At 49.1% G+C, this 108,470-nt stretch overlaps 2 protein-coding genes across 2 annotated transcripts; one reads left to right on the forward strand and one right to left on the reverse strand.

Moving 5' to 3' along the window:
• The first annotated feature begins 10,073 nt into the window (after positions 1 to 10,073).
• HMGCS2 (3-hydroxy-3-methylglutaryl-CoA synthase 2) lies at positions 10,074 to 32,102 on the forward strand. Its single transcript, XM_002715673.5, has 10 exons — positions 10,074 to 10,455; positions 16,379 to 16,833; positions 19,920 to 20,045; positions 20,896 to 21,060; positions 22,702 to 22,867; positions 25,100 to 25,270; positions 26,226 to 26,332; positions 27,286 to 27,411; positions 28,986 to 29,097; positions 30,962 to 32,102. Exons 1-9 carry the CDS (start codon positions 10,352 to 10,354, stop codon positions 29,090 to 29,092), a joined length of 1,527 nt encoding a protein of 508 aa, XP_002715719.2. The 5' UTR covers positions 10,074 to 10,351; the 3' UTR covers positions 29,093 to 29,097; positions 30,962 to 32,102.
• Positions 32,103 to 36,311: 4,209 nt separating this feature from the next.
• PHGDH (phosphoglycerate dehydrogenase) lies at positions 36,312 to 68,117 on the reverse strand. The gene is made up of 12 exons (XM_002715676.5): positions 67,862 to 68,117; positions 59,747 to 59,898; positions 58,087 to 58,152; positions 54,760 to 54,814; positions 54,563 to 54,661; positions 44,633 to 44,765; positions 44,000 to 44,148; positions 41,212 to 41,364; positions 40,038 to 40,170; positions 38,397 to 38,527; positions 37,333 to 37,570; positions 36,312 to 36,596 (listed from the first exon to the last, which is right to left on the reverse strand). Exons 1-12 carry the CDS (start codon positions 67,997 to 67,999, stop codon positions 36,442 to 36,444), a joined length of 1,602 nt encoding a protein of 533 aa, XP_002715722.2. The 5' UTR covers positions 68,000 to 68,117; the 3' UTR covers positions 36,312 to 36,441.
• Positions 68,118 to 108,470: the final 40,353 nt, after the last annotated feature.

The following is a 108,470-nucleotide window of genomic DNA, read 5'->3' on the forward strand; positions in this document are numbered from 1 at the left end:
TTTTCCATCTGCTAATTCAGTCGCCAGATGGCTACAATGGCCAAAGCTCTGCTGATCTGAAACCAGGAACCAGGAGCCTTTTCCAGGTCTCCCACACAGGTACAGGGGCCCAAGAACTTGGGCCATCCTCCATTGCTTTCCCAGGCCACAACAGAGAACTGGATTGGAAGTGGAACAGCTGGGACTAGAACTGGCACCCATATGGGATGCCAGCATCGCAGGCGGCAGCTTTACCCACTACACCACAGTGCTTGACCCCATTTCTGGCCCTTTCCACAAACTTTGTAAAGTCTCTTCATATTTTTTATGCCCCTTTGTTTTGAATGACAATTTGAACACCAATTTGATGTGTCATTTCTTTCTGCTCTTAAAATAGATGACCTCATTGTTTAGCTTAGTTAGGATGCTGTTGAGTAGTGCAATGGCACTTGATTTTATCTCTTTTTAGGTGATTTTTCTCTCCAGAAACTTCTATAATACTCTCTTTTTATATATGCTTTACCTCTTTACTCTGTTATGGGTCCCTGGATAAGATTTTTTTCAAACTGAGATATTTTTCAGACTGAGTTGAAAGTGCATCTTTTTTTTTTTTTGGCAGGCAGAGTGGACAGTGAGAGAGAGAGAGACAGAGAGAAAGAGAGAAAGGTCTTCCTTTGCTGTTGGTTCACCCTCCAATGGCCGCTGCAGCCAGCGTGCTGCAGCAGGCGCACTGCGCTGATCCGATGGCAGGAGCCAGGTACTTATCCTGGTCTCCCATGGGGTGCAGGGCCCAAGCACTTAGGCCATCCTCCACTGCACTCCCGGGCCACAGCAAAGAGCTGGCCTGGAAGAGGGACAACCAGGACAGAATGTGGCGCCCCGACCGGGACTAGAACCCAGTGTGCCTGCGCCACAAGGCGGAGGATTAGCCTATTGTGCAGCGCCAGCCCGAAAGTGTATCTTAATAGTTCTTCCAACAGTTCTCTTTTGATAATTCACGTCATTCAAGTATTGTTGATACTTCGGTATCTGGTCATCCAATATCTTAGCATTTTTTAAAAAATGTATTCTTGGGGCAAGAATTTGGCCTAGCAGTTAAGACGCTGTTTGGGCACTCTGCTCCATATCAGAGTACCTGATATGCACAGTGTGTGGGCCATTCTGCTCCACATCTACATTCGTTTATAATTTTGCATATCTTGACTGCGGTCCTAGTCCCAGCTTCCTGCCAATAGACTCCCTAATAGGCAGCAAGCGATGGCTCAAGTAGTTGGATCTCTACTACCCATGTGGGAGACTCAGATTCAGCTCCCAGCCACCAGCTTTGGCTTGCCCCAGTCCCAGCTGTGGCAGGCATTTAGGGAATGAAATAGAAGGTTGGAGCTCTTGGAGCACTCTCTCTCTCTCAATCTGTATGTCTCTCTCTCTCTGTGTCTTTTTCTCTCAAATAAATGAGTAAGTAAGTAATTTTAAAAATTCTCTTTGTTCATTATGTTTGGTCCTTTCTAAGAGTTCTCCAAATGTTCCTACTCTCAAATTATTTTTATTCATGTCCATCCTATAATATACTTTTATCTAGTGTATTGTTTATTTCAGCATTACATCTAATTATTTATTTATTTAATTCTTAGTTATCGTTTACTTTTGATGCCTCACAGAATGCAATCTTTCTTTGTCTTCTATTTTAAAACATGTCTTCTGTATTTTTTTAAAAGTTTATTTATTTATTTGAAAGGCACAGTAACAGAGAGAGAGAGAAGCCTTTCATCGGTAGGTTCACTTCTCCAATGGCCGCAAGAGGCAGCAGTGGGCCAAGCCAAAGCCAGGAGCCAGGAACTCCACCTGGGTCTCCCACGTGGGTGGTAGGGATCCAAGAACATGGACCATCGTCCACTGCCTTCCCAGGATGGATGAGTGAGAAACAGAGCAACTAGGACTGGAACCAGCTCTCCGATCTGGGACACCAGCTCCCATGCAGCGGCTCAGGCTGCTGGGCCACAAGGCCGGCCGCTCTGTCTTCTCAAGCACCCTCCCTGTGAGAACTCGGACTTTCCGCCCGTTGCAAACATTCCGTGGCAGGGCCTGGAGGTGCTGGGCTTGCCCTCTTCTTTCCTGGTGTTCAGCCATGTGGCTATTCTGGTGGTGCCTTCAGGTTCCTTGGGGAGAGAGGCGGCTCCTTCTGGTGCAGCCCTGGGGCTGTATTGAGGGCCTGGCCCCAGGCCATGCCCCTCATGCCATGTTTAAGGGGAGGGGGCGGGGAGAATTCCCACCCTCACAGTGGTGATCTGGGCACTGCAGCTGGTGCTGCCTCCACATGCAAAGTGCACCCAAGCAAGAGCTCCAGGGGGAAACACTGCAGCCGCCTCTCCAAGGTTGGGCACGGAGGTTTGGCAGTCACTGAGCAGAACCGAAGGATCTGCAGCTCTTCAGGCAATGGCTCCATGCTGCCCCTCTCTCCATTCCCCCATCCTCCACCACAGGCTCAGCCCCTGGCTGGCAGCCCCGGCCCTGAGCCTCCCTGCCCCCCAGCCCCCAGCCTATGCCCACAAATCCTCCTGCTCACTTCCAACTCCTCAGGAAGTCCTCATATTCACACTCACACTTTCCTTTTTTTTTTTTTTTTATCCTAGTGCTTTCCAAATTGGCTTAGGAGGAAGTCCTCAGGAGCCTGTACCATTTGCCATGTTACCAGGTAGAAGAGTTTCCTCACCATAAAATCCTATGCAAATATAAATCTTGATGATTTCAATAGCAATTCATAATTAGCAATAAAACTTGATAATTAGCAATAAAACTCTTGAGAGCTCAAAATAAGAAAAGGCAATCGCTGTGCAAATCGGGTATTTGGTGACATGGTTTTTGTCCTTGATGTAAATGGGAGGAGGGCACTTCTGTTTCAAACTATCTAAATGTGTGTGAGGAGGAAGACTTGGCAGTGGATGGGGGGGTTGGGGAGGGATGGGGGGGATGGGACACCTGGGGTCTGCTCACTGGAATCATGGGCAGCTGAACCTCCTCAGAGGGTCTCCCCCTGCAAGGAAGGACTCTCCCACCCCATTGCTAGTTTCCTTCCCTAGAGGCTGTGTAACAGATCCGAGGAAACACAAAAGCACCAGGGCTACTTGTTTTTCTTCTGTGAAATCTCATCCGGTTTTGCCCTTTCCCCTACTTTCCCGAGAACCTCTCACCTAATTAGATTGGAATCTATGCACACTAACCGCAGGGCTCAAAACTCCTCCCTCACCAAACTCTGCAGGCGTTGGAATCAAAGGTCTGAGCGTCATCCCAGGCAATCACAAAAGGCAAGACCTGGCAAATAGCAGCCTGGGCTGAGTAACAACAGAATCACAGGGATGGCTCTTCCACTGCCACGGTGCAATGCACACGCAGATAACAGTGGAAGAACGCCAGGCTGCGAGCACTCCCAGCCACTGTCACGTACTAATCACATACTCACAAGCCAGGTCTCTTTTTCTCTCAAAGCCTCAATGTCTGTTCCTTCCAAACGGAGCTAAGACTCCTCTCAACATTGCAGAATTGTTGTGAGTATAACTGCAGGAGAGAGCATTGGGAAATGGACAGAGCACCCACTGGGCTTGCAGGGTGTGAGTGCTGTTAGGAAATCAACAATGTTCATTTCCAAATCGGTAAAGACCTCTCCTTCTAGGCTTTCACAGAAACTGTTCTCCAGCTCTTTGCCTATAGGTTGAGGCGTTAATAGAAAATCTGCCTGGGAAGGATTGCTTCAGTTTCTCTATCCTGGGAGCCTTGGGTAAATGCTTTCCCACAGCGCTTATTGAAAGGGGAACCATAGGTTTCTGAGAGGGAAGAGTTACAGACCTTATGTGGGCTAAAACGGGCGAATCTAGATTTGCTTAGAAATTTTGTTCTTTAAACCAGCTCTCTTGGCAGAACAGCTTACAAAACAAATATTGTTTTTGCAAGAAATCACCTTAGATGTCTAAACCTTTTTATTCCCTACTAATCAATTTCTCTCTTAATGTTTATCTAGTCTTTAATGCACATTTTCAAATTCATCTTAGCTTTCATTAACATTCCAGCTGGCAAGCTGCAGTCCAGGAGTTGAATGGCCCCAAAACCTCAAAGAAGGAATGAAAATGATTATCTTCAATTAAGAAGAATCAAAATGTGGGTTCACTTAGTGTTCCCATATAAATGTTGGGGCAGGCGTTTGGCACAGAAGTTAAGATGCCAGCTGGGATACCCATGTCCAATATAGGAGTGCCTGGGTTTGTGTCCTGGCTCCACTTCTGTCCAGTCTCTTGCTAGTTCACACCCTGTGGGGCAGTAGGTGATGGCTTAATGTCTTGGGTCCCTGCCACCCATCGGGAAGACTTGGATGAGTTCCGGGCTCTGGACTTTGGCCTGGCCCAGCCCCCAGCTATTGAGAATATTTAGTGACTGAACAAGCAGATGGAAAATCATTCTACCTGTCTCTCTGCCTCTGTGTCTCTCCTCTTTCAAATAAATGAAAATAAATAAATAATTAAAAAATAAATACAAGTGTTGAAATCCAATCCCTTCAACCTTTTAGGTAAATAATAAATAAACCAATTACTTGATTGTACTTAAACACAGTTACTTGACTATGCCAACTAAATCCCTTCATTGTGGAAAAACTACCCCCCAGTGGTATTTTGTTTTATTTATTTATTTTTTATTTTTAAAAACAGTTTATTTATTTCTATTTGAGAGGTAGGATTACAGACAGGAGCTGGGCCAACCCAAAGCCAGGAGCCAGGAGCCAGGAGCTTCTTCCGGGTCTCCCATGCAGATGCAGAGGCTCAAGGACTTGGGCCGCCTTCAGGTGCTTTCCCAGGCCATAGCAGAGAGCTGGATTGGAAGTGGAGCAGCCGGGACTTGAACTGGTGCCCATATGGGATGCCGGCGTTGCAGGCGGCAACAGCACTCCCCCCTAATGGTGTTTTACTATCATTTCCCTCAATTTATGCTTTACATAATGCATTTCTAATACTTTATCAGTCTACAGGTTTCCCTTATTCCAAAAGAATAACTCACTATGAGACTGAAGAATATGAAATGGCTGCTTTTTCAGGGCACAAAATGGCTCTCAACTGGCTCACTTTATGTGTAGAGCCAGATATTTGGATTCAGAGGCCATTTCAACTTTGTAGATTTAAAGCTACATACCATTATAGAGTTTTTGAAACCTCAGTGTCCTCACCTGCAAAATAGGCATAACAATGGTACTAACCTCAGACAGTTTGAAAACCAGGTGAGATGATGCACACAGAGTCCTTTGCACAGTGCCCTGCAGCCAGTAAGTACATGGAACAGGCTGGCTTAAAAGAGACGAGAATATGCGAAATTTGTTCTCTTTATATAAATAAAAATTTTTTGAAAAAAAAAATAAATTTAAAAGTAAGAAAAGGAATTGAAGTTGATCCATTGTCAGCATTCTCAGTGCTTAACAAAGTGCCTACTTTGCTTCATACCCTGAAGTTTGCATTAGGTTGGATGGCTTGGGTATTCAGTTTTATCAAACCGATCTAAATGTGTCCATAACCTCGTGTGTGAGTATTTGTGTAAGAGCTTAGCATTCCTATTTAGTTCCATCCATTTTCTTCCTTCCTTCCTTCCTTCCTTCCTTCCTTCCTTCCTTCCTTCCTTCCTTTCCTTCTTTCCTTCTTTTTCTTTCTTTCTTCTCTTCTTCTTCTTCTCCTTCTCCTTCTCCTTCTCCTTCTCCTTCTCCTTCTCCTTCTCCTTCTCCTTCTCCTTCTCCTTCTCCTCCTCCTCCTCCTCCTCCTCCTCCTCCTCCTCCTCCTCCTCCTCCTCCTTCTTCTTCTTCTTGACAGGAAGAGTTAGAGAGAAAGATCTTCCTTCCGTTGGTTCACCCCCCAATGGCCGCTGCGGCTGGCGCTGTGCCGATCCAAAGCCAGGAGCCAGGTGCTTCCTCCTGGTCTCCCATGTGGTTGCAGGGCCCAAGCACTTGGGCCATCCTCCACTGCACTCCTGGGCCACAGCAGAGAGCTGGACTGGAAGAGGAGCAGCCGGGACAGAATCTGGCACCCCAACCAGGACTGGAACCTGACATCCATATGGGATGCCAGTGCCGCAGGCGGAGGATTAACCAAGTGAGCCACGGCGCCGGCCTGAGAGTGGTACTTTCAAGATGAATTGTGCAAGAACAGTAGGAGAAGAGCAGTCTAGTAAAAGAGAAAATTGATCATGAGGAAGGAAAGGAAAACTGCAGAAGCCCAGTCCTCCCGTAGAACAGAGCAATGAAACCACAGCACCAGTGGCGACGTGGGCCTGGAGCGAGAGCAAGAACTCTGTCTATGCGGCACCAGTGGCCAGGCAGAGTGTGGGAGTATTAAGAAAGGCAGGGTGCTGAATTTGCTAGTGGAAAAGGAGTGGTTCTCTTCAGATGGTTACTATTTATCTGTGAAATAGGAGTCAAAGCTATTAGCTGAGAGTCAGCAAAAAGGGGCTGAAGGCGGAAGAGGAGTGGTGCCCCCTGGGACCAGGAATACATAGTAGCTTTGCCAGACCAGGCTGAAGATCCCCTGAGCTCCAGGTTTGTAAGTTTACTAAGCTGGAGTTTTTCTCCAGCTGCATTTAGCTGCTCAGATGCAAGCATTGAGAGTACAGCCAGAGGTGAGTTCAACCAGAGTTGAAGGTTTTCCAGGCCAGTATGACAGAATAAATGTGAAAGTGTGTACAGATGATTGTTTATGACAATGTGCCACAGGTTATCTGGGTAAAGAGAGGAAAGAGGGCGTGCGTAAGACAAATGGTGAGGAGTAGCTGAGCCCACAGGGTCCCAGCAGACAAAGGGGGAGAGGCTGTAGCAATGAGCTGAGGAGACAGAGGCTGTTAGAATTGTAATGCATGGAGGGTGGGTATTTGGTGGAGTTAAGCCACCACCCGGGACACCTGCATCCCGTATTAAAGTGTCTATGTTCAAGTCCAGCCTCTGCTCCTGAGTCCAGTTTTCTACTACTGTGCACCTTAGGAAGCAGCAGATGATGGCTCAAGTACTTGGGTCCATGTCAGAGACCCAGACTGAGTTCTGTCCCTAACCCAGCTCTGGCAATTGTGGGCATTTTGGGGTGTGAACCAGTGGATGGGGTGTATCTTTCTCTCTCTCTCTCTCTCTCTCTCTCTCTCTCTGCAACCTCCTTCCCCAGCCTTTCAAATGAAAAAAATTCTTTTAAGTTTGCAAAAAAATGGAATTAAGAGATGCATTTATTTAAAAAAAGAAATTGCATTGCATACAATTAGACTTTTGGAGGTGGTACAGGCACAGTGATAGCAAGGTCAAGGGGTGATAGTGTGGTTGCTGCTGGAGACACCAACATCCCAGAGTAGAACTCTGATTAGAGTGCCAACCACTCTGCTTCTGATACACCTTCCTGCTATTGGCCTGGAGAGGCAGCAGAAAATGACCAAAGTATTTGAGTCCCTGCCACTCACGTGGGAGACCAGGCTGGATTTTCTGGCTCATGCCTTTAGCCTGGTCCAACCTTGGCTGTTCAGGCCATTTGGGGAGGGAATGAGCAGATGGAAGACTCTCTCTCTCTCTCCCTGCCCCCTCTCTATTTCTATCTCTATCTTTCTCTGTCACTCTTCACTTCAAATAAATCTTTAGGAAAAAATAGCAAGATCAAGTATGACTGTGGGGGCCGGTGCTGTGGTGCAACGGGTTAACACCCTGGCCTGAAGTGCCAGCAACCCATATGGGCGCTGGTTCTAGTCCCAGCTGCTCCACTTCTGATCCAGCTCTCTGCTATGGCCTGAGAAAGCAGTAGAAGATGGCTCAAGTCCTTGGGCCCCTGCACCCATGTGGGAGATTGTAAGAAGCTCCTGGCTCCTGGCTTCAGATCTGTGCAGCTCTGGCCGTTGCAGCCAATTGGGGAGTGAACCATTGGATGGAAGACATCTCTCTCTCTCTCTCTCTCTCTCTCTCTCTCTCTCTGCCTCTTCTTCTCTCTCTGTGTAACTCTGACTTTCAAATAAATAAATAAATCTTAAAAAAATCTTCATGAACCAGATGATTATTTCACTCTAAGAACAGGGCACTAGGTGGCACAAATTGATGGCATGTGCTTTAAGACATCAAGGGTTTCTGAGAGGAGAGAGAGAAGGAAACAGTGTAGAAATGTTGTTGAAGAGCCAAGAGGACACAAGGCTTACTGAAGGCACGCAGTGCCCTGAGTACTGGTGACCAAAGGGTGGGGACGGTAGAGGACGTGAAGAATGCAAACTCCACTTGAAAGAGCTGCCGCTGGACACTGGAAGTGAGGAATTTTATGGATGACAGAACTTTGCAGAAGGCTCAGTGGGAAGCCATGGAGGGACAGAGCAGGAGGGAGATGCAATTGGAACAGTAACGCACCAAGATGTGTGGAGGCCAGCTAAAGCACACAGAAGACCGGGGGTCCTGGACTTCTGAGGACTCCTGGATGTTCTGTGTTTCCAGGAAAATGAAGTCAGTCAGCTCAGTCCCTTCTGAAGCAGGATCCACACTGGCTCTTCTCTGTGTTCTCCACAGAGTCATGGTTGTGTTAACTCCATGAAATAATGAGTGGAATGCATTTCCTTACAAAGACAGAGGAAGGTTGGTGTCACTAGAGGGAGAGACTAAGTGAGGGGATCAGAAGGCAGGAGTTTTTTTTGTTGTGGGGTAGAAGAGCAAAGTGGACCCACTACTGGGTATATACCCAAAAGGCATGAACACAATGTATCAAAGAGGTACCTGCATCAATTTGTTTGTAGCAGCTCTGTTCACAGCAGCCAAAATACTGAATCAATCAAGGAAACAAGGTGTCCATCACCAGGTCAATGGATAAGAAAACATGTGTGTGTGTGTGTGTGTGTGTGTGTTTATGTGTATGTATCATAATATTTATTCAGCTATAAAAAGAATGGAATTCTACCATATAGATTCTACCAAAATGGATTCAACTGGAAGACATCATTTTGAGTTAAATAAACTTGTCACAAAAAGACAAATACCACATGTTCCCCCTTATATGTGGGAACTAAAATTAAAAGAGAAAAAAATCAAAAAACAAAAACAAAAAAAGAAGTGCCAGTGTGTGTCAGTATTGTTGCAAATATGTTTTTGTCAAACTTTGCTTTATATCTTTGTCAAACCAATGGTTAAGAATGTTATGCTACTATAGTTTTAATCTGTGATCATTTCACATTTCCTGCATATGTGTGAAATGGTCATCTTTCGATTTGATTATTGTTTATAGTCCTTGCCTATGTTACTGATGAACTAGGTCTTTTTACTTGTTGCTCTCTTTATTCAGTGGAGAAGTAAGCCCTTAACTGTAAAGTTAATTAAAGATAAACTTGAAAAAGAAGGAAGGGAGGGAGGGAGGGAGGGAGGAAGATGGGTGAGAGGGAGGAAGGGAATATCATTATATTCTTAGAATTGCATCTATGAACTACATTGAATCTATTCTCATTGTGTTAATATTGCATTAACATGAAAAAAACAAAAAGTATCAGGAAAAAAGAACAAAGTGGAAAGACCAGAACCTGAAGTCAAAACACCTGGTTGCATCCCCAGGCTGCAACTTACCAGGTCTCTTGGGAAATCATAGCTTTCTGCTTATCTGTGACCTCATCTGTAAAGCAAACCTCTCCTTAGGTGAACTTGAGCTTCAAATGGCAGTCACCCCCATGGGGCTCCTATACCTCTGCTGCAGGACTAATTACATCCCACTTGGAAGCCTTGTCGAGCTGTACACCTGTAGCAGGGGACAATAGAGGCAGCAGAAGCACAGCTGGCAGCTGGCACTCACACCCAGTCCTCTGCTGTGTGCCAACATCCACTCCCAACAGCTAGTTGAAGAGCTATTGCGGAAACATTCATTCCTCTTAGTTTTGAAAGATTTTTCTTATAAAGCACAGTGCATTAATTACAGCTAACACCACAGACAGGGTGATGGAGGACCAAATGAGAGCCACTCAGGTGAGGAGTCCAGGACTATGACAGGCCAGGGGTTCACTCTGGGACAAGCTATGTGGAACGTCATGACTTCCGTTCTTCCACGGCTGTGCAGAAGCATAACAGCCCACAGGAGCCTGAGCAAGGAGGAATCCGAGCCAGCCGTCCCCACACATGGCTAGGAGCAAGGCAGCTGCATGCTGCCTGCATGTCCAAGAGGTGATGTTTTTCTCTGCCCCCCCCCCCCCGCCCTGTTTCTTCCTAGTGAGACCTTTGGCCCAGTTTTCAAAGCAGACTGTGCCTGGATAAGCAGGGGCGGGGCTTCTGAAGGCAGGAGTCTCAGGGCTCTATAAAGCCTCCTCGGGCGTCGCTGGGCATCTCTCCCAAGGGCTGTGAACTCCCAGCTTTGTGCTTGCTCCTCCGAACATGCAGCGGCTGTTGACTCCGGTGAGGCAGGTCCTACGAGTGAACACAGCACTGCGGGAGGCCTCCCTGGCACCTGCTCGCCTGCTCCCCGCAGCCCAGCAAAGGTGAGTCACGGCCTTCTCAGGGGCTGTCCAGGGAAGCCTGTGGGACCCTGAGACACAGGCAGGGGGCCTGCCCCAGGACAATCTCTCTGGAATGCTGGTCAAAAGTTGGCCAGGTGGGCATGGCCTTGGACAAGCAGGGTGACTCCTCGGGGTCTCAACCTCATCTCTGAATAGCCAGTTTCTTTCAAGTTTAGAATTAAGGGGTCTCAGAATTACCACATGGGCTGTGTTTGTGGCCAATGATGGCATCTGACTCCAGCAGCTGCACAAAGCAGCAGCAATTTAAGAACAAGGGCCTGCAGCTCCGGCATCTCCACCAACACTCCCACCTTTGCTCCCAGGCCCTGCCAAGACCCTTGGGTACTCTGTGCCAATGGCAGTGTTAATAAAATCAGTGGCTTTGAGTCCCTGCAGCAAGATCTGAAATGGGCTGATAAGAGCTGTCTCCTCTGTGCTCCGATTTTAGGAAAAGGGAAAGTGAAATGTAAAGATGAGTGAGTATGTGTGTGTGTGTGTGTGTATGTGTGCATATGCGTGCATGCATTTGCTTGTGAAAGAACACACACACACACACACACCTTCCCTTTGTAAAACTTCCACCAGTCCCAAGTACTTGCAGTCTCCAAGTTGCAATGGCAGCACAGAGTTAAGCGAGTGCCCCAGGCTCCCAGCCCCCACCCCTAAGCCACCCACACCCCTCAGGACTAGCCTTTCCTTTCCTTCCATCTTAACATTCCATGAAGACTGAATCCTTAGAAAACATGATTTTGATCCATTGTCTTCTCTTGCCCAGGATACAAGGAACCTGGTGTGTAGATGGGGGGAGGGGTGGCACTCATTAGCTTCTCATCTTCTTCATGATTCTCCTGTAGTCCACAGTCTCCCCACCCCCTTCCAAACTGTTGCATATAGATCAAATATCCAGGCTCAGACTCTAACCTGCGTCCGTACTTGTAAGAAAGAGCTTGGCGTGAATTTACTCTGCAAAACTCATTCCCTACCAACAGTCCAACTTCCTTGGTTCACACTCTTGTACGTGTCATTCACATTTCCCTTTTGGTGAATTCACAGTCAATCCATTGCCCTTGGCATGAACTGACGCCAAGAATGTCCTCTATGAGTGACCTCCTTGCTGTGTGTCTGTGCCCCCTCCAGTCCCACTTGCTTCAGCTCTAAGCCCATTCTCAGAACTCCTCCACACAGCGTCTGCTGTGCTCCCGTAGGATTTAGTAGGAAGTGTGCCCTCCACCTCCTACTGTCTTCACATGGGAGGCTGGTTCAAAAATTCCTGGAAAAAAGTGGAATTAGAAAACACATTAGCATTGGTGATAGAAGTGCCGAAATCCACTCATAGTGTCTTGAGAGCATGCATTTCCCACAAGCTTTTTGAACACCCCCATGTTGTCTCCCTATTCCACCCCCCACACCCTTGTCTCCAGGTTCCCTTTTCCTGCTCAAGCACTCCCTCTAGTGACAACTGCCCCTTCTATCCCCTCCAACTCTTCATCAGATGAGAGAGAACCATCTCCAGTGCAGCCCCTTTGATTCAGCCCTACCCGATGATCCCACCCACAAAAATCTCCGCTTCCACTGAAGTCCCATATGCCTCTGTGTCCCTCATCACGCCCTGCCTTGCCAGGTTATCTGTGTGCTCACCTCATTGCACATGCTGGTCAAGGAGGGCCTCCAGAACACTGTCCTGTCTTTGCTTGCCCAGCCTCTTTCCCCCTGGAGCCCCTTCCCAGCACAGCGCCTGGCATGGCATCATCCATTTTGAAATAGGAGGAAAGCAGAAGAGATGGAGTAAAGAAACAAAGCTTTGTGCATGTTTTTGAACTAGGCAGCACCAGAGCAAAGCTGATTTTGAATTAAATAAAGTGATCATTCTTTAAAGAAAGTTAGAATGACACTCTTTTAAAATTTTTATTCATTTATTTACTTGAGAAGGAGGTGGGGGGAGAGGAGAGGAGAGGAGAGAGAGAGAGAGAGAGAGAGAGAGAGAGAGAGAAACAGAGAGACTGACTCATCCAGTGGTACACTCCCCAAATGCCCTCAACAAGCAGAAGCTGGAAACTCAATCCAGGTCTCCCTGCCTGGTAGCAGGGACCCAAATACTTGAGCCGTCACCTGCTGCCTCCCAGCATGTCCATTAGCAGGAAGCTGGTATTGGGAGTGATGCCAGGACTCAAGCACAGGTACTCCAGTATGGGATGTGGGAGTCCCAATCAGTTTTAATCACCAGGCCAAATGCTCCTGGGCCCCTTAGAAGGATTCCCTTAGCTACAGTGATCTGATGCTTCTGGAAGCTTTTCTCTGTTAACTTTAAGGCTCTGTGATCTATTTCCAGAAATAGCCCCCTACCAAGAGAGTTACAAAACTTACAAAGCAATTGATTATTGAAACTTGTCTTTGCACGCTTAGAGTTCTCCTTTTCTTTCTTCTGGTGTGTGTGTGTGTGTGTGTGTGTGTAATGAAGTGTTTAAATAGCTTCTTTCAAGGTATTTCTTACCATGTGGGCCACAGGCTTAGTTGTAAACACCGTTGTTCCAGTTTGCAGATCTAATGCATGTTAGTGAGGTGCCTGGATACATGTTAAAAATAATGTTGCTCAAAAAGATGTGAAATTCAGTGAATGTTAAGTGTTTGAGCTATATGTGTGTAAGGAAGTGCTTACCAACACTTCTTCTAAACTATATCTTCTTAAGCAAAATGATGAGCTGTAAAAACTGCTATTTCAAGGAGCTGGTATTGTAGGAGTTGTGGGTGTTGTAGGGACTTGTTGAAAATAGGAGTCTAAGAATGTTCTTTAAAAGAAATGTTGTATATTGTGCTGATACAGTGAATTAAAGTGTTTAACAAAGTACTATAAATTTATTTTTTAAAGAATTATTTTATTTATTTGAAAGAGTTACAGAGAGAGATGTAGAGCCAGAGAGAGAGAAAGGTCTTCCATTCCGTTGGTTCACTCCCCAAATGACCGCAATGGCCAGAGCTGAGCTGATCCAAAGCCAGGAGCCAAGAGCCTCCTCCAGGTCTCCTACACGGGTGCAGGGCCCAAGGACTTGGATCATCTTGTACTGCTTTCCCAGGTCACAGCAGAGACTTGGATTGGAAGAGGAGCAGCCAGGACTCGAACCGGTGCCCATATGGGATGCCAGTGCTGCAAGCTGGAACTTTAATTTGCTGCGCCACAGTGCCGGCCCCAAAGTACTATAAATTTAATAAGCTGCTTTAACATGTTTTTGCTTTTAATTGACACATAAAAATTGTACCTGTTTATGAAGTGCAGTGGGACATGTCCATACATGTATATAACCTACAATGATGAGTTTAGGGTCATTGGCATATCCAGCACCTAAACAGTTATCATTTCTCTGTGCAACTTTAGATTTCAAACTGCGAATAGAGGGAGATTTAACCCAGGGAAGGCAGATTGGGAATGAGGCTGGTGCGGAAAGCCAGCCACACTGGCAGGCCCCAGCGCTGGCTAACCATTAGCTTCGAGGTCCTAGGGGAAGCTCCTCCACAAATATTTGAAAGTACAAACTCCAGTTATTTGGAGGTCACCACATAAATAGGGCAGATAAAGAAACTCCGAGTGTCTCTTGTCAGCTGTTGCTGGACATCAATCCCTTTCCTCACTAGCTTGCGATACGACCCAATTTTGCTCAGAGCCATCCTTAACCGTGACCCTCCTGGTGGGAACACTGGGTCTCCCAGAGGCCCAGAATCCTGATAATAACTAATAGTTACACTTGGGCTGAATTTATCAGAGATAAATTTATAAGCCTGGCATGCAAGGCAGCAGCAAAGGGCCAGAGTATTTCTGACACATAAAAAACAATGAAGTCACTTGGAGCATTTCACCAGCGTATGCCTTTCACCACCTGTACAGTAAAGAACATGGCAAAAGTGACGAGACCACAGGTGCTTCCACACGGGAGCATGTGAGACACAAACTTAGTGAATTCCGTATTTACAACTGCGAGGAGAAACCCCAGATTTTTAATCAAGAGTCAGGGCTGAAGCAAGGTGGGCAGATGCAGGAGAGAAATAGAATTCTTCCCTCTCCTACTGGCCCTCCCCATTTTCTCTCTGCCCTCATTTAGAATTGCTCTCTTTGGTCTAAGGCCATACCACCCTGACCACACCCGATCTCATCTGATCTCAGCAGCTAAGCAGGGTTGGGTCTGGGTAGTACTTGGATGGGAGAATTGCTCTCTTTGGCCCACAGGTTTGCTTGTTGCTCCTCCATTAGGTTGTGTTCCCTTTGGAGGCACCAAGACAGTCTTATCCCCTGTTGTGTTTCTGGACTGGTGGTATGCAGGGTGTGCTCTGTAAACAGTGGAAAACCAGACAAGAGGGAAACAAGCAGAAAACTTCCTTTAAAAGGAGAAAAACAGGGTATGTTCTTGCATGGGAAAAAAAAAGAGAAAGACAGATAATGAGACATACACATTTTAAATGAGTGAAATTTAAAAAATTATGTCCCATAAAGGTTTATAACAGACATAGATATAAAATATATGACATTACTAGCTCCAAGAGAGGGGATGCTAAATGAAGTCAACCTAAAGTTCAGAAAGGAGTAGAAGTATTGTTAAATCATAATGTGTTATGTATACATGTCATATCTCTGCAGTTACCACTAAAAGGAAAAGGAGGTAAAATTTAAAAATAAATATTTGCTTAATTAAGAAGAATATAGGAAAGGGAAAATAAAGGCACAAAGAACATGTGAAACAAATAGAAAGATGGTAGGCTTAATTCCAACTATATCAGTAATTACAATAAATAGAGTTAGATTAAATACTCTAATTAAATTATCACTATTTTAAGATTTTTTAAACGTTTTTTAAAAACTCAACCAGATTTTTTTAAAGATTTATTTTATTTTACTTGAAATTCAGAGTTACACAGAGAGAGAAGGAGAGGCAGAGAGAGAGAGAGAAGTCTTCCATCGCTAGTTCACTCCCCAGTTGGCCTCAATGGCTGGAGCTCCACTGATCTGAAGCCAGGAGCCAGGAACTTCTTCTGGGTCTCCAACACGGGTGCAGGGACCCAATGACATGGGCCATCTTCTACTGCTTTCTCAGGCCATAGCAGAGAGCTGGATCAGAAGTGGAGCAGCAGGGACTCAAACCGGTGCCTATATGGGATGCCGGCACTGCAAGTGGTGGCTTTACCCACTAAGCCACAGCACTGGCCCCTCAACTAGATACTTTTTACAAGTAATGCATGTTAAGTACAAAGTATCTGAGAGAGAGGAAATATAAAAGGACAGAAAAAAATCACATCACACAAGCAATAGTCAAACAGCGTAGCTATGCTGACTTCACGACAAGCAGACAAGTATCCCCAACATAAAAAGGGATATTTAATAGGCATAAAAGAACCAATTCATTTTTTATTCTTCTTTTTTTTTTTTTTTGACAGGCAGAGTGGACAGTGAGAGAGAGAGGCAGAGAGAAAGGTCTTCCTTTGCCGTTGGTTCACCCTCCAATGGCTGCCGCGGCCGGCCGCAGCGCGCCGGCACACCGCGCTGATCCGATGGCAGGAGCCAGGTACTTATCCTGGTCTCCCATGGGATGCAGGGCCCAAGGACTTGGGCCATCCTCCACTGCACTCCTGGGCCACAGCAGAGAGCTGGCCTGGAAGAGGGGCAACCGGGACAGAATCCGGCGCCCTGACCGGGACTAGAACCCGGTGTGCCGGCGCCGCAAGGCAGAGGATTAGCCTAGTGAGCCGCGGCGCCAGCCAGAACCAATTCATTTTAAAGGCAGAACAGTACTAAATTTGTAGTCATCTGATAACATAGCTTCAACATATATTTCAAAAGAGAGTTACATGTTTACCATTGACTGTCTTTGAGGAAAGTGGCTGGAGGACTCCAGTGGAACTGTGATCGTTATCTCCACCACAGGTTCTCCACAGTCTCTGCTGCCCCCCTGGCCAAAACAGATACCTGGCCAAAGGATGTGGGCATCCTCGCCATGGAGGTCTACTTCCCAGCCCAATACGTGGACCAGACTGACCTGGAGAAGTTTAACAATGTGGAAGCAGGAAAGTATACCGTGGGCTTGGGTCAGACCCAGATGGGCTTCTGCTCGGTCCAGGAGGACATCAATTCCCTCTGCCTGACAGTAGTGCAACGGCTAATGGAGCGCACACAGCTCCCGTGGGACTCCGTGGGCCGGCTGGAAGTGGGCACAGAGACCATCATTGACAAGTCCAAGGCTGTCAAAACAGTGCTCATGGAACTCTTCCAGGACTCAGGCAACACAGACATCGAAGGCATAGATACCACCAATGCCTGCTATGGTGGCACTGCCTCCCTCTTCAATGCCGCCAACTGGATGGAGTCCAGCTATTGGGATGGTATGTGGGGCCAGGGGCCTTATGTAAGAAAGGAGTTGGGGTTGGAGGCGGACCCTGTTGGTATTGTTTCTCAGATCCCCAGATGGCTTCCTCCTGGGAAGGAAGGACAACTTACTCATACAGCTGCTGCTGTTGTTCAACAGACCAGTCTAGTAATAACCAAATGCACTGTTTAGAGCTACACAGGTAGGTAGGAAGCATGTTCACCTGGCCATTCATTTAGTCCTTACAACAGCTTAGGATGTGAGCCTTATCCTTGATTTGCAGATTAGAAAATGGAAGACCTGATAATATTGTTCATAATGAGAATGGAGGCAGGACACCAAACCAAACTCAATACATTTCTCTTTTGACTGCACCTGTTTATCTCTTAAACACCTTCTAAGAATCTAGGAGATATAGGTGATACTGAGTTTTTAATTATTTTATTTTATTTTATTTTATTTATTTATTTTTTTGACAGGCAGAGTGGACAGTGAGAGAGAGAGACAGAGAGAAAGGTCTTCCTTTGCCGTTGGTTCACCCTCCAATGGGCGCCGCGGCTGGCGCGCTGCGGCCGGTGCACCGCGCTGATCCGATGGCAGGAGCCAGGAGCCAGGTGCTTTTCCTGGTCTCCCATGGGGTGCAGGGCCCAAGCACCTGGGCCATCCTCCACTGCACTCCCGGGCCACAGCAGAGGGCTGGCCTGGAAGAGGGGCAACCGGGACAGAATCCGGCGCCCCGACCGGGACTAGAACCCGGTGTGCCGGCGCCGCTAGGCGGAGGATTAGCCTAGTGAGCCGCGGCGCCGGCCTGAGTTTTTAATTTTTAAAAATGCTTTATTTATTTGAAAGGCAAAGGGGCAGAGGCAGACAGAGATTTTCCATCTACTGGTTCACTCACTAAATACCTGCAACACTCAGAACTGGTCCAGGCCAAAGCCAGGAGATGGCAGCTCAACCTGGGTCTCCGATGTGGCTGTCAGGAACTCAAGTACTTGAGCCATAACCACTACCTCCCAGGGAGGACATTAGCAGGCAACTGGAATCAGAAGTAGATCGGGACTTGAACTCAAGAATTCCAGTAGGGATGGGGGCTTTCCAAGCAGTAGCATCTTAACTGCTGAGCCAAATGCCCACGCTCATAGGTGATATTGATAGACCTGGTTAAGCCACTGTTTGCAATACCAACATTCCATATGAGTGCTGCATGGAGTCCCAGGTATTCCACTTGTGATCCAGCTCCCTACTAATGCCCCTGGCCCCAGTCATTGTGGTCATTTGGGGAGTAAACCAGCAGATGGAAGATTCTTTCTCTCTCTCTGACTCCATCTTTCAAATAAATAAATCTTTTTATAAAAAAGAAAGATTTATCTAAGTTTATATGTTAGTAGGTCAATATCCTCATAGAAATAGGTCCAGAGAACCTCAGGATAAACAGTCACACAGTATTTCCAACCCTCCTCTCCTGCGTGGCTCCTCCATTTTTGATTTTTGCTGAATGTGGTAATATTACCATGTATTTTCCTTATATCTTCCATCAATACTATGTTGAAGGAATAACCCAGGCTGTGATGGCAAGAAAATGTCCAAGGGAAATAGTACAAAATAAGAGTTAAAAACCCACTGCTATAATCCAAAAGTTGTACCTATAAAATTTATATTTATTAAATAAAAGCTTTCTATAAAATAAAAAAGAAAACCTAACTCTGTTAATAACTGCTGATAAGTACCTTAACCACCTTGAGCCCCAGGGGTTCTTATGTGCCTGTCTGACTAGCAGAGTTAGCAGGGTTGAGTAAAATAATCTACAGAGATGTGAAAGAATAGTACCTTGGCAATCAAAGCACTTGATATGTACTAAATTTGAAACTAGGATTAAAAACCTTGGGAACTGCAGTAAACATTATTTATAAAATTCATTATAAAATCTTGATGTTGATAGGAAACTTAGAGGTCATCTAACCAAATATCCTTTGCTTTAAAAAGATGCCAAGAGAGGTTTAACTGTTTGTCTCTGTTCATATAGCAAGACAGTGCAATTCCATATATTTTTTAGATTTATTTATTTGAGAGGTAGAGTCACAGACAGTGAGAGGGAGAGACAGAGAGATAGGTCTTCCTTCCATTGGTTCAGTCCCCAAATGGCTGCAATGGCCAGCGCTACGCTGAACCGAAGCCAGGAGCCAAAAGCTTCTTCCTGGTCTCCCATGCGACTTCAGGGGCCCAAGGACTTGGGCCATCTTCTACTGCTTTCCCAGACCTTAGCAGAGAGCTGGACTGAAAGAGGAGCAGCCGGGACTAGAACCGGCGCCCATATGGGATACCAGCACCGCAAGTGGAGGACTAACCTACTGCACCGCGGCGCTGGCCCCACTCGGTGATTTTTAAATGGCACTAGCTGGCCTTACCATAAACGGTTCCATTAATGTGGGATGTTCCTGTCTCTGAGTAGTCAAATCTGTTCCTACACTTTCTTTCCCACTTAACACCTGACTATTACCTCTCTAGCAACCCCTACCATCATTACCAGCACCGATATGTAACTGAAATATAGAAATGACAGGCAAGGGACATCCATCAGCCTTTACCCAAAAATCAAAGAGCCTATTCTTCGGAACATTGATAGCTTGAAGCACATCACTGCAAACATCTCTCTGGAAGACAGTGTCTTCACCCACAAATATGGACATTAAGTACCTCATTGGGTGGTTTAAGTATTGTTTGAGAATAACTAGTATCTAGCTTGTATTGTAAATACTAGTTTTTCCCTCTACTCCTTGGCCTTCTTGTAATTTGGAAGAAATCTTAGGATCGTGAAATGCTATATGGTGATTAGTGTCAACCTAAATTGTCTTTACCACACCAAGTAGCAAATTCTTCATTGAATTCAGAGACAGAATTCTGAATACTTGAGCTAGCATGTCGGGACTTTGCATGTCAGATGGACCACGAGCTTCACTAGAACATAAACTCACAGAGCTGGGATTCTGAGGCTTGTTCACTGCTCTATTCCCAGTACCTATGCTTGTGCCTGACACATGGGAGGTGCCCTGTCCACTCTCGAGCTGGTTCATGATGATAATTCTGTCTCCCTTCCCTTTGCAGGTCGCTATGCACTGGTGGTCTGTGGCGACATCGCAGTCTATCCTGACGGTAATGCCCGACCTACAGGTGGGGCTGGAGCTGTGGCAATGCTGATTGGGCCCCATGCCCCTCTGGCCTTGGAGCAAGGTTTGTAGCACACTGTTACCAAAGGATTGTGTGTGACAGAGCTGAATGCATAGATGTTAATCCCAGATTGGCATCCTCATTGCTTAAGAGCTGAGATGTGATTTTGAGGGTGGTATTGATTGCCACCGAAAGGTGGATCTGGGGAGCACAGGGTGGGAGGAAGGGATTTGGAGCAATCAGTGAGGTTTGCTCTTCTGCATTGTCATGCATTGGAACAAGGACATGGGGAATGACTGCTGCTGATGAGGGACTTTAGGAAACCAAACTGGCAGCTGCAGAAGAAAGAAGCTGACTGGGTGTGCAGTGAAAGTCTTCCCTTTGAGGTGCCGGATTCTGTCCTGGTTGCCCCTCTTCCAGGCCAGCTCTCTGCTGTGGCCAGGGAGTGCAGTGGAGGATGGCCCAAGTGCTTGGGCCCTGCACCCCATGGGAGACCAGGAGAAGCACCTGGCTCCTGCCATCGGATCAGCGCGGTGCGCTGGTTGCAGCGCGGCGGCCACGGCGGCCATTGGAGGATGAACCAACGGCAAAAGGAAGACCTTTCTCTCTGCTTCTCTCTCTCACTGTCCACTCTGCCTGTCAGAAAAAGAAAAAAAAAAAAAGAAAAAAAGAAAGTCTTCCCTTTGAGGCGTTTGGCTTCTGTGGCAGGTTTTGCCAAGTCCACATAGGTGTGGAAAGGGAAACACAGATCTCATTTATGTGAAACTAACAATCTACTCCACTCCTTTCGATACAGGAGGAGCGTTGATCAGGCCTTGGCTTGGGCACGGAGGCTCCTTTTCCATGGTTTCCCCACCCTTTCTACTTGAGGAGGGTCACACTGTGGAGTCCTTTCAACACTCTGTCTTTCCAGGGCTTCGGGGCACCCATATGGAGAACGCGTATGACTTCTACAAACCAAATCTGGCCTCCGAGTACCCGCTGGTGGATGGGAAGCTGTCCATCCAGTGCTACTTTCGGGCACTGGATCGATGTTACACAGCATACCGCCAAAAGATCCAGAAGCAGTGGAAGCGAGGTAGGGGATCCAGGTGGCGGGAGGTGGTGGCTCTATTTGTGCCTGAAAGTGTCAGCCACACAGTATTGTTCAGCTTTTGATACTAACAAAGTAAAATTCCTGAGAGGCACTGTTTGTGAAGGGAAAAGGTTTATTTTGACTTGCCATTTGGGGGATTCTCAGCCTAAGATTTGGCAACCCCATTGGTTTAGGCATCATGATTCAACCATGAGGCTCCAACCCAGGAACCAAATCAAATCTAATCACTCCCCTAAGGCCCCACCTTGGGACACTATAGTTGGATCAAACTTCCATCCTAATTCATTAACCATTTACATCAGACTCTGGGGCCTAAATGTCTTCATGAGTGTAGGGAGCCAATCGTAATGCATACAAGATCTTTTTTTTCCTTCAATGAAAAGCAGTGTTAAAAGAGTTTCATCATATCCCTCTCTTACGCTCTTCCCAGGGTCTATGCTAAAACCTATTTGATGTCTCTCAAACCCAAATATAAAATTGCCTCTAACTTGTGCTAAATCAAAGTAAGTAAATGATGCAGGGCCAAAGCTCCCAGGATGAAACCAGTGGTGTCAGCCACCTGGGAAGATACTGTTGTGAGGCAGAGTAGCCACATCCTGCTGGGGCTGGGATTTGTTTCTGAGTCAGGTACAATTTGACTCTTGGTCTGATGGATGTTGAAATATTTTACCTATATTTTCTGTATACTGAAGTGTTACGAGCAATTTTTCTCTGGATGGGGTATTCCAGGTTGATTTTATTTTTACCTTTAGTTTATTAATTTTCCTGTTAAAATGATTACTTTCATCATCAGAAAAGAAGCAAATGGATTTTGCTTTAAAAATACAGGGAGATCCATTTATTAAAAAGTGAAAAGTGTGCTTACGTGCTTGGCTGTGCCCAGGTGGGTGACAGGTGTGAAAGGCAGTGCTCACTGTGGGACAGTCCTGAGCTGGAGCATTGCACCATGGATGCTCAGGGAGGGGCATCGGGATTACTTCTTGCCCCTTTCCATTGTGCTGTGGCTCCTGGTAGAGGTGGTGTATGGGTATGAAGTCAACTTAGCCTGTCTCTGTCTTCCCACTGTACAGTCGCTAGTAACTAATTGCTCCCACTGCCCTCTGAATTCACATTGCATTTAAACTTGACCCCTTTTCTCCTGTGGACCTTGATGGCTGCTGTTTTGATCACAGCGCTAAATTGCAAACTTCTACAGCCAGAGGCTGCAGTGCCCTCCCCTTCAGAGTGGGAGACCAGGCCGTGCTGCAGGGACAGAGGTGTCAGAGCGCAAACCTGAGGCTGCCTTCTTTAAGTTGGGTGGCTTTTAGTAATTCTATGACTCACTTAGTGTTTTGGAGACCCTATTTCCTGCGTCAGAAAATCAAGCAAATGGGACAGCATCAGTCTGGTGTAGAGAAAGCGGCTGCTGCAGAGGTTGGCGATGGTAGATACAAAGATGCTCGTTTCCTTCGCACCTTTCTCATTCACAGAGGGTGTGTAGGAAGTGCAGGTGAAATGGATGAGCTGTGTTTGCTGGGGGCAGCAACTAGTTTTCTGGGAGCCCCAGCCCCCAGTGCCATCACATCCTGCTCCACGTGGCTCATGTGTCTTGCTGCGCCCTTGACTTTGCCCTTGCTCTTCCAGACGGCATCGACAGACCTTTCACCCTCGATGATCTGCAGTACATGATCTTCCACACCCCCTTTTGCAAGATGGTCCAGAAATCTCTGGCTCGCCTGGTGCTCAATGACTTCCTGTCAGCCAGCGACGACACCCAATCCAGCGTATACAAGGGGCTGGAGGCCTTCAGGTAAGTTCTGTGTGGGAGGACCTAGAGAGGCTGAGGAGTGAGCAGGGAGGAGGCTCCCTCATGTCGAGACTGGACAACAGCAACGGGAAGGTTGCCAAGACTTATGTGGAGCCAGGGGCTACAGTCTGCCCACAGCCCTCCGCGTGTACTTCCGGGGCGGGGGCACAGAACATCTGCCAGCACCTCTGGATCCTGTGACTGTGTGTGAGAAAGCACTCTGGATCCTGTGACTGTGTGTGAGAAAGCACAGAGAATAAGTAGGAGGGGAAGGGGAGTGTGGCGATGGCACCGTGCTCAGCAGCTGCTGTGCACCGGGCATCCTCCTAAAGGCTCCAGACACAGAGGTGCGTGTGACTCCAGGACCCCTGCCCTAGGAGGTCTCACAGTCTGCGGGGACACAGCCGGCAGATGCAGGAGACCCTGGGAGTCCCTTGCTTGTTGTCTCCATCTCCCCCATCTGTAGAATGGAGCTAGTCTGGCCCACCCCCTTAGATGTCGAAGGGCAGGAAGAGAGCTCTGTGTGGCTGCTACTGTGGGATATGCGGGAAAGCAGCATGCGCACTGCCAAGCTTTCCCTTTCTTGTTGATTTTTTTTTTTTTAATTTCAAGCTTAGACTATTTTACCAACATTGTCCCTGTTACTAACTACAGCTCCCAACCCTACCACTAACTCACTGGCTAAACCATCACAATTAGCACAAACAACACTTGCAAGACCCACCCTATTTAAGTAAAAAATGTACCAAAGATAACAGCTTAGTATCTGTAATCTAAGCTCTTATCAGGGACAGTGATGTGGCACAGTGGGTGAAGCTGCCCCTTGCGATGCCAGAATCCCATACCAGAGTGCCAGTATGAGTATGAGCTCCTTTGCTCTCCATCCAGCTCCCTGTCAGGATCCCGGGGAAGGCAGCAGAAGATGGCCCAAGTACTTGGGCCCCTGCCACCCATCAGGAGACCTAGATGGAGTTCCCGGCTTCTGGCTGGCCCAGTCTGGGTCACTGCAGCCATTTGGGGGAATGAGTCAGCAGATGGAGGATCTCTGTATCTCTCCCTCTCTCTGTCACCCTGCCTTCCAAATAAATAAATAAATAAATAAATAAAGTAAAGCTTTTTAAAAAAGATTTTATCAGTATTAAGATAAATACCTTAGTGAAAAAAATGAGCAAAAGAGATGAACAAGAAATTTTCTTAAAGAGGAAATGCATATAATCACATTTTTAAGTGTTAAAGAAATAAATAGGCAAGTTACCATGTTCTTCAATGTAATCTTTATAGGACTTGAATAGCCAGAATGGACAAGGTTTTGGAAAAAGGAACAATAGTGGATGTGTAAACGGATACAAGTGTTTAGAAGAGTAATAGCAGAGCATGAAGCTAAAGCCTTAAAGGATGTGCATGCCTTTTGGTTCATTATTCGTGTTGAAAACACAAGCAGGGCTGGGTCTAAGCAGCTGCATCCCGTATTGGGTGTCTGGGTTAGAGATCTGGCTCCGCTTCCAGTGTTTCCTGCTCATGTACACTACACTGTGAGAGACAAAGAGTGATGACTCTTTGTCTGCTTGGGTCCCAGCCACCCATGAGAAGCACCTGGAGTGAGTTCTGGGCTCCCGGGCTGAAGCCCAGTCCACCCCCCAGTGCTTGTGGGCATTGGGGAGTGAACCAGAAGGTGGAAGATCTCTTTCTCTCTGTCTCTGTCGCTCTCTGTCTGTCTGTCTTTCCCTCCCTCTTTGTCTCTCTGCTTTTCAAATAAATACAATTTAAACAAATAAAAAGTAGAAGGACAAGGAGCTGTTCATTGTAAGCTAAATAGTGAGGAGCAGGGGTGAAATTATTTAAAGCAAGATACCTTGTCATGGGCCATTCTGTGCTCTTTGAAAATTACATTATGGAAGATTATTCACTGTCGTGGAAAAAAGTATTTACTAAGACAACACGCTAAACAGAATGCATGGTATAGTTTATCTCTAGTTTGCTAGTAGATCATATGAAAGTAGATGTAGAGGCTACAAGTAAACTACACCCTGAGTGCAGTCTCTGAATGGTAGCACTGCAGTTGCCGTGGGTTTCTGTGTGTGTGTGTGCATGCGCACGTGCATGCCTTTCCGTATTTCCAAATGTTGTCATAAAACATGTGCCTAAAGGTCTTCTCTCCTGAAGCTGCTCCTTCCCCCCTTGCTCCCCCACCCCCTCCTGTGGCTCCTCACCTGGCCCCCTCTGCCTGCCACACAGGGGCCTGAAGCTGGAAGATACCTACAACAACAAGGAAGTGGATAAAGCTCTTCTGAAGGCCTCTCTGGACACGTTCAACAAGAAGACCAAGGCCTCCCTTTACCTCTCCACACACAACGGGAACATGTACACCTCATCCCTGTATGGGTGCCTGGCCTCACTCCTGTCCCAGTGAGTTCTGTGTCTGGCCCCTCCTCCACACCCCGAATCACATGGTCTGCAGGGGCAACTGGAGTAAGGGAGGGAAGAAGGCAGAGAGGAAGCTTGTTTCAAAGGTAGTGGTGTGGGGAGATCCACGACCTGTGTTAATCAGTGGTCTCCAGAGTGAGCACGCATATGTAAGGGGATGTGTAAGGTCTACTTGGGTACATAATTTTGTCTCACCTATGTAAAACCTCCATGTACTGAGTAGAGTATGGTGATTAAAGAGGGTTCAGCTTCAGGGCCCACAGCTGGAATTCAAATCCCCTTACCACTTAGTAGCATTGACCTTGGAAAAGTACTCAACCTCCACGTGCCTCATTTCCCCCCTTGTAAAATAACAGTACCTGCCTTCACACTTGTGATGAACACCAAGTGTCCAAAATGACATAAAACTGAAGTGTGTAGCAGGTGCCCAAATGTGTGTGATTTCTATTCATTTCCTATTTTGTGGGAATTTGTAAGGAAATATTGAATGTAACTTAGGAAAAATACTTAGCAGTGAACTTGATCAAATTTTTCCTAGCAAGGGATAATCAAAAAGATGTGAGTGCTGAACCACGAGCAGTCAGTGCGGGAGGCTTGAGGGAGAGTTCAATGGTCTGACCTCCCTCTCCCTGGAGGTGGCTTCAGAATTTTCTGAATTCCTCTTCCCACGAGTGGGGAGAAGTTCCCTTTATACCCCAAATTCTGCGTGCTCACTGTCCCTTACTTATGTTGAGTATTAAGCACTTTCCTGTTCCTAAGGTTTCCTAGTCCCAGGCCTGTCCCCGGTCTGCCAGCGTCCCTCGCTGAGTCAAGTGCCGGGCCCCGGGTTCCAGCGCCTTGAGGTGGACGGGAGGTGTCTGGCTGGGAGGCCGGTGCTGTATTAGAAGTGCAGTGCATGGTGCCGATGCATTTCTGGTCTGGGCTTCCTTCCCTGCAGCCACTCTGCGCAGGAGTTAGCGGGCTCCCGGATTGGCGCCTTCTCTTACGGCTCTGGCTTAGCAGCAAGCCTTTTCTCATTCCGCGTGTCCCAGGATGCTTCTCCGGGTGAGTCTCCCATCTTCCTGTCAGGCACCCTGGATGACAGTCATCTGGCAAAACAGTCACCTCTGCCTCTTCGCTACTGAAGCTGCCGTCTGGACAAGCAGAGAAACTCACGGAGCAGGGTTAGCAGTGCAGGGATTCTGTGGGGTGCGTGCATTTCGGTGCTTCCCTGGCTACTCCTTAGAGACAAGGTTGGTATGGGGAGAGCAGATTGTCTCAGCCAAGAGTCCAGGCAGAGGGTAATGGTGGTTTGGTGGCAACTGGCTCAAGAGAAGTTGATAGATTTGAGAGATTCTGTAAGTATTTAGTGGTTGTTCTATGACTGATGTGATTAAGAAGAGACACACAGGGGCCGGTGTTGTGGTGCACCAGGTTTGGTGACCGCTTGTGATGCCGTATCCCATGTCAGAGCACTGGTTCAAATCCCAGCTCCCTGTAATGTGTCTGGGAAAGCAGCAGGTGATGGCTCAAGTGCCTGGGCCCCTTGCACCCTTGTGGGAGACTAAGGTGGAGTTCCTGGCTCCTGGTTTCAGCCTGGCCAACCTGGCTTTTGCAGGCATTTGGAGAGTGAACCAGTATATGGAAAACCTCTCTCTCTCTTTCTCTCTCTCTCTCTTGTTCTCACTCTCACTCTACCTTTCAAATAAGGAAGGAAGGAAGGAAGGAAGGAAGGAAGGAAGGAAGGAAGGAAGGAAGGAAGGAAGGAAGGAAGGAAAGAAAGAAAGAAAGAAACATGCAGGCACTATGTGAGATATGCCTTGACTAAATGAGTGTGCCTGCCTGTATGTTTTATGAACATGTGGTTTTGCTTATGGTTTTTGGTACGCCAAGCCACACTCAGAGCACTTTTCCCAGGGGTGCAAGCTCCCACAGAACCTGCTGTCATTTGGACTGGTGACTGGCACCAATGATAATGACAGTGAAATAGGCTTAACAATCTTGCTTTTGCTTCTCAGGCTCTCCTCTGGAGAAACTGGTGTCCAGCATATCAGACCTGCCAAAACGCCTGGCCTCCCGGAAGCGGATGTCTCCTGAGGAATTCACAGAAATAATGAACCAAAGGGAGCAATTCTACCACAAGGGTGAGGAGAAGGGCAGGAAGAAAGGGGAGAAAGTCAATCTCAGACTTGATGTCAGTAGCTGGGAGCCAGGGAGCCGTCAGAAATCTAGCATGCGTAGTCCAGAGTCAAGCCTGCTACGAGAGATGGTTGTGAGATCTGCCAGACGATCTGTTGTCAAAGGGGAATGGGAGGGGGGATTGGGGTAAGGTGATGGGGGCAGCCTTGTGGAGTAGCGAGTTAAGCTGCCACCTGCGGTGCCAGCATCCCATCTGAACACCAGTTTGAGTCCAGTTACTCCATTTACGACCCAGGTCCCTACTAATGTGCCTGGGAAAGCCGCATTGATGTGAGAAACCCAGAAGAAGCTCCTGGCTTTGGCCTGGCCCAGTCCAGCCCTGGCCATTGCATTCGTTTTGAGTGAACCAACAGATGGAAGATCTCTCTCTATCTATATCTGTGTGTGTGTGTGTGTGTGTGTGTGTGTGTGTTCTCCCTCTGTAACTCTGCCTCACAAATAAAACAAATAAATTTAAAGGAAAGGGAGCAGGAAGGAGAAGCAGAAGGCAGAGTTGGGAAGAGGCAGAAGGCAATATGTAGTGTGGATTTCAACTAACCACCCAGACCTTGAACCAGACCACCTTGTCCCATGGAAACCAGAAGTACTTGCACAGTTGTTGAAATGCTGTCAGTGTAAAAGTTGAGAGTTCAGACTTTAGAGCTTGGAGACCATATCTAAACCTGAGCTGTGTCACATACTAGTTGTTTTGTCTTTGGGAAAATTATTTACATTTTCTTAGTTGTCTCATTTCTAAAATCATACTTACTATGCAAGATTTCCAAACATATTGGAGGAATTCATGCACATAAATAAGATATCAATGAATATTACTGTCTTCTCCCAATGCCCCCTTTCTCCATCAAATATCTATACAAAATTACCCACCCTCAAAGCAACAAATGTAAAGGAAACAAAAGCCAAAGTTAGGACTGGAGATACCAGATGTTATTTTTTAAATTGTGGTAACTACATTTCCTCAAACAAAACTTAGGGTGCATGGTTTGTATCGTGGTCTTAAAGGACAAAGAATGCAAAGAATTGGGAGTGTCTGAGGACACTTTGATGACCGACTGGCGGTCATGCATCTCCTCTGAGACAGGGGACCCTTGTAGCAAACAAAACCACTGGCAATAAAAATATGACCTCTGAGATGAACATGAATGAGCAATGCAAGAAATCAGAGCCAGACAATGTACGAGTAGCGAGAAAGTGTCTATTAGGAAGCATGAAGCTCTGGGGTCTACTTCAACCTGGGTCCCGTTGCCAAGAGTGTGATGAAGATGTCAGTGGATGAAGCACATGTTTACTGCAGGAAGATGGCATGCGCCTATGGCGAGATCTACTGGATCCAAGGTGGCTGCCTCTCTGGTTCTGCTGGTGCAGGCTTCTGCTTGTTGTGCCAAAGACAACCATGCAGCCTGGGGCAGCCAGTCGGGAGAGCATCACTGTGAACCTGGAGATACCCCTATCACTTTTTTTCTCTTTCCCGAATTCATGTAGCTCTTGGTGACTAATGTGCGTTTTCCTCATTCCACAGTGAATTTCTCACCACCCGGTGACACAAAGAACCTTTTCCCAGGCACTTGGTACCTGGAGCGAGTGGATGAGCTCCATCGCCGGAAGTATGCCCGGCGTCCCATCTAGATGTGGTGAGTGGAGCTTGCAGTGTTGGTGACATAAAACCCTGATGTCTTTCTTGGGGAAACAGATGCCGTCTGATACTGTAACCAGGCCCAAGAGGGTCAGAGGTGGGGATTTTGTACCATGAGCACCAATTAAGACTCTTGGGGGTCTTTGCCTGGGAAAGTAAAAAAAAAAAAAAAAAAAAAAAAAAACTGAAGGAAGGACATATTCTGATATCTTGGGTGGGAAGAGTAGGCATGTTTTCCTGATCTGCTCAAGATAAGAAACTCCCCTAGAAGCTTGATTGAAACAAGACCAGCATCCTTAAGAGGAAGCAGGCAGTGAACCTGAAGCTATGGAATTCATTGCTCCCAAAGGGTGAGATCATCAAAAGGCAAAGAGCGTCAAAAGAGGTACACAACGGTGTGCTGGGGCAGATTTGTTAGGAAGCAGAGATGCCCAGGGTTCTGCTGGAGACAGAGGCCTCAGCTGGAGAGAAATTGGGACCAGGGCCCTCTGACAAACCTCATGTCAAACGATGCCTTGTGGCAGAAGCAGTGAGGTTTGGGAAATCAGTATGGACACACACAGGAAGAAGAGACTTCAATGGAAGAAGGCTGGGGTGACAGAAAGACAAGAGAAATGGGAGAATTCTTTATGACATTCTAAAAGGGAAAAGCAAGTCCAAGTTGAGTATCCATTATTCAAAATGTTTGGGACAAATAATAGTTCAGCTGTGGGGGGTTTTCAGATTTTGGGGTAAATGCATACGTCGCTAACTGAGCACCCCTACTCAAAAAAATCTGAGATGAAAAAGTACTCCAAAATCCAAAACTTTTGAGTGTCATGTCAGGTTGAAGAGTTTCAGACACGGGAGTATTGCAGATTTTTGGGTTAGGGATGCTCAACCTGTCCTCAGAATTGGAATCTTCTTGTTCACGAACCCAGCCTTCAGTTTGCCTAGCAAACAGGAAGGATCCGCTGAATGGAAGACTGAGAAGTGACTTCTTTCACAACCTGTACATCTCAATGAATACAGTCCCCGAGTTTTTAACTTTTCCTCTCCTTCAGCAGAGGAAGGGAGAACCACAAAAAGGCGTTCAAGGCAGGGCACGGGCCAGGGGAAGGAAAGCAGGCGGCCCGCCGGTGCGGGAGAGGCAGTAGCAAGCACATGAGCAGGGCTCGCCCCCAACCACTGGGACAGCCCCGGTTGCTTGGCCCCCACTGTGAGGTGCTGAAGAGCTGCAGCTGGGGTGTCAGGGGCTGGGCGAGGTGCGGCCGACAGGCAGCTGGAGAAGGCAAGCTCCGTCAGCAGGCTCAGGAGGATCCAGTGCCAACAGAGAGCTGTTTGTTTCAACTTCTGTTCTTAGGGGCAGGTTGGTGCCGAAGAGGCAGCTCTTAACATGTGTTGAGTGAGTTCAGTCATGCACAGAGAGAGAGAGAGAGAGAGAGAGAGAGAGAGAGAGAGAGAGATTCGGGGTTTTCATGGGAGAATTTACGAATCAGCCCTCTCTCATCCTCTCATGATTGACAGCCCTCCTGAGTGCTCAGGCAGCTCTGTACCTACAAAGAGAACAGGTGGTGGACACTTGTTCTTGTCTGGTTTCATCACTCACGCAAGCAACCCACACCAGACTACAGGTGAAACGGAGGCTTTGCATCAGGGCGGTGCACAGGCAGACCCGCTGCCTACCTGAGCTCCTGAGCCCTGAGCGCAGGTCCCTCTGGCATCCAGGCTGGGAGCTGGGTGGGCATGAGCGCTCTCATTCCTCAGGCTGCAGGTAGGGGAGTGCGCTGCACATCCCCTGGCAGGGTGCAGGTCCTGGGGGCACGGGCCCAGGCTGAGACGCGTGAGCGATTGATCATCTTTTGTTTGTTTCTGCTCCACAGATCAGTGCAGTTGTTTCTGGGAAGAGTGTGCTAGCAGACTGTCTGCCCACAAATCCTATTTGCAAATCTTGCTTGTAGCCGGTAACGGTAGCCCCTGCACACATCGCCCCTGTGGTGAGGAGCCATCCTTCATGGGTCCTTCGGCGCGTCTCCCTGATGCAGTCACTGGCACAGGATCGTGATGGAAAGGGCCTGGGCTCCCTGTGAAAACGCAGATGCAGGAATGGAGAGGAGGCCCCCTCTCGTATACCGGCCTCCAGAAACGTGGCGGATCAGTTGTCTTCTTCACGATCCACAAAAGTTTCCTATCGTATGTCGTGGTTTTATTAGCATTGACAAATTCCTGAGTTGTTAAAGCTTTATTCATTTTCTAAGGTTTCCTGGATATTACTAATACAAGGCTACTTCAAAGGGCTGGTGGAAAAATGGAATTAAAAGACAAACTTATTTTGGTGCAAAAAAATTTGAAGTCTTTGCATAATACATACCGTCCATGAATTTTTGAAGATCCCTCATATGCATGGATTTCAAGATTGTTTTGCATCCAGGGCAGGCATTTGGTGCAGCAGCTAAGCCACTGCTTTGGACAGTCACATTTTTCCATAGATGGGCTGTGGCCGGCATGTGGGGAGTGAGCCAGCAGATGGGAGATTTCCGTCTGTCTCTCTCTCTCAAAGTGAAATTTTTTAAAAAACAGCTTTTTGCATTAAAATGAATTCAGCTTATAATCCATTTTCCATGAACATTTTGAAGTACCTTAATATATGGCAATTAAGAAGAGAGAAGGAGGGGCTGGCGCTGTGGTGAAGCAGGTAAAGCCGCCTCTTGCAGTGCCGGCATCCCGTATGGGCGCCAGTTCAAGACCCAGCTGCTCCACTTCCAATCCAACTCTCCGCTGTGGCCTGGGAAGGCAGTGGAAGACAGTCCGAGTCCCTGGGCCCCTGCACCCGTGTGGGAGACCTGGAGGACACTCCTGGCTCCTGCCTTCAGATTGGCACAGCTCTGGTGTTGTGGCTGGTTGGAGAGTGAACCAGCGTATGGAAGACCTCTCTCTCTCTCTCTCTCTCTCTCTGCCTCTCCTCTTTCTGTGTAACTCTGACTTTCAAATAAATAAATAAATCTTTAAAACATTAAAAAAAAAGGAGAGAAGGAGAAGATTACCCCTGTATATCTTGGAAAATACAGTACCCTACTTCTTGGAAAATCCAAGACCAAGAAGAGCACATGTACTGACATATACATAACCCTGGTCTGACTCACCTGTGCCTTCCTGCCTTCCCTTTCAGATTCCATTGTATTTCTGCCATATGCCAAGTACTATGACATCCGCAAGGCAAATAACCTGGTGAAGCAGCTTCCCCAGCTTACTTCCCTGCCCTAGAGACACTGGCCCTAGGCAAGCGTTCACATCAGTGGTTGAGCCTCCACCTGGGATGCTTGCATTCCGTGCCGGAGTGCCTGGGTCAAGTCCCAACTCAGCTTCCAAGTCCAGCTTCCTGCTAGTGTGCATCCTGGGAGGCAGCAGGTGATGGCTCAAGTATTTGGCTCCCTACACCCATGGAGGAGACCCAGACTGAGTTCCAGGCTCCAGGTTTCTGCCTGTTCTAGCCTTGGCTGTTGCAGGCATTTAGGGAGTGAGACTGTGGTTGGAAGATCTCTCTCTATCTTTATGTCTTTCTGTGTGTCTGCCTTTCAAATAAAATGAAAACAAGTAAATAAAGAAAGATACTGTCCAGACAGGGGCCAGCAGGAGTTAGAGATCAGAATCTCCTTGGCCATATCGTGCCTGTTTTATCTGGACAAATAAGCCGAGGAAAATGGGTTAAGTTTCTGGCTCCTCCATTTGGATAAAACCTGCAGGAAACTTTCCAGTAGGGCATTGAGTCCCTCCCCCATTGAGTGAGGATACAGCTTTTCCCAGGGTCCTTTTAGTCAAACAGCAACGATTTGGAGAGATGGGATTGAGCAGAGCAGGGGAGATGAAGGGGGGTGAGGGTAGTAGGTTGTTGCTGTTTATTTCCCCTTGAGGGTTTCCTCAGCCACCCCAATGAGAAAAGGAAGCTTTGGAGAAGACAGAGCCATTTCTGCATGAAGAGCAAGCCCTGCTGGCCCGGGAGGCAGAGGGACATACATGGGAAAGAGGCTGGGCCCGCCCCCTTACTTGTTCCACTCAAGGCTGCGCAAGTCTCAACAACCACCTGCCTGTCTGAAATCAACCAATTTGAGCAGCTAATCCAGCGTCTGCTGATGGTCAGCCCAGTCCTCTCTCAAGTTGCTGCTGAGGTTGTGTTTACTACACCAGCTGCTGTCCGCCAGCCCTTCCCCGCCACCCTCTGCACCTGCTCACCCTCAGCAGGTGTCTGGTAGGCACTTCTGGCAGGGGGGACGTCGACCTCTCTTAAGGCTCTGGAGCAGCGCCGGTATCTGTGGCAGATGTTGGAGACCACGGAAAGGTTGCCATGCTGAAACTGCCTCTGGTGGCCTTGGCAACCAGGGACCTTCCACACCACTGGCCGCTGGTGCCAGGTTTGCCTCCACTATGCTGGACATTTGGACACACCCATGTTCTTAAAGATGCTTAAAAACCAGGCATCAGGGCACTGACCAAAGGGATGGATGCTGTCCTTGCACGTGCACGACAGCTGAATTTCAGCCCTGCTCCACCTGCTTATCACCACCATTGCACCTGCAGACTTCCCCCTCCCCTCTCACTCCTCTTCACCAAGTTTTGTGCTGAGCCCAGGGCCTTGTGCTGGCAGTGCTGAGATCCTCTGCGTGAAAACTGGAGCCAGCCTGCTCTGAACAAGGCCCTCTCCATGAGGCATGGACAGACCCAGAGGAAACGGGTTTCCAATTGCCCTGCCACCATTTTCACCCTGAAACTTGGCGATGCCACGCAAATGAAAAATCACCCAGGGGGACCAAGAGCAGGAATGAGGATGAACGAGGGTCAGATAAGCACTGAGCCATTTTCCACTCACCTCAGATAGGAAGGTGCAGCAAGGTCTGGGAAGAGGGAAGTTTAGAATGGCCCAGCCCACTGAGCACGAGGCAACTTCCAGTCTCTAGGGGATACGTTAAAACACACACACACACACACACACACACACACTTCTCAATCTTCAAGCTCAGAGAGTCAGGACTGAGCCCAGTTCCCCAGTGCAGCCCCAGCATTTGCCCAGCCTCCAACACCAAGCTTTAGCACGCACACAGCACTCAGGAGAATGAAACAAAACTCTAGAGTTCAGCATGCAGAGATGCCACAAGCCACAGAGCAACAGAGGATGGCTCCCTCTGTCTCCGTAACACCAGCTGGATTTGAAAACTAATCCTGCACTTCAAATTTGGGAAAATTTATGTGGGCAGCCGCAAGACAAGTGATGCAGTAAGATTGTCCCTGCCTTCTAGTGTGACCCATGTTTAGGAAGATATTTTGAGACGCTCAAGAAAGTTGTTTCTGGAATTGTCCTGACTACCTTAGTGCAGAAGGCGGCTTTGTCTGAGGATGTTTGGAAGAGGCTGGGAAGCTGAACATTAGGCTCAATTCTTAACTGAATTTTTAATCTCTTCAACCTTAGCCTGTTTTTCTAGCAGTCAGAGGACTCCAGGGACCACTCAGCAGATGCCACGTGAGGCACCGCTATTTTCCCAATGGGAAGAAGTGGATTGTCTGATGTGAGCTCACTGTGTCCAGACCTGGCTGGACACTGTGGCAATGAGGGCCCGGGGAGGTCTCTGGTTGACGTGGGTTCTACCTAAGAGAGAGACCAGCTCCTCTACTCTCTGATAGGCATGGGAAGGAGAAACCTATGTTCATCACAAGCCCAGAGACTTTGCCATAAATGACTTTTTAATCCATGAGACCCTCACTGCAGCTCATTATCCTCCTACAGATGAGGAGCAAGGGCTTGGGACAACTGTAGCTGCCCAGAACTCTCCTTGGTACTCCTGTCTGAATCGTCCTCCAAGTCCTGAGAGCTCACTGCAGGCGCCAGCATAGCCTTTACTGTTGGAGTCCCTGCTGGCTCCAAACTCTGTCACAGCACAAGGCCAAAGGTGGGTTTGGTCTGGCCAGTGTGAAACAGTTGTCCTGAGCCATGTTCTCTTAAGAAGGAAGGGTAGAGGTGCAGGTATTGTGGTACAGAGAGTTAAGCCACTACTGCAATGCTGGCATACCATATGAGTGCTGGTTTGCATCCTGGCTGCTCCACTCTGAACCAGCTCCCTGCTAACTAATGCACCTTGGAAAGTAGCAGTTTCCTGCCATGCACATGGGAGATCCAGATGGAGTTCCAGGCTCCTGGTTTCGGCCTGGCCCAATCCTAGTCATTGTGACCATTTGGAGAGTAAACCAGCAAATGACAGACCTCTATCTCTCCCTCTGTAACTCTGCCTTTCAAATAAATGAATAAATCTTAAAAAAACAAAATGGGGGGTGGAGAGTAGAGTAGCAGGTGCTGTGATACCACGGCTAAGCCACCACTTAGGATGCCCACATCAATATTGCAGTGCCTAGGATCAGGCCCCACCTCTACTTCTAATCCAGCTCCCTGCTAATGCACCCTGGGAGGCAGCAGATGATGGTCCTCGTGGGAGACCCGGATACAGTTCCTGGCTCCTGGCTTCTGCTGGATCCAGCCCTGGCTGTCATGGGCATTTGGGAAGTGACCCAGAGAATGGAAGACTTCTTTCAAAATGTGCAGCCTTTGTAAGCAAGTGCTATTTTGCTATCTCTCATGAAAGTCACCTTAAAAGAAATAATAATGTCGTGTCCAGCCCACACTGAAATTGCTTGTGCACCTGCCAGATATTCTCACGTCCTATGCCTTTACACAAGCTCTCTTCCCTTCACAAAATCCTTCCAATATTCTCAGCACAAAGCTCCTCTTCCTCTGAACTCAAGAGAATTCTCTGTACCCCCGGGGTTGCAGCACCTCACTCATGCGTACAGGGACATTGGCATGCTGTCCCTCCCACCACAAGATTGTTATGGGAGAGGAGTCAGGGTGAATTCCAGACAAAGTACCTAGTCCAGCACCTGGCACATAATACTGTGCATATTTGGGGAATTTTACTTTCTGATGTGCATATGTATTCCCAGATGGAAATAATGTGAAATACCTAGGAATCTGTAATACCTTGAAATATACCATTGAAAATACCATTGTAAGAAATGCCTCTGAATAACCTTAGAGACTTGATTCCACAGGGATCTACCTCAGAGGGCCCAACCCAAGCCGTTTTGCCCAGCCCAGTCTCCCTTCATACCCGTACCCTCCCGGCCAAAACCAAGCCTCACGGCTGCCCTCTGGTGGCTCTTCGGGACAACGGCAACACACCACACAAGGGGTTGGGAGCGGGCTCTTTATTAGGTGGCTATTGGGGTCCTACAGGGTGAGCATAGAGCAGCTGTCACCCTGTCAGTCACAGTGGCTATGCGTCTTCAGGAAGGCCTGGAGGCTGGGACAGTGAGCCCACGTCTAGAAGTGGAATTGGAAGGCCTGGGTCACATGCTGCCGCCACTCCTCCAGGCTGGGCAGCAGGGAGGAGATGCCCATGACGTGCCAGGTCTCTCCATCCGACACCATCGAGGTCTGGTAGGACAGCAGCTGCACGCCTGCCTCTGCCAGGAGTCCTGGAAGTGGAAGAAGCCTCAGACTGACCCAGGGCATGAAGGAGGGGGAAGATGGGGGCTGGTAGCAGAGTGAGGCATCTGCAATCAAAGTTGCGATGGGGTGGAGGTGGCAATGGCCTTAGAGTCAAAGAGCTGAGACAAAGGAACAACAGGGCACCTGCCCGCTGCCCCCGCTATTCCAGAGACTCTTCAGAACCACCCAGACCACCGGGCAGGCCAGGGCAGGACAGATCTGGCCACAGAATGGTAGGCTCTGCCGTGCAGACTGACAGATGTATCCAGGCTGGCCCTTCAGAGTCTGGTTGGACACATGCTCTGCAAAACCCAAAGGTGCTCCAAAACCCCCAGCAGCCTAGGTCCCAGGGGCCCGGGGCAGGTCTGGGATGCCGGTGACCACTGGAGGGGATGGCTCTGTAGGACTTGCTGTAGCCAGGCACTTGCTGGCAGGGCCTAACTGTGCTCCACATGGCCAGCTCAGAACACATAGTCAAGGCGGTTACAGCGGCTCTGGTTGCACCTTTCACATTGCCCTGGGGCAAGGCACTTGCTTTTTCTGAATTCGTTACCCACACCGGGATATTCTGGGAACTGCTCTGTAAGGCGCGGACCCGGAGACACCAAAGCATGGAGAGGGACTGAGGAGGCAGAAAGTCCTTGGGACCCAATTCCAGAGCAGACGCCCCCCACCCCCACCCCACTGCCCCTGCCCTAACCAGCTCCCCAGGGCCCTTCTCACCAATCATCGTAGGCAGCAGAGCCGGGTTGGAGGGCTGAGCCCGGAACATGAGCAGGGGCAGGCCCCGGCGGAGAGGCACTTCTGGCCTGAAAACAGCTCCGTTGAGAGCCTGCAGCACAGGTGTGGTGCCCTGGACCGAGCCCACAGCCTGGTAGGGGGCACCTGCCAAGGCCACGGTCAGGACGCATTCCCCACTGCCCTGCTCCCCTGCAGCAGTGTTGCTGTGGGAGGTGGTGACCTGCGGAGAGAAGGCCAGGAGGCCGTGACTCCTCCTGGCTGCATCCCAGCAGCCCTCCCCCTGGGCTCCAGCCTGGCCAACAAGGTCTCCAATTCAGGGCTGAGGCTGGGGGCGGTGTGGAGGGAGGGCAAATGGACTGAGCTGGAAAACAGTCACAGACCTCCCTAAGGGTCAAGGGCAGGCAGAGGCTTGCAGGGGAGGGGTGGGAACCACGCAGAGGAAGGGAGGGAGGGAGATTGGGCTGTGAGGAGGCCTCCACCGCTGAGCTGATGGGCACTTCCTGCTCCCACCTGCTGCTTCCTGCACAGCACCAACGGCCTGCCCCGGATGGAGGGAGGAGGGGCCTGCAGGCGGGGCCGTGGGAACGCTACTGCTTGTTGCTCCTGCCAGCTCCCTCTGACTGAGAAACTCAGTGGGGAAGATGCCAAAGGGAAGCCAGTGAGGCAGCAGAGACCATGCCACCTGGGGATAAAAGGCAGCACGAGCAAAGGCGCTGGGCGCTGTGGAGTATGGGACCTGGGTGGAGAGCCAGGGTGGACAGAGCTGGGCCTTCTCCAAGCCTCTGGTCTGGATCAACCCAGCTCCTGGGTTCCTCAGCTGGGCCACGCAGGCACTGCCACCACGGGCTGCTCACAAGCACTCTCCTGAGGCCCAGGGCACCCAGCAAGGCTCTCCATTTTGCAGCAGAGATGAAAACCACCTCTCACAGGGGCACCCGGTGTGCACCCAGGATGGATGTCAGTGAGGGGCACTCAGCATGTGGGGGCTCTGAACATGTGGGGGCGCCAGCAGCGCTGACAGGGGACACGTGGGGATGCGGACGCACAGCGAGGCCAGCCTCCTTCACCAGCAGCTTGGCGTTCACCAAGTTCACTTCCGCCTGCTTGGAAGCTTCTTTCAGGAGGCCGACTATGACAGCGGGGCTTAGGCAGTTCCCTGCATTCTTCAGGGATGCTCCTGGGGACAGAGAGACGCTGCCATAAGGTCACTTTGTACGGAGTGCCACAGAAGGCGATGCAGTGGGTCAAGGCTGTTGCGTGCAGCACCCGCATCCCACAAAGGAGTGCTGGTTCCAGTCCCAGCTGCTCCACTTCCAATCCAGCTCCTTACTAATGCACTTGAGAAGGGAAAATGGCCTAAAGAATCTGGATCCCTGTCAACCACTTGGGAGACCAGGGTGGAATTCCTGGCTCCTGGCTTTAGCCTGCTCTAGGTCTGGCTGACACAGTCATTTGGGGAGTGACCCAGCAGTTGGAAGCACTCGCTCTCTCCCCTTCTCTCTCTGCTACTGTGCCTTCCAAATAAAGAATCTTTTAAAAATAATCAAAATTAAAAAGGGGCTGGAGGCCACTACTGCTAGCTCCAGGCTTTGGGCTGCAGTGTGCCCTGCGCAGTCCCCCTTCTCCCACAGCGGGCTCAGAGGCAGCCATGGGAGACATCCAGGTTACTTAAGCAACCTAAGAAACTCCTTGGCAAAGCTCAGCCCAGCTCTGCTGCTCCCTACCAATGGCTTGGCTGCTCTGGGCTGCCTGCTGCTCTCCCAGGAGCCACTGAGAAAATGTCCTATCCCATCCTACTTGGCACTCAGCCCCTTGTGGGCCCAGGAAAGGAAAGTGGAAAGCCGCGGTTGCTACACTGCTGCCCTGCCTTGTTCCTTCCTGGAGCTGGGCACCCAGGGGGTGGGGATCCCCAGGCTCTGCCCTTCCCCGGCATTGTCAATGCCTGGCGTTTAACTGCCCACACCCTGCAGTCTCTCCCAGCATGAAGATGCCTAGCAGGCAGTGGGAGAGGACCAGCCTCCCCAGGGTTCAGGGAACTGCAGCCCTCCCTGGTCACCCAAGCACATCTGCATGGTGCTGGCGATGCTGAGGCCACCACAGGCTGCTCAGCAGCCCCGGGGCTGAACACAGGCCCTGCTCTCATCCTCCTCCATGGCCGAGCAGACACCCGAGGACTGCGGACTGCCCCCCTTAGCAAGTCACAGAGCACAAAACATCCCCATCGCTGCACCGGGAGCATCCACCCACTGGCTCTCCCTCGCCATGTAAGGGACCCGAGGCTCAGAAAACGGAAAGACAAACAGTAGGTAAGCAACAAGGTCAAAGCCAGAATTAAGCCCCCTGGTGCTTAATTTGGTTCTCCCTCCACCGAGCCCACCACATCTTGCATGAAACTCTCTTGTAGAGGTTCTCTCTTGCAAACAAAACAAGTATATCTTGCAAATACTACACAGAATGACTTTAGAAAATTCAACACCTCTTCCAAGGAACTCTGCATACTCCTTCCCTGTGTCTCCAGCCTGGCAGTGGGTGAACTGCTCTCAGAGCAAGGCCGGGTCTCCTGTCAGACTCATCCCAGTCTCTTACCAGCTCTGTGCAACACCCCCAGCAAACCTGGCCCATGACCCCTTTCTCAGCCCCTTGCTATGTCCACATGCAGAGGGTGATGCTGAAAACTCCGGGCTCACCCTGTGTCACCACCTGGATGGTCCCTTTGGGGGATCCAGCCCAGGCTCGCATCAGAGTCCCCAGAGCTTCTGCCAGGCCAATCCAAGGCTTGGTGTGTGGAGAGAAAGCGCTGGTCAGGGCCTCGGCATTCACCTGCAGGGAAAGGGGGGGCAGTGCTGTAGTCAGGAAGAGGCAGGCCAGGGGCTCACCTGCCCGACTTAGCAACCACATCAAGGTTGTGTTGCTGAGAGCTGGACAAAAGGGCCTGCCTTGCTTTGGGTGCCTGGTGGGTGGCAACTCCCGCCAGCCAACAAAGAGACAATGACTTGTTCCTGCAGGGGAGCTAGAGAGCCAGAAATGGACACAAAAGGCCAAGAACACTCAAAATGACTAGGGGCGGGGGGCATTTCCTCCATCAAGGAGTATGTCAGCCTTGCCTCTCTATGAAAACTTGGGTTCACCTGTGCTGGGTTAAGGTCTGGAGAGCACAATGCGGGGGGGGGGGGGTCTTTGGCACAAAAAAACACATGGCATCCCATGTGCATCTCCCTTGGATGGCATTCTACACTTGATCTTAGCCAAAAGGCCGGGAAGCGATAGGATAGCATTCTAAGCTTGTCTTCATTTCTCATCTTCTGCCTTGATGGCCCTGAGTGTTTACGTCCCAGTGAAACACCATGAACACATAGCACAATGCATAAAGCCAGATCCATGATCTGGGTGATCACTTCATGCTGTGAGTCCACGGTGAGGCAGGACATGATTTAGGGAGGCTCAGGAGGCCGGCTGGCACAGAGGGTTCATGTTGGCAGGTGTGGGGAGTAGGGTGAGACCCTGACTATGGACGGGACGGAAAGAGTGCTCTGGGAGTTTACTGGGTGCAAGCTCCCTGCAGAGGCCTTGGGAACAGGCCAGCTTGCCGCTCGCCCAGGGCCAGCTGTCACCCTAGCAACACTCCTCCAGCCCCAAGGCACCAGGAGAACAAAGCCGCCTTTCTCTAGTGGCTGGGCCCTGGGAACCGCCAGTGTCTGCAGCAGGGCCACAATGTAGCAGGGATGCCCCAGGGCTGACCATCAAGGCTGGAGACAGAGCCCCCTGCCCCGCCCCCTGCTCCCTGTGACTTTAGCTTCCAGGGCTGCGTCTGTTCACCCTCACTTGGCCTCGCCCCTCTCTGCCCCACACAGCGATACTCACCACCCCCACTAGAGACTTCCCCTTCACCATGTCCACGAACTGGACGGCGATTTCCTCCCCGCAGCGGCTCTGAGCCTCCCTGGTGCTGGCACCCAGGTGCGGGCAGCTGATGACATTCTCATGGTCCACCAAGGCTCGGTCCCGTGGCGGCTCCTGCCCAGAAAGGAACACGTCCAGGTTGGCTGCTGTGCACTACTCACACCCCCTGGGGCTGCCCAGGGTGCAGGGGAAGCTGGAGGGGAGGAAGGCGGCAGAAGCCACCTCCTACTCCTCATCGGTCAGGGTGGTCGCTGGACCACTGGACCACAGCAGAGTGGGCGGGGCAGAGACTGTGGACCGAGTCACAATTCCACCTCTACCGCCGGGTACCACCATGCCTTCAAGCACACCTGGCTCCCCAAGCCTTGGTTTCTTTATCTAGGAAATGGGTTACTGCTATCTACACAATACTGTGAGGATTGTCTCGCCCCTGCCCTGCATCCTTGAAGGATGTGCGGGCTCTCGGCAGGTCCTGCTTATGCACCCTCACCCCCACCCCTCCTCCCTGCCACCACTCTGCTCACTAAGGGGAACGTGGCCCTTGGGAAGGCGACTTGAGCTTCCTCTGTGTGCCGTCTCCTGGGGCTCTGTCGGCTCTGCTACATTACATAACGTGACCCTATGAGCCCAGGCCTCCTGGGAGCAGCTGGGACAAGGCCACTGGGGAGCACTGTGTTAGAGAGGCCGGTGTTACACAGAAGAATGACTGGAAGCATTGTACGCCCTGGCTCAGAATGGCAAGCACCCTGCAACGTGGACGGCCCTGTGATGTGCCGAGGGCCCGTAGCCAGCATCCTGCACGGCACAGATACCTAACCCAGAGGCCACACTCTTGCCCTACCTAACAAGTAGGGCAAGCTCTGAGGTGGGGGGCAGGAGCTCTGAGGGCGCGGGGCTAACAGGAGTCCAGCGGACATGCAAGCATTCCTCCCCATAGGATATGCAGTGAGGCCGAGACCTGCTCCTGCCGGAGAGCCCTGCAGAGGGCCAGAGGGAACGCTGCCTTTTATCCCCAGGCTTGTGTCCTCCACTGGAAAGAGCGAGGGAAAAGGAATGCCGGTGGACTGGCAATCCCAGTGAGGGATCTGTGATTGTACACTAAGCCCTTCTCTCTCCCTTCCCCAAATCCTCAAGCTCACAACTGATCTGTGGCTGTCTTCCCTGAGTTATGGATCTGGCAGAGGTCTGGGGACCTGAGACCAGGAATTGGGTCCCATCTACAGCCTAAAGTTGAAGTAGGCATTGTGGGGCAGTCTGGGCAAGCCGCTGCTCAGGACGCCCAAGTCCCACACCAAAGTGCCAGCTTCAGTCCCCTGGCTCCTCTGCTCCTGATCCAACTTCCTGCTAATGCATCCTATAAGGCAACAGAAGATGGCACAAGTGCTTGGGTGCCTGCCACCCACGTGGGAGACTCAGTTGGGAGTTCCAGGCTCCTGGCTCCAGCCTGGCCCCAGCCCTGGCTGTTGGGGCCATTTGGGAAACAACCAGTAGATGGAAGATGTCTCTCCCCCTCTGTCTCTCTGCCTTTAAAGTAGATGAAAATGAAATAAATAAACATTTAAAAGAATAAAACTTGAGCTTGGGAGTGGTGTAATGTGTAATGTTTGTTGTTTGGTGTAATGGTTAAGGTACCCCTCAGCCTGCGTCCCATATGGGATGCGTGGGTTCAATTCCCAACTCTGCTTTTTTCTTTTTAAAAGATTTATTTATTTATTTATTTGAAAGGCAGAGTTACAGAGAGGCAAAAGCAGAGAGAGAAGGGGGGGGGTATCTTCCACCCACTGGTTCATTCTCCAAATGGCCACAATGGCCGGAGTTCGGCCGATCCGAAGCCAGGAGCCAGGAGCTTCCACCAGGTCTCCCACGCAGGTGCAGGGGCCCAAGGACTTGGGCCATGTTCTACTGCTTTCCCAGGCCATAGCAGAGAGCTGGATTGGAAGTGGAGCAGCCAGGAGTCAAACCGGGCCCATATGGGATGCTAACACTGCAGGCAATGGCTGGCGCCGTGGCTCACTTAGTTAATCCTCCGCCTGCAGCACCGGCATCCCATATAGGTGCCAGGTTCTAGTCCCAGTTGCTCCTCTTCCAGTCCAGCTCTCTGCTGTGGCCCAGGAAGGCAGTGGAGGATGGCCCAGGTGCTTGGACCCCTGCACCTGCATGGGAGACCAGGGGGAGGCACCTGGCTCCTGGCTTCGGATTGGCACAGCGCCAGCCATGGTGGCCATTTGTGGGGTGAACCAATGGAAGGAAGACCTTTCTCTCTGTCTTTCTCTCTCATTGTCTAACTCTGCCTGTCAAATAAAAAAAAAAAAAAAACACACTGCAGGCTGCAGTTTGCCCACTATGCCACAGCACCAGCCCCCAACTCTGCTTTTGATTCCAGCTTCCTATTAATGGGCACCGTGTGGGACAGCAGGTGATGGTTCAAGTGCTTAGGTTCCTGCCACCCACATATGAGATGCGGATTAAATTCTAGACTTCTGGCTTCAGCGTGGCCCAGTGCTGGCCATCGTGGCCACCTAGGGAGTGAACCAGCAGGTGGAAGATCTCCATCTCACTGTTGTGAAAATAAATGTCAAAACAAAGAAAGAAAAACCAACCTGAGTTTTGCAGAAGACACCACGGCTGCCTCCATACTAAGCTCTGGGACAGCTCCTCAGACGACACAACTGCCCACTTTGCCATGGGAGCTAAAGAAGGCGCTGGTAAAGTGCTAAGCTCGCCCTGGCACCAAGGCTGCAGCACTTACCTCCGTGAACACGTCCAGCGCGGCTCCAGCACACTGACCGGACTGCAGGGCCCGGAGCAGGGCGCCTTCGTCCACGATGCCTCCGCGGGCGCAGTTCACCACCCGCACCCCCTTCTTGCACTGGGCGAAGGTGCTGTCATTCAGCAAGCCTGGAGGAGAGGGGAGCATGTTCCTGCTCTCAGTGCCTGGGCCCCAGGCCCTGGTTTCCGGCCCCTCCCTCACCTCCAACCCCCCTTGATCTAGCTCCTTCCTTCTTTCTGGGCAGAGGCTCCTTATTCTCTCCTTTCCTTTCCCAGATGCCCCAGGACAGCAGCTCCTGTTCTGCTTCTGGGCTGGACTCCATTCAGAAGCATCCTAGATGTCCTTGATGTACTATGCTTCAAGTAGGTCTGGGACTCCATGCCCTGCAGGGGCCTCCGGGGGCACCCAAAGGGCCAGTGACTGTTCACGTGCCCAGGGTGCTCAGACACCTGTCAACTCCCTGCTGCCCCCATCTGAGAAATCACTACCAAGTGCTGCAGGACAAGGGACCCCACCCCAACATGGCTGGACCCCAGTGTCTGCAGCAGGCCCAGCCACTCATTATCTGGTCCATGGCTTCTGCAGCCAGCCCACAGGGGGTGACATACCTACCTGTGGTGGAGGGTAAGAGAGGGGTGTGCACTGTGATGAAGTCACACAGTGGCCAGATCTTCTCCAGGGGCAGCTGCTGAACACCAAAGGAGGCCGAGACATCTGGAGAAATGATGGGGTCGTATCCTATAGTCTGGCCACCAGCGAGAGGGAGGAAACGTTATTGTTAGCGGTGGTTGTTAGCAGTGGCAGCCACTAATCAAGCACGTGCATGGCCCAAGCACCGTGCTAAGCCTAACTCGAGGCTTACAACCACACAGCAGTGCGGTGAGGGAGGTGATGGTCTTCTAAGGCTTCAGAGCTGAGGCATGCAGGGCTCACGCAGCCAGCAAGGACAAAGCCAGGCTGGAAAGGGAGGTTTGCCTGCCTCTCGGTGCTAACCCCAAACAGATGCGAGAGCAGTTCATGTCACCTGGATACAGTGGAGCTCGGGAGCCCTGAGAAAGCAGGAGCCCTTAGGGAGGGGGGCAGTCATGTGGGAGCCATGCCTTCACCATAGGGCACATTCAGGACAGGGAGGAGAGGGCCCCAAGGTCCAGAGACAGACAGGGCACCAGACAAAGGCAAGGAAGCAGCCGGGGACGAGGGCAGCAGTGCTGCAGAGCAGGATCGGGACCAAGCCGTGGAGACTAAGACCAGAGGGAGAAGGGGCTAACGGCAGGTCCTTTTAACATGGCGGACTTGGGGGAAGACGACGTGGTGTGGTGGGGTAAGCCAGCACTTAGGACGCCTGCATCTCTTGTCAGAGCACTAGTTTGTATACCAGCGATTCCACTTCCCATCCAGCTTCCTGCTAATGCACCTGGGAAGACAGTGGATAATGGCCCAACTACTTGGTCCCTGCCACACACATAGGAGACCACGTTGGAGTTCCTGGCTTTGGTTTGGCCCCAGCCCTGGCCTCTCTCTTTCTGCCTATCCCTGTCTCTGCTCTGTCACTCTGGCTTTCAAGTAAATAAACAGACAAAACAAAACATGGCAGGCTTGACTGGGCTGGGGGCAAAGGACACCAAGGGAAGGAAAGTGAGACACAGGGACCGGAGATGGGGAAAGGACCTCACTCCAGGCTCAAAGCAGGAGCTTCCCTGGGGCTGCTGAGGAGGAGAGATTGGCTCCTGGGAGATGGGGGCAGGCAGGGAACTCTAGGAGTGAAAACAACATGCAGCCCAGGAAATGGGCCAAAGGTCATCAGAAATCAGTGAGGGAAGAGGGGACGTTGGGAAGACAAAGCTTGGCAGAAAGAAGAAAGGCCATGGGGTCACAGCTGATAATGGCAAACCTCTACCTAGCATTCACCATGCACAAGGAGCTTCCACCCGACTCCTATCTCATGGTCAGGAACCATTATTCCCCATTCCACAGGTGAGCAAACTGAGGCAGAGAGGTCAAGTGGCAGAGATGGGACAGGAGTCAGACTTTCTGACCCCACCTAGTGCCTACCCTTTACAAGGTGGCTGAGGCCAGAGACGAGGGCACTGTCAGCACAGTGACCTCTGTCTCCTGAGCAGCCATGATGGAGGGAGGCACAGGGACTGTGTTCTGTCAGCATCAGAGACAGCCCTGGGGCAGTCATGCGGGTCTCAGCAAGGGCCATGCTTTAAAGGTCACCACACAGCGTCAGCAGCCAGGCCGAGTCTGCACTGGGCTGAAGGGTCCGCCTCTTGCAACAACAAAGACCTGTCCGTCATCTGACTGGTCTACCCCAGAGGCCTTCCCAGGGCTCTCTCCAAGGGCTCAGCCCACGTCAGCCACGATGACTGGAGAACAGAGGTACAGGAGCCACAAGCGTCTCAGGAGCACCAGAGTCCTTGAGCAGACAGGGCGGGACACCGCCCAGGGTGCCCACATCCTTAGCTCAGGCCCCAGCTCTGCATTCAACACCAGCTCCCTGCCGCTGCGGATCCTGGGTGGCAGCAGGTGATGGCTCAAGTACCTGTACCCCTTCCATGCACACGGGAGACCTGGATGGAGTTCCCGGCTCCTGGCTACAGCCTGGCCCAGCTCTGGCTTTTGTGGGCCAAAATTGAGGAGTGACCCAAGGAGGGACGGCTGCTCTGTGTGTGTATCTGTGTCTGTGTCTCTGTCTCTCTGCATTTCAAATAAACAGAAGAAGAAGGCAGGACCATTGGCAGAGCTAGGCAGGCCTGGGGGACTCACAGGGTGTACTCAGAACCCAGGGTTCTGTCCTGTTTGCTCCCAGCGGCGTTAGGCACGAGTCAGGCCCTCTCTGGACCTGGCTCCTCAACCCTATACAAAGGAGGGAGGGATAATTCCAGGCTTCCTCTGCTGTAACATTTGGTAATTCAAAATTATTTGAAAAGCAGCGTCTCACAACCCTAAGGAGAATGCTCGGAGTTGGCCTGAGATTAAACAAAAACAAACAAGTGACAACGCAGAGCGTCATTCTCAACAGCGGCTGTCTCTGCTGCTGGGATCATTTCTCTCCCTCGTGCTTTCCTGCGCTTCCTGAGCTCTCTACTACACTGCTTAGGAATTGCCTTTGAAACTAGAGAAATTGACACGTTGCTTTGGAAAATAATTGAGGGTTACATGTCGTGACACGGAGGGGTAAGCCATTGCCTAGGACACTCACATCCATTCCAGAGTGCCTGATTCAATCCAATCCAGTTCCTGCTGGTGCACCTGGGGGGTCTGGACCATGGCTCCTTTACCTGGGTTCCTGCCAAAGGACTCACACTGGGAGGCCTAGATGGAGTTCCCAGCTCCTAGCTCTGGCTTTGGCCTGGTCCAGCCCTGGCTGTTTCAGGTATCTGGGGAGAGAACCAGTGGGCGGGAGGTTGCTCTCTCCACCCTCCCCCCTTTCTCAATCTGACAACCTGCTCTACAAATATATACATAAATCTTAAAAAAAAAAAAAAATTGAGTGTTGTGGCATAGCCGGTAATGCTGCTGCCTAAAATGCCTTCATCCCATATGGGCACTGGTTCGTGTCCTATCTGTTCCAGTTCTGATCCAGCTTCCTGCTAATTTGCCTGTGAAAGCAGCAGAAGATAGCCCAAGTCCTTGGGCCCCTGCACCCATGTGGGAGACCTGGATGAAGCACTTGGCTTCAGGCTGGCCCAGAGCTGGCTGTTACAATCATCTCAGGAGTGAACCAGCGGATGAAAGACCTCTCTCTCTGTCCCTCTCTCTGTATCTCTGGCTTTTAAATACATAAATGAATCTTTAAAAAAAATTATTTTAAATCAAAAAGAAGACTTTTGTGAGAGATTTTCCAAAAACTTCATAAGAAATGTATTTAAAAATTATGCATGGATTTCAAAATTTTTTTGACCAACATAAACTTTCCATTCCATTCTTCCACAAAATACTCTATTTCAAATTCAGCAAATATAGGAAAGAAACTGAAAACAAGAATCAAGGGAAGCTTCGGGTTCCATTCTTCACCAGCAGCCCTGTGGAGTGAGCAAACCCAAGCAGCGGGACTGGTAGAGTTTTGGGAAAAGGCAGCACCTCCCTCCATCCCCTGTGAGGACCCCCCACTCGGAGCACCAGGGGCTTCCTGGCTCTGGGCATGTTTCCCAGACACCACTCTCCCTCTACCATAAAACCACTCAGTGCTCACAGGGAGAAGGAAATGTCTAGAAGTCCTTGCAAGTCCTTGTCTGCTGGCTCTGAGGCTGCCTGCCCCCACGGTCTTGTTTGTCTCTAACCCCGACGCAGTCTCTTTCCAGGCACAGTGTGGAGAGACAGGACAGCAACAGAGATCACAAAGCCGAGCCTGACTGAGGGAGCCCCGGGACCCCCTGGCCTGCTGTATGCTCGGGAGCCAAGCAGTGGCCCCAGGCTAGCAGGGGACAGGATCTGCAGACTGGCAGGAGCCTGGGCTTGCAGGGGAGCAGGCTGGGGAGAGGGGCCCCAGTGGTCAGCGGGGCCCCCTGACTCAGCTTCTTTCTGCCACAGAGAGACAGCAGCTCATTTATCTGCAGACAAGTGCAGGGAACAAATTTGGCTGAGAAGACCGAGAAGACCCGTTTGACTTCTCACTTGAGATAAGCACGCCACAAAGAAGCTGCACTCAGCCAAGGGCTGGGGTTCCTACACCCAGAATCCAAGTTGAAGGAAGTGAAAAAGGAGACACTGGGCCGGGAAGCCACGGGCCTGCCCCAGGCCCTGATGTGTCCTGGAGCAGGTGTACCCTGTTCAGAGACTGTTCCAGAGAGGAGTCTCTAGGATGTGGAGGTTTCCCCCACCACACCCTGGCTCCAGGACAGACTCCTGAAGCAGCCCCAGCAGAGGAAGGGGGGGGTGCCTTATAAGCCATACCCTGAGGATTCTTTTCGCTGGTATCATGGAGATCCTGCCAGCTCCAGGGCCCCACTGACTCAGCAGAAGACCAAGGAGGGAGAACCCTATCAGTCATGCCCAACCCACAGCCAAGATTTTGGCTTAACCTTGGGACTCTCCCTGATGCTGCAATGAATTCTTAAACCAGAAACCCAATAGGAACTCTGGTCAATTGAGTGCTGCAGAGGTGAGGCCCAGAAGCCCTACCCGCTGTCTCCCTGGGCGCCCCCCTCTCTCCCATCTGTGTCTCTAAGGCGGCATTCCAGAAGCTGGGCTCTGGCGAGAGTCTGCCGAGCACGGCTCTTGGGCAGTATAAACTCCTGGGAGCCAGCCGAGGTGGCAGCTGCCTGTCCTGCAGGGCATCTGTCCCTGGACCGCTGACCCAGTGACGTGGTGCAGGGACTGCTTCACTCATAGGGGTCACGGATGCAGACGGCAGCGTGGTGCTGGGCAAAGAGCACCAGGCTGGAGATCAGGGGACCCAGAGATGGGGTGGACACCACCACTTCCTCCTGCCGTTATCTGGAAGGGGTGGCGTGTCGCAGAAACTTCCTGGGCCTCAGTTTCCTTATCGGGGAAGCTGAACCGATACCACTGACCCCACAGGGCTGCTGTGAGCACAGCAACTGACACAGCAGACCTCAGTAAACATTAGCTGGACCTGAAGAAGTTGGTGACAACGGTTAGCTTGGGTTCAACGTCCATCCCTCTGAGCTAAAGTCAGGTTCACCACAACACCGGCTGCAGAGACACAGCCAGGAGATGCCGATCTGCAGCCTCGTGGAAAACGTCGATAAGAAAGTACAAGGCTCAGCTTCTGACTGGCGTGGGCCCGCTGGCATGCTCCAGGGGCCACAGCAGCACAAAGGAACTAACTGGGTTTCTGACTTGGCAACACTATAGAGACAGCGCTTCAAGCTAAAGCCTAGCATACAGAGGAAGACCTGAAGAACTCCAGGCCCCAGCAGGCACTCTGCAGCCTGACCTGCGGAGTGCGAGGACTGGCACCTCCTTGCTCTGGAAGGCAGGCTTCTTCTAAAGCTGCCAAACATCCCATATCCTTTTCTATCAGACACATCCCTCTCACCAGTGCGCTTCTGCCAACCAAAGCCCTCCTTGCCCACAAGAGCTTTTACAAAGTCTTCTGCACCCAAGCCTTGTCTAGTTGCTTTTTGGACTCACACGCAGGGCACAGAAATGTATTCTAACTAGAATTCTTGTTGGAGGGCTCAGCCATGCTAGCCTTCCTGCATGTTTCAGGATGTAGTCTTGTACTCTGAAGTATCAGCCCACTTCCCCCTGCTTCCTGCCATCCACAAGTGCACGTTGTCCAGGTTGCTGATAAGAATGGTGCACAAGCTTGGGCATCTGGAGTGGCAGGTACAATACTGCCCAGAATGTCCACAGCCCACGTTGCAGTGACTGGGTTTGATTCCTGGCACTGCTCCCAGTGCCAGCTACCTGCTGGCGCACACCTTGGGAGGCAGCAAGCCATGGCTCAAGTATTTGACTCCCTGCCACCCATATGGGAGACATGGATTGAGTTCTTGGATCCTGGCCTCCTACCCACCCAGCCCTGGCTGTTGTGGGCATTTGGGGAGTAAATCAGTGGATGGAAGATCTCTCTGCCTTTTGAATAAAATGAAAATAAATAATTTTTAAAATTATTTTAAATCAAGAATCTTTTTAAAAGATTTATTTATTTATTTGAAAGTCAGAGTTACACACAGAGAGAAGGAGAGGCAGAGAGAGAGGCCTTCCATCTTCTGGTTTACTCCCCAATTGGTCACAATGGCTGGGGCTACACCCATCCAAAGCCAGGAGCCAGGAGCTTCCTCTAAGTTTTCCCATGTGGGTGCAGGGGCCCAAGGACTTGGGACATCTTCTACTGCTTTCCCAGGCCATAGCAGAGAGCTGGATCAGAAGTGGAGCAGCCGAGACTTGAACCAGTGCCCATATAGGATGCCTATACTGTAGGTGGCAGCTTTACACACTACACCACAGCACCGGCCCCAAAATCAAGAATCTTTAAAAAAAAAATGGTAGGGGGCCGGTGCTACGATGTAGTGGGTAAAGCCATGGCCTGCAATGCTGGCATCCCATATGGGTGCCAGTTTGAATGCCAGCTGCTCCACTTCCAATCCTGCTCCCTGCTAATGCAGCTAGGAAAGCAGCAGAAGATGGCCCAAGTGCTTGGGTCCCACCTATGTGGGAGACCTGGAAGAAGCACCTGACTCCTGGCTTTGGATCGGCTCAGCTCAGGCCGTTGCAGCCATTTGGGATGGCAGACCTCTTTGTCTCTCCCTCTCTTTCTCTGTAACTCTACCTTTCAAATAAATAAAACAAATCTTAAAAAAACTGAAGAAAGCAGAGCCCTGTACTATGATAGAGAGTCTCCTTCCAGATTGAAACAGTGCATTCTTCAACCAGTTACTAATCACTTTAAGTGCTAACACCAAGCTTAAGGCTTCGACTCTAACCCCAAAGGATCATGGAAGTTTGTCTTACTAAAGCCCACACTTCCAAACAATCTAAATGACTAAGTAAAAAGCAATCTATCCGTGAAAGGGAATTCCACGCAATAGTTAAAAAATATGATAGGGCAGGCATTGCGGTTCAGTGGGTTATGCTGCCACTTTTGATGCTGGTATCCCATATCTGAGTGATGTTTCAAGTCCTGGCTTCTGACCCACCTTCCTGCTAATGTGCCTAGGAAAGCAGTGGAAGACAGCCCAAGTTCTTGGGCCCCTGTACCGGTGCGGGAGATCCGGATGGAGCTCTGGGCTCCTAGCTTCAGCCAGGACCAGCGCAAGCTGTTGCAGCCATTTCAGAAGTGAAGCAGTGGATAGAAACTCTTTCTATCTCTCCCCTCCCAACCCCATCACTCTGTCTTTCAAAGAAATAGATCTTTAAAACAAAAGATTGGCTGGCGCCGCGGCTCACTAGGCTAATCCTCCGCCTTGCGGCGCCCGCACACCGGGTTCTAGTCCCGGTCAGGGCGCCGGATTCTGTCCCGGTTGCCCCTCTTCCAGGCCAGCTCTCTGCTGTGGCCAGGGAGTGCAGTGGGGGATGGCCCAAGTCCTTGGGCCCTGCACCCCATGGGAGACCAGGATAAGCACCTGGCTCCTGCCATTGGATCAGCACGGTGGGCCGGCCGCAGCACGCTGGCCGCGGCGGCCATTGGAGGGTGAACCAACGGCAAAGGAAGACCTTTCTCTATCTCTCTCTCTCTCACTGTCCACTCTGCCTGTCAAAAAAAAAAAAAAAAAAAAAAAAAAGAAAGAAAGAAAAAAAAGATTGATCTGGTTATTCCAAGACACACTTTTTTCTTTTTAATCTCCAACACAGTGTACAATATTCTGTTCTCTATAGGCATATAACCCCCTATAGATCTGGAACTGAATGCGTTCTACATAAGTACATAGAGAGCCTGGGGTGACACATGCCAAGTGATACTACTGAGAGGAGATGACTGGGATGGCATTCAAGGAGACCTTTATCTGTGTCTTAGTGCTTCTGTGAATGCATTAATTCATCACATGATTAAAATCTAATTCCAAATAGTCCAGATGTTTTACACTTGGAGGTTTTCATACTCTGTCAGTTTCACAGTGGTTTCCAAAGAGACAATGAGGCTAGTCTGCAGTGATGTAGACTGTCTCCTTCATAATTTGTCCAAAACTCTTCCTCCCTTTCCCTTTAGAACACCCTGCCTGCCATGGACACCACTAGAACACTGGCAGAAGCGTGGCGCGGGTTGGTGGTCTCTCTGCCTGTACACAAAATTCATCTGGACCCAGGAACACGGTCAAGGTGAGCAGCTATGCATGAAGAGAAGCCCCTGGACCACTCCTTAGGCAGCCCCTAAGGTGCTGAGCTGGGAGGGAACATTCCAAGCCACGTCTCATGCTGCATGCTCCAGAAGCTAAGAGTGACACTCCGGAGACGTGGGGGCAGAGCAACCTGAACGCCTGCACCTGCACACTGAAAGCCATGTAGGGCGTGCCGGGGCTATGTGCCAGAGATGCAGATTACCACTGCTGTAGGCAGACGGACCAGCTCAGAATCAAACACGCCGAGAGGGGCTGGCCACCTCTGGGTGCTAATTCTGAAGGACCTGCATCTCCTATGCTTCTCGGAAGTGGCCCAGGGCAGCATCTGGGTACCTGAGAGGCACCCAGAGAACAGACAAGCTTACCTGCCACTGTGCAGGAAACCAGGTGGCGCTTTTGTCTGGTTTAAGTCACTGGCCAAGCTCCTTATGATGAACGACACTGAGCTAGAGGTGGGGGAAGGGCACGGTGTGCCAGGGAAGGGGAGTGGGAGTTGTGGAATTGCCCTGGCCTGGCCGCCAGCCCCAAGCCACTCATCGACGAAACGCTCACCCAGTTGGCAGTGCTCTTGCTTTACCTAACTCCTGGCCCTTGCTGTGGAAGACCAGAATCCTCCACGCGCTGAACTTTCTCCTTGATCCTGATGGCGTGCAGCCACCCCTGTACACAGGGCCAGGCTGGAGTTTGTTTCCATGATCAGTGGGTCCTGCCTGGCCACACCCAGGGATCCTGAAAAACACACTTGCCCTGCCTACACTACTGCTGAGGCTTAGGAAAACAGTCTAGCTGACTTAAAAAAAACATGGTGTGGGGTGACAGGAGAGGAGGGGATAAAGTTCAAGGCTATGCAAGGGGGTGGGTTCGAGGCTACCATCCACTTGCTGTGAGTCCTCAGTCACAAACTTACAAATCCCCCATGTCCATCTAAAATGAACGGTTAACCCAGAAGACCCCTTCCACCTCTAAGAAGGGAGCGGGGAATGGAAAGAATGGGAAAGAGCAAGGAGAGGAAAGGGACTCTCCACAGCAGTGCTGTGTGAATGTTGCTAGGCTTGGGGATCACCTGATTGTCAAAACAACTTTCCTTAATGTTTAACCAAAGCCATCCAGGCTGCAGTTTGAAGCCACCACCCCTGTGGTTCCCTCAGTGCCCACGGTGAGCATGGAGAGTCCACTGGCACCCCTAGCCACCTGTCCCTTGGGCTTATCTGGGCAGTCCTCCCCAGGCAGTGCCAGGACTCCTGGACTGGCCCAATGGGGTGGCACTGCTATTGATCACAATCCTGCAGGAAAGAGCAGTGCCTGGGTGAGGCAGGTGTCGGGTGAGATTTCTTGAGACACTGTGAAGCCTTCCAGCTACCATGGGCTCTACAATCCTAGCAGTGTGCACACAAGCACCCTCGTCTTTCCTGGGATATGGAAGGGAGCGGGATGGATGGACTGGCAATCACTCAGAAGACTGTAAATTTGCTCCTGTTTTCTGAATCATCACAGGGGAGCAGCCACAGCAAACCAAGAGGCCCTGGAAGCAAAGGAGGAGGAAAGGACAGGACACAGAACCCTTCTGGTCCCCTGGAGCACATGGCTACTGACTTACCTGCAGCCTCAGCCTGTGCATTGGGTCTGCAGATCTGCAGGCTGGCATTCCCTCCCCCCTGGTGTTACCACTTTTTTAGCTGGCAGCTCTGAAGGAGGGTCAGGTTTCCCCCAGGACAAAGCCCAGGTCGTGCTGCCTCTCCCACAATTCCCATAGGAAGCCACACCTCCAAGGCACCCAGTGACTTCTTACCTTCATCCCAAAGGCCTGCATCCGGGTGGCTACCTCTCGCCCAATCCTGCCCAGGCCTAGAATCCCCAGGGTCTTTCCATTCAGCTCTGTTCCCATGAACTGCAAGCAAATGGGCAGAAGGCAAAGCAGCCCACGTCAGCACCAAGGGTGGACTTCGCGGGTGAGCCGGGTCAGGGGACCAAAGGCCGGCCACTCACCTTCTTCCGCTCCCACTTGCCGCCCTTCATGGAAGCTGTCGCCTGGGGAATCTGCCTGCAGGGACAGACACAGGGTCAGCAGGCCCATCCAGGCCCCAGCCAGCCCAGAAAGGAGGTGCAAAAGAAGTTGTGCAGAGCTATAACCTGTGACAGCCTGCGACAGTCACTCCCTGGGGACTAAGCTGGGAGCAGGCTGGGGCTCAGGCTCAGAAACAACCAGCAGCGTAAGGGGAGGGTGGGAGAGGGACGCCTCTGGCAAGATCTCATGTGGAGCCCAGGGGTTTCTGTCACCAGCCAGGAGTCTGGGTGGGGGTTGTTTCAATTGGAGTTGTGACGAAGCAGGTTAATTTGCCTCTTGCCTCACTGGCATCCCCTGTAAGCACAGATGTGTGTCCTGGCTACTTTACTTCTGATCCAGCTCCCACTAATGTGCTTAGGAAAGCAGTGGAAAATGGCCCAAGTGCTTGAGTCCCTGCACCCACGTGGGAGACCTGGATGGAGTTTCAGGCTCTTGGCTTCGGCCTGGCTCAGTTCCAGCTACTGCAGCCATTTGATAAGTCAAACCAGCAGATGGAAGATTTCTCTGTCTCTTCCTCTCTCTCTCTGACTTTCAAATACATAAACAAATCTTAAAAAAAATAGTAAGAAGAATAACTCTGAGTAGGTTCCTCCCCTAAGCCATTGCCACTCCCCAGGGACTACAATGGGGTATTGGTGACCTGTGATGACATCCAGGGCTCCAGAAATTCAAGGCTTTTCACCTTCCCATCTCAGCCAAGTCCACAACCTACAGTCTTCTGCTATCAAGGGGACACGCGATCATTTATTCTTCCTTGAGAGTTTCTTAAGCCCCAAGGCTGTTGGGCGAGTCTGGTCCATGGGTGCCAAGTCCAGAAGCTTCCACTCTGTCCTGAATGCCTGTTCCCAATACTTCCAGTACCAAAACCCCTCCGGCCCCACCCCACCCCCACCCACATTGCACACTTCACAGGAGGTTCATAGGGGAGGCTGACTCAGGGCAGAGTCAGAGGTCAAAGAGTAAGCCTTGTCGCGTAGGCCGTGGGTCATCCAGGCACCTCCGGACACGAAAGAGGGAGAGATGAGGAACACTGTGGAAACAGCACCTTTTCCGCTGTGCTCAGGCTGTAAGAAATGCTCACTGAAAGTTCCCAACAACTGCCTGGCAGAGGTCCTGGGGGACACACACCTCACCCAGCACCACCTGCCCACTAAGCCTCTGCTGGGGCTGGCATGCAGTGAGCTAAGAGGCGGCTTCTGCCCTCCTCTCTGTTTTCAGCCACCTTAGGTGAGTGAGGTTATCCCTATGTGGCTGGAGGTGGGGAGCACCCCCCGAAATCACAGCTCCCCATCTCTCCTTCACATCGAGCTGGCCCTTGGCCAGGAGGGAGGTTACTCCTGGCTCTGGATTCTTTCCTGCCACTGCCAGAATAAGTAAGGGAAATCATTAGAAAGTTGCACTGAAGTCCTCCCCTTACATTGTTTTCGAATAACAATAATAATAATAGGGGCGAGGCATTTGGCCCGGTGGCTAAGCCGCTGCTTGGAACACTCACATCCATATCTGATTGACTGGAGACCTGGCTGTACTCCCAATTCCAGCTTTCTGCTCATGTACACCCTGGGAGGCCTCGGGTGATGGTTTAAGTAGCTGGATCTCTGCCACCCAGGGGGAGACCTGGATTCAATTCCCTGTTCCTGCCTTCGGTTACCTCAGCCCTGAATGTTGGGAGCACTTGGGGAGTGACCCAGGGCATGGAAGCTCTCTGCCTCTCCAATAAATAAAACAGGGAGCAGTGTGGCACAGCAGAGTGAGCTGCCACTCACATATCAGAGTGGCATCTCACTTTGGAGTGCTGGTTTGCATCCTTACAGCTCCACTTCTGACCCAGCTTTCTGTTAATGCATCTGGGAAGAAGCAGACGACAGTCCAAGTACTGGGGCCCTTGCCATCTGTGTGGGAGACCCAGATGAAGGTCCTGGCTCCTGGCTTTCAGCCTGGCTGTCGTTGCATTTGGGGAGTAAGCCAGCAGACAAAGATCTCTGTGTCATCCAACCCTCACTCTGTCACTCTTTCAAGTCAACCTATCTTTTAAGAAATAAATAAATAAAAAATTTAAAAATAGCAGTAATAATCACTGAATTTAATAGCACCCATGAAATCAGACCACCAGGCTTCTGGACTTCTCTGGGGAGTGAGGTACTCAGTCAGATATTCTAGGAGATCCAGACAGCCAGCCCAAGATCCCGTCTAGGCTGAGGCCCTTGTGGTATGAAAGGTGTCCCTTTTCCTCCCTTTCCTTATCCTCCCCTTACCAACCACTGAGTATTGGTGAATCCTCTGGGAATGAATGAATACTCAGTATCAACGAGATCTCAGGCAGAAAATCTTGGAGAGGAATCAGAGCCAAGGTTATCTCCTCCTCTCCTCCCCCAGCAGGAAGGAAAACAAGTGTTAAGATGAGAAAGGAATAATTTCTTAGTCCCAAAAGGTTCCAGGCCCACGTAGAGAAGTCAGGAGTCCTGGCTGCCTTCATCAGCCAGTTTAAGGATACAGGGAACTTCAGAGCAGCCCAGCCCAGCCTCCTGCCCAGTTGATTAGGAAACTTGGCCACAGAGGTGCTTGAGTACTGTTCCTTGCCCAGCAGAGTAAGACCGTGCACACGGTGTGCCCTGTCCATTTAATTACCACACTGGCCCCTCTACTCAGGAGGCCAACATGCTATTGGAAGGGCAAATTGACCATGAGTTCTATTGTGTTATGAACCCACAAGGAGGCACAGGGATCCTGAAACAATATAGACTTGTAAGGACAGTAACAGAGGGAGGCCCTGGGGATCACAAGGATCCATGAGGGACACTGGAGCTTAACCTTAAAAAGTAAGCAAAGGGAATCGAGACAAAGGAGTTGGGGAAGGATGCTCCAGGCAGCCAGGCACGGAGAGCATCTGCAAGGCTTGGAGGCTAGAGCAGTAGTGTAGAGAGTGAGAATAAGTAAGGGGAGGCAGAAGGAAGAAGACATGGCACACACTCTTATGTTCTCAACGAGCCTGCTCCTGGGCAATGAGCAAGTGCCAGTTTCCCCCTCCTCCTCATACACAATCCCTAAGGACCCAAGAAGAAAGCTGACCTCTGTGTGCTGAACCTGCGGGGTAAACGCTAAGTGGATGACAGGCGGCCTTGAAGAAACTCAGCATCTGCACCTGGCCTAACTCAAGTGTTCTAAGCTTCTCTGGGTCACGTTGTGTGGCCAGAAGTAATACCTGATACACTGGAGAGCCTGCCTTGGCTGAGACGTCAGGGACTTACCTGGCCAGGCACATGATCATCCCGCAGGTCAGCTCCGCAGCACTGAGGCTGTTCCCATTGGGGGTGCTAAAGAAGAAGGAAGAGGGGGACATCAATGGACCCAGACCCGCGACTCGCGTACCTGTCCCCAGAGAAAGAAAGCCTGGAGGGCAGACTGTGCTCTCTCTTGCTCCATGAGCTTGTACCCATTCTTGGGCTGAGATTGCAACCCTGTGCCTTTGTCCTGAATCTTCTGTGGGACTCCTGCCATAAGCCAGGGCTGGAAGGAAGCCCCTTGGTCCTGGCTGTGTGTTTGCTCCCATCAGGCACAGCTGGCCCCTCTCTGCATCCGCATGTACTTCTCCCGAGGCAGAGAAGAAATCTCTCAAGCACTGGAGAGACCTGCATGGGGCTCAGCGCTTTCTCTCTCCTCCCACTCCAGGATCTGCCTGCCTGCAGCAAGTCCGCTTTTCCCACTGCTCCATGCTGTCATTGCCAAGGCTGAGTGAGTCCCTTGGACTTAGAGGCCAGCCCACAGCCCACAGACCTTCATCACATCCCCTAAGCTGGCTTTAATAGCAACAAAGTTAATACTTTTATCTTCACCTCTTTGACCTCTCCTCCCATCTCACAAGTTCTGAACTAAACAAATTCTGGACCTCACTCCCTCACACACAGGGAAATGTTGACTGCCCATTTTGTAAAAATGAGAGTCGATGTAGAGCCCCATGAAACTATTTTCCTTTCTTCAAAGGACTTTCGTGTGTGTGTGTTTTGTTTTGGAAGAATTAAACACACGTGCCCGCCCTCCTTCTGTGCCTATACCTACAGGGTCTTTTCAACTCTGGAGATGAAGGTTATAAAGAGGAAAAGCCAAACGCCTCCGTCCAAGTTTGAAGAACTCTCCAGGGTCCGTCTTTCCACAAGACCATCTGGCTTCCTGCCTGCCCTCAGCGAACACACTGCACACAGGAGCTGGTAGGGGTGCAGCGGCTGGGGACCTGGGAGTCCAGGGCAAGCTGTGGACGGGTTATCGTTTAACATCTCTGCTGTCAGATACTGACCTCAGTCAGGTGACTGGTGATGAACCCTACCCTCTAGGGAAGCAAAAAAGGCTTGAGGTCAGAGAATAGGACTGGGGATGGCCTTGCACACCACCCAGCACCCGAAGGGGTGCCACGCAGTACTGGCATGCCCACCAGGACCTTTGCTCCTGAGATCCTACAAAAACAGCTGCAACAGGAACCCTTCTCCTCCTGGCCCCGGAGTGCACAGAGAGAAACTGGGGTCTTGGCTCCAGAAGGGTGCGGCGAAGTGAGGAAGATGACGTGGAGCTGCTTTACTTGAACAGGCTGTGCATCCGTGCAAGGCTGAGTGACATGGAGCCAACCGAAATCTGCCACAGAGACGGCTGGGGCGAGGAGGAGGGGAGGGGAGGGCAGCTGGGGCAGAGAACACAGATAAATTCCCTCACCTTCTTCTGATGCCTGGATCAGGCTACACTGAGATTGCACAGGAAGCTTGATTCTCCCAAGCCCCCAGAACCACTAACCTGTAGAGTATTGCCCGACTGCCTGGACCCTGGGCCTAGCCCTTGCAGCTCTTGTGACCCTCACTAGGCTTCCTCTAAGGCAAAGTTTCCCTCCCGCCCCACCCCCACCTCCCAGCCCCCACGACTTACTTCATGACCAGCACACCTTTCCTCGTGGCGGCCTCCAGGTCCACGTTGTCCACGCCCGTGCCGGCCCTGCCCACCACCTGCAGCTTCTCGGCCGCGTTGATGACGTCCGCGGTCACCTTGGTGGCTGAGCGGACTATGAGGCCTTCACAGTCCTAGGGCAGAAGAAGCGTCCTGCATGGCCTGCTGAAGCTCAGGCCCGGCAGTGCTCACTCCCTCCCAGACCCAGGGAAAGCCAGGGAAATGTGGACCAGGAGCTCGTGGCCCTGAAACAACAAGCATTTTGCTCAACCAGGGGCAGCACCAGTGTGCGGGTCTGGGTACCCAGCTCATCTCTCTCCAGATGGCACCACCACATCGGAAGCCTGAGGCTTGCCCAGGACCAGCAGGAGGCCCGCCCGTCATGGACGTCCTGTCTGTGTGTCTGGACACGTGTTGGAAGCCAGGGACCGTTTCTAGTCACCTCTGTCAGAGCCATTACCCTTGCCACACGGCTGTGCTCAACATGAGAGTATCTACGTGCTGGCTGACGGCACAGATGCAGAGCGAGCAGCTCAGTGCCTCTCGTACGCACCTTTGAAAGGCTCTGCATCAGTCAGGCTTGGGCTCAAATCCAAGCTCTGTCCCTCACCAGCTACTAATCTGAGCTTCAGCCTCAAGCGTGTGAGGGGGGAAATGAGAAGGGAGAGGTGCAGCACCTGGCCCCTGTAAGAACAGCACTGCCTCCATTAGACACAGAGCGTCTGCTTCCACTTTGTCCACCCTGAGCCCGACACAGGGAAGGCACTCAGCAAATGCTGGGGGGCTGAACGAGTAAATGAAGTGAACAAAAGACAGCTGGGGAAAGAAAAACATCTAAATCAGAGACCAAAGCAGCGGGGAAGAGAAAGGGTGAGGAGAGGGGTTAAACTCCTCCAGGGCGAACCCTGGGAAACTCTCCACTAACTGCACACATGTGACAGCATGGCCCGTGTCGCTCCCCCTCTTCGTGGAGGAACGACACAGGACCCTGTGCTGTTCTTTTGTCTGCTCGGCCCTCCCCGGGTTTGCTGCTGGTTCTTCCCGGGTTGGCTGCCATCCCTTCCACCTCTGTGGAAGGGCGGTTCCCCCTGCCACTTTTCCCCACTTCCGCGGGGGAGCGGCACACCGCCGGCCGGCTCTCTCGGGGGCTGCACAGGTGTTCCTTCAGATAGATGTTCCTGGTGCATGTTGTCTCTCTCCTCCTTTATAGTCCTCTTCCGCCAATCCCAACTCTGCTACCCACACGCCGAGTACGCTGCTCTCCTCCAATCAGGAGTAGGTCCTACAGTTTATTGGTTGAACTGGAGGCAGCTGTGTAGAAGCTGTTTCCCTTCTCAGCGCCATATTGTGGGAGAGCAGATGCATAGAATAAGTCTTAATTCCAGTAACTTAGTCTAGTCCGAGTTGCTCCCAGTTGCTCCCCACAGCCCGCAGGGCGTGTTGTGGTGCACTGCATCATTGTGATGCCAGCATCCCATATCTGAGCGCTGGCTTGAGTTCCGGCTGCTCCACTTCACATCCAGCTCACCTCTAATGCACCTGGGAAGGTAGTGGAGGTGGTCCAACTGCTTGGGCCCCTGGCATTCATGCAGGGGACCTGGATGGAGTTCCTGGCTCCTAGATACAGCCTGGCCCAGCCCCAGCTGTTGTGACCATTTGGGAAATGAACCAGCAGATGGAAGATCTCTCTCTTGGTGTGTCTCTGTCTGTCTGTCTGTCTCTCTCTCTGTCACTCTGCCTTTCAAATAAATAAGTCAATCTAAAAAAATAAACATAATAAAGGGCTGGTATTATGGCCTAGTGTATAAAGCTGCTGCCTGCAACACTGGCATTCCATATGGGCACTGGTTCACGTCCCAGCTGCTCTACTTTCTATCCACTCTCTCTGCTGGTGGCCTGGTAAAAGCATCGGAAGATGGCCCAAATGCTTGGGCCTCTGCTACCTACATGGGAGACCCAGATGAAGCTCCTGGCTGCTGGCTTCCACTTGGTCTGGTACTGGCCATTGTAGTCAGCTGGTGGGTGAACCAGCAGATGGAAGATCTCTCTCTCTGCCTCTCCCTCTATGTCTGTAACTTTGATTTTCAAAATGAATAAATAAATCTTCAAAATTAAAGTACTGAGACTCTAAATTCATCACTGCCAGTACACTTGGGCTAAGTTGGCTCCCCTGACAATCTTTTTTAGATCTATCCAGAATCAGATTTTCTTGTCCAAGAACCAGCTGAGAATCCTCAAGAAATGCAGCAGGTGTACAAGTCCACAAACTGTCACAAACTGCCCCAGGTTGGTGAGGAAGCAGCAAGTGTTATAAAAGCACCAAGCTAGGAATCAGAAGACCAGGGTTCTAGTCCAGGGCCTGCCAAGACAAGGTAGGTCACCACTGTAAGTCACTTCACTCCCTGCCTATAAGTCCCATCTTCAAAACAGAAGGGCTGGAGCATGTAGCTCTTGAGATCCGTGTTCCCCAGTAGCACTGTCAATGGGATCCTTGTATTCCCTCTTGTCACATGGCTTTTGGAGATGGAAAAGCCAGGAGAGTTCAGCTCCTAGAGTGCAGCCCCACCTTTACTGGATCCAAGCCCAGAGCCTAGGAGCAAGTTTGCTCAATTAAATGTAGAGAATAGAGAGCTATTAGGAGAGAAGCAATGGAAACTTATGCTACAGCATTGAATATTGAAGTCTTTTTTAAAAGTGTATTATTTATTTGAAAGTCAGAGATATAGAGAGAGAAGGAGAGAGCTTCCGTCTGCTGGTTCACTCCTTAGCTGGTTGCAATGGCCAGGGCTAGGCCAGGCTGAAGCCAGGAGCCAGGAGCTTCCCATGTGGTGCAGGGGCCCAAGCACTTGGACCATCTTCTGCTACTTTCCTAGGCCACTAGAAGGGAGCTGGATAGGAAGTGGAGCAGCCAGGACAGAAACCAGCATCCATATTGGACGCCAGCATTGCAGGTGGTGGCTTTAGCCACTACACCACAACACTGGCCTCTGCATATTGAGGTCTTGAGGGTTTCTAAATACTGGAATGAGCATTCAAGCACAGTTGCAGAACTATTTCCCTCACTGCTTGAGGCGGTGCCTGCCAGCAGGGAGTTACACGCAGGATGCCCTAAAGCCAGAGATAGAAAAATATGTCTCCAAGTTTCTGATCCAACCTCATTTTGCAGAAGGGAAACTGAAGTCCAACATTAAGGCTGCCTACGTCCTCTCTGCCTCTTCCATTTCTTCCATTTGTTGGGTGCTGCTATGTATGTATCTGGTATAAGGCTAGATTGGTTGAAGATGAGTGAGATATAGTCCCAACCCTCAATGAGCTCAGTGACAGAAACATCAAAATTTACTATTGGATGTGAGTGCTGTGACCTCGGAGTGGACAGGTCTCATGGACACTGTGGATAAGAAGGACCAACTGAAGCCACCTCAGAGATGACTGACCTGATGGTGAGGCCAACACCGGATGGTATCTGGAGGGTGCCCTGACTCCCTCATAGCAACCTAGTTGGACATCAGTCGATGCCTGGGCAGAAGGGGAACACTGCCATCTGTCCCACATTCTAGTTCATCACGCTGGCTCCAGAGAAAAGGACACCCCTGCCCAGCCAACATCTACTGACCTAACTCTTAAGATGCTGCCTAGGACACTCACATCCCACATTGAAATACCTGCGTTCTAGCCCTGGCTCTGCTCCAGATTCCATATCTAGCTTCCTGTTAATGTTCTTGGAGGCGGCAGGTGATGGCTCAAGTAGTTGGGTACCTGCCACTCACGTGGTAGACTTGGACTGGGGTTCCTCATCCTCCTACCTACATTGTGGCCATCTGGAAAGTGAGCCAGTGGATGGGAACTCTGTCTCTCTGACTCTAAAATGTTTTTAAAATGCATTTCAAACATCATATTGGCAAAAAAGAAAACTGACACTATTCAGTGTTGGTGAGAATGTAGGAAAATAGGAATGTACATTCCACAACATTTTTGGAAGGCAACTGGGCAACACTTAGGCACATTTTTAGTGTGGTTCCTTTGCAACCAGCAATGACCCTCTAGGTAATTGGTAACCCACTTGGAAAATAAATCAATCTCCTTGGTCAGCCCATGACCAAGGTTCAAAGCTCAGTTGACAAGGAGAGCATGGAACAAGGAGATCAGGGACCACCAAAGAGTCACAGTCCTATCACCCTGTCTCTCTTATCAAGTTCCACAATCAACACCTCAGGCCCAGCTCTGCTCCAAACACTCCACTCAATATGCTCTCGGGTCCGCTTCTTCTCTGGATAGATCTCCTTTAGAGAGGTGTGCCCTGCAGTCTCTATTTGCTCCACAAGCCAGCCTTCTATGCTGCCAGGAGTTGAAGAGGCTGCAATCAGACCCTCAGGGATGTGTGTTCAAGCTCACTTGTCCCAAGGCAGGATTCTAGCCATGGAGACTCTTCCAAGGCCTCTTACAACCTCACGGATCCCTACTCCCTCCATTCATTCAATCAGCCCTGTATGTATTGTGAGTCTACATGCCCACCTATCTCCTGCTGAGCCCTTGAATCCCCTCAGGTACTCCAAGGCACTACCCCTGCTCTGGCCATGACTCATCCCTCAGCGACTGCTCCAGCTACCTGCTCTGTTTATGCAAATTATGCCTTACCCAAGTGCCCACATTCTCTCACATCCTCTGTGCTATTACTATTAGAACTTTCTTCTCCAGTGCCCTGGGCAGGAGCACAAGTCTCAACACTGCTGTTCACTGCTCTATGTGTAGTTTCTGCATCTGGGCTGCAGCTGGAACAGGCACTCCCCACGCATCCCCACAGGGATCACATTGCGTTGTGTCCTCCCACTCTCATGCTCTTATATCCTAAGCTGCCTTAGAGCAGGGAAACCGCACACTACTGATCTACTTGATTTATGGCTGTTCCACACAAACTGTGCTGACTCAGCAGTGGAAACCCAGTTCCTCAAGCTCACACATGCTTCCACAGGAAGACAGGCTTGGCCTTGCAGGTAATCCTAACGTTGTGGGAGCCTCTGACTTCAATCAGACGGCAAGTCAATGAAGCTCTCCACATCCCGCTCTCCAGCTACAACTGGACTCGTTTTGCACAATGTATGTGATCCTAACTCGGTGGTTATTTGCTTTTTGCCACCCATATCCTAATGTAAATGTTGGGAACTTACTGTTTTTAAAAGTCTTTGAAATGCTGGACTCTTGCATAGAAACATTTATTCCTTTCTAGTCTTTCTCAAATTTCTGAGGTTAAGCTATAAACATGCGGGGCCAGTGTTATAGAGCAGTGTGTTAAGCCGCTGTTTGCATCCCTGCCATTGTCTAACAGACTGCAGGTTCAGGTCCTGGCTGCTCTGCTTTCAGTCCTGCCAATGCCCCTGGGAAAACAGTGGAAGATGGCCCAGGAGCTTAGGCCCCTGCCACCCACATGGGAGACCAGGATGGAGTTCCCAGCTCCTGGCTTCTGCCTGGCCCAGACCTGGATTTTGTACCACTTGGGAAGTGAACCAGCAGTCAGTGTGTGTGTGTCTCTCTTTTTTCCTCTGCCTTTCAAATAAATAAATGATAAATCTTTGGGGAAAAAAGGGAGTGAAAGATATAAACGTGCTTCAATAAATTTGCTGATGTCTTGTTTAGTAGTCCTGACCAGCAGTGATATTTAATAAAACAGAAGAAACTATTAGAATGCATTATATGATGCATTATTTCACTAGATGTGTATTTATATATGAATATATGCATATGTATCAGTGTGCAGAGTTATGATGCAAAATGAATTTCTTATTGGGAGCCATGGTCAAAGTTTAAATGCCACTCATACATGATAAGATTTTTTAAATGTTTTCCTGCATACCAGACTTATTTACTGTGAGTCTCAAACATGCTTTATTTTTCTAAGCCACTGTTTTGCAAACTTTTTTGACTGAGACCTACAGTAAGAAACACAATCTTTAAGTTGTGATTGTATACTTCCATTCCACATACACACACCCATACACATATCTTCAAATCTGTATTAATCTGCTATTTCCTATTTTGGTTTTTAAAATGCTGATCATGACCTATTAAACCATTGACTTGGCTCCCTAACACTAATGAACTGTGACTTGTTTCCAAGTCCGAAATGCACCACTGGAAACAGGGAGGGAATGATTATGCCTCCCGACCAGGCAGTGAGGGAGAGCAAAGTGTGCCAGCCCAGAAGGCCAGGCAGTGGGCCCAGTCCTAGCAAGGGAGCTAGGGCTTTCTGCCGTGCTAAGTGGGGGAGGGTCGGCACTGCAGGCATCTCTGCATGCAGAATGAAGGGCACAGTGTGGAAATGAGGGCCCTGCAGCAGCTGCTGCCCGTGGAGAAGAATCGGTGTTCTGAACTGAATGTTTTATTTATAACAAGACATGCAGGCTGAACTCCCCCACCCCCAAGCTGCCCAACAGTGCCCAGCAGCAAGAGAGCCAGCAAACACCCTGCTCTCCTGCCAACAGTCTCAGGGCCTTTGCAGTGTTCTCCCAGACTCATGCTAGACCCCCTTCTCAACCTCACGGGACCCCTCCATGAGGCGAGGCCTCCCACTCCCTTGAACCCTGCCCCCACCACTCCGCAGAGTGGCTCGTGGACCTGTAAGGTGGCTCACTCCCGTTAGCCAGCTGCATAGCACCTAGCTGTGTGGCCTCTGCCCAGCCGGGTGCTGCGTTGGAGGCAAGGGGAGCAGCTGATCTGGAAGCTGTTCCACTGCCTTCCTGGTCACTGCCCAGAGCCAAGGCCACTGATGCCATTCACACAGGAAAAGAGGAGGGGACAAGGAACCCATCCAGTGCTCATGGTGCCTCAAGGGCCAGGGCCAGGGCCTGGGACCTGCCTACCAATTCAGCCAGCGCTGGTGACCTGGCCAGTGTCTCAGGTGTGTAGGCCATGCTCCCTAATTAGTTGCAAGCTTCTCTGAGGAAGGGCTGGGGGCCGGACACTGGACACAGGGCATGGCACCACGGGGGGTGAGTGGGATGGGGCAAGAGATACACAGATGGACAAGGGCACAGGCAGCCCTCAGGACTACACAGCTGGAGCACAGCTGGGGCAAGTGCAGCAGCTGGCAGGCCCAAGATCTCTGGGGCAGGGAAGGTTGAAGGCTGCTGATACTGGAGATTGGTAGGGCTGTGTGATTTTAGGGGGCAGGGGGTGACCCGGGCAGCTGGGTAGATTGTAAAGGTAGGAAGTGCAAGAACAGGAGTGAAGAGTTCACAAAGCAAAATGTCCTAAGACTGCACAAGGTCCCCAAACTTTGCCGGACATAGACTAAGCTAAGTATCACAATCCTAAGATTGCTAAACTTATCAATTTCCTGGGGACTGCTGGGGTCTGACTCTAGTGCGGGCCAATCACTTCCTGGGCAGCTATGAGGCCAAGATGAAGGTCATCTGTCGGAGCCCCCTGGGCAGAGCCTCAGTCTCCACTTCTGCTGCGCTGGTGGCGCGAGCGGCCCCCGGGAGATCGCGGCGCCCCCCTCCCGCCCCCCTCTTCTCCGAGCGCTAAGGGGCAGCGGAGGAGCGGTGAAAGCTCGCGGCAGTCTTGCATCAGACAAAAGGCGGTGCGCGCTGCCAGTTTCTCTAGCAGCCACGCAACAGGCTAGGACCCCGCCAGCGCACCCCAGAGAGTAGGCGGGGGGCGGAGAGGGGGACACCCGATCCGGGTAAGAGTCGCGGGCCGCTGGCACCCCTCCTCCGACGGTCCCGCCTGGAGGACGGGAGTCGAGGCGGAGCCCGGCTGCCTGAACCACGGGGCAGGAGGGCGCGGGGAGTCGCGCTGGCATCCCGCAGGCAGCTTGCAGGACAAGTTGGAGCAGTCTGCCCTCTGCAGTGCGCGCCGCCGGAGACAAGCCAACTTGAAACAAGCGGTTGCGAAGTGATCGAAAAGTTCGCATCCTGCCGCTTGCCGCCGCTGGCTTCTGCCTCCTCCCTTCTCCCACTGCGAGCCCCCAAGGCAGTGGAAGCCGGGATCTGGCTGATAGCCGGGCAGCGGAGCGGGGCGCGCTGGCCCCGGAGCTCCCTGCCGGGTTCTGCGGGTGATGCCCCTGGACACCTCGCTCCCACCTCCCGCCTCTCCCCTCACCTGCAGCTCCGCTATCAGCTCCTCTTTGCTCAGGTTCTGCTTCTCCACCACCTGCAGACCTCCATCTTGCAGGATTTTGCGGCAGCAAGGGTCCAGGCTCTCACTGATGAGCACTTTCCGCAGATTTGCAAAGGCCATTGCTGGAGCAGGCTTGGGAGTCGTCCGCTCTCCGTGGGCAGAAAAGCTGCAGCTGAGGCTGGCGGGCGCGAGTAACTAGGCAAGATCCGCGTCCTCCCACCCCCGGCCCCACCCCAGCCCCCGCCCCCCTTAACTCCCCCTCCGGCTCCGACGCTCCTTTGGATTGGACAGAAACGCACAAACTCTCTGGGACTCCGCCTCCCCCTCGCGGTTCCGAGCCTGCCAGGTCCTCGCCCACTTGTTATGCGGCCGACTTGAATTTCTCAAGCGCAGCCGAAGCACTTACCCACACCTGGTGAACGTGCACACGCTGATTCATATCTAAAACGAACGGAGAAATATGTCTTTACCGCGAGAGAAGGAACTTTTCATCGTCACTTCTTTCCCCGAAGGACTCACTCGTTAACTCCTTGACAAGGAGTTAATTCCGTTTTTGAGGGCGTACCTGCGCAAGGCAGCGTGCTGGACTCGACTTCGCAGGGGGCGTGAACGGGAAAACGTAGAGCTCCTTTGTTCTGCTGGCCTGGGGTCTGCGAGTGCCCAGCACAGAAACACGGGGAATTGCACAATTCAAAGCGATATGAAACTAACTTTTGTTCCAAACGAATGATGCAAGGAGAATCGGTAATTTAACATTTAGATTGGCCAGACTTTTTGTTTAAGTTCTGTATTCTCCTCTCTCTTTATGGAAAAGAAAAAAACAATGAGCTGTTCAACTGGTCTCACTTATATATCAACCAAGGAGGCACTTCTGGGCTCTTAACCCCTTTAGGTTTAAATCCCACAACGAATGTGCCCTTCTATGCCCCATTTTACAGAGTATTGAAAAACCCAGTTTGGGATTTATTTAAAGTCACAAGGAGCAGAAGCAGAAAAAAGGACGCCCTTAGTTGGATTCAAAGTCAGCTTTACAGGCATTTCCAGTGCAGTCAACAAAACTCAGCTAGATCCTGAGGCCAAAGGAAAATGCAGCATCGATCCTATAAAGTAATGAAAGGGTAAGCATTTGGCCTAGCGGATAAGACACTGGCTGGGACACCCGCATCCTATATGGGAGTGCCTGAGTTTGAGTCCTGTGTCCACTCTTGACTCCAGCTACCTGCACACCCTGGGAGACAGTGGAGTCCATGCTCTCTCTCTCTCATATAAATATTTTTTTAAAAAAGAAACAAAAATAGATTTAAAAATAATAAATGTGGGGCACAAATAATAAAGAAAACAATGCAAGGTAGATGTGTCACAATGGGCCAAGCGGCTGCAACACGTACTGGAGATGGAGTCTTGCCTCCACTTCCAATCCAGGTTCCTGCTAATGGCACGTTCTGGGAGGCAGCAGATCACGGCCCAAATCCCTGAGTTCTGCCCCTTTTGTGGGAGGTCTGCATGGGGTTCTATGTTCCTGGCTTCTGCCTGGTCCAGCTCTTGCTGTTGCAGGCATCTGGGAAGTGATCCAGCAGATGAAAGAGTTCTCACTCTGTCCCTGTCTCTGTCATTCTGCTTTTTAAATAAATGAATAAATCTTTAAAAAAGAAAAGAAGACAATGCCTAGATGATCAAGATTGAAAAGCTCTTTGGGTTTTGTTTTCAGGTGGAATCTGAGAGATTTGATGGGCATAAAGGAGTGGAATTATCATACAGATTTAGCAAGGTTTAGGCACCACACTGAAAGGAAGCAGGTGACGAACCCTGGGAGGAGTTGAAGGAAGGTGTATGGAAATGGGTGTTTTCAACTCCTGCCATTAGCCTCCGTGGAAAGGTCTGCCATCTCCATAGGATCCTCGAGACTGTAGATACCTCCTGGGAGGCAGAGCAGTGGGACACTCAGGAGTGCTGGGATGTAGGAACCACAAAGCACCCAAACATTTGCATAGGACGGACAAATCATTGTCACTCCCATTGGGAGCATTGGCTATCCAATATGATTTGTGCCTAGGAATTATCAGTTCAAAATTTTCATTAATTTAATTTTTAAATGCATTTATTTATTTGAGAAGAAGAAGAAGAAGAAGAAGAAGAAGAGAGAGAGAGCGCCCCCATCCACTGGCTCACTCTCCACTACCCACAACAGCCAGGACTGGGCCAAGGCCAAAGACAGAAGCAAGAATGCAATGCAGGTCTCCCTTGTTGGGGGAGAGCACCAACCATTTGAACCATCACCTACTGCTTCCAAGAGTGCGCATCAGCCGGAAGTGGAAACAGGAACAGAGCCTGGACTCAATCCCAGGCTCTTAGCATAGGAGGCAGCTGCACCTACCCTTGGCTTAACATCTAGGCCAATGTCCATGCCCCTCTCCACCTACTTTTAAAACAGATCCAATCCATGCAAAAAAAAGCATTTCTAAATCTATTAAGAAAATAGTTAACAGATAAATGTCAAATTCAGGGTGGATAAGAGGGTGTGTGATCATTGTAACCATAAGCAAGTGAGAAATGTTCTCATTCTCTTAAATTCTTATAGCATTAATTGTCTTCAGTTTATCTCAAAATGCTATACTTAATGTAGGTGAACATTACATGTCCTGTCCCCTCCCAACCACTTTCATTTCATAAAGATCACAAACATGACTTTATAACCCTCTCACCCCCAATAATACTTCCATGGGGCTTTCTGCATTGTACAGGTTCAGAAGAGATTTCTTCTTTTTTTCCTTCCTTCCTTCCTTCCTTCCTTCCTTCCTTCCTTCCTTCCTTCTTTCCTTCCTTCCTTCCTTGCTTCCTTCCTTCCTTCCTTCCTTCCTTCCTTCCTTCCTTCCTTCCTTTTTTCCTTCCTTTCTTTCTTGTTTACTCATTTTACTTACTTCTTTTTCTTGAAAGGCAGAGTACCTGAGAGAAAGCAAACAAACCCAAATACCTTCAACAGCCAGGGCTCAGCCAAGTGGAAACCAGGAACAAGGAATTCCTTCCAGGTCTGCTACAGGGTGGCAGGGCTCCAAGCACTTGGACCGAATCTGCTGCCTTCCTGGATGCATTAACAAGAAGCTGAATTTGGAACTGCAACCAGCACTCTGAGATGAGATGCAGGCCCTAAGCATTGGCTTAACCTGCTGTGCCACGACACTCGCCCCACAGAAGAGATTTCATGCAAAAAGTAACTTACTGTGTCCCGGGTACTGTGGCTTAACACTGGGGTTAGGGTGATACATAGACACAGTCAGGAAGAAAGAAAAATGACAGGGGCAGGTTTTTGGCACAGTGGTTGGACACTTCTTAGGACACCTGTATCTGGTATTGGAGCACCTGGTCCAAGCCTTGACTCCATTGTTTCCGATCCAGCTTGCTGCTACTGCACATCCTAGAAGGCGGCAGATGATGGCTGCAGTACCTGAATCCCTGCCACCTGTTACCGGTCATGGAGGGGAGGGCAGTTGCAGGAGTGAGTCCCATGGGTTCTTTTCCTCAGCTTAGTATAGAAATAAAAAGCCAGGAAACAATTTGCAAAGAGGCAGAAACTGATTGGCAAGTGACGGAGAAAGCATTACTATCTGTTCACTGGGTTATCTTATCGGAGGTGCCCATTGGACAGGGAGTTTCACATACGTATGTTGATTGGCTTGGAGCTCATGGAGGTATCGGGGTCTCTTGGAGACTGTCCGTCTCCTTAGAGGCTCAGCCCCCTCCTCCTCTGCTAGCTCTGGGTGAAAGATTGCAGCCACCCTGGAGGTGTGATTTAAAGTCATAAGGTCACACAGGATAGCCTGGATCCCCTGGAACCAGTCTGACTCTCCCCAGGGGCTCAGCTCCTTCCCCTGCCCCCTCTGGGTGAAAGAGTGCACCCACCCTGAAGGTGTGAGTTAAAGCCGCAAGGTCACACACGCAGCACAAGAAGCTACTGGTGGGGGAGATACCGGTTGGCCTGGAGACAGGCTTTCCAGCCACAGCTGACAGCCTGCTTGTGAAGGACATTCTACCTGTGTCTGAGGGGCCCACAGACCCCCAGCTCTACTGGCCGGCCTCACCACCCATGTGGGAGACTTGAACTGAATTCTGAGCTCCTGGTTTGGACTGGCCCAGCCCTGGTTGCTGTGGGAATTTGGAGAGTGAACCAGCAGATGGAGGATTTCTGTCTCTTTGCCTTTCAAATAAATGAAAGTTAAACATAAAAAAAAAAAAAAACAGGAAGAACAGACAATATAGCAGGAATTATAAATAGGGACAGGGTTTTGGCACAGTGGCACAGTGGCACAGTGGCTAAGGCTCTGCTTTGGGGAAGCCTGCGTCCCATATAGGCATGCCTGGGTTTGAGTGTCAGCTCCGCTTCGAAGCTCAGCTTCCTGCTAATGTATACTCCAGGAGGCAGGTGATGGCTCAAGTAGTTGTGATCCTACCACACATGTGGGAGACCCTGATGGAGTTCCTGCCTCCTCTCTTAGACCTGGCCCAGGCCAGGCTGTTGCAAGCACTTGGGGGAATGCCTGAATCAGTGGCTGGAAAGTTGTTCTTCTTCTCTGGCTCTCTGCCTTTCAAATAAGATGAAATATACATAAGCTTAAAAAATCTCATTATTAGAAAAAGAATTTTGAATAGGAATCTGCTGGGTACTTTCGGAACAAGGAGGACCACCTTGAGACAGCCAGGACATCTTCCAGTCAAGGTTGTCTTTCAGGTGAAGCCTTGAAACCATTCAAGGCAGCCACTCTGAGAGGTCCAGGGATAGAGAGGGAAACTTGACCTGCCTTGGAGCTTCTCACAGTTAACTGCTGATCTTGTGGGCCAAATAGGAAGTAAGCAGGTGGAGAAGAATGCCACCGACAATGGCTCAGAAGTGCAAGGTGTTTGTGGCTTCCCCGGCTGGGCTAGGGGAATGGGTGGTGCCTGCCGGTGAGTGATGAGAGGTGAGAGGCTGCTCCTGGAAGGCCTGGCTCTAAGAATTTAAATTCAACACTAAAGTTAATACAGAGGCCCTGGGTGAGTTTTTGGGAAGTGACATGATTAAATTTGCTGCCTGAGCTGAGTTCCGACACTACTATTAAAGCAACATCTCTTACCAACTCACCCCACAGGCCTCAACATCAACAGCAAATTAAGGGCTTTTCCTGTATAAAGGAGGGTTGGAGATGGGGACATTTCTCCCTTCCTTTCTAGTGTTGCCTCCGGCCATGAAATGAGAACTTGGGCCCTCTTGGAAGTTTTAAGGAAATGATTCTGCCCTCTCCAGCCCCTCACAGCCTTCCTGGCCCCAGCCCCTGGGGAAGACAGAGACTTTTGTGCATTAGCTAAGCCTGGGGCAAAGGTCCCAGTGTGTGCCCAGGCCCTTCTTGGCACTCTGTTGTGTGTGATTGGCTGCTTCCTTGTGTGTAGTCAATCTCCCAGGGCAGGATCTTTCTGCCGGCCCCCCTCTGCCTGTGGCTGTGAGGATCAGGATCTGGGGTTAGTAGCTGTGTGTAAGCTACTTGAAGCCCAGTTGCAATATCCAAACTTGCATTATGAGGAGTAAAGCAATATTTCAAGATATAGAAAATGAATTGTCATCCACAAAACAAGTGTATCTGGGTTTGAATCTAGCTTCACAAATTTTGAATAATGTGACTGGGCAAATCGCACTGCCTAGACGGCTTTCTTCTAAGATAGCTTTCTTCTCTGTATTATGAAACTATTAGCAAGATAGTCCTTACTCACTTCCTAAGGTTATTGTGAAGGTTGAGTGTAATCTGCAGTGCTTGACTTGCGTTCATTCATTGGCTCATTCATTCATCATTCAATCAATGCACATTTATTGATTGTGCTAAGAATAAGGTTGTGCTCTCATGGAGCTTATATTCTGCTTGGATAGGGAAGCTACATAACTTAATAAATGAAAAAATGAACAGGACAGGGGACTAGTGTTGTGGCGCTGTGGGTTAAGCTGCCACTTCCAACACTGGCATCCCATTATCAAAGCATCAATAAGAGTTTTAGCTGCTTTGTTTCCAGTGCAGTGTCCTGTTAATATGCCTGGGGAAGCAGTGGAAGATGGCCTAAGTGGTTGGGCCTCTGCCACCCATGTGGGAGACATGGATGGAGTTCCAGGCTCCTGGCATTGGCCTGGCAAAACCCTGGACATTGTGGCCATTTGGGGAACAAACCAGCAAATTGAAGATCTCCCCACACCCCCACTGTCACTCTGCTTGTCAAATAAATAAATAAGTAAGTAACCCTTTTAAAAAAAAATAAACAGGATAGTCTCAGGGCATGATAATCATGGTGAAGAATGCAAAACTGGATGATGTGAAGGAACAGATGGGAGGTGTTGGCACTGTGGCTTAGCAGATAAGGTAGCCACCTGCAGTGCCAGCATCCCATATGGGTGCCAGTTCGAGTCCCGGCTGCTCCACTTTCAATCCAGCTCTCTGCTATGACCTGGGAAAGCAGTGGAAGATGGCCCAAATCCTTGGGCCCCTGCACTCATGTCAGAAGATCCAGAGGAAGTTCCTGGCTCCTGGCTTTGGATAGGTGCAACGAGGGCCATTGCAGCAAATTGGGGAGTGAACCAGTGGATGGAAGATCTTTCTCTCTTTCTCTGCCTCTCTGTAACTCTACCTTTCAAATAAATAAATAAACCTTTTTAAAAAGAAGAACAGATGGGGAGGGCTACTTTTTTAGATCAGGAAAGGCCTTCCTGTGAAGCTATTTGGATTGAGATGAAACAAGAAGTCAACTATGCAAAAAACTAAAGAAAGAGAATTCTAGGCAGAGGGGAAAGCAGAACTAGTGTGTGGAACATTCAGTGAATCTGCCTGGAAGTATTTCCCTAGCATTTGCTGTGTGCCAGGCACAACACCAGGCTCAGGAGTAATGATGATGGGCAAGTCACGTGGTCTTTGCCCTCAGGGAACTTGCAGTCTAGTGGTCTGTGTTGTCTAGGAAAGCTGTGAAAAGGCAGAGACCTGGAGGTGGAGAAGAGCCAGTGACTAGCTCTTGGAGGAAAGAGAGCGGTAAGAACAAGGTCCCCTGGGTAGGAAAGCATAAGAAGTTCCCAGGAACTGAAGGGAGGTCAGACACCTGTAATATAGAGAGCAAGGGGAGTTGTGGTCAGCAGGGGCCAGGCGATGGAGGCTGGGTGAGGAGTCTGGGATTTTTGTCTGAGAGGCAGCCGTAATGGCTCAAGTAACTTGGTTCCTGCCACCTGTGTAGAAGACCCAGGCTGCATTCTGGGCTCCCAAGAGGCTTTGGCTCTGGACCAGCCCCCAGCCATTGGAGGCATTTGAGAAGTGAACTAATAGATGGTAGATGGTTCTCACTCTCTGCATCTCTCTTTTTCCATCTGTCTCTGCATCTCAAATAATAATAATAATAATAATAATAATAATGTACTCATGAAAAGACTGAGAGAAATGGGTTTCCAAAGGAAAAGTCAGGGTGTTGGACCAGAAGGTGGGGAATAGAGATTGGAGGACAAGAAAGCAGCACCTGTAGTTGACCGCTATACCATGGTAAAAAGTTTACACTTTATTATAAGCAGAACTGGAAACCATTGAAGTCTTAGGAGGGGACGGTACTAACTACATTTTTTAAAAATTTATTTATTTATTTGAAAGGCAGAGTTACAGACAGGTAGAGGCAGAGAGAGAGAGGTCTTCTATCTGCTGGTTCATTCCTCAGATGGCCAAAGCCAGGAGCCAGGAGCTTCTTCTGATTATATCATCTGTGTGAAGCTCTGAGTTGACTTCCATGGAAAGTTCTCTTCATTATGGGTCACATGTTCCTGCTTCTTTGCATGCCTGGCAATTTTTTTATTGAATTCTGTATCTACCTTGTTACTTACTATCATTGTCCTTCTATATATTTTCTTTTTTAAATCTTTTTTTTAAAGATTTATTTATTTATTTGAGAGGCAGAGTTACAGAGAGGCAGAGGCAGAGGGGTAGGGGAGAGAGATAGAGGTCTTCCATCCACTGGTTCACTCCCCAGATGGTCTCAATGGCCAGAGCTGGGCCAATCCGTAGCCAGGAGCCAGGAACTTCTTCCTAGTCTCCCATGTGGATGCAGGGGCCCAAGGATTTGGGCCATCTTCCACTGCTTTCCCAGGCCATAGCAGAGAGCTGGATTGGAAGTGTAGCAGCTGGGACTAGAACAGGCACCCATATTGGATGCCGGCACTACATTACCCAATATGCCATAGCGTCAGCCCCACTAGCTACATTTTAAAAACGAACTCTTTCTATGGGTGCACCTAGAAAAAGTTCTATTTAAAATTTTTAAAAATATCATGTTGATGATGCTGACAGTGAGAGATGATGGCAATGATTAGCCAGAAGGTGATTCCCTTGGTTGGTGCCCAAAGTGACTTGGTAAAGTACACTCAGAACTTGTAAAGGTAGCTCTCTGACAGTGAGAACCAATAAGAATCGATGAATAATGGATGAAGGTTACCAGCTGAGAAAGTAGCTCATCCTGAGAGAAAGCAAATGCCTGAAGACGGAGTTTGGGGAGACAAAGGGAAGGGGAGTACTGTTTCATCAAAATGCAATTGAGTGCTAAATAGAAAGAGAATCTTGGTAGCATACTCAGTTGTGTGAATTCTTCTGCAGAAAGAATCTATTGATGGAAAGGGCTGGTTTACAAGTGCAGACAAAGGAGGCCAGGTGAGCCTTGGCGTTTGCCAGGGGCGTTGTGGGAGGAGGAGGGGAAGATGCCCACTTGACAGACTGCAGACGGGAGTGGCAAGTGGCATGGCCCTCAGAGAGGTGTGCTGTGATGTGGGTGGGGAGAAGTCATCAGATTCCATCCTAATCTGAATAAAAATGCCCCTTCTGCTCCTGCAATGTCCATTCTTTACCATTTGCTTTTTTTTTTTTTTAAGATTTAGTTATGGGGCTGGCACTGTGGCGTAGTGAGTAAGGCCACCACATGCAGTGCCAGCATCCCATATGGGCGTTGGTTCGAGTGCCGGCTGCTCCACTTCTGATCCAGCTCTCTGCTGTGGCCTGGGAAAGCAGTAGAAGATGGCCCAAGTATTTGAGCCCCTGCATCCGTGTGGGAGACATGGAAGAAGCTCCTGGCTCCTGGCTTCGGATCTGCACAGCTCCGGCTGTTGCAGCCAACTGGGGAGTGAACCAGTGGATGGAAGACCTCTCTCTCTGTGTCTCTGCTTCTTTCTCTTTCTGTGTAACTCTAACTTTCAAATAAGTAAAAATAAATAAATCTTAAAAAAGATTTAGTTATATATTTGAAAGTCAGAGTTAAAATTGGGGAGGGGGGATCTTTATCACTGGTTCACTCCCCAGATGGCTTCACTGGCCAACCTGGGGCCAGGCCAAAGCCAGGAGCTAGGAGCTTTTTCCAGGCCTCCCACAAAGGTGGCAGGGGGCCAAGCACTTGCTATCTTCTGCTACTACTTTCCCCAGGCCATTAGCAAGGAGCTGGATGTGGAAGTGGAGCAGCCGGGACTGGAACCAGCTCCCATATGGGATGCTGGTGCCGCAGGTGGTGGCTTTACCTGCTACACCACAATGCTAGCCACCTTCTTTATCATTTCTTTGCTTTTCCAGATTTGATTTTTCCATTATTTTATTTTCCAGATGCCTGGATGCCAGTTAACGGCAACTGAGTGGATCCATTTTCCACCAGCTGACGGGGGAGTGATGCTCAGGTAGTCTCCCATGCAGCCTGATACCCGAGACAGGCCTTGCAGCACTGAGCTCCCTAAGAGGTTGATGAAAGCTACCAACCTTATCACCTCCTAGGTCATGCATGCAGTTTGGAAGGTTCATGCACTTCCTGCAGTCCATCTGTGAACCTCCTAGGATCCCTTGAACCTCTTATTGGAGGCTTATATTTTCTAAGGAGTATCCATGGCAACAGAATGCAAAAATCTCCATGATAATGATAATACAGATACATATTGGTCATTTTAAATTGCTAGATCGGTATAACCCAATAAATCCTCACAACAACCCTAGAGATAGGAAGCTCTATTCTCATCTTACATATGACAAATCTGAGATGTATCATAGTCACTCCAGTTTAGTTACATGGCATTAGGGGTCAGTGTTGTGGTACAGCAGGTGATGATGCCACTTGTGACACCAGCATCCCTGCTCCACTTCCAACCCAGCTTCCTGTTATTGCACCTGGGAATGCAATGGAAGATGGCCCAAGCACTTGGGACACTGAATCCCATGTGGGAGACCAGGATAGAGTTCTTGGCTCCTGGCTTTGACTCGGCCCAACCATGACCATGTAGCCATTTGGAGAGTGAACTAGAGGATGAAAGATTATCTCTATCTCTATCTCTATCTCTATCTCTATCTCTATCTCTATCGCTATCTCTATCTCTATCTCTATCTCTATCTCTATCTCTATCCCTATCTCTCTCTCTCTCTTTCTCTCTCTCTATCTCTATCTATAGATATAGATAGGTATGTACATATATAAATATATATATATATATCCCTCTCTGTATTTATTTGTTTCAAATAAATAAATAAAATCTTTAAAAAAAAGTTGAGAGAGGCCAGTGCTGTGGTGTAGTGGGTAAAGCCACCAGCTGCAGTGCCGGCATTCAATATGGACCCTTGTTCTAGTACAGGCTGCTCCACTTCCAATCCAGCTCTCTGCTGTGGCCCGAGAAAACAATAGAAGATGGCTCAAGTCCTTGGGCCCCTGAAACTGTACAGGAACAAGGAAGAAGCTCCTGACTTCTGGCTTCGGATTGGCATAGCTCTGGCCATTGCCGCCATCTGGGGAGTAAACCAGCGGATGAAAGACCTGTCTCTGCCTCTGCCTTTCTGTAGCTCTACCTTTCAAATAAATACATAAATCTTAAAAAAAAAAGTTGAGATTAAAGCATTTCTCTAATTCTCTGGTTAAGCTTCTAATTGTGTTGCACTTTCAAAACAAAATTTAGGCCGGCGCTGCGGCTCACTAGGCTAATCCTCCGCCTTGCGGCACCGGCACACTGGGTTCTAGTCCCGGTCGGGGCGCCGGATTCTGTCCCGGTTGCCCCTCTTCCAGGCCAGCTCTCTGCTGTGGCCAGGGAGTGCAGTGGAGGATGACCCAAGTGCTTGGGCCCTGCACCCCATGGGAGACCAGGAGAAGCACTTGGCTCCTGCCATCGGATCAGCGCGGTGCGCCGGCTGCAGCGCGCTGGCCGCGGCAGCCATTGGAGGGTGAACCAACAGCAAAAGGAAGACCTTTCTCTCTGTCTCTCTCTCTCACTGTCCACTCTGCCTGTCAAAAAAAAAAATTTAGGATCTTCAATCTCTGAAATATTATGTCCAATTTAGAAAGGAGGAACAGTGCAAAAGGCTTGAATGTTACAGTACTGTTGAAAGGTAGAAACAAGGGATTCTTTGTTGCCTGGGAAGCTTCCAAAGCATTGGTATTTACTGATGCACGTGCGTCTTGGAGTGGCAGGCAGAATAAGAACCCCCAAAGATGTCTAGAATTTGTGAATGGAAACATGTGGCAAAGGGACCTTGCAGGGGTGGTTACAGTAAGAATTTTGAGATAAGGAAACTCTCCTGGATTATCTGGGTGAGCCTGATAGAAGCGCAGGGATCCTTCCAGGGCGATCAGAGTCAGAGGTGGCCATCTGATGGAGACAGCAGAGAGGGAGTGGCTGCTCTGAAAATGGAGGCAGGGGCCCCAAACCAAGGAATACAGATGGCTTTTCCTGGACATGGGAATAGGCAAGGAAACTGCTTCTCAACCATAGCATCCGGCAGGAACCAGCCCTGCTGGCACCTGACTGTAGCCCAGACCTCTGGACTGGAAGAGAGTGAATGTGCACTGTTTCAAGCCGCCACATTCGTGATGAATTTGTTCCAGTGGCAGCAATAGGAAATGAAGGTACTTGTAGGTCAAGCAGAACAACCGCACCTCATCAAGAACAGGGAGATTAAGTAGCAGTAGAAATTCAGAGAGATTCTAGAAGACAGGAAGGGTGGAAGGAACCTAACGGAACCTCCCCGCATCCCCTCTGATTAGATCAGGAAATTCATGTTGATTAAAAGCAGGACCCAGGGACAGGCATTTGGCATTGCAGTTAAGTTATTCAGTTAAGATACCCATTTCTCATATCCTAGTACCTTGGTTCAAGCCCCTGTGCCACTGCTGATTCTAGCTCACTGCTAATGCAGATCCTGGGAGGCAGCAGGTGATGGATCAAGTATCTGAGTCTCTGCCACTCACCTGGGAGACCTGCTTGGGGTTCTTAGCTTCTGGTTTCAGCCTTACCCAGCCCTGGCTGTTTTGGGCATTTGGGTAGTGAATCACCAGATGAGAGCTCTGTATGTCTGTCTCTTTCTTTCTCTTCTCTCAAATAAGTAAGTGAAAAAAAATTTTAAAACAGCAACAAAAACCGTTGTAGGAGGGTGGGCATTTGGCACAACAGTTAAGTCATTGGGTGCCTGTATCAGACTGCCTAGGTTCGATTCCCAGCTACTTCATCTCTAATCCAGCTTCCTGCTAAGGGGAAGCCTGGGAGGCAGCAGGTGAAAGCTCAAGTTCTTGTGTCCCAGCCACCTGGCTGAGAGATCTGAATGGAGTTTGGGGCTTCTGTCTTTGGACTGGTCCAGGCCTAGCTGTTGTGGGCATTTGAGAAGTGAACCAGCATTTAGAAAATTTCTCTCCCTCTGTATTTTTATCTCACTGCCTTTCAAATAAGATGGAAGACAAGTTAAAAAAAAAAAAAAAAAAACCTTTAGTAGTCCCTGCTAAGCCTAGAGAATGATGGACAGGACCAGGAAACTCTCTCTTTCCTCCTCATGCTTTAAGCTCAGGTTTCCTGGAGTGATTAGTGGCTTAAGGATGCTTGAAGCCAGAGATGAGCTGGGAAACACTGTCTAGCCCCTAACCAAAAAAACTGATTTTAAGCCTTCAGAGCCTAGCACTATAGGCAAAATCCACAGGAGCTATTTAAGAAAATGTCCCTGCCATGCGAGGAATGCTGCTTTAGTGCACTTGGGGGGCAGGGGAGAGAAGGAATGGCACACTGGTCCCACTCCTCATTCATTCTTTCCACTAATGCTGCATAACTGAATAACCAGGGCAGGCCAGGGAGGGCTGGGACCCTTGCACTCGTGGAGTTGGATGTGATAAGCCTTCATCAAAAGATCACACAAGTGAGGTAATTACAACTAGGCACAAACGTACTACAGAACTGGTTCTTTCAGAGGCTTTTTATCATTATTATTCTCCAGCTAAGACAGGGGAAAAAGTGATTCATTGTGCCACCGCTGAGAATTGGACCAGCCTAGAATGTCACAGACCCAAGGCCAATGTGTGGGCAAGGTGGGTTTCTCAGAGGTGGTCTGGGAGATCAGAGGGCAAATGAGGTTCTAGAGCCATTGAGAGACAAGCTCAGACAGTAGCAAGCAGTCCAACGACTCTACCAGTGTCCCCCGTCACTGCTGTTTCTTATTTCTGCCCCTCTGGCCTCCCTGGGGCACAAGCTACAGTTTACTTGGACCTTTCGTGCATCTTTTTTCGCACTGCAACTGAAGCATTTGCTTCTTCCTCCACTTGGCTCTTGTGGCTTGGAGATTTCCAAGATGGCACTAAGGCTGAGGAAGATTTTGAGGCTTTAAAAAAAGGATTCAAGCCTTGTAGGAGAAGAAGGAAGGAGAGATAGGAGGTTTCTTGGAAGTGGTGAAGTTCCTGATGATAGCTGAAGAAAGCATAGGTATTAACCAGGCCCTTTGAACCTTTCATGAGCAAGAGAGCTAAAGGGGAAAGAATGCCCCAGGCAAAGGAAACAGGGTGGGTACAGATCATTTGGGCGTGGGCATGGGGAGCAAACATGGCGTTTCCCTGATGCTAGGAGAAGGCCCCTGTGGCCAGTCCAGGACTCAGAACTGCATGCTAACACCACCAGGACCGGTGGCTGTATCACTGGCAGAGGTTGTCGTAGCGTCACAGCGAGCACCAGCCAAGTGGCGGAAGGGAGGCACACTCACACCTCCGTGAAAGTAAGCAGAGCAAGAACCAGTAAGTTCAGGCTTTCTCTGTTAATGTCACGTAAGAACATGGAAACTACGTCCAAAGGTGGAGATCTGCGGTTTGCGGTGCTCGCCTGTCATGCCCTGGAAGAATCAACCACCAACACAAAGCCCAGAGCAGGTGTGGTTTGGCCCCTGTTGCCCGAGGAGGGCAGGATTCCTTTGATGATTGCCAGGGACATAGAAAATGGAAATCAAGCCAAAAAGAGTGTCTCTGAGAAGGTGCCAGACAGGAAACTCCTTCCCGTTCATCTCCTTTCATTCTCAAAAACAAGTCAGAAAGACCTGTGGGGGCCAGTGGGCAAAAGTCTTTCAAAACGTGAGCATTCCCCACCCACCCACAACCCAGGCTCCAGGGCTGGGGACTCCCCAACGTCGGTCAGGTCCCAGCGTCCATAGCTCAGTGCGCAGGGGGTTTCAGACGTGGCTGGATGAGTTCAATTACAAATTCAGTCTCCATTTATTGAGTTCGCACCGATGGGGCTGCAGGCATTGATCTCTCTTCTTCCCAGGACCTTTAGGTTTTACTGCTTTGACTCGTTCCTGGTCCTGACCTTGGAAACTGTTCTCTCTTCTCAGGCTGCCTTCTCACTTTCAGGCCCCGGCTGCTTTCCAGGCCCTCAAGTCCTGGCCGGAATGATGCTCTTTTCTAGCCAGGCCAGGTCCAGTTCTGACTTCTGACCGGAACATATAACATTGTGAGTCGGGGCAATCTGGAATGATTTCTTGACGAACCTACTCTTATCTAGGTTCCTCCTCGTGTATCGGATCCCTGATCTTTATCTTATATCATCCGGAGTGAGAATGGCTGTGGCAAAAGTGGGTCTCTACCTGCAACTCTGAATCTGTTTTAATAAAAACTGTGGCTAACACATTCTCACTGACCTGAAAATGACTGACACAAACCAAATATTTATTTACATGCATTCTTTATCTATTAAATGAAGACCTTATCTTTATGTATGGATTATATATTTCCCAACATAGCAATGGCTAGTATTGCAGGACAGACTGGAATCATCAACATCATTTTCAAAGAGAAGAGAATTGAGGAGGCTGGCGTTGTGGCGTGTTGGAGCAAGCTGCCGCTTGTGGCGCTGGCACCCTATTTGGGCACCTGTTTGAGTCCCAGATGTTTCCCTTGTGATCTAGCTCCCTGCTAATGTGCCTAAGAAGCTGCAGAGATGGGCCCAAGTGCTTGGGCCCCTGCCACTCACATGGGAGACCTGGATGAGTTCCGAGCTCCTGACTTGCCAGGTTGGGTTGTTGCAAACATTTGGGAGAGTGAAACAGCAGAAGACTCCCTCTCTGTAACCCTGCCTTTCAAAAAATAAACAAATCAGAAAGAAAGAAAGAAAGAAAGAAAGAAAGAAAGAAAGAAAGAAAGAAAGAAAGAAAGAAAGGGAGGGAGGGAGGGAGGGAGGGATAAGGGAAGAGAAGGGAAGGGAAGGGAAGGGAAGGGAAGGGAAGGGAAGGGAAGGGAAGGGAAGGGAAGGGAAGGGAAGAGAGAAGAGAAGAGAAGAGAAGAGAAGAGAAGAGAAGAGAAGAGAAGAGAAGAGAAGAGAAGAGAAGAGAAGAGAAGAGAAGAGAAGAGAAGAGAAGAGAAGAGAAGAGAAAACTGAGTCTCAGTGAAGCTGCTTAGGACTTCTGCTCCTGGGTCAGAGAGAGTAGCAGAGTTCAGGTTCACCTCCCAGCTGAGATAAGTAAAACAGTGCACAAAATTTGGGAAACAGGGCTTCTAAGACATTGGTCTCCAGGCAACAAATGGCAGTGATCTCTGAGTGGGGAGTTTCTGGGTCACAGCACATGGATGAGGAAACCAGACGTCCCTGGAGGTCTCCCTGAGTTAAGGAGCTGGAGCTATGCATGGAGAGGAGGGAGCTGAAGTTGGAGATAATTCCCAGGATCTGTAAGATGGGCCCCTTTGAGTTTCCAGCAGGGACTTCCCCTGCTGTGCATGTGCTGAAACTACCAAAAGCCAGGGAAAGGATTGGAAGGAACAATCTCTAACTCTCACACAGGCCAGGAGTTGTCCCTTTTCTCCCCAACCAGATTAGAACATCCTAATTCACAGGACACTGGATCTTGACTCGATAGAAGGGAAAAATTAACCCTAAACTAATCCTTACTTTCGTCTGACCTAACAAAACTTAAATGAAATACCTAAAGGATTAAACTATTCCCAACTGGCTTAATTATGTCCCAGAACAATTTCAGACAATATATAGGGGCTGACTCTGTGGTGTAGCAGATGAAGCCACCACCTGCATTGCCAGCATCCCATATGGGCGCTGGTTCGAGTCCTGGCTGTGTCACTTCCCATCCAGCTCTCTGCTATGGCCTGGAAAAACAGAAGATGGTCCAAGTCTTTGGGCCCCTGCACCTATGTGGGAGACCCAGAAGAAGCTCCTGGCTCCTGGCTTCAGATAGGCCCAGCTCTGGCCATTTCAGCCATTAGGGAAGTGAACTAGCAGATGGAAGATCTCTCTCTCTCTCTGCCTCTGCCTCTCTGTAACTCTGCCTCTCAAATAAATAAATAAATAAATATTTTTAAAAAGGTTAAAATAAAACAAAATATATAGAAGGATGATGATTGTAAGTAACAAGGTAAAATTCACAAGTTATAGAATTCAATAAAAAATTATGAGGCATGTGAAGAAGCAGGAACTTGACCCATAATGAAGAGAAGTTTCCATGGAAGTCAACCCAGAGCTTCACATAGATGATAGAATTGGTAGGCAATGACATAAAAACAATTATGGTAATTATATTCTGCATATGCAAAAGAATAAAGAAAAGATTAAACATGTTTAGTACAGACATAAAAATATTAAAAGATCCATATTGAGGTGGATGTTTGGTCTAGCAGTTAAGATACCTTCAACCCATCCCAGAGTACCTGGGTTCAATACCTAACTCTGGTGTCTGAGTCCAGCTTCCCGCTAATGTAGACCCTAGGAGGCAGTAAGTGTTGGCTCAAGTACTTGGGTCTTTGCCACCCATGTGGGAGACCTGCATTGGGTTTCCATCTCCCAGCTTCAGCCCAGCGCTGTAACAGCTGTTGAGGACATTTGGGGAGTGAATCAGCAGATGGGAACCCTATTTATCTGTCTGTCTGTCTCTGTCTCTTTGCCTCTCAAATACATGTTATTTAAGTGTTGACTTGCCCTAGAAAAACAAAAAAGACCCAAACTCCTAGAGATGGAAGTTGTGTTTGAGATGGAGTGTCACTAGATGAGGTTAATTGCAGATTAAACATTACAGGATATGCAATGTCTAATGAAGATATATCAGTATCAATTATCCAAGATGAAACACGTATTAGAGACAAATGAGCAGAGTATCAGGGAGTTGCTGGAAAACAACAAGTGGCTGAACAGTGTAAATGTAATCGGGGTCCTTGAAAGAGAGGAGGTGACAGAGTGGGAGAAAAAAACATTTGAAATAACAGTGGCCAAAATCCTCGATGAGAATTATAAATTGACAGATGAAGAAACTCAATGAACTCCAACCAAGCACAGATATATGAAGGAGCAGTACCAGTGGTCACATAATTAAATTGCTAAGAAAAGTAAAATACAGGTAGGTGTTGTGGCTCGGCAGGTTAACCTGCCACTTGAGACTCCCGAATTCCATATCTGAGTGCCTGATTGGAGTCCTGGCCACTCTGCTTCTAAGCCAGCATGAAGACTCAAGTACCTGGTCCCCTGCCATCCTTATGGGAGACCTGTGTGAGGTTTCAGGCTCCTGGCTTTGGTCTGGCCTCGCCTTGGATATTGCAGAAATATGCAGAGTAAACCAACAGATAGAAAATTTCTCCTCCCCTAAATCCCTCCTCTTCCCTTCCTTCACCTCCCCTCCATCTCTTCTCCTCTCTTCCCACCCTCCCCCCCCCCCAATCTCTCTTTCTGCCTTTCAAGTAGATGAAGGTAATTATACAAACACTAAAAAGAAAATACCATGTCAAAGGGCTGGGATGAGGGTCCTCCTAGATGCTCTGATAGAAATAGAATTGGCTGGCTGGGCTGTGGGGCTGGACTGAGAATGCTTCCAATGCCACTGGCACTGAGCTGAATATGGAGAGACCGCAGCAACCATCTAAATCACACTCTGTGTCAAGGGAATAGGACGCCTACAAGAGACAATACCTGAGCAGCCGTGACATATCCAGGAACCTGCCATGAGATCAGTAACTTGGGATGGAGGGTGGTGATGGATAACGACACAGGAGAAGGGGCACTGGCCAAGCCAGGAAGAGCTGTGCAGTCACGGGTGTGTGCACCTTATCCAAAAAGAGATAGGGCAGCATGGAAGGCTAGAGGGGACAAGGTGGTGGGACCTCGGAAGAGTAAGGGGGTGCTAAGTGTGAGGGAATTGACAACCATTTGATTGCAAGATACAGAGGCGGCTTTGGCCCTTCCTGTACTGTCCTTCTGTTCCCCCACTGACCATCCCTACAAAATGTCTCTCTACCACTTCAGCATTGATTACCTTTGTAGCAAGAGAGTAGGATGGGGGAAAAGATCAACTGTGGCCATATGGTGGCTGGCACGTGGCATAGCAGGAAAAGCTGCCCCTTGCAGTGCTGGTATCCCATATGGGTGCCAGTTCAAGTCCTGGAGGCTCCACTTCCAATCCAGCTCTCTGCTATGGCCTGGGAAAGCAGTAGAAGATGGCCCAAGTCCTTGGGCCCCTGAACCTGTGTGGGAGACCTGGAAGAAGCTCCTGGCTCCTGGCTTTGGATCAGCACAGCTTCTGCGTTGTGGTCATTTGGGGAGAGAACCATCGGATGGAAGACCTCTCTCTCTCTCTCTCTCTCTCTCTCTCTCTCTGCTTCTGCCTCTCTGTAACTCTGCCATTCAAATAAATGAATAAATATTTTAAAATGTTGCACTTTTTACTCTAATAGCATGTGAACATGAACCTAGCTGCTCGGAACAGGGAAATGATAACCTAGGCAGCATTTTTAATCTGCTTGGGCAATCAACGAACTATTACAAATAATGGCAACACCATGTAGGTGGAAGGGATTCACTACAGGATCAGAAACACTGGTCTGTGAACAGCCCCAGCATGGAATGCTATGAACAGGTAGGAGTTTGTGCGGAGACACAGTGGAGAATAAAGAGAGTGCTCATGCGTTGGAATCTTACCAAAACCCCTGAGGTCAATGAGAGCCCACAGATAATTACCCAGAAAGTGGAAAAACTGGATTGTTGAAATCTGGGGACATTAGCAATGCTCTGCTTCTCCAGTGAGCCTCTCCCTCGAGGGAATTGAGAGAACTTGGCAAACAGCCTTATCACTCACAACTCGGCTTCTGCTGGGGCCAGCAAGATTGGGAGCATCACCAATACACCATGGTACACACAGTGGCAGCCATGGGCGTGGGGCATCTTCCCAGGCCATTCCAACAGATGGAGTCCATTCACAATCATGAACCATGCCCGCTGCATGTTGCAAATGCTCAGTGAATGTTGGTCTCAGTTATTGAAGCCCCCTGTCTAGCAGGCAGTGTGTAGACCATAATTATTGACATGAAAAGATTCTAGAAATAGATTTATCACATCCCTGGTACAGAACTTCTGAAACTCCTTTCAGGCCCCCACGACAGGTACTGCCAGCTTATCATCAATATATTCACCCCCAGGGCACAGACAGACAGCGTGTCCCAGCTTTTTTTGGAGTTTGATGTTGTCATATGACTGAATTGCAACCAACAAATGTAAATAGAATTTATAAGCTTTTTAAAAATTTATTTACTGTGATTTATTCAAAAGGCAGAGAGACACAAAATGAGACAGACAGAGGTCCTCCATCTTCTGGTTTATTCCCCAAAGGCCCACAACAGTCAGGGCTGGGCCAGGCTGCAGCCAGGATCCTGGAACTCAGTTTGGGTCTCTCACAGGGGTAGCAGGGACTCGAGTCCTTGAGCTTCCTCTCGGGGTGTGCATCTTTGGGAAGCTGGAATCAGAAGCAAAGTCCAACTCAGACCCAAGTACTCAGATGTGGGATACAGGCATCCTAAGTGGCACCTTAACTGCCTGCCCCTGTAAACAGATGAGAGTGACCCTCATCTTGGTATTAAAGCTTGAGTCATAGTTTCCGCCTCCTGTAAGGATACAACACAATCCTACAGGAGTAATTCCTCAGAGAAAACAACTGCAAATACGAACATAACTCAGAAGTGACCACCTAAAGGTGCTGAAAAGTGATGGAGAGTGTGGAGTACACTCTTTGCTTGTATCCAGAGTCTATAAAGAGGTCTTACAATTCAATAATAAAACCAACAATACAGGTTTTTAAAAGGCAAAATATTTGAACAAGCACTTCACATTATACTTATTTATGCAAATAGCCAATAGTCACATAGAAAGATGCTCAATTCTGTTAGTCCTTATGATCATGTAAATGAAAAACAAGATTCTACTCCATATCCATTGAAATGGCTAAATTTTTGTATAGACACATAATTTTGAGGATTTTCTAAGTGCCAGACTGTTATAATGCTTTTACTGAATTAACTTTTTAGAGTGTTATAATAACAAAATTTATCTACATTTTACAGCTTAAAAAACTAGGGCATATAGGTCATACAACTGATTCCAGATATGGGGTTGGTGTTTGGTGCAACAGTTAAAATCCTACTTAAGGGGCCGGCACTGTGGCATATCAGGTAAGGCCACCACCTGCAGTGCTGGCATTCCCATATGGGCACTAGTTCCAGTCCCAGCAGCTCCACTTCCAATCTGGCTCTCTGCTGTGGCCTGGGAAAACAGCTCTGTAACTTTGCCTTTCAAATAAATAAATAAATCTTTTTTTTAAAAAAATCCTACTTGAGATGCCCATATCCCATATCTGTGTGCCTGGGTTCAAGTCCCAGCTATTCCACTTCTGATCTAGTTTTCTGCCAATGAGCACCCTGGGAAATAGCAGGTGATGGCTCAAGTTCTTGGGTCTCTGCCACCCAAGAGAGAGACCTGATTGGAGTTCCAGACTCTGGGATTCAGCCTGGTCCAGCTCCAGCTGTTTCAGGCATTTGTGGAGTGAAACTGATGGGTGGAAGATCTTTTTGTATAAAAATTTCTGTCTCTCTCTGTTTTTCAAGTAAGTGGAAAATTTCTTAAAATACAGTAAGTAAATTATGATAGACATAAGATTTTATAAACATTGGGAGGAAAGGTGCATAAGGCATCTGGGGAAAGAAGGGAAAAATGAGGTGATGACTCAGATAGGTCATAAAGAACAGGCCAAGAAGTTAGCAAAATGATGGCCAGCATTGTGGCGCAATCACGGCCTGCCTGGCCAGCATCCCATATGGATACCGATTTGAGTCCTGGCTACTTCACTTCCAATCCAGTTCCCTGCTAACGTACATGGGAAGGCAGCAGAAGATGGCCCAAGTACTTGGGCCCCTGCCACCCACATGGGAGACCTGGATGGAGTTCTGGTTTCTTGGCTTTGGTGTGGCCCAGCCCCAGCCATTGTAGTCATTTAAGGAGTGAACCAGCTGATAGAAGATTTCTCTCTCTCTCTCTCTCTCTCTCTCTCTCCACACACACACACACACACACACATCTGTCTCTCCTTCTCTCTGTAACTCTGCCTTTCAAATAAATAAGTAAATATTTATATATAAAAAAGAAGAAATTAGCAAAATGAAGGACAGGATGAAGGAACTCTAGGGGGAAGGGACAATGCTAACAAAAGCACAGGAATGGGGAACATTCTGGGTGTGGGGGTAACTACAAGCATTTGGTGTTTCTAGAGTATGAAGTGTGACACAAGCTGTAAAGATGTTTTAAAATGTATGTATGTATGTGTTTAATTTGAGAGGCAGAGAAACACAGACACACATACACACACACAAACAGGCTGAAAGAGAAAGCTTCACTCACTGGTTTAGTCCCCAAATGTTTGTAATAGCCAGTGCTGGGCCAAACTAAACACAGGAGCCAGGAGCTCAATCTGAGTGTCCCGTGTGGGTGGCAGGGACTCAAGTGCTTCATTCATCACCTGCTGCCTCCCAGAATGCACATCAGCAGGAAACTAGAGTTGAGCAGAGCAAGGACTTGAACCCAAGAACTCTGATATGGTTCACAGGGATCCCAACTGATGTCTTAACCACTATGCCAAATGACCTCCACTTGTAGAGATTTTTAGGCAAATCTCAGATCTGATTCTAGATATAAGATGATTGAAATATTCAAATAGGAATTGGTGTGTGGCTTAGTAGTGAAGACATCAATAGCTGGTGCCTGAATTCAAGTCCTGCTCTGCTCCCAATTCTAGCTTCCTGCTAATGCACACCCTGAGTGCCAGCAAATGATGATTCGAGTGGTTGGGGCCCTGAAACCCATGTGAAACCTGAATGAGTTTCCTGCTCCTGGCTTTGAACAGGCCATGCCCCAGCTGTAGTGAGCAGTTAGTGGGTGAACCACCAAGAAAGTCTCTCTCTCTCTCCTCTCTCCCTTCCTCCCTTCCTCTCTCCCTCATCAATCTCTGGCTCTCAGATCTATTTAAAATAAATATTCAACTAATACTTATTGAATAATTATTATTTATGTGCCAAAATGGAACACAAGAAAAATGAGACACGGCCCCATTCCAGAGGCACACACATCTAGTGGGAGAGACTAACAATCTCCGTCATTGTAAAATACTACACAATGGCTAAAATTCACAGAATTGACAGTTGCATGCATTGATGGTGGTGTGGAACAATTAAACCCTCGGACATTGCTGGTAACAACACAAGATGGGGCAACAATGTTGGTAAACATTATGGCAGTGCCTTACGAAGGTGCACATCCACTTACCGTAGGACCTAGTCATCCCACTTCCACATATTTACACAAGAGAAAGTATATGTGTCATAGAGCCATATTTTTAAGTTGTTCCTACTAAATGTCCAAAAACCGGTGAACAGAGGAACAAATCATCATCCTCACAATGAAATACTATGCAAGGCAATGAACCCAGACTAATACAATGATCTCCATGGAATATGCTGAGCAGGGGAAGCATAACACACAGTAATACATGCTGTGGTCCATTCCTCTGGAACTCAAGAGCAGGCGAAACTTCTTTATATTGATAGGAGCCTGAGGATAGGGACCAGATGCAAAAAAGGCAGTAGGAGTTTTTTAGGGTGATGAAAATGTCTGTATTTTTATTTTCATGGTGGTTATACTTCTGTACACAATTATCAAAAGATCGTCAAACTGTACCATTAAATTCGATGAATTTTATTTTATTTATTTATTTTTTTTATTTTTTGACAGGCAGAGTGGACAGTGAGAGAGAGAGACAGAGAGAAAGGTCTTCCTTTTTGCCGTTGGTTCACCCTCCAATGGCCGCCGGGGCCGGCGCACTGCGGCCAGCGCACGGCGCTGATCCGATGGCAGGAGCCAGGAGCCAGGTGCTTTTCCTGGTCTCCCATGGGGTGCAGGGCCCAAGCACCTGGGCCATCCTCCACTGCACTCCCTGGCCACAGCAGAGAGCTGGCCTGGAAGAGGGGCAACCGGGACAGAATCCGGCGCCCCGACCGGGACTAGAACCTGGTGTGCCGGCGCCGCTAGGCGGAGGATTAGCCGGCCCTGAATTTTATTTTAAGAAACTCTCACATGAACCCCTCTCTGCTATTTGTCTGCAGCCTGGTGACGGCCCCCAGAGACACCTCGGAAGCCGTGTACTGACGATGGTGGAGTCTCCATCACCTGTTCCTCTTCATGAGCATGGAGGGCAGTGCTTGCCCCGATGTTGACGACTACTCCACACTGCGCTGTTAGATGACTGAGAAACACACCGCTGAGATCGGGCAGTTACAGAAGCAGCAGTTTCCTCAACGAATATATATCTCCAAACACAGCTCAGATCATTTAAATTATCCTTGCTGAATTTACATAATTTAGAGAATAATCAGTGATGATATAGAAGTGCAAAATGAGAAAACAGTTAGGTAAATTATTCCTATCCATTCTAGGTGATATTTATTGTTTAACCACTTACATAATAATCATGAGGACCTAATTGGGTGTTTAGCCTGGCATTTAAGACACCTGCGTCCCTCATCGGACTGCCTGCATCTGATTCCCATTCCTTGCTCTGGTTCCCGACTCCAACTTCCTGCTAACAAACCTTGGGAGGCAGCAGTGAAAGCTCAAGGGATTGCATTCCTGCCACCCGTGTGGGAGATCTGGTTTGAATTTCCAGCTCCTGGCCTTCACCTTGGTTTAGCTTCCACTATTATGGGTATTTGGGGAAGTGAACCAGCAGATGGGAGCTCTCTCGCTCTCTCTCTCTCCCTCTCCCTCTCCCTCTCCCTCTCCCTCCCTCTCTTTCTCTCCATCTCTCTGCCCTTTCAATAACAGTTAAAAACATAAAAAGTTAAAATTGTGTTAATTCTGCTTCAAAATACAGATAAAGAACAGTAGATCCTTTCTGGAGACTTTGAGCTTGTGATAGGTCCTTGTATGTGTCAGTCTGGGGTTGGTTTCCCATGAGAGTAACATTTAAATCTGGGTTCTGTGAGCAAGCCCCCTGCCCTCCATCATGTGGCTGAGTATCTTCCAGTCAGCCGGAGGTGAATATAGCACAGAGACGAGCCTGCCTGAGCCAGGGAGAATTCTCCAGCAGGCTGTCACCGGCCTGGGGCTCCTGTTTGCTGGCCACCTGCAGATTTTTGACTTTCCAGCCTCTGTAATCGCACAATCCAACTCCATATAATAAATCTCTTTCTCTCTGTATCTATCACCCCTCACTGGTTCTGTTTCTCTGGAGAACCTTGACCAATACTGAATCCAATGGTACTCTGTCCAACAACAACAACAACATGCTATTTAATGCAGAACCCCTGAACGAGAACCTTCTCCTTGACCTCTTCCTTCCCTTATTTTCTTTATCCCTCTCCTCCCCTGTTTCAGAGGCATTCCTACTCCACCCAAATTTAATCCACAGTCATATATATATTTGAAAGGCAGGGACAGAGAGAGAGAGAAAGAGATCTTCCATCTGCTGGTTCATTCCTCAAATGCCTGCAACAGCCAGGCCTCCCAGCCAGGCTAAAGCCAGGAACCCCATGGACAATTTCTTACTCTTCTGTCCACAGAGATTTCACTTAAGCTCAGGACGCATATGAAGTGACCTGAGTCATGAAATGATTCCACTGACTTTGTATTTCAATACATGCAGTGTTTATTATGTATCAGGCTTTGGTATAAGCACTTTTGTACACATTCATCCATTACTCCTAACAACCCTATGAAGTAGGTTCTGCTACTATGTCCCATACACAATGAGATTATATTAACCTCTACACAAGGAACACAGAGATTTAAAGACTTGTTAATCATGTGCAGATGACATCATGGAAGAGTTGAAATTTCAATCCAAGTAGTCTGGCTCCAAATTCATTCTTAGTACCACAACACTGTTGTCTTTCTACTTTCTTTGTGGTGATAAAACAAAAATTCTGAGCTGCCCTAAAATTAACTCCAAAGGCTGCAGGATGGAAGAGATGAGAGAAGTTAATCAGTTAACAACTGCAAGAAACAAGAGTGTTTATGAATGTTGAAACTTTGGCTTCAATTCCATCACAGCTGACCAGCAGGGCCACTGTGCCCTGTTTACATAGACACTTTCTGGACTGGTAACCCCCAGCAATCTAGAAACAACAGTACTTCCCTCCGTGGACTGCCCTCCCATCCCAACACTTGCCCTCCCTTGCTGTTGCCTGCTCTTATCTGCTGCCATGGAGTTGGGGCAAAGCAAAGAGCTTATGCTTTTCTTTCCCAAATTTTAGAGAAACACTTTTAGTTCTAGTTTGGGCAGACATTCACCACTGCTCCAAGTCTTGCTGCTGGAAGTTGGGGAACTTATCCCAGGACTTTGCCCTGTTTTTTTTCCAGCTGATCAGGAGATTGTTCTAGGGAGGGTGCTTGGCACAGCAATGAAGACGTGACTGGGGACACCTGCAACCCTCATAGGAGTGCCTGGGTTTGAGTCCCTGTTCCACTTCTAATTCCAGCTTCCTGCTAATGTCCACACTGGGGGGCAGTAGGTGATGGCCCCAGTAGTTGTATCCCCTGCCACCCTCGTGGATAACCTAGATGAAGCTCCTGACTCCTAGCTTAGTCTTGGCCCAACTCTGGCTTTTGCAGGTATTTGGGGAGATGGAAGATCTGTGGGTCACTCTTTCAAATAAATAAAAATAAACTTAAAAAATAAATTCTTGGGGCTAGTGCTGTGGCACAGTGGGTTAACGCCCTGGCCTGAAGTGCCAGCATCCCATATGGGCACTGGTTCAAAACCCGGCTGCTCCACTTTGAATCCAGCTCTCTGCTATGGCCTGGGAAAGCAGTAGAAGGTGGCCCAAGTCCTTGGGCCCCTGCACCTGCGTGGGAGATCCGGAGGAAGCTCTTGGCTCCTGGCTCCTGGCTCCGGATTGGTGCTGCTCCGGCCGTTGCAGCCAACTGGGGAGTGACCCAGTGATGGAAGACCTCTCTCTCTCTCTCTCTCTCTCTCTGCCTTTCTTTTTTTAAAATTTTTTTTATTTTTTATTTTTTTTTTGACAGGCAGAGTGGACAGTGAGAGAGAGAGACAGAGAGAAAGGTCTTCCTTTGCCATTGGTTCACCCTCCAATGGCCGCCGTGGCCAGCGTGCTGCGGCCAGCACATCGCGCTGATCCGATGGCAGGAGCCAGGTACTTATCCTGGTCTCCCATGGGGTGCAGGGCCCAAGCACTTGGGCCATCCTCCACTGCACTCCCGGGCCACAGCAGAGAGCTGGCCTGGAAGAGGGGCAACCGGGACAGAATCCGGCGCCCCGACCGGGACTAGAACCTGGTGTGCCAGCGCTGCAAGGCAGAGGATTAGCCTAGTGAGCCGCAGCGCCGGCCTCTCTGTGCCTTTCCTTATCTCTGTGTGTAACTCTTTCAAAGAAATAAATCTTTAAAAAAAATAAATTCTTCCCCTGAACCTCATTCCCTGGCTAAATTCCTGGCTATCCTGCTAAGCTTTTCTGAGCACTGCACCGCCTGCCGGCTGGGTTATTTAGCAGCTACACCTCCCTGACTTCTTCCTGTCACCTGTTGAAGCTGTCCCACCCTGGTAGAATGATCTCCAAGTTCAGGAGTCTTAGCCTTCTCCTGGCTGGCCAGTAGAACCCTGGTTCTGACTCTAAATCCATTTTATCTCAATCTAGTTAAAGAGAGTTAGAGATGAATGAGTTGGAGGTGAGAATGCTTAGGGATCAGCATCATCTTAACTGGCCAACATGTCACAGGGAAGCTATAATATAATGAAAAACTGTATTTGGTCTTTGTCACTGGCACAGAATTCCTATAAGCCATGGGATTTCCTGAATGATGAGAGTGTCTCTTATGATTCACAATGAGCCTCTTTGGAACATGCTAATGATTTTTGCTAATGAGGTAGATTCAGGTGTGCCCTGGATAGGTTCAAAACAGGACTGGTCACTGGAAGGACCCACTGAAAAGACAGGAGGTTGGAACTCCAAGCCCTACACTCTGACTTTTGGGAAATGGGATTCGAGACTGTAGACTGAGCTTCATAAAAACCTTCATTTCTGTAAATTAAAAAAAAATTTTGAGAGAGTACACAAGCTCCAACCCACTGGTTCTCTCCCCAAATGCCCAAATGACCCCACGTGGACTCCAGGGCCAAAGCTCAGAACAGGTCTCCCTCAGTGCGGGCAGGAACACGGTCACTTGATCTATTACCTGCTGCGTCCCAGGATCCGCACTAACACGAAGCTGAAATCAGGAGCCAGATCCACTCCTGAAGCCAGGTACTCTGATGTGAGATGTGACAGTCAACTGCTGGGCTAAGCACCTGCCCTTATATAAGCTCTTAAACAAGGAGATTCACAGCACTACCAGGTGCTGGGAGGTGGGGTACCCAGCAGGGACTCTGAAACTCTGTACCACTCCAAATTCCCCTATACCTTGCCCTGGGCAACTCTTCTGTTTGTCTGTTTCTGAGTTTCACCCCTTACAATAAACCAGCAAATGTAAGCAAACTGTTTTCCTGAGTTCTGCGAGCTATTCTAGCAAACTTCTGAACCGGAAGACAGGGTCACGGAAACACTTGATTTATAGCTGGCAGATTGGAAGTACTGGTAGCTTGGGACATGTGACCAGTATCTGAAGGGAGGAGAGCTCTCTAGACTGAGACCTGGACTTGTGGAAGCTGCACTAATTCCCAGTGGTTGGGGTTACAACTGAAATTTGCGTATGCAGTTAGTGCCAGAGATTGGCTGGTGTCAGAAAACATCCTTGAGGAACTACACATGGTGGCAGGTCCTGGGTCCTAGGACAGTGTCTCAGGATCTTGGTTCCATTCTGCTGTGATTTGTGAAGGATGAGGCAAGAGTTGTGCTCCACAGGCTGGCTTCGGGTCAGAGGAGAGCTACAGGTCCTAAGCAGTTGCCTGGCCTCCCATTGATGTGGCAAGTGTTCTTTTATTTTAAAATAAAAAAAGCATTTGTTTAAGAGGCAGGGAGATCCAGAAAGGATAAGAGAGCACCAATCCACAGTTCACTCCCCAAAGGCCTACAATGGCTGGCTGGGCCAGAGCCAAGGCCTGGGAACTCAGTTTGGGCCTCCGTTAAGGGTGTCGGGGACCCGACTACTGGAGCTACCATCACCTGCTGCCTCCCAGGATCTGCACTGGCTGAACAAGGAGCACTGACAAGGAGCTGGAGCTAGTAACCGAACCTAGCCCTTCCATACAGACATGGAGAACCTTAGCTGGCTTCTTAACCAAGCTGCTGGGCCCAACATCTGTCCCTGGGGGGGTTCATGACCTGGGTTACATGTGTGCTGACGGGGCTGTGAACACGCTTTAGCAAATAGTGTGCCTGTGATCTTGAGGGAAGGCTCAGTTCCTTAAATCAGATTCTCATCATTTAAAAAATCATCTATTATTTTTCACTTTATGTTTCTGTGTGGGAGCAAACTGTTGAAATGTATGCTAAACTGATCTTCTGTATATAAAGAGAATCGAAAATGAATCTTGATGTGAATGGAAGGGGAGAGGGAGTGGGAAAGGGGAGGGTTGCGGGTGGGAGGGACGTTATGGGAGGGAAGCCATTGTAATCCGTAAGCTGTACTTTGGAAATTTATATTCATTAAATAAAGTTAAAATAAAATAAAATAAAATAAAATAAAATCAGATTCTCATAGGGGACTGTAACTGGGAACTCCAGTAACATTCCCACAACCACCAGCAAGGCTGAGCTCACGGGTCAAGTGTGTGTGTGTGTGTGTGTGTGTGTGTGTGTAGCTGGAGCTAGGAGCGGGAGCTAGGAACACACACACGCACGTGTGTGTCTGCATTCAATGAAGCCCCTGGTGTATTACATATGTATTAGATATATATATATCTTACATATGTAACATATCAGGGTATATCAATCCTGTTTGTTATAATTTATTTTTACTTATTTATTTTCATTTTATTTGAAAGGCAAAGAGGCAGAGAGAGACACAGAGATTTTCCCATCTGCTGGTTCACTCCCCAAATGTCCACAACAAGCCAGGCCTGGGCTAGGCTGAGGCCAGGAGCCAGGAACTCCACCTGGGTCTCCCATGTGGGTGACAGGGCCCCAAGTGCTTGAGCCTTCATCTGCTGCCTCCCAGCGTGTGCAGGAGGCAGAGGTGGGACTTAAAAGCAGCCACTCCGATAGGGGATGCCCACATCCCAAGTGGCTACTTAACTGCTGTGCCAAACGCCCGCTCCAACCCTGGTCTTTTTACAGATCAGCTGGCAAAGTGATTCACTAGCGAATGGAATCAGCTTAATAAGTTTGCTAGTATTGTAGACGTCTAAGTCAACGACACCAAAAGTTTAGAAAAAGACCTTAGTATGGGGAAGCAATCAGAAAGCAGAGGCTTGATTCAGTTCAAAATGTGCAAAACCGCACAGGCTGCAGAGGTCCATAGCAGAAAGCACAGGCGGCAGTGGTGCCGGGGGCAGGTGGAGTGGGGTGAGATGGGGAAGTGCTTCACCTAAGGAGACACACTTTGGTCTTTTCCCTACAGAGAAGCTGTAGAGAAGGAACTGTCTTGACCTTGCATTTCTGCTAGCCCAGGACTGCCAATTGATCTCATTTAGGAATTAGCCAATAGGTCGCACCTGTTGGGCAGAGGTCACAGCCACAGCATGTCACAGGAATTGAAAGGAACTTTGAGATCTTTTTTTTTTTTTTTTTTAAAAAAAGATTTATTTATTTGAACATCAGAGTGGACAGAGACAAAGAAATACCTTCCTTCCATGAGATGACTCCTCAAATGGCTACAACAGCCAGGGCTGGGCCAGGCCAAAGCTAAGAGTCTCAAATTCTATCTGGATAATCCATGTGGGTGGCAGGGACCCAAGTACTTTGGCCATCATCTGCTGCATTCCTGGGTGCATTAACAGGGAGCTGGATGGGAGGCAGAGTAGCATGGACTCAAACCCGGCATTCTGATGTGGGATTCTGGCATCCCAAGCAGCAGCTTGATGCACTGCACTACAACGCTGGCCGCTGGTGGAATGTTTCTGATGATTCACTGTTCTCCACAAATGTGTATACTGTTTTGGCCCATGGAATGCTTCAAAAGTGATTGGAGACAAAAACAGAACATGTTGGGATTCCACAGGATAATCAAGATTTCCGATCCTTTTGGAAAATCTGAATACATTGCAGTACTGGCTTTGATACCCACCAGGCCCACCTGTGGCAGCTGACATGGCTTGCTAGTTCCCCTGAGACCTGCTCTCTGGGGGAACTGAGAGGGACAGAGCAGGAGCAACAGGGAAGGGTTAAGTCACAGACACGTCTTCTATCCCAAGTTGTGTAAGCACCAGGAAAATTCTGGTGGCCTCCTGTGTGTCCCGGAGATGCTGTCTGGGGTCTCAGAAGCTCCTTGATGGTTTGATTGCTCAGTTCCAGGCATTGCACTCCCCCTGCACAACCTCCCCAGCACATTCCTGATTCGCATGTCTTCCGTAGCACCAGCTCACACTGGCGCCAGTATTTGCTCCCAGCTCATAATGGCTCAGTGTTTCCTCTCTCAACAAACAACTTCTGGTTGCCTATAATGTGCCAACTGTACAAAGTACTGGGGAGATGAAGACAAGGTCTTGTAGGAGAGAAATCGAAAGCACACAGACAGTGGCATACTGTGGCCAAAATGGCCAAAGGGAGGGAAACCACTTGATTGGTACTGGAAATCTGTCCACCAGATGGCACTCGAGAAATACCATTGTAACAGAACTACAGAAAAATGAAGAAGGGAAATTTGCCCTGTGCATGAACAGCATCCTGACTTCTGTCTCACACACACTGTCATGTTCTGTCAAACGTATACTGGCTGCGTCCACCAGCTGTCTGGACTCCTGCTGTGACGTTCACACCGGGAGGAACAGCCCACACACCGCACTCCGCAGTTCAGGGGGAGCCCTCCAGAGTGAAACAAGGAGAGAGGGAGCAGGCGCTCTCAGGAGGCAATGCCCGCAACCCTGTCTGAATGCCTGAGTCAAGTCCTGGCTCTGTTTCTGATCCAGCTTCCTGTTAATGCACCTGGAGGGCAGCAGATGATGACTTCAGTGGATCGAGTTCCGGGCTCCTTGCCTCAGACTGACCCCGCTCTGGCTATTGTGGGCATTTGGGAAGTGAAACAGATGATAGAAGAAATCTCTTTCTCCCTCCCAATTAAAATGAAAATAAATAAATAAATTTAAATTTTTTTAAAGGATAGATTCATCCTTTACAAATTAGTGATGGGGGGGCCTGTACTATGGCATAGTAGGCTAAGCCTCTGCATCCCATATGGGCGCCAGTTCTAGTCCCGGCTGCTCCACTTCCAATCCAGCTCTCAGCTATGGCTCTGGAAAGCAGTGGAAGATGGCTCAACTCCTTGGACCCCTGCACCCTCATGGGAGACCCGGAAGAAGCTCCTGGCTTCAGATCAGTCCAACTCTGGCTGCTGTGGCCATTTGGAGAGTGAATCAGCAGATGGAAAACCTTTCTCTCTGTCTTTCCCTCCCTCTGTCTGTAACTCTACCTCTCAAATAAATAAATGAAATCTTTTTAAAAATTATTGATTTTTTAAGTGTGTGAGCTCTTCCAACTGTTTATAGTTTTTCAATTCTTTCATAATTGTAATAAGCTCATTAAAAGATGCAAATTGGAAGATTAATGATTTAGGAAGAGTATAATATCTCCATACTTCGACTCTTGGAGGTATCTACTGTTAAGGTTTTTGTGTAAATTCATCTAGAACAGGGTTTCCTAGCCTCAGCCCTGTTGGTGTTTCAGGCTAGAAAGTCTGTCTGCAGGGCCGGCTGTGCACTACGGGATGGGGATGTTTAGCTGCATTCTGGCCGTTAGCCACTAGAGGTCCCTCTCTCCCTGACTGGAACAAACAAAGGTACCCAGACATGTGTCATACTATGCATCATTTGGATTTTGATCATCTTTCTATTTCAGGACATCTGAGTCTGTTGCGTTCTTTCCTCTATCGTATCATGATTTATTTAACCTACCTTCTATGGACGATCATTTGAGTTGTTTTTAAAATTTTCTTACCTTTACAAGAGTGGTTGAATGAAAAAAAAATTATTTAAAATCCAAATTTTTTTCAGCTACTTCTGCCTTTTAAGGAGAGCAAAAAGACATTCCACAGTAGAGGGGAACCAAGTTTCTTCACTGTGTCCCTTTTTAAAAATTAAAAAAAAATTTAGAATTATTTTATTTATTTGAAAGACAGAATTATGGAGAGAAGTAGAGTCAGAGAGAGAGGTCTTTCATCTGCTGGTTCACTCCCCAGATGGCCACAACAGCCACAGCTGAGCTGATCCAAAGCCAGGAGCCAAGAGCTTCTTCTGGGTCTCCCAAGCGGGTGCAGGGGCCCAAGGACTTGGGTCATGTTCTACCGCTTTCCCAGGCCATAGCAGAGAGCTGGATAGGAAGTGGAGCATCCGGGTCTTGAACTGGTGCCCATATGGGATGCCGGCACTTCAGGCTAGGGCTTTAACCCACTGTGCCACAGCACCGGTCCCCATTGTGTCCCTTTTACTTATAAATCTTGGTAAGTAACAGAACAGGGAAGAAAGGTAGAAAAAAAGTGAAAAGGAATTCTGAAATGTGGAAACCAGTATCTGATTTCTGTATTGCTAATGACTGGTCCTTGAGTACCTGAGCGCATTCTCAAGCTATAGAAACAGGAAGATAGGGGCGGGCATCTTAACCAAGCCCTATGCCTGCCCCAGGTGTATTATTTGTCACTTGGGTTTCTTCAGTGCTGGCCATATACTGTCCTGTAAAGTGGATTTCAGGACCAGGTGTTTGCTGGTTAGGTTGCCTGCGTCTGACTTTGCAGTGCCTGGGTTTGAGGCCAGCTCTGCTTCCCATTCCAGTTTCTGTTACTGAGTACCCTGGGAGGTGACAGGTTATGGTCTAAGTATGTAAGTCTCTGCCACACACACGGGAGACCTGGGTGGGGATCAGGGCTCCTGATTTCAACCTGGCCCAGCCCTGGATCTTGCAGATGTTTGGGGAATAAATAAGTGGATTGCAGATCTCTCTGTCTCTCTCTTTGTCCTTCTCAAATAAATAAAAATAGGCTGGCGCCGCAGCTCACTAGGCTAATCCTCCGCCTTGCGGCGCCGGCACACCGGGTTCTAGTCCTGGTCGGGGCACCGGATTCTGTCCCGGTTGCTCCTCTTCCAGTTCAGCTCTCTGCTGTGGCCCGGGAAAGCAGTGGAGGATGGCCCAAGTGCTTGGGCCCTGCCCTCCATGGGAGACCAGGAGAGGCGCCTGGCTCCTGGCTTCGGATCAGCGCAGTGCGCTGGCCGCAGCGGCTATTGGAGGGTGAACCAACGGTAAAGGAAGACCTTTCTCTCTGTCTCTCTCTCTCTCACTGTCCACTCTGCCTGTCAAAAAAAAAATTAAAAAAATAAATAAATTAACAGAGGTTGAGAAACAGAAAGACAGGGTAAGCTTTGTCGTGGTGGTTAAGACGCTGCTGGGGAGGCCCCCATGCTATATATTAAGCGTGTGGGTTTCAGTCCTGGCTCCACTTCTGTTTCTAGCTTCCTGCTAATGTGTAGGCAGTAGGTGACGGTTCAAATACTTGGGTCCCTGTCACACATGTGGGACATCTGGGTTGAATTACTGGCTCCTGGCCTCAGCCAGGCCCAGTTCCAGCTGTTTTGGGTACTTGGGGAATGAACCAGTAGATGGGAGCTCACTTGCTTGCTCTCTCTCTCTCTCTCTAAGAAAGAAAGAAAGAGAAAGAAAGAAAGAAAGAAAGAAAGAAAGAAAGAAAGAAAGAAAGAAAGAAAGAAAGAGGAAGGAAGGAAGGAAGGAAGGAAGGAAGGAAGGAAGGAAGGAAGGAAGGAAGGAAGGAAGGAAGGAAAGAAAAGAGAATCCAGGACACAGGCAGGCACAGAAGGCAGAATTGCTTTGCAGACCCAAGTGAGACATTTTGTCCCTAAGCCAACAGGACAGCAGGTCCTGGAAACACAGAACTGAGCAGAGGTGAGGAGATTCCTGAAGCGAGAGAGACAGCCAAGTGACAGTCAAGATGGCAGAAGGACACCAGCGCCCACGGGCGAACGTGTCTCCTGAGAAACTCTTTGTAGGAGAGAAACCTAAGGACTTTCATGATGAGAACGTCCAGTGTTAATCTCTGAATGAGTCATTGCAAAGATTTGTCATCTCAAGCCTGTAAAAGTTGCCATACCTTCAGATACCGTGGGAGGTGTTTTTGTTGACTTGCTTTGTTTCATTTTAGAAAGATGGAAACCAAGGAAAAGGGGCCGAATTCCTCATGCAGGTGGACTCAGATCAAAAAACAAGACAAGCTGCAGTAGGTGCAGGCAAGCGGGATTCAGACAGAGCCAGAACTCAGAGCAAGAGAGAAGGAACTGAGAAAACAGAGCAGCCCAAAGAACTGGCAGGGACGGCCACGACCACCCCACAGGGAGGACTGTCAAGCCAAGGGCATCTCAACCACAGGCCTCGGGTGAGTGTGGGCACTGACACGAGAGGACTGCCAGGACATCCTTCAACACACAGCTTTACATTTTGTGCAAGTTTTTTTGTTGTTGATGAATTCATAACTATTTACTGTGTTCCTGCTATTCTGTGGATGCAGCAATAAGCAAGCTAGTTAATTCTATCAGATGAAGTTTACTTCCTCCTAGTGAAATTACTGGGTATATGGACATGATAATTTAAAAATTCTGACAGGCATTTCATAATATCCTTCCCTATCCAAAGGTTATATTTTCCCCAGCCTTTGTTTGCCTTTGCTAACAGTGCGCTATCCAAATCGTCACCACGGGTGCATCACACACATCTAAATTGATCTTCCCTGACATGGCCAGCCAACTTTCATGAGCCACAATTTATCCAGTAATTCAACTCTGCACCATCAATTTGTAATGCTTCTCTCATGATATTTTAACTTCTTCGGGATCATAGAATTTGTTTCCAAGCTATTATTTTAGGTCATTGATTTGCCTACTCTCTTTTGTTAGCACCACTATCATTATTATAGCTACAACTATATGAATGAGTTAAGATCTGGTTAGGCAAATACCTCCTCTTCACGCTCTTTTTAAAAAAAATTCTTAGATATTATATTCTTGGAATTATATCTACAAATCACATTGAATCTGTTAAAAGCTAATTAAAAACATGAAAGAATATCTACAAACTATATTAAATCTTTTAAAAATTAAATAAAATTTTAAAAATAAATAGGACAAAATAAAAAGTAAATTTATAAAAACTCAGTGAGTCTTGCCAATTTAACCTTTCAACAGAAACTAAGAATCATTTTATAAGTTTAAAAACAGGAGCCAGCACTGTTGCGTAGAGGATGAAGTTGTTGCCTGTGCACCAGCATCCCATATGGGTGCTGGTTCGAGTTCCAGCTGCTCCACTTTCTATTTTTTTTTTTTTATTTATTTGAAAGACAGAGCTGGGGAGGGGGGAGAGAGAGAGAGAGAAAGAGAGAGAGAGGTCTTCCATCCACTGGTTCACTCCCCAAATGGCCACAGTGGCCAAAGCTGGGCCGATCTAAAGCCAGGAGCCCGGAGATTTTCCGGGTCTCCGACGCAGGTGCAGGGGCCCAAGGACTTGGGCCATCTTCCACTGCTTTCCCAGGTGCATTAGCAGGGAGCTGGATCAGAAGTGGAGCAGCCGGAACTCAAACCGGTGTCCACATGGGATGCTGTGCTGCAGGCCAGGACTTTTAACCTGCTACACCACAGTGCTGGCCCCCAGCTGCTCCACTTTCGATCCAGCTCCCTGAAGATGTGTCTGGGAAAGCAGTTGAGGATGGCCCAAGTGCTTGGGGCCCTGTAGCCACATGGGAGACCCACATGGAGTTCCTGGTTCCTGGCTTTGGCCTGGTCCAGCGCTGGCCATTGCAACCATCTGGGGAGTGAACCAGCAGATGGAAGATCTCCCTCTCACTCTCTTCCTCTCTGTAACTCTGCCTTTCAGGTAAATAAATACATCGTTTTGTAAAAAAAAAAAAAAAAAAAAAAGTCCAGAAACAAAAATCTCATAGTGCTCATGTTTTTTGTTTTTTTTTTTTTAAAGATTTATTTATTTATTTGAAAGTCAGAGTTACACAGAGAAGGAGAGGTTTTCCATCTGCTGGTTCACTCTCCAATTAGCCACAACGGCTGGAGCTGCACCGATCTGAAGCCAAGAACCAGGAGCCAGGAGCTTCCTCCAGGTCTCCCATGCAGGTGCAGGGGCCCAAGGACTTGGGCCATCCTCCACTGCTTTCTTAGGCCACGGCAGAGAGCTGGATTGGAAGTGGAGCAGCCAGGTCTCGAATGGTACCCATATGGGACTGGCACTGCAGGCAGCAGCTTTACTTGCTACACCACAGCACTGGCCCCAGTGCTTATGTTAAAATTATAACTTAGGGGGCTGGAGCTGTGGCGCAGTGGGTTAACACTCTGACCTGAAGCGCCGACATTCTATATGGGCACCAATTCAAGACCCAGCTGCTGCACTTCCAATCCAGCTCTCTGTTATGGCCTGGGAAAGCAGTGAACCATCAGATGAAAGACCTCTCTCTTTCCCCCTCTCTGCCTCTCCTCTTTCTGTGTAACTCTTTCAAATAAATAAATAAAATCTTTTGTAAAAAAATTATAACTTAGGGGGCCAGCGCTGTGGCACAATATCCTCTGCTTGTGGTGCCGGCATCCCATATGGGCGCCGGTTCATGTCCTGGCTGCTCCACTTCTGATCCAGCTCTCTGGTATGGCCTGGGAAAGTAGTGGAAGATGGCCCAAGTGCTTGGGCCCCTGCACCCACATGGGAGAACTGGAGGAAGCTCTTGGCTCCTGGCTTTGGATCAACTCAGCTCCAGCTGTTGTGGCCACTTGAGAAGTGAGCCAGCGGATGCAAGACTTTTCTCTCTGTCTCTCCCTCTCACTGTCTGTAGCTCTACCTCTCAAATAAATAAATAAAATCTTTATAAAAACCCCAAAATTATAACTTAGCACTGGGCCGTGGGGCACAACAGATTGAGCCGGCCCTTGGGACAGCCTCCCCCCCATCACACACTGGAGTACTGGCTGCTCTACTTCTGATCCAGCTTCCTGCTAATGCATCCTGCAAGGCAGCAGATGATGGTCCAAGCGCTTGGGGCCCACCACCCACGTCAGAGATGGGGATGGAGTTCTAGGCTCCTGGTTTCAGCCTGGCTCAGCCCTGGCTATTTTTGGGCATTTGAGGAGTGAACCAACAGATGGGAGGTCTCTTCCCTTTCTCGCACTCTCTCATACTATCACTCTGCCTTCCAAATAGATGAAAATAAATAAGTATTTTAAAAAAGCTATAACTTAATTCAGGATGTTTGGCATCCTTGCAATAGTCCTTCTTCCTATCATGGTGTATCTCTTCAGACATGTGAAGGGTATGAGGTTTTTACCATACTTGCAAGACCCAATTTGCTGACAAATTAGCCTGCCATAGTTTCATGGATATTGGCAGAAGAGATGAGATTTTAATGTCATTTCTCACATGAGCAGCTGCCAGAGGAGCAGCATGTGCACCAGGTCCTCGAGCTGCAGTTCTCACAGAGTCACCAAGGGCAATGAAGACGGGCAGATACTGCTTGCACATCACACATGTGATGAGCTGCATTACATGAGAGCAACCCTGAGCTTTTCATATTTTTCAGATATTTTAAGAGGAAGTTTCTCTGGAAGGGAGACATTATCTTTATTACTCTGAATAGTAAATGAACCTGTTCTTTGCTCTGGATGGAGATACTATCAACAGCTCCCAAGGTGTACAAGTGTGCTAGAAAAGATACACAGGGACAAAAGCTACCCATGCTTCTGCCACAAGGTGAACAGAAATGGGACTCATGACAAATTGTCTCCCAACTCTGTAATAACCTCAGTAAGGTTTGGCTGACTCTAATTTTGCTTCTTACTAATTTTGAGACCTTGGGCAAATTAATTGATATCCTTGGGTCCCAGATTTCTTTTTTTGTAATACGGAGGTAATGATAATATGTATCCCATAAGAGTTGTTGTAAAGTTCTACTGATTCATGATGAAAGTTTTTTTTAAAGATTCATTTATTTATTTGAAAGTCAGAGTCACACAGCAGAGAGAGGAGAGGGAGAGAGAGAGAGAGAGAGAGGTCTTTCATCCGATGGTTCATTCCCCAATTGGCTGCAACGGCTGGAGCTACACCAATCCAAAGCCAGGAGCCAGGAGCTTCCTCCGGGTCTCCCACATGGGTGCAGGGACCCAAACACTTGGGCCATCTTCTACTGCTTTCCCAGGCCATAGCAGAGAGCTGGATTGAAAGTGGAACAGCTGGGTCTCAAACCGGCACCCATATGGGATGCTGGCGCTTCAGGCCAGGGCGTTTAACCTGCTGTGCCTCATGATGGAAGGGTTTTGAGATTATCAAATCAAATTGTGCATGTAAAACCACTTGGCATGTCGATCACACAACATGTGCTCATGTAAAATGAGTTTTATCATTGTTAGCAAAAGAAACTATTGAATTATATTTACCTTGGGTCTGGCCATTGCATTTTTTGTTTTTATTCATTTTAACTCATTTTTAAAATTTATTTTATTAAGTTCTCCAGTAGATGTTATCATTTGTAAATAGTACTTATATTCTCCTTTCTAGGATTTTTTTCCTTTTATGCTTGAGTCATATCTGAATGTACTAGCCATGATCTCTCAGATAACAAAAAACAGTAAATAGAGATAATAGGTGTTAGAGTGACTGCCAATGATTCACCTTTAAACACAATGTTGGTTCTAGGTCTGAAGTTATATTGTATTTTTTTTAAGAAAGATTTATTTATTTGAGAGGCAGAGTTGGGGGGTGGGGCAGACAGACACAGAGAGAGACAGAGAAAGATGGAGAGGTCTTCCATCCTCTGATTCACTCCCAGGTGGCCACAAAGCCTGGAGCTGGGCTGATCCAAAGCCAGGAGCCAGGTGCTCCTCCAGGTCTCCCACGTGGGTCCTAAGCACTTGGGCCATCTTCCACTGTTTTCCTAGGCCACCACCAGGGAGCTGGATCAGAAGTGGAACAGCCAGGACTCGAACTGATGCCTTTATGGGATGCCAGCACAGCAGGCAAAAGTCCAACCCACTACATGACAGCACGATCCCCTATATAGTCATTTTTAAAGAAACTTTGTTCTATGAGTAATTTTTTATATATTGGAATGAATATTAAATCAAATGTTGTTCTATCAATTGAGCTAGTGTGATTTTCTTTTTTGACCTCTAAATGATATTAATAGTTTCATAGTACTTGGTCCTCATTGTGCTAAGGAAAAATAAGCCAGGCAGAGAAAGAAAAATTCCACAAGATCTCGGTTTTGTATGGATTCTAAAAAAGTCCAACTCATAGAAGCAGAGAGTAGAATGGCGATTATGAGGCTGGGGGAACAAGGGGTGGATAGAGAGAGGGGAAATGTTGGTGAAGTGGTACAAAGTTCAGGAGGATGGAAGGATGAGTTACTGATCTATGGTGCAGCATGGTGACTACTGTTAATAATCCATGCTTCAAAATTATTTTTTAAGATTTATTAATTTATTTGAAAGGCAGAGTTACAGAGTTAGAGGCAGAGAGAGAAAGAGAGAGAGAGAGGGAACAAGAGAGATCTTCTATCTGCTGGTTCACTCCCCAAATGGCCAAACAGCTGGCGCTGTGCCAGGCCAAAGCCAGGAGCCAGGAGCTTCATTTGGGGCTCCCACATGGGGGCAGGAGCCCAAGTAGTTGGGTCACCTGCTGCTGCTTTCTGAGGTGCATTTGCAAGGAGTTGGACTGGAAGTGGAACAGCCAGAGCTCAAACAGGAGCCCGCATGGGATGCTGGGGTCACAGGCAGCAGCTTTACCTGCTTGGCCATGGCGCTGGCCCCTCAAAACTATTAAAATAACAGATTTTAGCACCACAAAGAGATTTTAAATATGTGAGGTGATTAATATGTTAATTAGCCTGACTTAATCATCATGCAATTATATAT

The sequence above is a fragment of the Oryctolagus cuniculus genome, chromosome 7, assembly GCF_964237555.1.
Source record: "Oryctolagus cuniculus chromosome 7, mOryCun1.1, whole genome shotgun sequence".
NCBI classification, from domain to species: domain Eukaryota; kingdom Metazoa; phylum Chordata; class Mammalia; order Lagomorpha; family Leporidae; genus Oryctolagus; species Oryctolagus cuniculus.

Bases quoted from the DNA above. Each gene is read 5' to 3' on its own strand.
- HMGCS2 (XM_002715673.5), top strand. From the start codon at position 10,352: ATGCAGCGGCTGTTGACTCCGGTGAGGCAGGTCCTACGAGTGAACACA. The intron at 16,834-19,919 runs GTATGTGGGGCC...TTCCCTTTGCAG, and splicing joins GGAGTCCAGCTATTGGGATG to GTCGCTATGCACTGGTGGTC. The intron at 25,271-26,225 runs GTGAGTTCTGTG...CCTTCCCTGCAG, and splicing joins CTGGCCTCACTCCTGTCCCA to CCACTCTGCGCAGGAGTTAG.
- PHGDH (XM_002715676.5), bottom strand. From the start codon at position 67,999: ATGGCCTTTGCAAATCTGCGGAAAGTGCTCATCAGTGAGAGCCTGGAC. The intron at 59,899-67,861 runs GTGAGGGGAGAG...CTTCTGCCCTAG, and splicing joins AGCTGATAGCGGAGCTGCAG to GACTGTGAAGGCCTCATAGT. The intron at 54,815-58,086 runs GTAAGTCCCTGA...CTGTCCCTGCAG, and splicing joins ATGATCATGTGCCTGGCCAG to GCAGATTCCCCAGGCGACAG.